Source organism: Eschscholzia californica, unplaced genomic scaffold (assembly GCF_041429995.1).
Source record: "Eschscholzia californica isolate CP2 unplaced genomic scaffold, dmEscCali1.0.p SCAF_3, whole genome shotgun sequence".
NCBI classification, from domain to species: domain Eukaryota; kingdom Viridiplantae; phylum Streptophyta; class Magnoliopsida; order Ranunculales; family Papaveraceae; genus Eschscholzia; species Eschscholzia californica.
In genome coordinates this window covers 60,188,773-60,315,376 of record NW_028238420.1, presented here as the reverse complement: position 1 = coordinate 60,315,376, position 126,604 = coordinate 60,188,773, and the positions used below count along the sequence as shown (strand labels likewise).

At 36.1% G+C, this 126,604-nt stretch overlaps 10 protein-coding genes, 2 long non-coding RNA genes and 1 other non-coding gene across 31 annotated transcripts; 5 read left to right on the top strand and 8 right to left on the bottom strand.

Annotated features, from left to right (window-relative positions):
• Nucleotides 1-9,536: 9,536 nt before the first annotated feature.
• On the top strand, nucleotides 9,537-15,353 carry LOC147552683 (uncharacterized). 4 transcript variants are annotated; one of them, XM_086670625.1, is made up of 10 exons: nucleotides 9,554-9,779; nucleotides 10,424-10,604; nucleotides 11,216-11,288; nucleotides 11,405-11,462; nucleotides 11,570-11,664; nucleotides 11,755-11,858; nucleotides 12,291-12,419; nucleotides 12,698-13,877; nucleotides 13,993-14,092; nucleotides 15,115-15,353. In XM_086670625.1, exons 2-9 carry the CDS (start codon nucleotides 10,480-10,482, stop codon nucleotides 13,993-13,995), a joined length of 1,767 nt encoding a protein of 588 aa, XP_086526751.1. In that variant the 5' UTR covers nucleotides 9,554-9,779; nucleotides 10,424-10,479; the 3' UTR covers nucleotides 13,996-14,092; nucleotides 15,115-15,353. The 4 variants fall into 4 exon arrangements, with proteins under 4 accessions (XP_086526749.1, XP_086526751.1, XP_086526752.1 ...); XM_086670626.1 differs by having other exon boundaries at nucleotides 14,791-15,177; XM_086670623.1 differs by having other exon boundaries at nucleotides 9,537-9,779; nucleotides 12,698-14,092.
• A 3,913-nt stretch (nucleotides 15,354-19,266) lies between these two features.
• Nucleotides 19,267-21,676, top strand: LOC147552682 (uncharacterized). Its single transcript, XR_015238094.1, has 2 exons — nucleotides 19,267-19,941; nucleotides 20,035-21,676. It is a non-coding gene; the product is annotated as an uncharacterized LOC147552682 (long non-coding RNA).
• Nucleotides 21,677-35,967: 14,291 nt separating this feature from the next.
• Nucleotides 35,968-41,742, top strand: LOC147552681 (uncharacterized). 4 transcript variants are annotated; one of them, XM_086667521.1, is made up of 7 exons: nucleotides 35,968-36,312; nucleotides 36,443-36,595; nucleotides 36,853-38,348; nucleotides 38,666-38,794; nucleotides 39,072-40,465; nucleotides 41,266-41,312; nucleotides 41,451-41,668. In XM_086667521.1, exons 1-3 carry the CDS (start codon nucleotides 36,088-36,090, stop codon nucleotides 36,994-36,996), a joined length of 522 nt encoding a protein of 173 aa, XP_086523647.1. In that variant the 5' UTR covers nucleotides 35,968-36,087; the 3' UTR covers nucleotides 36,997-38,348; nucleotides 38,666-38,794; nucleotides 39,072-40,465; nucleotides 41,266-41,312; nucleotides 41,451-41,668. The 4 variants fall into 4 exon arrangements, with proteins under 4 accessions (XP_086523647.1, XP_086523648.1, XP_086523649.1 ...); XM_086667522.1 differs by lacking the exon at nucleotides 36,853-38,348 and having other exon boundaries at nucleotides 41,451-41,742; XM_086667523.1 differs by lacking the exon at nucleotides 36,853-38,348 and having other exon boundaries at nucleotides 41,266-41,360; nucleotides 41,451-41,742.
• A 21,919-nt stretch (nucleotides 41,743-63,661) lies between these two features.
• LOC147552679 (leucine-rich repeat receptor protein kinase EMS1-like) lies at nucleotides 63,662-69,575 on the bottom strand. 10 transcript variants are annotated; one of them, XM_086667511.1, is made up of 9 exons: nucleotides 68,739-69,575; nucleotides 68,226-68,439; nucleotides 67,936-68,076; nucleotides 67,461-67,569; nucleotides 67,317-67,377; nucleotides 66,917-67,020; nucleotides 66,468-66,822; nucleotides 64,592-65,689; nucleotides 63,662-64,484 (listed from the first exon to the last, which is right to left on the bottom strand). In XM_086667511.1, the coding sequence occupies exons 8-9, from the start codon at nucleotides 65,039-65,041 to the stop codon at nucleotides 63,798-63,800; spliced, it is 1,137 nt and encodes a 378-aa protein (XP_086523637.1). In that variant the 5' UTR covers nucleotides 65,042-65,689; nucleotides 66,468-66,822; nucleotides 66,917-67,020; nucleotides 67,317-67,377; nucleotides 67,461-67,569; nucleotides 67,936-68,076; nucleotides 68,226-68,439; nucleotides 68,739-69,575; the 3' UTR covers nucleotides 63,662-63,797. The 10 variants fall into 10 exon arrangements, with proteins under 10 accessions (XP_086523637.1, XP_086523640.1, XP_086523639.1 ...); XM_086667514.1 differs by having other exon boundaries at nucleotides 69,457-69,575; XM_086667513.1 differs by having other exon boundaries at nucleotides 68,884-69,540.
• On the bottom strand, nucleotides 66,913-68,318 carry LOC147552680 (uncharacterized). The gene is made up of 5 exons (XM_086668651.1): nucleotides 68,226-68,318; nucleotides 67,936-68,076; nucleotides 67,461-67,569; nucleotides 67,317-67,348; nucleotides 66,913-67,020 (listed from the first exon to the last, which is right to left on the bottom strand). Exons 1-5 carry the CDS (start codon nucleotides 68,316-68,318, stop codon nucleotides 66,913-66,915), a joined length of 483 nt encoding a protein of 160 aa, XP_086524777.1.
• A 155-nt stretch (nucleotides 69,576-69,730) lies between the features above and the next one.
• On the bottom strand, nucleotides 69,731-69,804 carry TRNAV-AAC (transfer RNA valine (anticodon AAC)). Its single transcript has one exon. It is a non-coding gene; the product is annotated as a tRNA-Val (tRNA).
• A 1,018-nt stretch (nucleotides 69,805-70,822) lies between these two features.
• Nucleotides 70,823-75,552, bottom strand: CPFTSY (signal recognition particle receptor protein, chloroplast (FTSY)). Of its 3 annotated transcripts, none has more exons than XR_015237238.1 (12): nucleotides 75,150-75,552; nucleotides 74,913-75,017; nucleotides 74,746-74,819; nucleotides 74,604-74,662; nucleotides 74,292-74,329; nucleotides 73,593-73,713; nucleotides 73,424-73,492; nucleotides 73,236-73,318; nucleotides 72,488-72,556; nucleotides 71,903-71,949; nucleotides 71,656-71,781; nucleotides 70,823-71,091 (listed from the first exon to the last, which is right to left on the bottom strand). XR_015237238.1 is itself a non-coding variant. In XM_086667519.1 (12 exons), exons 1-11 carry the CDS (start codon nucleotides 75,480-75,482, stop codon nucleotides 71,668-71,670), a joined length of 1,128 nt encoding a protein of 375 aa, XP_086523645.1. In that variant the 5' UTR covers nucleotides 75,483-75,552; the 3' UTR covers nucleotides 70,823-71,091; nucleotides 71,656-71,667. The 3 variants fall into 3 exon arrangements, 2 of the variants coding, with proteins under 2 accessions (XP_086523645.1, XP_086523646.1); XM_086667519.1 differs by having other exon boundaries at nucleotides 71,903-71,965; XM_086667520.1 differs by lacking the exon at nucleotides 70,823-71,091 and having other exon boundaries at nucleotides 71,455-71,781.
• A 2,521-nt stretch (nucleotides 75,553-78,073) lies between these two features.
• On the bottom strand, nucleotides 78,074-82,524 carry EMS1 (Leucine-rich repeat transmembrane protein kinase). Its single transcript, XM_086667507.1, has 2 exons — nucleotides 79,009-82,524; nucleotides 78,074-78,901 (listed from the first exon to the last, which is right to left on the bottom strand). Exons 1-2 carry the CDS (start codon nucleotides 82,222-82,224, stop codon nucleotides 78,203-78,205), a joined length of 3,915 nt encoding a protein of 1,304 aa, XP_086523633.1. The 5' UTR covers nucleotides 82,225-82,524; the 3' UTR covers nucleotides 78,074-78,202.
• An 8,858-nt stretch (nucleotides 82,525-91,382) lies between these two features.
• Nucleotides 91,383-94,771, top strand: RFC2 (replication factor C 2). 2 transcript variants are annotated; one of them, XR_015237235.1, is made up of 8 exons: nucleotides 91,451-91,697; nucleotides 93,142-93,248; nucleotides 93,329-93,430; nucleotides 93,589-93,784; nucleotides 93,939-94,067; nucleotides 94,154-94,348; nucleotides 94,447-94,688; nucleotides 94,729-94,771. XR_015237235.1 is itself a non-coding variant. In XM_086667505.1 (7 exons), exons 1-7 carry the CDS (start codon nucleotides 91,533-91,535, stop codon nucleotides 94,555-94,557), a joined length of 1,005 nt encoding a protein of 334 aa, XP_086523631.1. In that variant the 5' UTR covers nucleotides 91,383-91,532; the 3' UTR covers nucleotides 94,558-94,763. The 2 variants fall into 2 exon arrangements, 1 of the variants encoding a protein (XP_086523631.1); XM_086667505.1 differs by having other exon boundaries at nucleotides 91,383-91,697; nucleotides 94,447-94,763.
• Nucleotides 94,772-96,802: 2,031 nt separating this feature from the next.
• On the top strand, nucleotides 96,803-98,189 carry LOC147552674 (CEN-like protein 1). Its single transcript, XM_086667506.1, has 4 exons — nucleotides 96,803-97,055; nucleotides 97,162-97,223; nucleotides 97,633-97,673; nucleotides 97,761-98,189. Exons 1-4 carry the CDS (start codon nucleotides 96,900-96,902, stop codon nucleotides 97,979-97,981), a joined length of 480 nt encoding a protein of 159 aa, XP_086523632.1. The 5' UTR covers nucleotides 96,803-96,899; the 3' UTR covers nucleotides 97,982-98,189.
• Nucleotides 98,190-99,357: 1,168 nt separating this feature from the next.
• On the bottom strand, nucleotides 99,358-105,027 carry LOC147552673 (shaggy-related protein kinase epsilon-like). The gene is made up of 13 exons (XM_086667504.1): nucleotides 103,829-105,027; nucleotides 103,140-103,394; nucleotides 102,935-103,027; nucleotides 102,682-102,741; nucleotides 102,290-102,562; nucleotides 102,068-102,142; nucleotides 101,696-101,752; nucleotides 101,472-101,612; nucleotides 100,578-100,628; nucleotides 100,395-100,490; nucleotides 100,194-100,277; nucleotides 100,017-100,119; nucleotides 99,358-99,864 (listed from the first exon to the last, which is right to left on the bottom strand). Exons 1-13 carry the CDS (start codon nucleotides 103,886-103,888, stop codon nucleotides 99,803-99,805), a joined length of 1,410 nt encoding a protein of 469 aa, XP_086523630.1. The 5' UTR covers nucleotides 103,889-105,027; the 3' UTR covers nucleotides 99,358-99,802.
• A 6,540-nt stretch (nucleotides 105,028-111,567) lies between these two features.
• Nucleotides 111,568-112,286, bottom strand: LOC147552672 (uncharacterized). The gene is made up of 4 exons (XR_015237237.1): nucleotides 112,224-112,286; nucleotides 112,105-112,128; nucleotides 111,950-111,989; nucleotides 111,568-111,650 (listed from the first exon to the last, which is right to left on the bottom strand). It is a non-coding gene; the product is annotated as an uncharacterized LOC147552672 (long non-coding RNA).
• A 3,550-nt stretch (nucleotides 112,287-115,836) lies between these two features.
• Nucleotides 115,837-122,542, bottom strand: ANL2 (Homeobox-leucine zipper family protein / lipid-binding START domain-containing protein). The gene is made up of 11 exons (XM_086667503.1): nucleotides 122,238-122,542; nucleotides 122,018-122,150; nucleotides 120,943-121,932; nucleotides 120,590-120,810; nucleotides 120,379-120,496; nucleotides 119,586-120,278; nucleotides 119,304-119,405; nucleotides 118,997-119,209; nucleotides 117,610-117,781; nucleotides 117,028-117,395; nucleotides 115,837-116,658 (listed from the first exon to the last, which is right to left on the bottom strand). Exons 3-11 carry the CDS (start codon nucleotides 121,078-121,080, stop codon nucleotides 116,269-116,271), a joined length of 2,415 nt encoding a protein of 804 aa, XP_086523629.1. The 5' UTR covers nucleotides 121,081-121,932; nucleotides 122,018-122,150; nucleotides 122,238-122,542; the 3' UTR covers nucleotides 115,837-116,268.
• Between the last annotated feature and the right edge of the window lie 4,062 nt (nucleotides 122,543-126,604).

Genomic DNA, 126,604 nt, shown 5'->3' with positions numbered 1-126,604 from the left:
CCTTGGGACAATGCGGGTAGGTCTATAGAAGAGACCTACACGTCTAAATGGTTCTACTCAACGAGATCAGCAAGAGAGTCTTGGATACTCGAGGCAAAAGGATAGATTAGTCATTCATTAATGAAATCTATCAACCAAGAGTCATAAGGTATGATCAGTGAAGTAGTTCGCTCACCCGGAACGACGGAGTCAAAGGGTAGGGCCTTCGTCGCTTTACTTCGAAGAACTGGGGTCTTGGAATCACTTATTCAATCGGGGACGATTTTATATTGAATAATGTGGGAAAACTAATGTTTTTCAAAAACGATAACGAGTTTTAAAACTTTGCCATTACTTTATGTAGTTTTAAAGATGACACAAGGAAACAAGTTCGACCTTGGAACATACCTAAGGAAGGTGTTAAACGAAAACATCCATGAAGGAAGGAATCGGGAAATACTTCAAATATTGGATGGAGAGTTTAAAAACAAGCTAAATGTCTCAGACTATCCATTTTTGGATTTTTTGACTGCTAAGGAAATAGAGCATCAAGAGGATGATCAAAAGAGGGCAGAACCAGAATCAATGACTTCTCGATTGTTATCAGCCATGGAGGCTACTCTTAACGAGAAACCTCTGAACATGGAAGTTCCCTCCATCACTCCGAAAACTGAGGATTCAATCCGAAGCAAAGCGAGAGTGGAGAGGTTTGATACAACCAGTAAATTATTGCGTCTGCGCCTCGAGAAAGGAAAACCAGTAGGTCCTCATGTTCGGCAAATGATAGAACTCTTTGCTAAACTAGAAGAGCTGGGTTCTCCTGTTAGCCAATCGGCGGCTAATGACATGATCCTCTATTCACTTCATGAAGGGTTCAATCTATTTAAGATGGAATATGCGATGAATGGATGGAACAAGCCTTTAGAGGAACTTGATGCAATGCTTCAGGTAGCAGAACGACTAACAATGGACTTGGAGCCAAAGAATAAGATTCTTGTGGCTCAAGAGAACAAGAGGCAGAAGAAGAAACCCGCGTTAAAAGGAAAAGGCAAACGTATTGCTAAACCTCAAAACAAAGGTATTCAATCTACGTCAAGATGTTTCTACTGCAGTGGCATAGGCCACTGGAAAAGAAACTGCCCTAAGTTCTTGGAGGACAAAAAGAATGGAACAGTGGCTTCCAATTCAGGTATAAACAGTTAACTTATCAAATACTGAAAAATTCCCAAACCTTGGTATATGATACCTAAAATTGCCCTTTCATTGTGAATGTACAGGCGCAGCTGGGAACTGAGTATTTGGCTAAGGAAGACAAGATCCAAGAGGGAGCAGAAGCCTCGACTGCTAAGGATGCTGAAAGGGATCGAAGTCTACTTTAGGCACTATTCTAGATTAATCGTTTTCTAGTTTTTTTAACATCATCTCTGTACTAAGTATTATGGAGAATCAATAAAGAACTTTATTTCTAAATTGAGATGTTAATAAGTGCTAAATTTAACAAACTATACCAAAAGATTTTAAAATTGGTCAAAAACCTATAAGATAGGTTCATCCCAATCGGAAAGGGATGAGGACAACAAGTCCACTATAACCAAAACATGAATCAAACTGACAAGAAAGAAAGCCTTGAGTCAAAAACAGAGATTGATCTTCAAACGTACTTCTAACCTATCCATATTTGGAGTGTCCAAAAGGATTAAGATGAAGAACACGAATCAAACTCTATCCTCCAAAATCCATTTAGTCTAGACATAGCTTCTCACAAAACTACCAAAATTCCGTCTAACAGCTAAGCTTGTAAAAGCATTACAAAAACTAGCTAATATCTGACGCAATTTCTTTTGAAAGAAATTTGGGCTTCTTCCACAACCAATCAAGAGAACAAAGTGTTTGTTGCTCATGATAGTATTCTTCTAATAATTAGCACACCTGGTCGTCTGGGAGAAAAACACTAATTATTACAAGAATAAGTGGGAGAAAAGTACAAGTCGATTTAATTCGATCATGAGAAAAATCATGGAGGGTCATGAAGAACAATCATGAAACTTGTACAAGACGATTAAAATCGACCAAGAGCAACAAACTGCGGCTCCTCGGAAAAGGAAAGGTTAAAGACATGATCTTATAAACCCACCGCACAAAAGCGAATGTCATTCGCCGGAGAACTCTCAAAACAAGTGAAAGTGTCTCTAAAGGAATATCTTAAAGTAATTGAGAAAATTCCAAATTGTTGTTCAAAAGCCCTAAAAGGTCAAATCTCAAAGACACAGAAAATAAAGGTTATTTCTGAAGAGATAAAAGACCTGCGCAGAAACGGAAACTGACTCTAGATTTTGGCTAGAACCCAAAATCATCGTGGAATCCATATCTCGTCAAGACATGAAGCTTGATAATTTAAGTCAACAAAAGACCTAAATTGGTTTTCCAAAATAGAAAACTGAGATGGATGGAAACATTCGTGTTTCCCGAAACGAGACAAGAAGAATAAAGATTCTTCCAATCAAGTTATGTCCACAAACATGCTTCAGAAATCTATCGACGGATTAAAAGCACGCAAGAGTTAGAATCTTCGATTCAAAAGGCAATCAGAGAAATTTGATTCCTGGAGAATGAAGAAAATCTTGAATCACGAGTTTCAAGAAGGTAAGTGGGAGTAAACAAACCTTCCGGGTCCGTATGCAGAGTACATACAAAAGATTGAGTACGACATAAGGTGTTGTATAACAGTAACGAACTGACTCAATAAAGGACCACACACAAAAGGATAAAATGCCATTTTGGGCATCTGAAGATCTATAAGCATAGATCAAAAGGATGATAGGATTAGAGAGACTCAGTACGCTGAGATGCTTGAGATCCGAAATAGAAAATCTAAGACTCGGAAAGTCTAAAAGAATTTCGACCCAAAAACTCATGACAGAGGGCGTTGCAAAACTCGGAGTCTAAAAGACACCGATGAGCTAGCACGCATGAGAGAGACATTTATGTTCGAAAACATAAAGTCAATCATGTTGGACATGATTAGCATTTAAACATCCGAATTCGGATTGAAAAACCGAAACACTACTTAGTACATCCTAGAAGGCTAAAGGATGAAGTAGTACAAAGTTGAACATGTCATCGTAGCAAACTTCCAGACATGGAAGGAAAGTAGGCTAAAAGTGTTTTAAGCCGGGAACTGTTGCAAATACTACACAAAGAATTAAAGGCCTTAACTCTAGTAAAGATTACTAGATATTATCAAGGTTGAAGATAGTAATCTTCAAATTAATTGATAATAAGCAAAGTTTAAAACCGACTACCACGGTAGTCAAACTAAACTGTCACCTAAGACATAGTATGAGATTCATACACAGTCTAAGGCATGAGGTATAATTTTAAACCTCGACAAGTAAAACTGAGTGGGTAAAAGGAGTTTTACGGAAGAGGCTCAGATTTACAACTCTCGTTATCAGAAATAATAAGAATTATTTCACCAGTCGTCTAAACTTGGTTTAGTGTTTAAACGACAGTCCATCGATAATAAAACGTTCCGAATAGGTTTGTCAGATACGTGATCTGATGAATGAAACCCTATTAAGTGAACTTGGAATATTTATTATCAAAAATCCCTGGTCCAGGTCATTGCATGGACAACAATGACTCACGAAGACTAGCACGGGAGTCGATGGGTTAGCGCAGTTTCATGGGCTATAGGAATAGTATATTCTATTCGACTACGTGGGTGTATAAAAGGTTTATACACTGGATAACCCTCAAATGAGAAGTACATCATTCGTGATGAACGTCAATACTTCTCATAAAGACAATTGGAGAGATTCCTCAAAACATGAGTGCTCCACTCATCTTATGTAAGGAATGCCCGACTTTGGTTCCGTTAAACGCCGCGCCGTAAAAGGAGGTTATAAAGACGGATACTGGGAAGGATAGGATAGACATGAAGTTAAGTGGGAGCGCAAGAATGGATTGTGTCACCCTAACCACATTAGGTACAAAGTGTCTCAAGGCCACTTGATGAGTAGCAACTGAAAATGCGTGGCCGCGCTCAAACGGATTAAAAGTTAATCGTTTGTCTTTTACAGTTGTACTCGGATATGAAGAAAGTCTGAATGATGTGACGTATCAGATGGGATACTAAATTGACACGGGAATCGAGGCATTGCACTTGTTCTAAGTCCAAGTGGGAGTCTAAAGGAGTTGAAGGAGATGTCCTTCGACCAAGGTGACAATGCGAACAATTTGTCGGATAGGACAATTGATGTGGAAGATCATCAAGTCCGATTGATTTAGGGATCGTAGAGTTGTAGCTAGAGACCAACTACGATCGTCGAATTACGAAGTAATTCGCGGCTAACTTCGATCGGATCCTACAACGGGTTACACATAAGAGTGACAAATTGATCTAGGATATGACTAGTGGGAGTGAGATATAATCATGGGAGTGTCCCATAAACATATCTCATAGGCCTAAAAGGGAATTAGGCAAAGATAGTACAAAAAGGCCAAAAACAGGGTTTTTGAGCCTAGACCGGTTCGGGTACTTCTAGGACTCGGATTGGGCTGATTTTTGGAGGGACGTTTCCTTATGTTATGAACATTAAATCTGCCAATTTTGGCTGGGTTTGGACGTCATCTCCTTAGGGAATTGAGAAAATGCCAATAGTTGCTATTTTCGACTATTTCCCTAAATCTTATTCTAAAGGGTGTTTTAGGAAACCTAAAAGGAGGTGGATTCTTATTAGGGTTCTATATAAACACTCTTAGGGCAGAGAATAAGGTGTGGAATTTCTCTCTAAGCTTTCTTACTCTACCACATCAAGTAGAGAAGAGAAAGTGAGCTAATTCCCATTACTATCAATCTAGTCAAAGAAGAAGGTGTTCTTCTTTTCCAACCACCATTGGTGTGCTAGCTATACAACAAGGTGGGAGATCAAATTGATTGCTCGTGTCCCAAGTAGAGGAGTTACACTTGAAGCTCTTGGTCTTCTTCAATCAATTCAACTAGTTCGAGGGAAAATCGATTAAGGTAATCTACTATCTCCATTAGATTAATTACTAGTTTTGCATGTGATCCTGGGAATACTAGTGTAGACATTAGATGTCATATTTCCGCTATAAACACTAGTAGAAGGGTGTAAATCCTTACAGTGGCGTAACAGATGATGTGGCGTGAGTTGACAGAGAGAGAAAATATGATGGAGGAGAGAGAGTGACGGTGTTATAACGGAAGGGGGCCATATGGGTATTTCTCGTAAAGTAAGGGGCCAGGCGGGAAGCTGGTCACAAAGTTGGGGGCCATTAGGGAAATATCCCTTAATTAAATCACAGAAAAGAAAAAAAAACTAAGAGTTTGGTGAAATATGAGAAGACCAAGGGAACTAAAAAAAAGGAAAAAGAGTTCAAGTGGGGCACTGACAACACTTTGACGGGGTGCTTATAGAGAAATCTGTTTATATCACTTTACCAACCTTTGATAAATTCTAGAAGTGATATTCTTTCGGTGAAAGGGACCTTTTTTAACAGGGTCGCCCCTGAGTTTTGGGTCGTCCGAAGCGAGGTCCAAAGAATGTTGGCCTTATATACTAAATCACTGACGTATATGTGCATAACAAAAAAACAAAAAAATAATTTTCATCATATTTATATAATTATGTAGGTCTTTTAATAATTACAATAACTGAAATTTTGTTTTTCTTACATTTTTGGATGCAAAGTCATTAGTAATCGTTTGAATAATTAGACTATCAACCATATCTTCCTCAATAGATGATATAGCTAACTCATTTAACCTTTCTTCAGACATAGTAGATCGAATATAAGACTTAACCAACTTTAGCTTAGAATAATTTCCTTCTACAGAGGCAATAGTATTTGGTATCGTTAACATAGTGTCGCCAGAAACCCACATAAGGGTAACAACCTCATATCTTTCAAAAAAAAATTTGCCATTTCAGTTAGTCTTCCGGTCTCCTTTCCAACATTTTCTGTCCAGAAATAGAGAACACCACTAGATTTAGATTTTGATCAATAATTAATTTAAATTTTTTTTTTTGGAAGTCGACTACGATCTACGTATGTCGTTACATTTGGCACTTGATACATCATAGATGTGATAAGCTCGATAACCGCCCACTCAAACACTAACAGGACCGGGCCTATAGCCCAACTAGAACATGCCCTAAAGGCCAACAAACATTATTTACACCCTAATAATCCCAATTCAAATAACCAAAGATTCCACCTTCTCTGGGATTCGAACCTGGGACCTCCAGGGCTTTCTGGAGTTTATGTCAACACCTTGGAACCACTTGGGCTACCAACTGTTGACAATAATTAATTTAATAGACCTTACCCATCTAAATAATGTTAGTTTTGTTATTTAATAGATTTTCTTATAAGAGATTAATAAGAGGGAGGGGAGGGGGAGAGAGTATTACCAAAATCTTATTTTCTTACCCCCAATAATAACCATGGAAGATTGAAAAGAGAGATGCCGTGACAGACTGATGGACCTTGGAAGACGTTGAGGATGAGTAGCCGAGTTTCCATTTCAATCAGATTTATGATTTTGGGGTTTTAAGCAAGAACATGATAACAGTCTATCGAGTATTGAAACGTCTAAATCCACCACCGTTTGGTGTAACGGTTGGACACCCCTCTTAAACCTATGAGGGAGAGAGAGTATTACAAAAATCTTATTTTCTTACCCCCAATAATAAGCATGGAAGATTGAAAAGAGAGATGCCGTGACAGACTGATGGACCTTGGAAGACGTTGAGGATGAGTAGCCGAGTTTCCATTTCAATCAGATTTATGATTTTGGGGTTTTAAGCAAGAACATGTTAACAGTCTATCAAGTATTGAAACGTCTAAATCCACCACCGTTTGGTGTAACGGTTGGACACCCCTCTTAAGCCTATGAGGTCGTGGGATTGAGTCTCGATGAAAGCAGTTGTCATCAAGATTTATCCTATGTAATTTAGGTTATAAATAATGTAAAAGTTTGTCAGACTTCATGCTTCTTCGTTGTCGGGCTTTAGACCTCTTCCATTCTTGATTTAAATTAGGTGGTTATCGTGTTAATTGCATCTTCATGGTGCCTCGTAACGACTACGTAAATCGTAATCGAGTTCTCAAAAAAAAAAGTGTTGAAACGTCAAATTGTAGTACTTACTGTTGGGCTCCCTTCTGCGATTCAAGATCAATCTATTTTGGTCTCTTTTTTACTTAAGAGTTGATAAGTGGTGGCCTTTAGAGTTCTTTTTAACATGCCCGCTTCAAAAGTGTTCCTTAAGAAAACAACAATTTGGTGGCCCCTAAAGGTCAGTGTCCCAGAGTGACGCTTTTGTTCGCTTTGGATCAGGCCGGTCCTACCTTTTTTTTTTTTAAGTGTTTCTCTCCTTTAAAGAGGAGAAGACGAGGGTACAAAAATAGAGTTTTTTTATTTATTTTTGCCCCTTATTTTGTGACCAACTTTTTATGGTCTTGTGTTTTTCGTAAATTAATTGATCTCCTTTTGTTAACACTGTCAGTTAATTTTAATGGTAAAGTTTTTGTTTCCACAATTGTCATATTTATAATAGTGATTTTGTAAATTCAAAATTGGTCCCATTTTATATTTGGATTAATTTCGAAAAAAAATCTAACCATTTTAGAACGAATGAGGGGCGAAATTAAATTCATATAAAAAACATTAAATAGACCTCATCTCTCCCTCCACATCATCTATCGCCACCCTCATCATACTCTACAACAAAGGTCGTCAAACGACAAAATTTTTGACGACCTTACAAACTTAATTTTTTTGATCTCTTTCTCTTCTCTCTTCTTTTTTTCTACTTCTACTAATTCTCCTTCAACTGAATTCTTTTTTGGCCCTCTAGTTTGTTCTAAATTGTTAGAGTTTTTTGAAATGAACTCATATTTAAAAGGGATTTAAATTTTAAAATTTACAAAATCACTTTTATGAGAAGAACAATTGTGAAAACAAAAAAAAAATTAACGATTAAAGTCAACTGACGATGTTAAAAAAAATGAGTCAATTTTAGATTACGAAAAATAAAAGATCAAAAACAATCTGATCACAAAATAGAGGGCTAAAAACAAAATAACTCAAAATAAACAAATTGTACTTTTTGGTGTTTAAAATTGAATAGGCCTCTCATTTAATCTAGTTGGTACCCAAACTTATTTTGGGGTGCCCAAAACAGAGGTCTAAAGTTTAGTTTAAATTATAATAGTATATTAGTTATATATCTCATCAAAAAAACAAAAAAGAAAAAAAGAAAATAGCTATATGTCAGCCGCCTAAATGGAATTTTGGTCTCATCTACACGTCCAAGTTCTATATACGTCAAAAAAAAAAAAACAATTTCCTACTCTTTCCTTAACAAAAAAAAAAACAAACAATTTCCTACTCTTTCATCAAAAAAAAAAAAAAATTCCTCCTGCTGCGAGAAATAGGACTATTTTTCAAAATTAACCCCAATCCCTCCAAGCCCGGAATCCCACCCTCTCCGATTCCCTTTTGACCAATAATACAAAAAATATTTATTTGATAATATATTTTGACAAATGCTAAATGAAACTATACAGTTGCTCATTAGCCATCACAACTATTTATCCGGTAACATTTTTGTGGCTAAATAATACAATTTTCTTTTTTCAAGCTATTGTTGATCAATATAATATTACAAAATAATTGTACACTTTTTATTTTTTTTGTCGAGGAAAATAAATGTTCACTTGATATTAACAGAAATATATATATTCTATAAAATAATAGTAAGATTTTGTTTTAAACAAAATCTTTTTATCGAAAATGTTTTGTACGATAAATAAAATTTCTCCTTTACACAAACCAAAAATAAATTTATTTTATTTAGGGAAAAGAGAGTATTTTTCTCTTTCCAACACTTGACACTTTCACTTTTTTGTGTGTTCTCTATAAGTGTTATTTAACAATTTAAGATACGTTTTAGCTAGTTATTATGTCTGATAATTATCAAAAAAATAAAATAAAGTTTTGAATAGGATGGAACATCATTTTTTTTAGTAAACCGATTTAACAAAAATATGATCAGTGTTTTGAAAACAAATAAGTTTTCGAGGTGCGAAAAAAAAATTGACACGAGGGAAAAACTAAAATTTCTTCCAAACACATCCTTCTATCTCTTTGAGTCTCCAGTAAATATTCCAAAAGATAACATCACGGGTCAAAAGTCAAAACTATTCCTTCAACCAAGTTATAAAATTCTTCCAGTCGCTAAAATAACAAAAACATGATGAACAAGAAAAAAACAAAAATCTCCTTAAATTTAATTTCTCACTAAATCTAACTTTGCTTTGCCTGTACTTGTCCATGGCCATCTAATTTTTTTCAGTAGCTTATGAAAAAGCCCAACCATTAGTAGAGAATGTTCATTTAATTTGGGCTCTAACAAAAATGTCAAAAATAGCCGTGTTTGGAGTGTAAAAAAATTCTTGAAAGGTAAAATGAACGTGTACTTTGACGGAAAGAAATTAAAAGCAGTTAACTTGTTTTATAAAATCCCGTTAAGGACGGCGACCCGTCGTTATAATCTAACGTAAACTGTTGGGAGCATTTAAAAGGGGCAGAACTTGAACCGTATCATCTAATATTATTTCCGTTTTTAGTCTCAATCCACCTCCTCCTCTAGAAAGAGAGGGAGAGAGAAAGTTTCACCAATTCTTTTCCCGCTACTTCGTTAGAAGAAAATTCTCTTCCCATCAGTTCTTCAAAACCTAATCTTCCTCCCCGTACTAAAACCCTAATCAAGGTTAGTCCTTTCTAAAGATCGAACCTTTACTGGTTGTTTTATTCTATAAGCGTTTTTTATTCTCAAGCTATCCTTTATAGCCGTTGAACTTCAAGAGTTTATTAATGGAAACAAAATCATGAAACCCTAAATCTTGTATAGCCGTTGCGAAACTTTACTTCTCAATTAATTTGTTTAATTGTGAATTTCCATTCAGTTTATTGTTGTATAGTAGTAGGTTATGAAGATCCAATTTTGTAGAAAGTTGATTATTTGGATACAGTTTAATTGTGTAATAGCATGTTTAATTTAGGTTTTGATTATTTAATTCTATCAAGTGGTTATTTATTGATTTATCTTGTGGATTTTGTTGGTTTTATCAAGTTGTTAAGTTTGTCGGTTAATCTTTCTTACTTGTGGATCTATTTTGTTTGTTTATCGACCCTAGAATGGATTGGAAAATTAGTTAATGTAGAAGTTCTAGTGCTAGGTTTACAAGTAATTTGTTTCGTGAAAGTTCTAATTTTGATTACTCTGATGGGTTTGAATTGCCAGTTAAACTTGCCCTGGTTCAGTTCTTAGAGTGCTTATTCGAGGTGATTTTGGGTTCAGTACTATCTCTTAGTTATTATTTTGTTTTTCTTGCTGGATTTGGATTGGTATAGGTTGAAGATTGTTCCCAGTTTTTCTTATTCGAAGACTTAAGTTTGGACTTTGGAGGATGGAGGAGGTTAAACAAGAAGAAGCTAACTCTAATTCGACAAAGGACCTCACGGTTGCTGCTTCCAGTTCTTCTGTTTCAGATGGCAGTTGTGGTACATCTCACAAACTAGCTACTGTTCGAGGGTATGGTTCATATTTCATTTTCTATCTCATATTTTTCTTCTTTTCATATGAATGACTTTTAGGTTTTCAACCAAATAAGTTTTGATTGTTTTTAGCATATTAATAACTGTGAAACTATGCTTTTATGGAGCACATGTATCTCGAGAGATATTTATAGCTATTAGATCTCCTCAGATAATCTTTGGATTTAATCAAGTACATCTCCCCTACCAATCGATTCTAGTTGTTTTCAGTAAATGTGAAACTTGACTTAAATGGGTATAGATTCTAATGAATTACTTCAACTTACTTCACTAGCTTGCTAGCTGAGAAGAGCTTCAGAAAGATATAGTGAAGAAGATTAAAGTTAGAAATACTCGGAAATAGGAAGAAATAGAACTAGACTGAGTATTCAAGCACCCACATTCATCTCATTCCATTTATAGCCCATTACCAGTAACCTCGAAAGAATTCCTTTAACATCCTTTTGTTTTCTTCGTCAGCTAGTTAACTGCTTGACTTGATGATGGTGAACCGACTGTTCCTGAAGCATGCTGAAATTATTTTTTGTTCAGTTTTTTTTTTTAATTAATCTTGTTTATTTTTTTAAATGTGAACTACTGTTGTGACAGCCGTTCTCTAATTTCCAAGAGGACAACGGGTCCCACCAGACGGTCGAAGAAGGGAGGCTGGACACAATCAGAGGTAAGTGTACTATTATTGTGTGTATTTTGGTGTATTAGGGAGCACGTGTTGTTCTTTAAGATCTACTTTCGTATTAACTGTGTTAATGTGATTTGTTTTTCTATTCTGTTAAACAGGATGAGGCGTTAACTAATGCTGTCAAATTGTACGCAGGAAAAAATTGGAAAAAAATTGGTACATATACTTCTTTCTGCTATGTTACTCATAAGTCATAATATCGTCGCTTCAAATTCTACCAGTAATCTTCTGATACTTATCATAAACTTTGCAACCTTCTACAGCTGGTTGTCTCAAGGACAGGTCAGATGTGCAATGCCTGCATCGCTGGCAGAAGGTTCTTAATCCAGAACTTGTCAAAGGTCCTTGGACTAAAGAGGTGCTAACAGTGACTTGTTTATCATTGCTAGAGTACAATGTATACTATGGTTTATTTGTAACCATTATTTCTCTTGTTTGGTAATTTCAGGAAGATGATCTTATTATCAAGCTGGTTGAAATAAATGGCAGTAAGAAGTGGTCTGCTATCGCACAATACTTGCCAGGTCGCATAGGCAAGCAGTGCCGAGAAAGGTAAGTAACAACACTTGCAGTTACCACATGAATCCTGACTTTGATATGGTTATCGACTCCAGTGAGTTGGGAAACGAATGAACTATGACTGATTTGCAATTTTCCACTGGGTATTCTTTGGCTCTGCGTAACTTAAATTCGTCGATTCTTTCGTTGCCACTTCGTTAATTATTCTTTTCATGAAATTGTAATAACTAATGCATGAAATAACATTGAAGTATTAATTGAACACTGCAGTTTTATCTCGTTGTCGATGATACTGCACTAGTACTTTTTGTCACTATATCTGCTAAAGTATAATTTATTGGTCATTTTGTCGACCTTGACATGATATTGTTCTTATTTTATGTTCCCATTGTGACTTTGTTTTCTTCATTAGGGCATTTCTTTGATACTTCGAGTTCGAAGTTAAACTTTTTTTTTCTTGTTTAGATGGCATAATCATCTAAATCCTGCTATAAAGAAAGATGCTTGGACTCACGAGGAGGAGGTAACCCTTATAAAGGCACACCGAATTTATGGGAACAAATGGGCAGAAATTGCAAGGTGTATTCCAGGAAGGTACTCATAAAACTTCAATAATATCGAATAAGATATTGAACTGAGAAGATGAATTGGTTTTATAAATTCATAGCCTAAAAGTCGTCTTGATTGTGGCTCTCTAAATTGGCATCCCTAGTGAAGCAAGTAGAGTAAATTCAATTTAATAGATTTTCCCTGGTTAATGCAAGAAACTTTTGGAGGATGGCATCAAAAGTTGTATTTACCTTCATACTCATGTTATACTAGCTTTTTCCTAGTTAGTATGAGTTACTTCTAATCGCTGATTGCTTTTACAGGGCTGATAACTCAATAAAGAATCACTGGAATTGTACCGTGAAGAAGAAATTGGATATGTATTCAGCTTGTGGGTGTACAGGAGAGGTGTCGGGTGTAAAAACTTCTTGTTCGGATAACTCCCGACCGAGTACTGGAACGGTTACTTCTTTAGACAAAAGAATTCTCCATGGTGCTAGGACTGGTACTTGTTTGTTAGGTTCAACTCGTGGGAATTCTAATGGTGGGGTAAAAGATATCCGCTCGCAACCATTCCAGATACCAGATCTACGATTACCACCTCCTCAGCTAGAAGTCTCTAGAGCCTTGGAAGAGCAGGTAAACTATCAGAAAAAACCAATCCAAGTTTTTGGTACTAAGTTAAATATTCCAGTAAACGACAGAAGTTTAGGAGATACTAAGAACAGTAGTCTTCTAGATGAATTAAAGCTTTCCCTCTTCAGTTTTTCAACTCCAAAACCACCTTTGGAGGATGTAACTTCCACACCCCCTCCTTCGACTCTTCCCTTGGATTCGATTTCCAGTAGTAAGAAAATTCACTCCCTTCCCACGGCAGGTCATACTGGGAAGAGATTATTTAAATCTCCGAGAAGGCAAAGCCTTACCTTTTCTTCTCCAAATAGTCCGAATGGTATAAATTTACGACCCGATTTAGATTCTAACAGCCCCTCATCAAGTTCTTTAGCACTTGAGATCAACAATATCAGCTTAACTCAATGTTCCGATGTAACAAATTTGAGTCGATTGAGTTCAGATACATTTCTGGACAGTGGTAAAATTTCAGATTCAAGAACTCCTCTTTGTTATACTCCACCTACGCGTGTAAAAAATATATCTTTAGAAGGTACTAGTGTAGAATCCGTACTAAGAAATGCAGCAAAAAGTTACAAACATACCCCATCCATCATAAGAAAACGTGGACGTGAGATCTTTCAAGGGACTCCTCATGCAAGTGACTTGGATGGGGTTTGCACGCCAGAAGTGGGAAAACAAAATTCCAGTTCGACAGATTTGAAGTCAATTTCACATGCAAATAGCGGCGAAGATGATCTCAATAGCAGAGATTTTCGAAGAGTGAAATGGCTTTCTCTCTCTCCGTCAAGTTCAGACCATGAAACCGTTGCTGCTGTAAAATCTGTGCGCCTGGAACATGCATTTGATATGGAATGTGACAACCCCAGAGCAAAGGATTGCATATCTACTGTTGCGAGTGATGCTTCATGTGGTGCAGATACAAGATTGATGTCCGTAGATAACTCGCATAATTCTTCAAATTTGAGATCAGAATCACCTCAAGTAACAATGCGTTCCCCTTGATTCTGAACCAATTGCTCACACTTGTATTTCTGCGAGGCTTACAGTGGAGTACCATATATAGCTGGTTCGGCGCAACTTAGGTAAGGACATACTTATTCTTTTTCCTCTTTAAGTTAGATAATCCATGTATTACTTTGCATAAAATTTACCTCTGAAAGTGATAGAGGTGGTGCTGATATGTAACTTTAAATCTAATTGGACGGTATTGCCTCTAGATCGGCTACCCCACAATCTCTCCCTGAGTCTCCGATTACCTTTGTGTATATATATTTATTATGTTTATATATACATGCATACATATCAATACCTATATTATATATAAAGAATAGCAGCAAAGCTGCTTCTAAAGTTGTATATAATGGGTGGTCTATATCCACTGAAGCAGGCATTCCTTAAGGGGTAAATCCTTGACTTGTGGGGTCACAATTATTGGCTCGGTTTACCACCGACGATCCGATCCAATCCACAAGTTACTTGGCCGGATGCACCAATCCCAACTACTTACCTGTCTATAGATTTTACCAACACGGAACAAGCATCATTTCTCATTAGTTATTTTACGACCCCAAGACGTATGGTGACAACCCATTTATCGGAGGAACTTATAATCTGAACTAGAACTGCTCTACATGATTACATTTCCATTAAAGTACTGGAACCTAAATATTTAGGTTTGCAAATTATACAAATAGACGCTGCATCATTAAGGTAGGGCATTTATGTATATGCTTAGTTAGTGTCAGCAGAGAAATTCTTCACAGACATCCTCTCCTCCCAGGTTTATGACGGAGGACCCTGTTGCTACCTTCTTACGAAGCTGTTGTTATTAGCAGGCCTTGTCCGAGTATTGGCTTCAAAGTCTTGACCGACCTTCAAATAAGATGTTGAAACCTTTTGCCCACAGAAAATCGAAGGGAAAAAGTGTATACATGCATATTTATTTATGACTTGATTGATTGAGGAATCATATTCTTCTCCACGAAGCTACTTTATTTAAATTCATGGATTGACTACACTGTGTCTTTTTCATATTATGCCTGCTTGTTATACCTGTGAATTGTGGTTATTATCTTTTAATTGCATGAGCTCTTTCTTTTTGCAGGTTTGTGTTTGTAATGGAAGCCCTTCCATAATGATCCATAGCTAGATGTTTTTGGTAGAAATTACCAATGGAATTAGAATAATTGCTCTTTTGCTTAGGTTTTTTTTTTCTTTCTTTGCTGTTGGAAAAGGTCAAAAGGATCAACATCAGCCGCTTTATTAATGTAAATATGTACAGGTAAATTTATTAGATAGGAGGTAGTTATCAAATTAGTTTTCATTTGGAACCAAAATTAAAAACACCTATTATTGGCTAAAAATCTACGAGGCAGGCGGATTTTGATCGACTCAATCACCGAACGTCCACAAACCCTTCAGATGCGAACGGACGTGGGAGGGTTCCGGGTTGCTAGCCGAAGTCCCACCCCAACCCACATGTATGGTGATGAAAAAATAAAATTATCTTGGTTTTGCTTATTGTCAAATAAAGGTACATATCATTTGGTCGGAAAAATACTTAAACAAGTACATATCATTCATTGGAAAAACTTTTTCTAACATGCGGTATCTCATCTCTTGGTTCGACATTGAACATAGACCGATGTTCTGTTATAATATTTTAGAACCTTTTTTTCGCCTTGAGCTTCTCTATCAAATTTGTGTATATCCATCTAATTAATTTAGAGCATCTCCAATGCAAGACTCAACAAAAACTCAAAAAATCCCATGTGTAAGTGTGAGAAATGGATCTCTAAATGGTCTCTTTCCCTAGGACACGGACATTTGTATTAATCAAATGTTACGAAATTCATTGTTATATTTTATTGAGAGAGAGAGAGATTTTTATTAGTTATTATTTTTTGTTTATTTTCTCTTAAATTAGTTATTATTTTATTGAGAAAGAGAGATTTTAATTTCTTTTTTTAACCCTTGAAATTTATTTTGTTTCTTTTTTTCTTAAATTAAAATTTTTATTTCTAAGAAGGAAACGATTATTGCTTTTTAAATAGGTAACTTTATTTCTACGAAGGACTATATTTTAAATTTTGAGAAGGACTTCTAGACAATATCCTTTATTAAAAAATGATGTTTGTTCCAATCATCGTTTTCCCTTCTGTTTTATTATATAGATTTTTGACATATTTGATCGCCTCTAATAACTTATTTAAAAGTTGACTCACGAATTACATAAGTAGATGTATTACACATCACCTAGATAAAGGTGGAATCTTTGACAATGAGGGCATAAGTAAGTAAACTTAAGCTTATCAAATACCTCGTCAAACACAAATTTGTTTTCTTTTACTAGAGGACAGCAAAAAAGTCTTTATATCTTGATGAAGTTAAAGAATGACTAAACATCTCATCCCACACTTTGTATCAACTCAATTTTAGTCTAAGCAGCACATACAATGAACGATCTACTTTGGGTTACTTATGACCAACTTTCTACTCGTTTTCATAAACTTAGAACTAAAATAAACCTTGCGCATTAATACTTCAAATAATTAACTCCCAAGTTGCAGCAGAGAAAATAACAATGATAAACCTTGCACTAATATACAAATTCATAGAATAAATATGTGCACAAGAAAATGTATAGACAAAAGCAAAACGCAAATTTACTGACGCTAATACTTAATAGCAAGATGAGTGAACTCCCGCCAATGATTAGTGCCCGTACTACTTGTTTTTCTCTTCAACTCTTTTATTAGCTTCTAATTGAACCTCCAGTGATTTTACTTCGTTTTTGTAATAGGTGATAAGTGAAGGACTTACTTCGCTTGTTCTATCTCCTACTTGAATCCCCGGTCTATTAACTTGAATCGTCGAAGTAAGCGATTTTACTACGTTAAAGTAATTGGCATTACGTTTCTCCATGATGTTGTAAACATATTGCCACTCAAAATCTCTTTGTCATGATGTCAATAAATTCGTCGTCCAAGTTCTAGCAATTATCACCTTTCTCAACAAGTATGTCCTTGCACTAGCTATTTGTAGATCTGCCAAGAAGAATAAATACATTTAGTCAAGTATATATAAACCTTTTCTGATTAAAAATTTGCTCAAAAAGAGAGAACGAAACGATACCAATGTGGATAATATAAGACAAATAGGCATGATTGTAACTCCAACAATTAAAAAACTAAGAGTAAATGAGACTTTGATTGTAAAATAAATGAGACTTGATTTCAGTGTCTTCTATAATGAAGAGTAAAAGACTGATTAAATGTGAGAAGAGTCCAAAACAGTTGTTGAATCTTTGATTCACCAGATCTCAGCTGCAGGATGACTAATTCAACCCTTATTTTCTCTTGATTTGAAGCTCTTTCATGTGGGTCACCTAATGATATATGGAATATAATCTAAAGAGAGACAAAATATTACCATACTTAAATAGACAAACTTTCATTGTCCCAAGGGGGCAGTGGTGGTGATGGTAGTTGTGAAAGTTGAGAGTGAAGGAGGTTAGATGAAGTGGAAGAGAGAGACCAGGCATAAGAGATAGATAGATATGCCACAAGAGAAAAATCAGCTACTTTGACAAAAAAAAAAAAAAAAACAAAGAACAAATTGTCCGACATAATTGAAAGGCGAACAAAAATTCAGACACAATTAGGGATCAAAATGGGAAACTAACGTACTTTTCTTCACACCCCTTTATATTATTAAAACAATAAAACTGCGGCTAAGAGAAAGATTAGACCTAAGCTGTAAAAAGCAAATTGGTTGATGTCGAATAGTCGAACGCTTGATAGCAAACCAAATGCACTCAAACAAAGCACTAGAGCCCATACTACTTCGATTTTCTTCTCATTGTTTGCTTCCACTGTTGTTTCCTGTTTGCGATAATCACTAAAAAGTGTCCGTCTTTCATCTTTTTCATTAGCTTTTAGGCGAACTTCCAAATCAATAATCTTGGCTTTCAGTGATTTTATTAAATCAGCATCATATTTCTCCCTGGTTTTGTAAGAAGATCGTATGATGTCCCAAGTAGATTCCCACTCTGCATTTATCATTTTAATGGTATATCGTGCTTCTTCAAGCTCTTTCGCCTGCCTTTCCATTAGCCTAATGCATGTACTGTGTGTTTCGAACATCTTGACTCTTTTCGTGAAATTCAACAACTCTGGTCTACCTTATGTGATGTCAATACTTCGTCGTCTGTGGCACAAGTTCTAGCAATTATCAACTTTCTTAACTAATATGTCTTTACACTAGCTGTTTGAAGATCTGCCAAAAGAAATAAATACGTTTAGTCCAAGTATATAGACATTTTCCGCTAAAAAAAAATGCTTAAAAAGACAGAATCAAAAGATACCAATGTGAATAACAAAAGATAAATAGGCAAGTTCGTAGCTGCAGCAACTAGAAACTAAGAATTAAATTATATGAAAATAAAGAGGTTAATACGATGTCTTGAAGATGATAGATATGTCCGAGTGCCATAGAAATAGAATAGGTAATCCTAATTAATTCACGTAGCACAGTAGTCTATCTGTACAAAAGGAAACTTTTATTTTCGCGATTATTGCACACACAAATATCACACCTACTCAATTTATGAACTATGGAGATAAGGAAACAATTCCAAGCAACCACATAATCCCTATAACCGTCATCATCTGAAACATCTTGGGACATATATATATATCATATAAGACGCTAAAGGTAATTGTATGGGACATGTAAGCCTATTTATTCCTACATATACTTTATTTTTACCCTTTGGAACAAGTTAGGTAATAGATAATGTATTTTCACTCCCTCGGAATGTTGAATTGTGACCTCGGGAAAATTGGAGTAGATGCACAACCAACTCGGCAAACAGTTGTTCCTATTTATTCCTACGCATACACAACACATCTACTTTCTCAATATACAAAATTCACTGCATCAACAATATACAAAATTCACTGCATCAACAATCACATTATCAAATAAAGCAAGAATAGCAACAATATCAAATTGAGTGAAAGTGGGAAATCGAACCTACAAAAAGCAAAATCATGACAAAAAAGAAAAGAAGTGTAGAAACTACATCCATGTGGAAGTGTAGAACAAAGATATAGTTGATGAAGAAAGATAGAGAGAGATAAAAAGTTTATACCTGATAATACCCAAGGACAAAAAAAAGGAAGAGAATGCAGTTGTGGTGGTAGACCGGTAGTGTTGTTTTGCTTATTACTTATTAGAGAATTTTGGTACTTTTTTTTTTTTTTTTTGAAGATAACCTTATACAATAATGGTGTTACAAATAGTACCAAACCCAAAGCAAATCAGGACTACTTGTAAACTAATTTAACAACTGAAGGACTAAACACAATTAATTGTCTAGGACAAGGGCCGCTAACTCATGGGCCGCCGAATTCTGGAACCGATTACAGTGAGTAATCTCAATCCGGTTCGTTTGAAACCATAGTCTGAGCCAATGGATTTGGTTCTGTAATCTCCAGGGAACAACTGGATCAAAGGCTGAGATGAGTTCTTGTAAAACCCTAGAATCCGTCTCGATGGTATATAACGAGAGCCGCAGCTCCTCAGCTAGGTTCATCCCCAACTCCACCGCCTCTATCTCACTTTGTAATGGAGAACTTGAAATTATTCTTTTGGATCTCGTTCCTTTTATGTTGCCCTCTGAATCCCTTGCTACTGCTGCACAAGAGGAAGCTGATTCTCTAAAGGATCCGTCACAGTTGATCTTGATGAAACCCGGTGGTGGTGGAAACCATTGAGTGGTCTGTAAGAGATTAAAATCATTGTTAGTCAAAGCAAAATCAGGAACATACCTTAGTTCTTGTTGAATCAACCACCAACATCGACGTAGGTCCGGATCTTTCATCTGGAAATAAGCTTCATTCCTTGTCTTCCACCAATACCATAGAAGGTATGAGTATGTAAACCAAACCCTATTTCCCTGTTCTTTTTGTGAAAGAATGTTTGATAGGCATTTATATGGATTCGTTTTTACATACTGTAGATCTTCCAAACCAGCAATCATGATTAGGTTTTGGTAAAGAGGACAAGCCCCGAATAGATGGTAAGTCGTCTCTTCCACACCCAAGTTACATAATCTACAGATATTTGATTTTTCCGGTATTCTTTTATGAATATTACTAAGAGTTGCCAAACCTTCATTTACCAGCCTCCATATGAACATTTGAATTTTGGGTTGCATATGTTTCTGTTTCCAGAACTCTTTCCATGGGAATTCATAGGCTTCTTGTGATCTTATGGGCAATTCTTTAATTTGTGCATAAAAGGATTTGGCCGAAAATTTACCCGACTCCTTAGGTTTCCAAATGAGAGCATCTTGATTGTTTACTTGGTTAATGGTAGTGTTGATGATTGCTTGTGTTTCTGTTTCATTGAACCACTCCTTAATATTGTCTATGTTCCAAGTTTTTTCTCCCTGCTTCATTAAATCAGACACTAGAGAAACATGATCAGGCAGATTAGCTAAATAAGTTGGCTTATGCCCTTGGATTTCTAGCAGCCAAGGGTCTGTTCTAATGTTGACTTGAGTTCCAGTACTGATATTCCAAATAACATTATGTTGAATATACTGTTTAGTTTGAATCATAGCTTGCCAAAAAGGGGAAGTACCTTGTGGGATCTCATATGACCAAAAGTCCATGTTTTTAAGATATTTCGAACTCAAAAGCTTAACCCAGACCTCATTAGGTCTAGTGAGAAATCTCCATGTCATAGTGGCTATTAGGGACAAATTGACCTCTTGAATTGATCTGATTCCTAACCCACCATTGTGCTTAGGTGACGAAATTATATCCCAGTTGATGAAATGCAGTTTTTTTTCATTAGTGTTATGTCCCCACCAAAAACATCGTTCTATTTTCTCCAGTTGATTGACAACATGTTTAGGGAAAAGTTGAAAACTACATGTGTATGTGCAAAAAGATGCTAAGATGGACTTAATGAGAACAGTCCTTCCTGCCTGAGTTGTGAATTTATGTTTCCAACCAGCTAATGTGTTGTTGAACTTATCTATGAGCCAATTATAACTTTGGATTCTATTATCTTTTTTGAGTACGAGGGCTCCCAAGTATTTCTCCATGTCTGACATGAGGGGCGCTCTAAGCCTATTGATGAAGGAATCTTTGATGATAGAGGGCACACCTTTGCTAAAGTAAATTGAGGATTTGGAAAAGTTTACCTGTTGTCCCGAGAAGGAGGAGTAATGTTCCATTATTTGAATAACTGCTTCTAAATTCTGTAAATTAGCCTTACCAAAAACAATTAGGTCGTCAGCAAAAAGGAGATGTGTAATCGAGGGGGCTGCTGAATTGACCTGATATCCTGTAAATGTACCCTTATCCTGATAATAATTAATAAGGAGAGAGAGAGACTGAGAGCATAGGATAAAAAGATAGGGCGACAATGGACAGCCCTGTCGAAGACCTCTAGAGGCCGAAAAATCTCCCACCACACTCCCATTGATTTGTATGTTGAATCTAGACGTGGATACACAACTCATAATTAGGTCCAAAATTAGGCCAGACAGGCCTGTTGCCTTTAAGACTGTATGAAGAAACTCCCAGCTTACTCTATCATAGGCTTTTGCCATGTCCATCTTGAGAGAGAAATTACCTTTTCTGGCTTTAGATGAATGCATGGAATGTAGGAGCTCTTTTGTAATAACAATATTGTCCATTATTTGCCTATTTGGAACGAAGGCATTTTGGTTCCATGTAATACACTCCTCCAGATAAGGTCTAAGACGATTTGCTAATATTTTAGTGATGAATTTGTAGACCGAATTGCAGAGGGAAATTGGTCTGAACTCCGAGGCAGTACTCGGATTCCGGACCTTGGGGATTAAGGCTATGGTTGTGTAATTTAAATGTGGATCTATCATACCTGTTATAAAAGCGTGCTGGATATACTGAATAAGATCCCGACCGATTACCTCCCAGTTATGTTGAAAGAAAAAGCACGGCAATCCGTCTGGTCCCGGACTTTTGATAGATCCCATTTCCATCACGACCGCCTTAATTTCGTCTTCTGATGGAATCCTTGAGATGTCTGCCAGTTGGTCAACCGAAAATACCTTATATGCATTCATGACCTCCAATGGAGGATCATCGACTCGGTCCCTCGTGAACAAATTCTGAAAAAACGAAAGAAATTCATTAGCAATTTCGTCTTTATTATTAGAAACCCTGCCATTGCTAAGTTTAAGTTCATGAATTTTATTCTTCTGCTTTCTAGTCGACATAGCAATGTGGAAAGCTTTGGTATTACGATCTCCGTTATGAACCCATTTGGATCGCGATCTCTGTTCTGCTCTGGTCCTTTGGAGATCCTCCAAGTATATTAATTCCTCTTGTATGTTACTTTCCGTATTTAATATCTCATCAGTTGGGTCAAGATTCTGAATTTGTAGGAGTCTGTCCCTTAGAATATGTAGTCTGTTTTTGATGACCCCAAAAGCTCTCCTACTCCATCTCTTGATAGTAGTTTTAACCGTTTGCAGTTTGTCTAGAAAAGGACCTGTAGACTTGTTCCAATTTTCCTGAAAAACAGAACCATATTGGTCATGTTTAGTCCAAAAAGTTTCAAATTTAGAAATTGTGTTTAAGGGTTGGCCCTCCACTAAGAGTTTCAAAAGTATAGGCGAGTGATCGCTATTGTAACGAGGAAGATGGAAGACCCCAGCTTCCGGATAACAAGTCAACCAATTGGCGTCGCAAAGGACTCTATCGAGTCTCTCTTTAGTAAGATGGTGCCTAGCTTTATTGTTAGTCCAAGTATAAGCCGGGCCATTAAACCCCAAGTCTAGAAGATTCGCATTACTAATGAACTGTTGGAACTGATGTAAGAAAGGAATATTAGGACTACCCCCAAACTTTTCTCTATAGTCAGAGAGTGCATTTAAGTCTCCTATGCAACAATAAGGTTTTGTAAGCCCCTGGATTCTAAGAAGCAAATTATTCCAAAACATTGGTATGTCCTGGATATTAGGGGGTCCATATATGCATAGTAAATCCCAGGAATTCGATCTATTGTCGGTGATAGAGGCATAAATTAGATTACAATTGGAATAGATAATATCTAACTTTATATCGTCAGACCAATACAACAAAAGCCCACCACTCCTACCTGTGGATGGGACGACATGATAATTTACAAGATTGAAATTACGAAAACAAGCAAGAGGAATATAAAGAGGAATTTTGGTTTCTGAAAGAAAAACCACGGATGGTTTTACCGAACCCAGGAACTGATTAAGAGTTACTTTTGTCGGGGTGTTCCCTAGCCCCCGACAATTCCATGCTAGAACATTCATTTTGTTGTCGGCTTTGGGGTTGCCGATACCCTTTCATCTTTTTTCTCGTGCGATTGAGATCTACTTGTTCTTTTGAAATGTTTAGTAGCTCGGACATCTTCAATAGTCATGTCTACATCAACATAACTTGAGTTACTTGTAGAAGCATTCCTTGTATCCACCTGTTGGAATAACGAATTGTTGTGAATTTCCATTGGAATCGTGGCTTTCGGGACGCCTCTCTTTCTGGTCCTACAAAGATTAGACAATAATTCACCAAAATTAGATTTAATGGTATAATCAAACTCCTGGTCTTGTTCGTCCTGATTAATAGATGTACTAGTGATATTTTGCTGTTCTGAAATTCGGCCAAGTCCAAAAGATTCTGCCTCCTTGACACGGTTACGAGGTCCGATCGGTACTTTGAAATCGTCGTTATACTCCGGCTTCATGGCTTTAATGACTTTAATTCGGAGATCTTCGGATAGATCTTGTTTCAATAGATCGTTAAAAGCGAGAATTGTGGAGCAAAACTTCATTGTATGACCTGTAATACCACAAAATATACAAAACCTAGGCAGTTTTTCAATCTTTAAGGAAACAGCAATTATTTTAGAATTAGAGAGTTTAAGATAAACAATTTGTTGGAGGGGTTTGAGAAGATTAAGTTCTATCTTGACCCTTCCAAACAAACTCCATTTGGACGCCTCTTCTACAGTGGTAGGAATAAACTTTCCGATCGAATCCGCCAGTCGATTAACCACTGTACTATTGAGATGACTAGGAGGTATACCATGCATTTGGACCCAAAACCAGGCCTTATCAAACACGTGATCTGCCGGCGTGGTTTCCGATGAACATTGCTGTAAAACAATTAATTCATCTTGTATGACCCATGGAGCACTTTCCAGCGCCAATTCTAATTCAGTGGCCGTAGAGAACTTGATCAGAAAGACATTATCTTTGATTTCGATAAGGTTGAATTTGTTCGGCCCATGAATTACTCTGGAAAGTCTAGATACAGCCTGGTTGATGTCGATTTTCTTTGAACTCTGTATCCACAGTACACCGTTCTTCCTAATGTCCACATCCCATGGTACTAAGTCATGACCATCGACCGTGATTTGTACACGATCGTTGGTAGTGAGTGCTGCAAATTGTTGTAGAAAATTATTGCTTGGTTCAGCCATGAAATCAAAAGAAGGTTCACTAAAACTAGAAGTAAAGAGACTCAATCTCAACAATTAACTCCTTTAGAGTGACAAGGTTGGAATTCCCGAGTGAAAACCCTGAATTCGAGAAATAAATGGGGGAAAGGTGGCTGCTAACCACCCATAACCGTCCCAAAAAGGGAAAAAGGTGGTGGTAACCGTCGACGATAACTACCCGCGCCGCTAGAACTGGTGGTCGGAAATAATCACTCAATATGCTCCGCTCGACTCTCTCTCTCTCCTCTTAAACCAGTAAGGTTATAATTTTGGTACTTTTACTCTATTGTATTTATAGGTCTGGGAAACCGACTTCAAGTCTAACTCGGTTTCAGTTTTTTGGGTTAATTCGGATTTGGTCCCCACTTTTCTTACCAATGGCCGATTTGGTCCTGACAATTCGATTTGGCACCCAATTGTATCCGGCAATTTGATTTAATCCCCAATTATTGTCAAACTTTCCAATTATACCCTTATGATATTTATGTAAATCAGAAAATAAATTATTCATCCACATCATTGTAGGGTTTTATACCCTTCTACTAGTGTTTATAGCGGAAATATGACATCTAATGTCTACACTAGTATTCCCAGGATCACATGCAAAACTAGTAATTAATCTAATGGAGATAGTGGATTACCTTAATCGCTTTTCCCTCAAACTAGTTGAATTGATTGAAGAAGACCAAGAGCTTCAAGTGTAGCTCCTCTACTTGGGACACGAGCAATCAATTTGATCTCCCACCTTGTTGTATAGCTAGCACACCAATGGTGGTTGGATAATAAGAAGACCTTCTTCTTGCTTGACTAGATAGATAGTTAATGGGAATTAGCTCACTTTCTCCTCTCTACTTGATGTGGTAGAGTAAGAAAGCTTAGAGAGAAATTCCACACCTTATTCTCTGCCCTAAGAGTGTTTATATAGAACCCTAATAAGAATCCACCTCCTTTTAGGTTTCCCAAAACACCCTTTAGAATAAGATTTAGGGAAATAGTCGAAAATAGCAACTATTGGTATTTTCTCAATTCCCTAAGGAGATGACGTCCAAACCCAGCCAAAATTGGCAGATTTAATGTTCATAACATAAGGAAACGTCCCTCCAAAAATCAGCCCAATCCGAGCCCTAAAAGTGCCCGAATCGGCCTAGGCCCAAAAAACCCTGCTTTTGGCCTTTTTGTACTATCTTTGCCTAATTCCTTTTTAGGCCTATGAGATATGTTTATGGGACACTCCCATGATTATATCTCACTCCCACTAGTCATATCCTAGATCAATTTGTCACTCTTATGTGTAACCCGTTGTAGGATCCGATCGAAGTTAGCCGCGAATTACTTCGTAATTCGACGATCGTAGTTGGTCTCTAGCTACAACTCTACGATCCCTAAATCAATCGGACTTGATGATCTTCCACATCAATTGTCCTATCCGACAAATTGTTCGCATTGTCACCTTGGTCGAAGGACATCTCCTTCAACTCCTTCAGACTCCCACTTGGACTTAGAACAAGTGCAATGCCTCGATTCCCGTGTCAATTTAGTATCCCATCTGATACGTCACGTCATTCAGACTTTCTTGATATCCGAGTACAACTGTAAAAGACAAACGATTAACTTTTAATCCGTTTGAGCGCGGCCACGCATTTTCAGTTGCTACTCATCAAGTGGCCTTGAGACACTTTGTACCTAATGTGATTAGGGTGACACAATCCATTCTTGCGCTCCCACTTAACTTCATGTCTATCCTGTCCTTCCCAGTGTCCGCCTTTATAACCTCCTTTTACGGCGCGGCGTTTAACGGAACCAAAGTCGGGCATTCCTTACATAAGATGAGTGGAGCACTCATGTTTTGAGGAATCTCTCCAATTGTCTTTATGAGAAGTATTGACGTTCATCACGAGTGATGTACTTCTCATTTGAGGGTTATCCAGTGTATAAACCTTTTACACACCCACGTAGTCGAATAGAATATACTATTCCTATAGCCCATGAAACTGCGCTATCCCATCGACTCCCGTGCTAGTCTTCGTGAGTCATTGTTGTCCATGCAATGACCTGGACCAGGGATTCGATAATAAATATTCCAAGTTCACTTAATAGGGTTTCATTCATCAGATCACGTATCTGACAAACCTATTCGGAATGTTTTATCATCAATGGACTGTCGTTTAAATACTAAACCAAATTTAGACGACTTGTGAAATAACTCTATTATTTCTGATAACGAGAGTTGTAAATCTGAGCCTCTTCCGTAAAACTCTTTTTACCCACTCAGTTTTACTCGTCGAGGTTTAAAATTATACCTCATGCCTTAGACTGTGTATGAATCTCATACTATGTCTTAGGTGACAGTTCAGTTTGACTACCGTGGTAGTCGGTTTTAAACTTTGCTAATTATCAATTAATTTGAAGACGGTTATCTTCAACCTTGATAATTTCTAATAACTTTTACTAGAGTTAAGGCTTTTAATTCTTTATGTAGTATTTGCAACAGTTCCCGGCTTAAACACTTTTAGCCTACTTTCCTTCCATGTCTGAAAGTTTGCTACGATGACATGTTCAATTTTGTACTACTTCATCCTTTAGCCTTCTAGGATGTACTAAGTAGTGTTTCGGTTTTCCAATCCGAATTCGGATGTTTAAATGCTAATCATGTCCAACATGATTGACTTTATGTTTTCGAACATAAATGTCTCTCTCATGCGTGCTAGCTCATCGGTGTCTTTTCAGACTCCGATTTTTGCAACGCCCTCTGTCATGAGTTTTTGGGTCGAAATTCTTTTAGACTTTCCGAGTCTTAGATTTTCTGTTTCGGATCTCAAGCATCTCAGCGTACTGAGTCTCTCTAATCCTATCATCCTTTTGATCTATGCTTATAGATCTTCAGATGCCCAAAATGGCATTTTATCCTTTTGTGTGTGGTCCTTTATTGAGTCAGTTCGTTACTGTTATACAACACCTTATGTCGTACTCAATCTTTTGTATGTACTCTGCATACGGACCCGGAAGGTTTGTTTACTCCCACTTACCTTCTTGAAATTTCGTGATTCAAGATTTTCTTCATTCCTCAGGAATCAAACTTCTTTGATTGCCTTTTGAATCGAAGATTCTAACTCTTGCGTGCTTTTAATCCGTCGATAGATTTCTTAAGCATGCTTGTGGACATAACTTGATTGGAAGAATCTTTATTCTTCTTGTCTCGTTTCGGGAAACATGAATGTTTCCATCCTTCTCAGTTTTCTATTTTGGAAAACCAATTTAGGTCTTCTGTTGACTTAAATTATCAAGCTTCATGTCTTGACGAGATATGGATTCCACGATGATTTTGGCTTCTAGCCAAAATCTAGAGTCAGTTTCCGTTTCTGCGCAGGTCTTTTATCTCTTCAGAAATAACCTTTATTTTCTGAGTCTTTAAGATTTTATTTTGACCTTTCAGGGCTTTTGAACAACAATTTGGAGTTATCTCAACTACTTTGAGATATTCCTTTAGAGACACTTTCACTCGCTTTGAGAGTTCTCCTGCGAATGACATTCGCTTTTGTGCGGTGGGTTTACAAGATCATATCTTTAACCTTTCCTTTTCCAAGGAGTCGCAGTTTGTTGCTCTTGGTCGAATTTAATCGTCTTGTACAAGTTTCATGATTGTTCTTCATGAAACTCCATGATTTTTCTCATGATCGAATTAAATCGACTTGTACTTTTCTCCCACTTATTCTTGTAATAATTAGTGTTTTTCTCCCAGATTACTAGGTGCGCTAATTATTAGAAGAATACTATCATGAGCAACAAACACTTTGTTCTCTTGATTGCTTGTGGAAAAAGCCCAAATTTCTTCTAAAGAAATTGCGTCAGACTTTAGCTAATTTTGTAATGCCTTTACAAGCTTAGACGGACTTTGGTAGTTTTGTGAGAAGCTATGTCTAGACTAATGGATTTTGGAGGATAGAGTTTGATTCGTGTTCTTCATCTTAATCCTTTTGGACACTCCAAATGTGGATAGGTTAGAAGTACGTTTGAAGATCAATTTCTGTTTCTGACTCAAGACTTTCTTTCTTGTCAGTTTGATTCATGTTTTGGTTATAGTGGACCTGTTGTCCTCATCCCTTTCCGATGAACCTATCTTATAGGTTTTTGACCAAGTTTAGAATCTTTTGGTATAGTTTGTTAAATCTAGCACTTATTAACATCCCAATTTAGAAATAAAGTTCTTTATTGATTCTCCGTAATACTTAGTACAGAGATGATGTTAAAAAAACTAGAAAAACTATTAATCTAGAATAGTGCCTAAAGTAGACTTCGATCCCTTTCAGCATCCTTAGCAGTCGAGGCTTCTGCTCCCTCTTGGATCTTGTCTTCTTTAGCCAAATACTCAGTTCCCAGCTGCGCCTGTACATTCACAATGATAGGGCAATTTTAGGTATCATATACCTAGGTTTGGGAATTTTACAGTATTTGATAAGTTAACTGTTTATACCTGAATTGGAAGCCACTGTTCCATTCCTTTTGTCCTCCAAGAACTTAGGGCAGTTTCTTTTCCAGTGGCCTTTGCCATCACAGTAGAAACATTTGGTGTCAGGAGGAGGACCTTTGTCTTTAGGTTTGGCAACTCGTTTGCCTTTTCCTTTTGACGCGGTTTTCTTCTTCTGTTTTCCACCTTTCTTGAACCCTTTGTCCTTTTGTACCATAAGAACGTCCTTCTTAGTCTCCACTATAGCGACGTCCTTTTCGGCTGTTAGAAGCATAGAATGAAGTTCCTCCAACGTTTTATCCCATCCATTCATGTTGTAGTTCATCTTAAACTGATTAAAACCACTATGGAGGGAGTGAAGGATAGTGTCGGTAGCCGTCTGTTGGCTATAAGGGAAACCTAGTTTAGCCAGCTTGCCCATGAGCCTGATCATTTGACGAACATGAGGCCCAACTGGTTTTCCCTTTTCAAGGCGCATGTCCATAATTGCTTTAGAGGTTTCAAACCTCTCCAATCTCGACTGTTTCTGGAACATTTCCCGAAGTTGTCGCATCATGGAGTAAGCATCCATGTCTATGAACTGCTCTTGCAGAGTCGGTTCCATGGTTGCTAGCATTAAGCAAGTTACAGGCTCTGCCTTTTTCCGCACACTCCTTTCTTCATCTATCTCTTCTTTAGTCGAATTATCATCCAATACAGGAATTGGAGTTTCTAGTACATGTTGCTTTCCTTCCATCCTGAGAACTATTCCCAGGTTCCTCTCCCAGTCAAGGAAGTTGTGCTCATTTAGCTTCTCCTTGTCGAGAAGTGAGCGGAAGTTGAAAATATCTTTTGTCATCTACATAAAAGAAATGGCAAAGTTTTAAACTCGTTATCATTTTTGAAAAACTTAGTTTTCCCACATTATTCAATAAAAATCGTCCCCGATTGAATAAGTGATTCCAAGACCCCAGTTCTTCGGAGTAAAGCGGACGAAGGCCCTACCCTTTGACTCCGTCGTTCCGGGTGAGTGAACTACTTCACTGATCATACCTTATGACTCTTGGTTGATAGATTTCATTAATGAATGACTAATCTATCCTTTTGCCTCGAGTATCCAAGACTCTCTTGCTGATCTCGTTGAGTAGAACCATTTAGACGTGTAGGCCTCTTCTATAGACCTACCCGCATTGTCCCAAGGTAGAGGAGGTACTCTGCGAAGGCCGACCCACCTTCCTCGAACAAGGGCGCAACGAGTGTCTTAATCTGGATAGGCGATTACTCAAGATTACTTTTGGGGACTTTTACGCTAGTCTGGCGTTTGTTATAGTGAACTATTTAGCCTAACTAACATCCACGACATAAAGCGTAAATAAGTAAGTAAATGCGCGCGAGAAAGTAAATCAAGCAGACATGGATCCTAGTATGGCCCCTAACCTAGAAGATCTAATCTCCTTTGGTTTTCTTCTTGTTTCGCCTTTTGGTTCGTCTAGATCTCCATCCTTGAACCTCCATTGATTTCTCCCACTCGCCTTTGGATTCCATCCTTGAGTTTTCTTCAATGGACTCATTGACCCTAAACTCTAATTACAAGACTCTAACGATTCGCAGATCGTATAAACTTGAAATTAAAATTAATTACAAAGCATGCACCCATCCGTGCTTAAAACAAGAATAAAGATATAAATCTATGGCCATACTAGTTTCCCGCATTCACATCACATGCAATCATATAATATATCAAGGCTAAGAATTATATATGCATGATTATCTTGGGAGATACTTTTGTTGACATCACATGTCACATTACGGACCTTAAGTCTAAATTCGAAGAATTCAACTAGTGGTGCGTTCCGGTTTTATCTTTTATGATTTCTAAAATCATCTTTAAGAAAAACTCCGTTTCGGGTTTTGAAAGCCCGGGTCAATTTCGGAAAAACATTGGTTCGATTCTTAATGATTTCATAAATCAATTTAAAGAGAAATCCGTTTTGGCCTTCTGGATGGCCCGGATTGATTTTGGAATTATTTGGTTGGAATCGGAAGAAATTTTGGCAAAAACTCCCACTCGAATGATGGTTCCTTTTTATGGTCCGAAAAGCCTCGAAAAAGCCCGGGACAAGTCCTAGACAAGTCCCGGCCCAAGCCCAGAAAAGGGCTCGGACAAGGTCCGGACATAGCACGGCCCATAGGCCGGCATGTCCTGGCCGAAACCTATCAAGGCCTGGTCTCGTCCTGGCCGGAGCCAGGACGCTAGTCCATGTACCAGACGCGTCCTAGACGTGTCTGGTGCTGGACCGGACCAGCACTAGGTGTCTCGGACTAGTCCGAGACACCCAGAACCTCCCAGACGCGTCTCCAAGACGCGTCTGGTCGAGTGCTCTGGACGCGTCCTAGACGCGTCCAGGAAGCTCCCTCCGCAGCTGCTGGTCGCGTCTCCAAGACGCGTCCCAACAGCTGCTCTGGACGCGTCTTCAAGACGCGTCCAGAAGCTTCTGTCGCAGCTGCTGGTCGCGTCCTAGACGCGTCTCAGCAGCTGCTCTGGATGCGTCCAGAGGACGCATCCAGGAGCTCCCGGTCCGGCCAGGAAGCTTCCTGGCCGGACACTAGGGTTTTTCAAAACCCTAGTTTCCAAAAATTTTTTTTTTTTTTTTCTTTTGCAACTCTAAGTTGCTATTTTCCAAATTTAAAACTTTTCTTAAAATTTTGAAATCTTTTAGAACACTTCTAAAATTTTTACAAAACTTGTAGAAACTTTTAAAATTTCCAAATTTTGTTTTGAGAGTTTCCCAAAACTCAAAACACTTCTTTTTAGAACACTTCTAAAATTCCAAAAATTTTTGTTTTTCAAAAGTTTCCAAAACTTGAAAACAACTCTTAATCAAACCAATTTTGGATCAAAGTCTAGGTTTTTGAAAACTTTTTCAAAGAACAATTTTGAAATCTATTTGAAAAATTCTTGAATCCCATTCAAAATCAATCAATTTCTTATGTTTAAAACTCTTTTAAACATAACTATCAACTTAATCAAGCATGGATTAGTCCGAAATTCAATCTAATTGAGTTTTAAAACACTTTTAATCATCAATTTGATTCTTAATTTGAAATTCATTGAATCCCATTCAATATTATCAAATTGTGAGTTTAAATAGTTTTAAAACACTTTTAAAATATTTTTATAAACTCAATTTATCAAACTATCAATTATATCTAATATGAACTAGTTCGATTCTTAGCAAAAACTAGTTAATAGCAAGAGGCTCTGACGCCACTGTAGGGTTTTATACCCTTCTACTAGTGTTTATAGCGGAAATATGACATCTAATGTCTACACTAGTATTCCCAGGATCACATGCAAAACTAGTAATTAATCTAATGGAGATAGTGGATTACCTTAATCGCTTTTCCCTCAAACTAGTTGAATTGATTGAAGAAGACCAAGAGCTTCAAGTGTAGCTCCTCTACTTGGGACACGAGCAATCAATTTGATCTCCCACCTTGTTGTATAGCTAGCACACCAATGGTGGTTGGATAATAAGAAGACCTTCTTCTTGCTTGACTAGATAGATAGTTAATGGGAATTAGCTCACTTTCTCCTCTCTACTTGATGTGGTAGAGTAAGAAAGCTTAGAGAGAAATTCCACACCTTATTCTCTGCCCTAAGAGTGTTTATATAGAACCCTAATAAGAATCCACCTCCTTTTAGGTTTCCCAAAACACCCTTTAGAATAAGATTTAGGGAAATAGTCGAAAATAGCAACTATTGGTATTTTCTCAATTCCCTAAGGAGATGACGTCCAAACCCAGCCAAAATTGGCAGATTTAATGTTCATAACATAAGGAAACGTCCCTCCAAAAATCAGCCCAATCCGAGCCCTAAAAGTGCCCGAATCGGCCTAGGCCCAAAAAACCCTGCTTTTGGCCTTTTTGTACTATCTTTGCCTAATTCCTTTTTAGGCCTATGAGATATGTTTATGGGACACTCCCATGATTATATCTCACTCCCACTAGTCATATCCTAGATCAATTTGTCACTCTTATGTGTAACCCGTTGTAGGATCCGATCGAAGTTAGCCGCGAATTACTTCGTAATTCGACGATCGTAGTTGGTCTCTAGCTACAACTCTACGATCCCTAAATCAATCGGACTTGATGATCTTCCACATCAATTGTCCTATCCGACAAATTGTTCGCATTGTCACCTTGGTCGAAGGACATCTCCTTCAACTCCTTCAATCATATCTCCTTTTTTCCTGCACCCCACTCTCTTATTCACCCGCTTCATCTTTCGTTCTTCTCCACATTTTTCTTCTTTTACTTCAACTTTTGGTCGACAGAAAGTGGTCAAACAACTACTTTTTATTGGTGACCTCTTAAAATGTTTTTTGAACTCTCTCCCTCCTATACCTACTTTCTATTTATATTCCGCTACTATATCCCTCCCGTCGTCTCTCTGATACGTTGTCTGTACCTCACCTTCTCACATTCTTTGTACTCCTCCAATAAATTCACCATAGTGTTGTATTGGAGATCTTTTGAATAGAGGATTTCAATTAACACCAAGGAAAGAGAATCTGAATGACACTTATTGACATATACGCTAGTTACAACTTTGTTGAGTTTTTTTGCATTGGAGATGCTCTTACCTCTGCCCCTCTTTCTCTTAAACTTAATGTGAATTGAATGAGCAAATCATTCTCTTAAACTTAATGTGAATTGAATGAGCAAATCATTGTTCAAGTGAGAAAGAATTATGTTGAGGTTTGCTTATGTTGATCTAGTTTGATTGAATCTACATCCTAAAATTAAGTCATTCAAAGAGAGTTGGAAAAAATTAGGTTAGGGTTCTTTCGAAACTCATAACGATTTCTAATTTCTTGCCTGTGTTCATTACTTCATTATACATCTCAATTTGATTTAGTCATAGACATTAAAATGTAGTACTCGTATATCTCCTTACAAAAATGTGCACAAAGTTAATCAAATTGAATTTTGTATGGATACGAAATAAACTATGAAAAGAAATTTCTTCTCTTTTACAAATAAATAATGCACAACACTTGAATTATAGGGCTAACCGGCTAACTCAGTAATGAAATCCCCAATTAGAAAATCCAAAATAAAGCAAACATCCCTAGAAGCAATAAGCCAAATAATATGAACAAAAAGAGCTTGACTATAACGACGTCCATTTACCACCATTTTCAACCCCAGAAACCCCTAATTAGGTTTGCCTTCTCAATGGAGGAGGATGATTGTGTCGAAGAAGAAGAAGCAAGAACAAAAGTAAGATATTGAAAGGGTCGGCCAAGCTATGATTTAGTCTCGCCTCCTTAACTTTGAATTCAGAGTTTTCTTTCGGTAAAGAATAAAACAAAGAAAGGATATGACAAAGAGCAAGGAAAGTGGGAGGAGAAAAATCAAGAAATCGACTGCCTCACCTCCCAAATATTTGGAGATGAATGGAGGATATAAAAGATGAAGATAAAAGTAGGAGAAAGAGAAAAAAAAGTGAAACATATAAAAGGGCCGACACTCGGGAAACAAGCAAATTTTCTGAGATACAAAATTTTAATAGTGTTTTGTCAAATTTTCTAAGTTACAAAATTTTAAAGAGAATTATGAATTTTGTATAATTTTCCAGAAACAATATTTTATCTTCGTCATCTCCGACCACCACTATACCTTTTATCTCCTCTATCTTTCTCTCACTTTCCTTTTTTTTTCTTCTCTCCTCCCACCGTCACTTACCTCACTCTACCTAGGGGTGGGAAAACGGTCCGGGAACCCGGGATCCGGCCCGATCCGCCCGGACCGTTGGGACCCGCAGTCCAAATTCTACTCGAGCCGGGCATACCCGGCCCGATGGCTCGGGCTTATAGGGTCGGGACTCGGACATGCCCTCAAATTCGAGTCCCGACCCGATTTACCCGCCCGATGGAATCCACCCGCTACCCGTACCCAGATCCGCGTACGTACCTTCTATTAAATCCAACGACTGAGGTAGGGTGTCGCTTCAAAATAGACCTCAGCTGTTGGATCTTAACCAAACGCCTCTTCCAATCTTTTAAATAGGGTTCTTAAACAGAACCCTTATCTCTCAACGCCTCACTCTCTCTCTGCCTCTCTCTCTAACTCAAACAGAAAGTCAGAAACCCTAACTTACCTAACCCTAATCCCAAATCACTTACTACTTACTACTTCATCTCATCTATCTAAGGTGAAAAAATGTGTATTTTTTTGTTGATGATGTTTATAGAATGTAGTTTATTGATATGTTTTAGAGACTTTAGTTATCTTGTTTTTGGATCATGTAACTTTCTGTGATGTAAATTTTAGTTATCTTTGTTTGTAGATAGGTTTCAGAAAAATAAGAGATACCATTTAATTTAATTTAATTTTTTTGTGGTGATGATGAATTTCGTGTAACAGATCTTCCACCTTGTATTTGTAACAAGATCTGTTTTAGTATATAGAATTTCTAAAAATTTGTTTTAGTTTGTAGACTTTCTAATGATAAGAGATATTCATATGAGGTGGATGAAGCCTACAAAATTTTAGTTATTTTTTTTGTGTGGTGATGATAATAAACATAAGGGATCAATTAGAAGAGGTTTGATTTCTTTAACTTCAAACGATGGAGAAATTGAAGATCTTGATGGATCTTTTGAAGATGATGATCATGAGAGTTTTTCTAAAGAGAGAAAGATCAGGTGATTTGAATGAAGATGAATTTGTTGATTTGATCCGATCAGATTTTTTATCACATCTAATTAGAGAAATTTGCTTTAATGTAGTGCTCGATTCGTCCGGCTCGATTCGTCCGGCTCGATCCGCCCGACAACTAGTCGCGGGCTATTCAATGTAATGCCCGATCCGTCTGAGTCCGACTATATTTTGTCCGAGCCCGTCCGAACCCGCCCGATTCCCACCCCTAACTCTACCCATCTATTTGAAGCGAAGGGGAAACCACAAATAACTCAAAAAAGTACTAGTTAATTCCAATTTGGCCCAACTAGTGACCAATTAGGCTCCAAATTGGAATTAACCCTATAAATATATCAAACGAGGGATGTACTCGGAAACTGATCCCCAATGGCATCATCATCATCATCTTCTTCAATTGTCACCTACCCTCCAGAAAATACTAACCTCTCATGGATTTCCAACGCCCAGAGTTTCTTACAGACCATCGGATCTATCGACATCCCACTCCAAAACGGTTTTCACCTTGATATCATCATCCGCAACCTTCTCACTGTTGATCGAATCAAACGCGGTTCTGTCAAGTGTCTTCTAACTGTCAAACCCCCTGTTTGTGTAATAATCAACCAATTTCTCTCTAACCATCTCTCTCTCTTTCTTTTAGATGTATTTTATCAAAATTCTCTCTCTCTTTTTTTTTTGTATAGTCATACTTTTTTTTTTGTTTAACTCTTTGTGTGAATAGAATACATATGGAACTTTACATGGAGGTGCAGTTGCAACAGTTGCAGAAATGGTGGCTTTTGCTTGTGCAAAAACTGTTTTTGTTAGTGAGGATAAGAAGGATTTGTTTCTTGGGGAATTGGCCATTTCTTATCTCTCTGCTGTTCATCCTAATGTGAGTTCAATCTAAATTTCCCCTTTTTTTTTCAATTCTATTAGTTATTGGGTATAAATTTCATTGGATTATTTAATCATACTCAAATTGACTCAAAATCAACCCACATCAGTCTAGTCACACATCATCAGTAATGACCAAAACGAAAATTAGATTTCTTCAATTAAAACTAGAAATTTCATCTCTCCGGATTTCACCCAAGGATTTATTAGGGTGGAATTTGGAATGATAATGTGGAATTTGTTTCTCTTCGTTAGGGGATAGTGGAAGTCGAAGGAAGTATAGTGAAGAGTGGAAGAAATGTAACTACAATTATAGTTGAATTCAAGAGCAAGGATACGCAAAAGTTGATATACACCGCTCGTGCTACCTTCTATTCTATGCCTCTTGCAAATTTGTAACGTTTTGGTCGTCTTTTTTGTTCTGTTATTGATGAGCAACACATATGTCTTGATGTGTATATCTTGTTTAAGATGTCAACTTATTTGAAATTGATGTTTGTGAATTGTGATCTATTTTATCGTGATGATACTTGAAACTTTGATGTTCAAGGTTCCTTCTCGCGAAAAGGCATAGTAGGTAGTACTTAATACTTAGCTAAGTAGTTGGTTTTGGGCTGAGTTCTGACTCGGTTTGGTACTTAATACTTAGCTAAGTAGTTGCTTTCGGGTTGAGTTCTGACTATGTTTGGACCGAACTTGAGAAAAGCCTCGCCTAAGTTACTTCGCAGAGAACCAACTATTTGTATTACAAATTTTAGAGATGGCCTCTAGTTTAGATCAGCTTAAATGCAGGATCACTTGTCACTACAAAGATAATCCATTTTAGCACAGATCCACTGAAAATAAAGATATGGAGAAAGGGAAAAAAATATCAACACTATGACTTCACCAATTCACATAAAAATAATTGCTATTTATAAGTCTTGACAACTTTTTTTTTTTCTCAATCTGTAAACCTAATTCTGATATTTCAGAAACTGCTACTATGAATTTCATTCATCTTCCGTCATATTAAAATATATAGCTTACCTGAAGAATATACAAAGCAAAAATTTTGGCAGCTTTTTGTCGAACAATATTAGTGATCTATCAGTATACAGGTTTTCAACATTTTAACTTCCTAAGCAGAAACGGGGCCTGAAACTCCGGCACGAAGTCTCAGTGTTTCTGTTCTCTTGCTTCTCTCCATTACTTCGACAAGCCATTCTATGCCATCCTTAACTCCCATCCTGCAATTCAAAACTCCACGACTCACAGTTCAGATTAATCAAGCTTACTACAGACGGTTGATGGTTCTCTTTTTGGGTCAGAAAAAAAAAAAGAATGAGGTTTTGTTGATTTGTGGTTTGAAGTGTTAAATTTTTGTTTCTATTTGTGAAGTTATTACATTTTCAAATTGACCATTAGAGATAGAATTTCTCTTCTAAACAATAAACAAAAGGATAAACTGTTTCCAGATTCAGTGCTTACCCGTCATAAGCTGAAACAGCTTCAAACATGTATTGCCTTTCATGCAACTAACTCTTTGAGATCTAAGTATCTAACAAGTTCATTGACAGATACAGCCCCGGCAAGATCCTGCCATCAAGACGTAAATCAATGAGAAGGAGGACCATAAAAATGAACGGAAAGAAAAAAGGAAAAAGAGAATACACTTGCAGTTACCACATGAATCCTGACTTTGATATGGTTATCGACCCCAGTGAGTTGGGAAATGAATGAACTATGACTGATTTGCAATTTTCCACAGGGTATTCTTCGGCTCTGCGTAACTTAAATTCGTCGATCCTTTCGTTGCCACTTCGTTAATTATTCTTTTCATGAAATTGTACTAACTAATGCATGAAATAACATTGAAGTATTAATTGAACACTGCAGTTTTATCTCGTTGTCGATGATATTGCACTAGTACTTTTTGTCACTTAATCTGCTAAAGTATAATTTATTGGTCATTTTGTCGACCTTGACATGATACTGTTCTTATTTTATGTTCCCATTGTGACTTTGTTTTCTTCATTAGGTCATTTCTTTGATACTTCGAAGTTAAACTTTTTTTTTTCTTGTTTAGGTGGCATAATCATCTAAATCCTGCTATAAAGAAAGATGCTTGGACTCACGAGGAGGAGGTACCCCTTATAAAGGCACACCGAATTTATGGGAACAAATGGGCAGAAATTGCGAGGTGTATTCCAGGAAGGTACTCATAAAACTTCAATAATATCGAATAAGATATTGAACTGAGAAGATAAATTGGTTTCATAATTTCATAGCCTAAAAGTCATCTTGATTGTGGCCCTCTAAATCGGCACCCCTAGTGAAGCAAGTAGAGTAAATTTAATTTAATAGATTTTCCCTGGTTAATGTGAGAAACTTTTGGAGGATGGCATCAAAAGTTGTATTTACTTTCATACTCATATTATACTAGCTTTTTCCTAGTTAGGATGAGTTTCTTCTAATTGCTGATTGCTTTTCAGGGCTGATAACTCAATAAAGAATCACTGGAATTGTACTGTGAAGAAGAAACTGGATACGTATTCAGCTTGTGGGTGTACAGGAGATGTGTCGGATGTAAAAACTTCTTGTTCGGACAACTCCTGACCGAGTACTGGAACAGTTACCTCTTTAGACAAAAGAATTCTGTATGGTGCTAGGACTGGTACTTGTTTGTTAGGTTCAACTCGTGGGAATTCTAATGGTGGGGTAAAAGATATCCGCTCGCAACCATTCCAGATACCAGATCTACGATTACCACCTCCTCAGCTAGAAGTCTCTAGAGCCTTGGAAGAGCAGGTAAACTATCAGAAAAAACCAATCCAAGTTTTTGGTACTAAGTTAAATATTCCAGTAAACGACAGAAGTTTAGGAGATACTAAGAACAGTAGTCTTCTAGATGAATTAAAGCTTTCCCTCTTCAGTTTTTCAACTCCAAAACCACCTTTGGAGGATGTAACTTCCACACCCCCTCCTTCGACTCTTCCCTTGGATTCGATTTCCAGTAGTAAGAAAATTCACTCCCTTCCCACGGCAGGTCATACTGGGAAGAGATTATTTAAATCTTCGAGAAGGCAAACCCTTACTTTTTCTTCTCCAAATAGTCCGAATGGTATAAATTTACGACCCGATTTAGATTCTAACAGCCCCTCATCAAGTTCTTTAGCACTTGAGATCAACAATATCAGCTTAACTCAATGTTCCGATGTAACAAATTTGAGTCGATTGAGTTCAGATACATTTCTGGAAAGTGGTAAAATTTCAGATTCAAGAACTCCTCTTTGTTCTACTCCACCTACGCGTGTAAAAAATATATCTTTAGAAGGTACTAGTGTAGAATCCGTATTAAGAAATGCAGCAAAAAGTTACAAACATACCCCATCCATCATAAGAAAACGTGGACGTGAGATCTTTCAAGGGACTCCTCATGCAAGTGACTTGGATGGGGTTTGCACGCCAGAAGTGGGAAAACAAAATTCCAGTTTGACAGATTTGAAGTCAATTTCACATGCAAATAGCGGCGAAGATGATCTCAATAGCAGAGATTTTCGAAGAGTGAAATGGCTTTCTCTCTCTCCGTCAAGTTCAGACCGTGAAACAGTTGCTGCTGTAAAATCTGTGCGCCTGGAACATGCATTTGATATGGAATGTGACAACCCCAGAGCAAAGGATTGCATATCTACTGTTGCGAGTGATGCTTCATGTGGTGCAGATACAAGATTGATGTCCGTAGGGAACTCACGTATTTCTTCAAATTCGAGATCAGAATCACCTCAAGTAACAATACGTTCCCCTTGATTCTGAACCAATTGCTCACACTTGTATTTCTGCGAGGCTTACAGTGAGTACCATATATAGCTGGTTCGGAGCAACTTAGGTAAGGACATACATGCATCCATAGCAAAGCTGCTTCTAAAGTTGTATATAATGGGCTGTGTATATCCACTGAAGCAGGCATTCCTTAAGGGGTAAATCCTTGACTTTTGGGGTCACAATATTGGCTCGTTCTACCACCGATGATCCGATTCAATCCACAAGTTACTTGGCCAGATGCACCAATCCTAACTACTTACCTTTCAATAGATTTTACTAATAGATTTTACTAACACGGAACAAGCATCATTTCTCATTAGTTATTTTACGACCCCAAGACGTACGGTGACAACCCATTTATCGGAGGAACTTATAATCTGAACTAGAACTGCTCTACATGATTACATTTCCATTAAAGTACTGGAACCTAAATATTTGGGTTTGCAAATTATACAAATAGACGCTGCATCATTAAGGTAGGGCATTTATGTATATGCTTAGTTAGTGTCAGCAGAGAAATTCTTCACAGACATCCTCTCCTCCCAGGTTTATGGAGGATCCTGTTGCTACCTTCTTACGAAGCTGTTGTTATTAGCAGGCCTTGTCCGAGTATTGGCTTCAAAGTCTTGACCGACCTTCAAATAAGATGTTGAAACCTTTTGCCCACAGAAAACCGAAGGGAAAAAGTGTATACATACATATTTATTTATGACTTGATTGATTGAGGAATCATATTCTCCACGAAGCTACTTTATTTACGTTCATGGATTGACTACACTGTGTCTTTTTCATATTATGCCTGCTTGTTATACCTGTGAATTGTGGTTATTATCTTTTAATTGCATGAGCTCTTTCTTTTTGCAGGTTTGTGTTTGTATTGGAAGCCCTTCCTTAATGATCCACCGCTAGATGTTTTTGGTAGAAATCATCAGCTGCTTTATTAATGTAAATATGTACAGGTAAATTTATTAGATAGGAGGTAGTTATCAAATTAGTTTTCATTTGGAACCAAAATTAAAAACACCCATTATCCGCTAAAAATCTATCAGGTGGGCGGGTTTTGATCGACTCAAATCACCGAACGTCCACAAACCCTTCAGACGCGAACGGACGTGGGAGGGTTCCGGTTTGCTAGCCGAAGTCCCAATGGTGATGAAAAAATAAAATTATCTTGGTTTTGCTTATTATCAAATATAGGTACATATCATTTGGTCGGAAAAATAATTAAACAAGTACATATCATTCATCGGAAAAACTTTTTCTAACATGGGGTATCTCATCTCTTGGTTCGACATTGAACATAGACTGATGTTCTGTTATAATATTTTAGAACCTTTTTTTCGCCTTGAGCTTCTCTATCAAATTTGTGCAGCAAAAAGTATCCATCTAATCAATTTACTTCAATGGGACATGATTAGAAGATAATATAACCTAAAACTTGCAAGATAGGAAGTAAACTTATCTGTGACATAGATAACGGTTAACAACTTTTTCTCAGTAGTAGAGCAGACTAATTGTATGTCATTTAATGTATTATTGACATATTCGATCGCCTATACTTATTTAAAAGTTGATTTAAAATGACACGAAATCACGAATTACATAGGTAGATGTATTACACATCACCTAGATAAGGGTGGAATCTTTGACAATGGGGGCATAAGTAAAGACTTAAGCTTATCAAATACCTCATCGAATATCTTAACAAATAAAAAAATACCTCATTGAACACAAATTTGTTTTCTTCTTTTACTAGAAGACAGCAAAAACGTCTTTATATCTTGATGAAGTTAAAGAATGACCAAACATCTCATCCCAGACTTTTTATCAACTCAACTTTAGTCTTATACTCTTATATATAAGCAGCAACATATACAATGAACGATCTACTATGGGTTAATTGTGACCAATATCTACTCGATTTTCATAAACTTGGAACTAAAATAAACCTTGTGCATTAATACTTCATATAACTCCCAACTTGCGGCAGAAAAAATAACTATGATAAACCTTGCACTACTATACAAATTCATAGAATAAATATGTGACGTAGAAAATGTATAGACAAAACCAAAACGCCGCAAATTGATTTGGTCTCCCCCATTCAAGTTGGCCCCTAGTTGTGTAGGGCAAATTGATTTAGCCCCTAATTGTGGTCAAACTTTTCAATTATACTCTTATGACATTTATGTAATTACTCAAAAAAAAATATTGCTCCACATCATATCTTCTTCATTCTTCCACCTCACTCCCATTCTCCTGCTTCATCTTTTGTTTTCTCCTTCATATCACCTTTTTTTCTTCTTCAACCTAAGAAGGCTGCCGGCAGAAAGTTGTAAGCCGACAACTTTTTATCCTACAACTTTCTGTCGTGACCTCTTAGAATATTTTTTGAATTACATAATTTTTGTAGTGGAGTTTTAAGTCGCCCCTTGTAAGTCTCGTTTGAGGGAGAGTTTGTTAGTGAAAGAGACACCTTTAACACTTACAGGGCGCCTTTAAGACTTCCCATTTTTATATTATTACCATAATATAAAGCCAATAGTTTAGTACATACAAATCCTAGTACCCTCATGTTGCTGAACCGAGAGAAATAAGAATTATATCACGTAAATTTGTGATTGTTTCACTTATTAATGAAATATGGTTTCGCGTGGTTTAAGAAAAAAGAAATCTTAGTGTTTTTAAAGCATCTCCCATGCAAAACGGAGAAAAAAGACTTGTATGTCATGTTTCAGTTGAGGTTCTCATTCCTATGTGTCAAAATAGGAATCTCCCAACTTTTACTGTAATATAATATAATATAATAATAATACAATAATATAGTAATATAATAATAAGATAATAATAATATAATACATCGGCCAAATTTTTATTGACTAAATTTTTATCAATGTTCCAAAACCGTGACCAATTAACATTAGGATGGATGGGAGAGATTTGAGAGGCTAATCTATCTCTAACATTATGTTGTAGTTGGAATTCGATAGAGATTTCCAAAAATTAGTTTAGAAGTGCAGAAGTAAAGGATTGAACGTTTGGTAGAAACCATTTTCTTTTCTCTTTCAACCTTCAATTTAAAATTGCACTTTCAATTGAATTGAGATCTTTTAAAAATAATGATGTGGATAAACCCTTGATTTTGCAATAGTAGTTATATCCACCTTACATAGGATGTGATGATAGGTTCTCTCTACATTTTTTTCACTCAAAGCATTTTATTCTAATCAGTACAAAAATAATAGGGAAGCCGAAAAAAAAGCAAGACCTATATTTGCAAAAAAAATACACGAACACCGTTTATTCAAGGCAAAAGTATGAAGAGACATACTATAATCGTGAAAACATTTAACAAACAAAATTGCATCCTAAGTTGAGAGTCTGTAAAAAATGATATGAGAATTGCTAAGGTCACTTTTGTACTCCAGCCTTACTTAATCAACAGCCCAGCAAAAATCAGGCCAAAAAGTATAGCATTCTGATACCCATTTAACAATTGGTATCAGAGCCTAGATGAAAGGCTAAAGATATATTACGCTCTGATACCCATTTGACAATTGGTATCAGAGTCTGAAAGTGTACAGGCCAAAAAGTATAGCACTCTGATATCCATTTGACAATTGGTATCAGAGCTTGATTGGTCACGACCTTTTTGTCCGTTAGGTCGACCCGACATAATATGCTCAAAACACACGGGCCGATAGTGCGGAATATCAAATCCTAACGTGAGGATACAACCAAGTATACAGATCGGGGCAGGGGCAAACCAGAAAACGTCTACCTCTAGTTTCTCCAATGACAATAAAATGATGAAGAGAAAAAAGACAAATAACAACAATGAAGCCCTCCTCAACCTTTTGCACATTACTTCTTGCCTTTTGTGTAGTTTTTAACTTCATTTCTATTTTCTTTGTCCCAAGTCCATATGGTTTTAAGCTCATCGAATGCCTTCTCAATTCTCTTTTCTCTGGATTCGCTCTCGGTAAGTTCTTGTTGCATAACTCTGATCTGTCCTTCTAGATTAGTAGTAGTAGTACAATTGCCCGATGTCGTAATAAGAGGAGGAGAAGAAGAGGGAGCGTTGATTCCTATTATAAACTATCAAAGTATAAAGTGCAAACAGATGAGAATTGCTAAGGTCACTTTTGTACTCCATTTGACAATTGGTCAACAACCCAGTAAAAATCAGGCCAAAAAGTATAGCATTCTGATACCCATTTGACAATTGGTATCAGAGCCTAGATAAAAGGCTAAAGACATAATACACTCTGATACCCATTTGACAATTGGTATCAGAGTCTGAAAGTGTACAGGCCAAAAAGTATAGCACTCTGATACCCATTTGACAATTGGTATCAAAGCTTGATTGGTCACGACCTTTTTGTCCGTTAGGTCGACCCGACATAATATGCTCAAAACACACGGGCCGATAGTGCGGAATATCAAATCCTAACGTGAGGATACAACCAAGTATACAGATCAGGGCAGGGGCAAACCAGAAAACGTCTACCTCTAGTTTCTCCAATGACAATAAAATGATGAAGAGAAAAAAGACAAATAACAACAATGAAGCCCTCCTCAACCTTTTGCACAGTATCTCTTACCTTTTGTGTAGATTTTAACTTCATTTCCATTTTCTTTGTCCGAAGTCCATATGGTTTTAAGCTCATCCAATGCCTTCTCAATTCTCTTTTCTCTGGATTCGCTCTCGGTAAGTTCTTGTTGCATAACTCTGATCTGTCCTTCTAGATTAGTAATAGTAGTAGTAAAATTGCCCGATGTCGTAATAAGAGGAGGAGAAGAAGAGGGAGCGTTGATTAATAAGAGGAGGAGAAGAAGAGGGAGCGTTGATTAATAAGAGGAGGAGAAGAAGAGGGAGCGTTGATTCTCCCTGATCTGCCACATACTGTATTACGAGGAGCCAATCTTTCATTCCTTTTAACAATTCGGATTTGTCCTTGAGAGGGGGTGGTGGAGGCTGCATACTAGGGGATTTGGCGAAGGAGAAATGACGGGAAGAGGAACCCCTTTTTCGTTGCACTTAACAATCTCTTCTACCTGTTAATTGTTGTAACACAGTTAACATATGAACATAGAGAACAATTCAGAAAAAAAATCTACATGAATACATGGTTCTAACACCGAGATGAGAATCATGATCTTGGCATCACTAAGTAAAGGTGAAGCAACACCAAACAAAATCGTTCACCATGCATTCCTATTATAAGCTATCAAAGTATAAAGTGCAAACAGATGCAGCAAAATGCTTGCGGGAGTGCGCACCCACGGAAGCCTGCGGTCTGTGGATTTATTTAACTTGGTTTAGTTCATAAAGTAAGAACTCAAAAGACTGAACGACGTTTAGCCCTAAATATCTAAACTTTTAAGTTGAATATCTCGTTCACCGAAATCTAGTCTCAAAAGTTAAGAGCTCGATGAGACGAATGTAATGACATGCTCGATTTTTTTAGTGTAATGAGTCCGATTGAGCGAAAATGGCTCCATTGAGAATTTCAGATCTTTGACAAATAAAAATGTCACTACCATTGATGCAGATTAAGTTAGTGTAGACATTACCTTAGGCTATAGTAGTCAGAAGTCAGACAAAGATTAATTGACTTTCTGACCAACCAATCTAGGAACTTAAATGATAGAAAGCAAAGAAATGAGAATTCTAGGACTTATGGGATAAGCAAAAACTTTATGATGTATAAACTAAAAGGCTTGGAAGATATTATGCAATACCTAATACATTAAAAGTCAGAAGTTGGAAATCATATACTATTCCTATTATAATATGCATAGAAACACAAACAAGATTAAGACTCGATCAAATCGACGTTTAAAAAAGTGATCAAGATCAAGAACAAACTAACTAGTTTTGATCACTTACCTTATTAGAATCATTTTCAATTTGAGCTTGATTAATGGGGTAAGGAGATGATGATTGAAATGTAGGGAGAGATGGTGATGAAGATGCACCCAAGTAGTCACAGGATGATGATGAAGATGCACCCAAGTAGTCACATTTCAATGGGTTTCTTGGTGAATTGGTATATAATGATGACCCAAGATTGGAATTTGTGATTGTTCTTGAAAGTTCATGGGTTTCTTGACAACTCATGGTAGAAGAATCTTCTTCTTGGTTTTCTCCAGAATCAAATGCTGTGGTGGTGGTGGGGGAAGTAGTTTCTTCTTCCATCAAGGCCATGGTGGTGGTGGTGGAGGAATCAATCTCCACAATTTCCATGGGGGTTGTAAAAATTGGAGAGGAAGAAGGAGAAACAGAGGTGGTGGTGGTGGGGCTCTGAGGGGGCTCATTGGTGGTAGTGGTGGTGGAGGAGGAGGAGGGATCAGTTTTCATGTTTTTCTGTATGTTTAGAGGAATGGATTGTTGGCTGATTAATGGGGTGATTAGGCAAAGAAAAGATTGAAGAAGAGCTGAGCTTATAAAGGAGGAAGATGGGAAAAGGAAACAAAGAGAAAATAACGGTTAAAACTAACTTTGGGTAGTTAATGATATTTTCAACTACAAACTAACTTAAACTACTAACTAACTCATTGAGTAGTTAAAGAAAACTAACTCATTGACTAGTTGATATGGTTGGTAATAGAGACATTTAGCTTAGGGGTGGGAAAAGGGTTGAGCTCAGGGCCGGTCCTGAGGGGGAGGCGAGCAAATAGAAGATCCAAACAATCTAGGTTCAATCCCAAGTATAAGCAATTATTGCTTCTTAAATTATCTATTTATTTTTGTTACTTTACTTCTACCACCACAATTGCTAGACCTCTACAATGTACCTCTACTACTACCACAACCATTACTAAACTTCAAAACTACAACCACAACGATTAAATTATACTTTTCTTAATTACTTTAGTTGAAACTTTTATCACCACCACGATTAATAACCCTCCACCATTGTACCTCTACTACCACCACCACAATTTATAAAATTCAACCACTGTACATCCACTACCACCACCATTACTAAGCCTCAACACCACAACCACTACCATTACTAAACCTCCACCACCACAACCACAATTACTAAGCCTCGAGACCACCACAACTATTACCATTTCTTTGGCCATTTTTCTCAAAGAATCATTTCTAATATCTTTTTCTATTTAAAAAAAGAAAAAGAACAAGCTACTAACTCGTCGAACTTCAAACTCGCTGAACCACTCGACCGGTGAATCGCCTAAGGACGTACGATGTCTTTCTCCGAGCCAATTCCAAGTAACTCAATCAGATCGTTCGATTCAACTGCAAGTTATGAGCACAAGTTTCATGTTTAAATCTCGCGTGTGTGCAAGGAAAATGATGAGAATTCTTATGTACACATTTTTTCTTATGAAACGCGTGCAGGCCACATTCTCATAACTGACTTCGGGCCTCCGAAATCTCAGGACCGGCCCTGGTCGGGCTCGGGCACCCATGGGCCCCAATGCTCCGGGCTCGGGCTAGTATACTCAATGTCCAGTTAGATAAACAGGCAGTCTCGGGCCGGGTAAAACCTTCAATCTCCTGCACAAAGCCCGCCATTTGCACTAGTCTGTGGCGGGTAATTCGGGTGTCGGGCGAATCGGGGTTCGGGCTTACTCATAACAGAAATAAAATAAATAAATAAATTTGAGCCAAAATAATTTCATTAATTTTAATCATCAGAAATGGTCTAACGGACAACATCATTCATCATAGAAACAACAGACACATAGATAAAGAGAAAGAAATCAAGAAAATACTTACATTAAACACAAATCGATCAGAAATAAGATATAATTATATACCTTTGTCATTGTTATACAAAATCAACACATAAGAAACCAAAGAATGGAGTACATAGTCAAAATGAAACATCCAAAAGAAAATAATATAGGACTGTAAATCGAATAAGGATTATTTTCGTTTTTGAGAATGTTATTTTCTTTCTTTAGATCTTCATCTTCCTCTTTCCCTCTGTCGAACTCTATGTTTTTTCTTAACCTCCAATCTCTCTCTCTCTCTTTCTTTTTTTATCATCTGGAGCAACAAAATCAATAGGTTGACTAAGAAGTTATTGGAGTTTTCTAACAGTGGGTGAAGGTGAAAGATAAACTAAAGAGGTGGAAAAAGAAGGAAGGTTGAAGATGAAAATGAGGATGACCTTGGAGAATAAAGGGATTATGGGGTTTTTTTAGGAGAGAGAGAGTCCGTGCTGACGTCAGCGGGCGATTTCTCAGTCTCTCCTTTTGGTAACCCTAATCCACATCCATCACCAAAATCAAACTCATCGGAAGCCTAATCAATCTTCAAACACATCAATAAGATCTATCAACAATCCACCAAACCTCAACAAAAATCGAAAACCACCCTCAAACAGCTGGTTTCATTAAAGACATCATTATCTAGGTTAAAGGAATAAAGAAATAATCAAGTTTCATTTAAAGACGACAGTAGGATCTCAAAGAAGGATATCCGGTGAACCTGTGAGTCCAGCCGAATTCCCTCGGGAAGAATCCAAAGAAGATCAAGCAACCAGGTAAGTTATTCTCTTAATACGCATTTATTTACATCTGTCTTGATTTTATTAGCTTAATATACATGGGGAATAGCTAATCCATAAACCAAGACGGGCTACTCAGAAGATCCTCACGCATGCGCCGGTTTCCAAGGTGTTGTCGACGCTCGGCCTCCCTTCTCTAGTTCGCTGACCACAGTTCTTCCAAGTGGTTCTTAGTGGGTAGGCTTCTTGAGCAGAATAATCTTCCTAGTCTACACGTGGACAACATTCAATTGAGAGATCATTTATGAGGCTTCTTCCTCGACATGCAGAAGCCCCATGGTCTTCTCAATCTACCCCTTTAAGAGTAGTAATGACCTGCCATCATAAACAGAGAAGTCTTCTCCTCATCTTCTTCATTTTCTTACTTTCTCTGATGTCGTCTCAACCCCAAGTTAACCCAGAGGAACTATCTAAGCTAATGTCAATCCAACTAAGCTTATCAGACTACGGCAAGTTGACTATCAATTATCCCAAACCGGCTGAGATTAAGCAACTCCCAGTAATATCGACTGGCTTTCTTGCTCGGTTATGTTGTCAATACGATTACGGCATCGGTTTCATAAGAAAACACCTCTCGGCTCAGTCGAGATTCTTTAGAGAAAGTCGGATCACTCCCTCAACTACAGGTCCCAACCACTTTATGATCAAACCCAGGAACCTCATAGCACTTAATGAGATTAACCAAGGTCGGCCATGGGTTATCAGAGGATACCTAATAGTTATGCAAGAAGTGGATTTTCCATTCCAAGGAGAGATACCAAGTTTGATGAGTGAGCCGATGTGGTGCAGTCTTTCAGGTTTGCCATCTTCCATTCAAAATCGTCATGACTTAGATATTATCTTTTCTTGTATGGGTTTCATTCTTCAAATCCAACCTCGTAACTTCAGCAAGGTCACAAATACCACTCTTAGGATTCAGTTTATGTACGATGTTCGTACACCTTTGCTAGCCACTCTGAACTCGGTTTTTTCTGATGGAGGTAAGCCTATCAACTTCAGCTATCTAAAGTTTCCTAAGGCCATTTGTCACAAATGTCGGATAGTGGAGCATCCCATTAATCCTTGTCTTCCTACCCATGATCATAACATCAGTGTCCCTATGGAAGTGAATTTTGTTGCCCATGGTCCTGCCGATAACTGGGCCCTTACTGTCGTTCCCCCGAATATTGCTCCTCCACACCCAGTCCCTCCTCATGAGATTTTTAAACAGAAAGGGAAGAGGAAGGATTTAGATAAACTGATCGATGTTAAAATTGAAATAGACGAACATCATCAGTTTATGAGCAAGAAATTCAAGGAGCACAGTTTGGGTATAGGTTCTTCATTTCCAGGATTTCTTCATGGTTGGAGTTCAAGTCAGTCTTCAGGGTCATCCTCCTTCACTGGTTATGGTCCACCAAGCTGGTATACTCCCCCTCCAGAGTCGATAGATAGTCAGGAAGAGCGTCGTAGGCATATCTTTGCAGATCAACTCTTGGAACCCCCACGGCAATTCAGGGATAATAGGAGTGATGGAGACAATGAGTAGCCTGAAGTCTTGGTTTCAGATCTTAAGTTGTTTGGGTGATTAGTAGTGATATTTTACTGTTAAGTATGATAAACTTTACTATGTTATTTTGTTCTATCTTAATTATCTTTAGTTAGTTCTTATCTCTGCCAATAGGACATGACAGAGACTAAGATTTGTGAGTTCTTATCTTTTGTTAGTTCTTATCTTTGCTAGCTACTGTTATTACACCTTAGAGGTGTTAGTGTAATTAGTTTAATGGTATTAGTAGTATTACTTTAAATTATTATCATTTACTTAGTGTTATGCTTATCTGATTCGATTAATCTCTAGTCGATTATCTGGGTTTTAAGATAGTTCTTTAGTTTCTTAGTTTTATCCTTTTTAATCCAACCTTCTTAGTCTCTCCCATCAATTAGTGGATCTGTGTTCTTAGCCCATTGGGCTTAGAGAGTCTGTCTAGCTGTTAGAGCGCCTCTATAACTTTCCTTCATTCCCTCTTTACCCGGTTTGACCCTGGGGGGGCTTTTAGACGTTCATAGTTCTATTATATAGAAAGTTTTTAGTGCTCTTAAAGCAGTCTTAGATGAATAACAATATTGGGCCCAAAGTCCTCAGTTGGAATATTAGAGGCATCAATTCTTTTAACACTCGCAAGCATCTTATGAGTCTGATTAATAGGCATAACCCAGATATTATCTTCATATCAGAAACCAAGACAAAATCTAATAAAATCAATAATTATATTAAGATCAATAAACATTATGATCACTTCTTTGTTGAGCCTACCAACAAGGCGGGTGGCCTTGCCTTATATTGGAAACACAACCTCAACCTTAAAATTCCTTACTCGGACATTAACATGGTCCACATGGATATTTATAACACCACTCAAAACCCAGAATATTCTATAACAGGTTTTTACGGTAGCCCATACAATAAAAACAAACTTAAACCTTGGAAAATGTTAGCTAAGCTTAATATTCAAGATGGGACACCCTGGATGGTTATAGGGGACCTCAATGTTATTCTGGATAACAAGGACAAAGGAGGTAAAGCGGGTATGAACTCTAACAATCATAGAATTCAAACTTATATCAACAACCTGAACTTAACAGATATGGGCTTTAAGGGATACCCGTACACTTGGAATAACAGACAATATGGAGAAAACTTTATCCAGGAAAGACTTGACAGAGCCCTAGCCAACCTTCATTGGCTACAAAAATTTCAACTCTCGAGTATTTCTCACCTGGATAGTGTAGGTTCAGATCACCTACCACTTCTCCTAGATGACACAGATTTAAGCTGCAACAAACCTAAACCGTTTAAATTTATTCGCACCTGGATGTCACACCCTGATTGTCACAAGTTCATTTCTGACAAATGGACTAATCACAAAAATATCCAAGTAAATCTGAAAAACCTTAGTAGACAACTTACGAACTGGAATAAAACGGTTTTTGGTAATATAGACAATAATATCAAAGATCTAATTACTAAGCTTAATAACATTAATTCAAAAAAAGATTACAACACTATACACAAACAACTAGAAGAACTGTACACACTACAAGAATATTTATGGAAAGAAAAATCTAGGAACAACTTCATCACAGTAGGAGATAAAAACACTAAATTCTTTCACTCTCAAGCCATACAACGGAACAGAACTAATAAAATCACAGCCATTAAAGACTCCAATGGTGATTGGCAAGAGGGTCTAGATAACATCCAAGCTATTTTTACTACCCATCTTCTCAACATTAGCACGTCTCAGGGTAAAACTGACAACCACTCCATTCTCAACCTCTTCCAGACCTCCATCACCCATGAGCAAAACATAGAGCTATCCAATATCCCTGATCAGGAAGAAATTAACAACGCTATAAATAGTCTTAAAAAAGAGGCGGCCCCGGGGCCAGACGGATACCCCCCTTACTTCTTTCAATCTAACTGGGATACTGTCAGTCCCAATATTTACAACTTAGTTCAAGAATTCTTTGATTCGGCGGTGCTTCCGCAAGACACTAACCATACTCACATTTGCCTCATCCCGAAAACCACTACCCCACAAACTCCAGCGGACTTCAGACCTATTAGCCTCTTAAACACTACGTATAAAATTATTACGAAAATCTTGGCCAATAGATTCAAAAGCACGTTACATAACATCATTTCCCCGTTCCAGGCCGCTTATGTCCCTGGAAGACAAATCTCAGATAATATCATCATGGGGCAGGAAATCATTCACTCCCTCAAAACCATGAAAGGAGCGACCGGATACTTTGGTCTTAAGCTGGACATGTCCAAGGCTTTTGATAGGATAGAGTGGAGTTTCCTTACGGAAATCATAGCCAAGCTGGGTTATTCGGATCACTGGATCAAAATGATCACCCAATGCATTACAACCCCCTCTATGGCGGTTTTAGTCAATGGCCGTCCTGAACCTATTTTCCACCCTTCTAGAGGAATCAGACAGGGAGACTCCCTCTCCCCATTCCTGTTCACTCTAGCAATGGAGGGGCTAAGCAGACTTCTGAAAGAGGAACAGGATAAAGACAATTTCATAGGCTTCCCTACCAAAAATCCTAATCTTTCCATTTCTCATCTCCTCTTCGCAGATGACTGCATCATCTTTGGTCGCAACTCTCTTGATAATATCCACTCCCTTAAGTCTATACTTAAGGACTTTTGCGATGCTTCTGGTCAAATGATCAACTACGCAAAATCTAACATCTTCTACTCTAAAAACTCACACCCAAAATTTAAACGTATGATCATGCGTTCCCTTAAAGTTAAATATGCCGCCACTTCGGAAAAATATCTAGGTTCACAACTATTCATCGGCGCTAACAAAAAGCAAATCTTTAACGATATTCTTCAAAAAATTAAAATGAAATTAGACAAATGGAATCACAGTTTCCTGTCTCTAGCGGGTCGCACGGTAGTCATTACGAGTACCAAATGCAATGATTTGCCCTTCCTAAGGGCATTTGCAAGAGCATTACGACTTTACAAAAGTCGTTTTGGTGGGGTAAGTCCAAAGGTATATGTACCAAATCCTGGTCTTCCATATGCCTTCCAAAATCCATGGGTGGTCTGGGTATCCACTCTACAGAGTTGGATAACCAAGCTATGTTAAGCAAATTAGCTTGGAGAATTAAAACCGAGCCGGAATCTATGTGGGTTAAGCTAGTGAAAGCCAAATACTTTGATAGGACAGATAACCCAGGACGGACGAAACCATATCACTCTTGGATATGGAAGAACATCAATAAGTATCTTAAGATAATTGAAAACTATTCGATTTGGTAAGTCCATAACGGTAAGAGTATTAATATTTAGACCGATAATTGGATTCCCAATACCCCGTCTATCCCGCATAACCAAAACTCTAACCTAACTAAGGTAGCACAGCTCATCAACCATGGTACATGGGACGAAACCTTACTTAATCATGAATTCGATAATGAGACTAAAAACCTTATCCTCACCATCCCGATTGGGACAGATAGTGAAGATCAAAGGAAATGGACTCTCACAAAAAATGGTAAATTTAGTGTCAAATCAATGTATCAACATCTGAGGCTCAGTATGAATTCTCCCCAACCCCGGTCTCCTATTTGGAACTTTCTTTGGTCTCTACCAGTGGTTCCTAGAGTTCAAATTTTTATATGGAAAATCTGTACTAACGCTCTCCCTGTTAAGGAAAGAATAGGAAAGTACATAGATAACAACCGAATCTGTCCGAACTGTAATGAGATAGAAACCATCGAACATGCCATTCTTCACTATCCTATTGCGAAAAATATTTGGTTCTATTTTAATATAATTTCAGAAAACATTTTATTAGTAAGAGACTGGATCTTCTCCTGGGAAAACAATAACCTGACAGCCTACGTGACTAACAATATACATTTTGCAACCATCATGTGGAACATTTGGAAAATAAGATGTGACCATTGCTTCCAACACGAAATAAACAAGCTGGACAATATGATTTCGATCATTTCGACATACCCACAAGTACAAAAGGAACATAAACCTCAAACCAAAACAGAACAAGATAAATGGAAACCCCCTGAATCGTCTTTTGTAAAGATAAATGTAGATGCATCATTCATAGACATGCAAAATATAACGGGAATCAGTCTAGTCATCCACGACAATGATTCTAAATTAGTCGAAGCTGCAACTTTCACAGCTAGAAGCAGAAACTCAGAGGAAGGTGAGGCAATTGCAGTCTTTAAAGGAATGCAATGGGCAGAATCTCATGAATATAAAAGAATTATAATCGAAAGCGACAACATCAACATTATAAAATACCTCCAGAAAGGAAAGAATAATATTCAATGGCAATCTCAAGTTCATATGAACAAGATCCAAGAAATAAAAAAGAGCTTGGAAATAGTCAAATTCTCTCATACAAGCAGGAAATTCAATGAAGTGGCAGATAAGCTGGCAAAATGGGCACGAACGAAAAACAGATCGAAAGCTTGGAAACATGTACCTTATTTTCTTTGTAGGATGTATTGTAATAGAACTCTAATTTCTATCTAATATATTTTATCTCTTCAACAAAAAAAAAAAAAAAGATGAAAATGAGGAGTTGCGTCTATATTTGAGGAGTGAAAAACTACTTTAAATAGGGTTAAGGAACATACCACCCTACATCCAAGGTGAAAGTAACTTCAAGTCTAACTCGGTTTCGTTTTTTTTGGGTTAATTTGGATTTAGTCCCCACCTTTTTGACCAACCCGAAGACTTGGTCTCCATATGAGGGAAAATTCAAGTTGACCCCTAATTGTGTATGGCAAATTGATTTAGCCCCCAATTATTGTCAAACTTTTCAGTTATACTCTTATGACATTTATGTAACGGGTAGTTTTATAGGGCCCCCCTATTAGTGTTATAGGGGCCTTCCACAAGGCAAATTTGAGAGAGAATTTGTGAAGGAAGGGTGCGCCTATAACATTTATGGGAGGCCCCTAACTGTGTTATTGATGATACTCTCTCAACTAACAGAATTTATACTGGAACCTAAATATACTTGATTTTTACTGTTGGTGTTGGTTAGCAATTTAAGACACTATTTTAATTAGTTTTGTTTAGTTATTTTTGTCCAATAGTTGTCTTTAGTAAATTGAAGTTGCATATAGTAACATCCAAATTTTTTAAGGCTCCTATAAAAGCAATGCCAAAATGGGTAAAATTCCATTGAATAGTACTGTATACTAGTAAAATTTAGATGAGATTCTTGAATTGTATTATGTTCGAAGATACGGATGAAAAGTGATGTTTGATGGATAGGCATACACTTCTATCTTTTTTTTCAAAGAAACCACATAATATACAAGTTCAAGTTAATGAGACAACTCAAAAATCATTATCACTGTTTTTCGAGATTTTCCTTTTGAATTTTAACTCCTATCAAAACTAGATTGGTCGACTCAAAAGATTTGGTTGATGTTTTGACATCTATTATATGTTAGTGTGCGAGGAGGGGGAGGAAAACTTTGTCAGAACCATTCGCCAAAGCCTGCGAAGGGGAACGAATTCCTTTTGCCCGATTACCCCCCTCGGAAACGATGGTGAAGGGAGAGGGGATAGATAGAAAATCATAATGATGGTACAGTGGTCGGTGTGGTTGGGGGGTGAGAAGAAAGGAATAGGATTCAATGGGTCGAATACATGTAATCTACTATCTAATTTTGTGAGGTGAATTTGATAAATTAGAGGTGGAAGATAAACTAATTTATGTATGCCTGTAAGTTACAATCAGTTTTGTGAACTAATTTTAGTAAGTACAACTAGTTTTGTGAAATTTAAAGTAGTACTTATTATAAAAAGAAAATAAAAAACATACCCTCAAGTTATTAGTAATTTTATAAGCGTATAAATTTTCTTATAATATGTTTTTAATCAAACATAAGGCAATTTTTGGAAATTATGATCGAAAATGTTCAGAAAAAGTATACTTATCTTGGACCTAAATGAGAAAGAAAGAGAGTATTAGGAGAGAAGAGGTGGTTGAAAATTATAGTGGTGGAGGAAATGTGAGATGACGACTAAAGATAAAATTATAATAAGTAAATTTTTGGACTAAAACATAGATGTCTTCTAAATCAATTATGATTACTGAGTCTGTAGAAACTGTTATTTGTATCATACTAATACAAAATCAATAAATAGTGGATTTCTGGTTATACTGAACTTTAATTTGGCGACCTTTGAATGTTTTTATTGACTTGTAACCTTCATATACATTTTATAAGAATAGAAGAGATAGAGGAGAGAAAGGGAAGTTATAGTTTTGGCTCTAATGAGAGGAAAATGAGAAAGGACGAAAACAATATTATATTTATCTTTTTTTTGAAATCTAAAAACTTTATTGATTAGGCAAAGTCAAGATGGATTACAATAAGAAGTTAAAAGAAGAACAAAGCACAAAGAAGTAACCCTATGCCCACTGCATGTGAAGAAGGAGGCATTAGTTTCTGTGTGTCTTTAGTGGTTCCCACTATCATGAGTTCATGACCCATTTTCACCATTTCCACCTTTGGTTTACGTGGTTGAGTAACTAACTTTGAGTGGGGGTGTCCCTCCCCACATGTACGAAGGTCAACGCTTATAATTGTTTCTCCACCACGAACTGGAGTGATCGGAGAACGTCCATCGACCGTCGGTCGAGATCCTACTTCCAATGTCAGTTCAACATCTTCCTCTACGAAACCAGAAGCTTGAGTCTGACCCCGATCTCTATTTTCTGTTTCCCACAACTGCAATACTTTGATCTCCAAGAGATCCATGAGTTTCAGCCTGATAGGACGATACGCAATGGAATGACCCAAGAACCCACAATAGAAGCAAAATCTCCCTATCTTCTCAAACCTAAGTTGAACATTATGAGTTTGAACTTGAACAAAGAACCATGTTGAATCAAAATCACGTTCAATCGGAGATTTTTCTGCTTCGCATCTTTCGACCAAGATTATATCCTCCCTTGTGATCCATAGGGCTTTGCGTGTGACTAAGTCCACTTCTCCTGAGATTTCTCTATAAATGAAGTGAGTTGTTGAAGAAGCTCCAAGTAGTTGTCCATGATCAAACACTCGAACAGGAAAAAACGCGAAAACAACAAAAAGATCTTATAGATCAACAAAAACATGCTCTAAAGACCAACAATGAAAATAACTATTTATTAGAAACGAAAAAGGAAAGGAATCCGGCGTAGGTCCCTTCGCCGGAGAAGCAACGAAAATCTCGAAGTGTTTTTCTAAAAGCGGTTATGGAGAGAGAGAGAGAGTCTTGGAGTCATCACTGGTTACTCTAGCCCATTCAATATTTTGTTACCAAATAGGTTGGATGGGTTGCATCAGAGACTAAATAGGTGTCCCATTAGTCACCAATTAACTGACTCCTCCATTACTTCATAAAAGAAAACAATAAAAACAACTTATTGGATAAGTGAAAGATGGGCAAAACATCTTCTTCATTGAGATATTAACTAACAAAAAAAAAAGCCATTCGAATTAGAGGTAACGAAGTTTTAGAGGCGCCTCTCTCTCTCTAGTGTTGGAAGCGTATGCTTCCTTCACAAATTTTCTCTTTAATTTGTTTTGAAATAGTGGTGGCCAACGCATCATCTGTCCACAAGTGAGTTGGCAAGACAGTTTATAGGGCAACACGGAACAACTCGTGCCGTGCTGCCCGTCACGGGTTTGTGCACGACACTGTGGTCGTGAAACTACGTAAATCTCTTGTGTTGGCCATTCTTTCCTTCAAGTAGTGCGAAACGGTGGTGGAACTACGTAAATCTCTTGTGTTGTTATAATCGGTTACTTTTATTACTGGTTTGATATACGTAATAACAAGTATCACAAATTTTTTGCTAATTATAAATTACACTTCTCTAATTTTATCCAAGGTAAGTTGTACAACTCCAATTTATGTATCCACCTTATGTACAAACCCTTCACAAGAAAATTTCCCAAGTATAGGCCTTAGGAGCCGCGAATTTTATTGCAACCTAGTACAATTTTCAGGTGGAAAAGGCCCCCTGGCGAGTTATCTTGTGGTTGAAACTTGACACTCATGAGTCACCTTAGTTGGGTTTGGAACAGTCATTAGACATTCTAGTGAGCGCACCCTAGATGCCGCATCAAATCTATGGTTCCTAAGTAAGCTCTATCACAGTTCATGAGCTTCATCCACGACGGTCAAGCCATTCTTTCCGTCAACTAGTGCGAAACCGTGGTGGAACTAGTGCGAAACGACCACATTATGACACGTCATGACCACATTATCAGTTGAAAATTAACATATTAGTTTAATTTATAAAATATTACTACACCTTGTTGAGAGTAATTATAAATGGTTACCAACAAAAAAACAAAGTCAAACTCAAGTTGGTAATATAATCCAACATCTAAACATAAATAAAACAGAAATGCTACGTTCACGAATTGAAATGACGAAAGAAATTTCCGGAATGACGTGGCACACGAAATTTGAAACTTCGTGTCTCGAAATGCCACGACAATACCTGAGCCATTACCATAGAATCTCTATGTCTGAACCTTTGTGGTATGTGCACGACACCGTAGCCGTGGTCGTGTCTGCCCCAAGTAGTTGGCCAGCTAAGGACGTTGAGAAGAGCCCCATTAACACGAGGGGCGCCTTTAGGACACCAGTGGTCCTTTGTCTAACTAGAGAGGACTCGTGTCAAGAAGAAATTAGCCTTTGATTCTGGTAACTTTACCACGCGTCTGATTTTCAATTGGCTTTTAGACGCGGCAGAGTATAGGTGTTCGTTTCTTTCTTTTGAGTTTTGTCCAAACAGATTTAGAGAGAGAAACTCTATTACTACTACTTACTAGAGATATTTAACATTTTTAAGAGCTTTAGACCAGTTTTGTTCGATTGATCTCTCTAAGTAACCTATAACTGATTGATTTTAATGGCGAACGAGGATGCATCCACTGCTTTATACAGACTTTTAATGAATCGGTTTGTAGCTTTAGAAGGGAGTCACTCAATACTTAGAGACCAGTTTGAAAGAAGAACAACAACATAGGAGAAAAGAAGAAGTAGAAGAAGAACAAACAAGTTTAGCTATTTATGAGTGGTCAGATCATTAAAATCCAGGGTCGGCCCAGGCCCAAAGCAGCCAAAGCGGCTGCTTTGGGCCTCAGTTTGGGAGAGAGCCCCAAAATTTCAATTCACTGAAGGCACTCCATGAAAAAATAAGAAAACAAAAACCCAGCCAATACAAAGCCCGTTCAATAAAAACCCCATTAAACTCCTCAAAATCCGTGCGCCTCTCTTGTTGCTGTATTGTTTTGGAAGTAAATACACGGTGGGGCCCACAATAAAAATTAAAAATTTATTCTAACCTAATCATATACTGTATCATAATGCAATAGTTACCATTGTATGTGAATCTGATTTTTTCAATGTAATAAATAAACATTCCTACTCATATGATAATGCAATATTTTTTTTTTTCGTTGAACCATCATAATGCAATAGTTAGTTGGTATATGTTATATTCGATTTATAAACTAAACGTTTTTTTTATAGTCATTACAATGACGTTGATACATCAAAGATGTGATAAGCACGATACTGTCAAATTAAACAAGAACAAGACTAAAGACCAACTAGATTAGTTATACTCTAATGATCCCAAATTCAATAATCCAAAATTCAATAATCCAAATTCTATAACAAGAACAACCCTAAAGCCCAACTACATTATTTATATGTCAACACTTCAGACCACTTGGGCAACCAAGTGTTGACAACCCTATTTTGTTACAATTGTAATTTATAAAATTGTAATATTCAATTAGATTGCAAGTGTTCGATTTAAATTTAATTTTTTTTATTTTAGGTCCAAGTCCATGTATTGTACTTCAATTAGTCTATTGAAAGTTGTATGAGAATGAAACATATACATCAATCAGGTTTACGGCAAAAATTATTATTTTTTAATTAGGTAGCGTAAAAGAACCCAAAATTTTCTTCGCTTTAGGCCTCCCTCTACTTGGGCCGGCCCTGTTAAAATCTAACAACAAACGTTATGAATTAACATATATCAGTAGCTTACTATTTATGAGCCTAAAAATCTAACAACAAACAAGAGTGGTCAGATCATGAAATTCTAACAACAAACAAGAGTGTTCATATCATGAAAATCTAACTACTATATACCTGATATACTACTACCTATATTTCTCCTGAGGATTTCCACTTCAATTTAACTAATCCAATCTCCCGCATTACTTTTCTCCTGATATACCTATAGTTTTCTCCTTCTCCAATCTTCAACCTTTAAGCCCAACAGTAGCTTTAGAAGCGAGACACTCAAAACTCAGAGACCAGTTCAGGACAGTGTTGATTGATAAATAAGAACAACAATAGGAGAAAAGATGAAGAAGAAGAACAAACAACTTTAGCTATTTATGAGTGTTCATATCATGAAAATCTAACTACTATACCTGTTATACTACCTATATTTCTCCAGAGGATTTCCACTTCAATTTCACTAATCCAATCTCACCCCATTACTTTTTTCCTAATATACTACTACCTATAGTTTTTCCTGAGGATTTCCACTTCAATTTAACTAATCCAATCTCCCCCATTACTTTTCTCCTGATATACCTATAGTTTTCTCCTTCTCCAATCTTAAAAATCATGGGTGCATTTCTAGTGTGAAAATGATCGTGGGTCATATAGTTAAACAATTACTTTCCACGTAAGTTCATTGTCACTGTAAGATTATAAAATTTGGCCCCCACTAAAACTGTGGTTACAACTTTCTAATTTGGCTTCTAAGATTATAATTATATTAATGAAATTTAATAGTTAACAATCTCATTTTTTTCTCTTGTACACTTCATTTCAAAAGATTTATATTTGTAATTCTTGTTTTAGGATATTCAATGAAAGGAAGAAAGGTTTAAAATGATGATTTTAGATCACGATTTGATAATGTTTTGAGTTAATGTGACGCCTCAAGTCTTAGTAGCATTCGTTCCCGTTTTTTTTGCCACCCCGCACATGTACGATGTTTTGATTTTGCCGAAGGCTCCATGAGCCCACCAAAACCCTTCGGTGTGAAAGAATACACGATTCTCCCGAACAACGATATTAGTATCAGAGCCTGAAGATGTGCAGGCTAGAAATATACTACACTCTGATACCCATATGACAATTGGTATTAGAGCCTAGATGAAAGGCTAAAGATATATTATACTCTGATACTCATTTGGTGTGAAAGAATACCCGATTCTCCCGAACAACAATATTGGTATCAGAGCCTGAAGATGTGCAGGCTAGAAATATACTACACTCTGATACCCATATGACAATTGGTATCAGAGCCTAGATGAAAGGCTAAAGATATATTACACTCTGATACCCATTTGACAATTGGTATCAGAGCCTGAGTGGCATGCTAGAGTATTGTGCTCTGATCCCATATGAGAAATGGATATCAGAATCTGAGCTACAGGATGAAAATGTACGGGTTGAAAATGTATTACATCCTGATACCCATTTAGCACCATAGCTCCAGAGACCATATTAATCGAATTATGTTTCCTTTCTTGATTCTGAGTGATCTGATATAAAGTAAAAACACAATAAGATTAGAGTAATACAACGAAATCCTTTCCTGAAGTTCAATTAGATGCAAATTAGATAAAAGTTTGATGAAATATCTCACAGTCAATTTGTCGCCTGAACTAGGGTTAGACTGAAGATAATCGTGTGGAGAAATTTGAAGAGTGAGATTTGAGAGGGAAATTGTGGAACAGGTTTGGTATTTATAGGAAGGTGGTTTTCAGCTGTTTTTGTATTCGAAATTATATAATTTCTAATAGGTCGCGGGTTCGACTCTCCCAGTCTCCCTTACCGTGTTCTTTCATCAGTTGAGTATTTGGAATTGTATAATTATTTGTTGGCCCCCAATTGTGTTAAAACTTTTTTTTGACCCCCGTTTTTGTGATTAGTTGTATTAAAAAAAGAAAAAAAAATTGTTATTCTTCCATCTTTTATCGTTCTTGTATTTTTTTTTAAAAAAAATTTTGTTTTTTCTTCCACTTCATCTTTCTCTCTTCTTCTTTTGCATAATTTTTCCTCTTTATAGATGGGTAGCTTAACATGTCTCTTAGTTTGTTTATCTCAAATCTAACTTTTAAATTTTTCGCTTCTTAAATCCTTCGGTGTGAAAGAATACACGATTCTCCCGAACAACGATATTGGTATCAGAGCGTATCAGAGCCTGAAGATGTGCAGGCTAAAAATATACTACACTCTGATACCCATATGACAATTGGTATTAGAGCCTAGATGAAAGGCTAAAGATATATTATACTCTGATACCCATTTGAATTTAAATTTAATATGTAAAAAAATCCGACCAAAAGTCTGTACATAATAAAATATACCACCCGTTTAAACACCAGTCTTTTGGTCCGGTCTTTTGATTTCAACCTAATTTAAACTTTATTTAGTCCAATATTAACAATAAGATTATTTTGACACTAATATTATGCGCAAAAGATCAAATGAATATGATCTAACAACAGTAGCAATTTATGCAAATATTTCTTTCACACTCCACAATGTATCGAGACAAAAATGAGAACAAAAAGAACGGATTTCACTAAAAAATAATATCTAACTTGATTGATTATTCAAATATTAAAAAACTTTAATTGGAGTAACATCAAAGTTTAAGCATTTCAATTGAATTTCAATAAATAATGTCTAACATAGATAGAGAATAGGTGGTGCCGTGGTGAGGTGGTAGTAGTGGAAGGAGAAAAAAGAGGAAAACAATTAAAGTTGACGACAAAACAAAGAGGTAAAAAAACGGTTTGTACAAAAATAGTTTCGAGGGCAAAACAGTTTTTAAGAAAAAAATCTATTTTCGCAAAAAAAAAATGGCCTTAGGAAAAAAGTTATTTGGGGAAGAATCGCTTTTCGGAGGAATAAACAATTGTCGAACACATCGAATTTTGAGAAAAAAAAACGATTTTCTGTAGAAAATAACTATATTTTCAAAAATAAAATGATTTTTGGGGGACACAGTTTGTAGAAAGAAAAAAAACAAATTTAAAATAATTATGTTATAGAAAGAACCTTTTTTTATTTTATGTTTATTAATCTAAAATCCTAGCAAACTATGTGGCGGAGGAAACTTTCCACTATAAATACATTAGAAAACTGAACTATCAAATATAACTATTACAATAAGTAGCCTTCCTCCGTAGGATCAAATCTACAAATACAAACACCAAATAAAACCATAAATCAAACTACTACTAAATCTCATAAACTCCTTCACTTCCTTTCAAGTACTTCAACACAAAAAGCATAGTCGGCCTACTCGCCGGATTTTCATTAACACACAAAGCTGCCACCTGCAACATTCCTTGCTTAGACTCCTTATTCAAAATCAATGGATCAAGTACATCCATGGCTTCCCTTTTCTTGATCTTCTGGTTAACCCAAACCACTAAATTCCCACCTTCCATTTCTTTAAAATTAGGACCAGTTGGTTCTTTCCCACTAACCAATTCAAGCAAAATCACACCAAAACTATATACATCTCCTCTTGTTGTTGATCTGCAACTTTGTCCATACTCAGGTGGAATATAACCAAATGTTCCTGCAATATCTGTACTCACATGGGTTTCACAAGCACTTATCAATCTAGCTAACCCGAAATCTGCAACTTTTGGTTCAAACTCTTTATCGAGTAAAATGTTGCTAGCTTTGATGTCTCTATGAATAATGTGGGGAATGAATCCATGATGGAGAAAAGCTAGTCCACGAGCTGCTCCAAGGGCTATCTTGAATCGCTTTCGCCAGTCAAGAACTTCAAGTGCGCCCGTTCTGTTTCTTAACCAGAGATCTAAGCTTCCATTTACCATGTAGTCGTAAACTAGTAGCTTTTCTTCATCAAATGAACAGTACCCAAGCAACAGAACGAGATTCCGATGCTTTACCTGTGAAAAAAATGTATCATAGTGTCAATGTTTTTGTTCATTTAACGGTTATTCTGCGAATGGGGCATAAAAACATGTAAATTAGTAAACCAATAACTACAGATTACCTTGCCCAAAGTCTCCATTTCAGCAAGTAATTCTCTATGACCTTGTGTTTTCGCTTGGTTTAGCTTCTTAATTGCAACGATTTTTCCTTCCGGCAGTATCGCTTTATAAACCGTACCAAATCCTCCATCTCCGATGATATTCGTTTTGCAGAAGTGATTGGTAGCCTCAAGTATGTCACCTAAAGTTAGTCTGAGTAAAGGTTGCTCAAACATTGCTATATTGATACTTAGAGGTTCCTTCGATTTACTACTAAGATAGTAGAAGTTATCGGTTTTCAAGCTATTCAAATTGCTTTCACTAAACTCCGAGCATTCACCTTCACTTCTGTTGCCGATTCTCCTCCTCATAAGTGCGTAAATCACTGCAAGAGTCACAAATGCAGTACCGACTACGATTCCTGTCAATGCCAAAGTATTAAACGTTGACGGTTGTCTACGAAAATTCTTCATGTTACAGTTTAAACGAAGAATACCCCCACAGAGATTTTTGTTCCCAGAAAGCGAAACCCTTGTTAAGTTTAGACAAATTCCGTTTCTGGGTATTGAGCCTTCTAATCGGTTATCAGCCAAATCGAAGTAAATAAGATTTGAGAGATCACACAAGCTATCGGGTATCTGACCCGAAAGAGAATTGCACGAGATATCGAAGTATAAAAGCTACGTAAGGTTTCCAAGCTCAATTGGGATCTCTCCTGTAAACAAGTTTTCATGAAGATCCAAGTATGTCAAATATGATAAGTTTCCTAAATAGCAAGATGAGTGAACTCAAGCAAATGATTACAGCCCGCTTTGTTTTTGTTTTCTTCACTTTATTTGCATCCCGCGCTATTTCCTGTTTGCGGTCATCGTTGAGAAGTGCCAGACTTTCTTCGTCCATTATATTAGCTTCTACTTGCACCTTTAAATCAATAAGCTTGGTTTCCAGTGATTTTATTACATTGTTGTGTGTTTGAAACTTCTCAACTACTTTTTTCCTGATATTCAACAAGTCCCACCTGTCTATCTCCCATGATGTCAATGCTTGGTCGTCCATGACAAGTTCAAGCAATTATCACCGTGCTAAAAACGAATATGTCCTTACACTAACTGTTTGGAGATCTACCAAAAAGAATAAATCAATTTAGTCCAAGTATATAGACCTTTACGGACTAAAAAATGCTCAAAACACACATAACCAAAAGACACGATGTGGATAACATATGAGAAAGAGGCATGTTCGTATCTCCAACAATAAAAAACTAGGAATTAAGTTATATGAAAATAAAGAGGTTAATACGATGTCTTGAAGATAATAGAGACAACCGACTGCCATAGCACAGTTAATCCTAATGGGCGTTAATTCACCTAGCGCAGTAGTCTATCTGTACAAAAGGAAACATTTATTTTCGAGATTATTACACCTACTCAATTTATGAACTATGGAGATTATGAAACAATGTCAAGCAACCACATTAGCCCTATAACTGTCATTCATCCACATGATAATTTATGTAAAATTTGGATAACCATAATTATACCCTTATGATGTTTCTTTATGGTAAGATACATTGACTCTCACTCTAAGCCAACCAATTCTCTCACTGTCTAATAGACCCGTTCCGTACAGGATGCAACAAACATGTTGTATGAGAGGCTGACCTCTATTTCTCTCTCTAGGTTCTCTCTCTCCCTCATCGTGTGAAAACAGTGAATGACGTGCAAAGTGAAGCTGACTTTAAGCTTTGGATATAAGATAAAATATATTTGCCTTGCCACCGCCGCAGGTAACCACCACTCTCAAAATTATCACTCCTAACTTAACTTAGAGAGTTTCTTTTTGTTTACATTGGACTTGATGATATAAATTTAATCATCTTCCGTACAAAATGCAGCTTACCGGAATAATATACTAAGCAAAGATTTTGGCAGCTTTTTGTCGAACAATATCACTGATCTATCAGTATACAGACCTTCAGCATTTTAACCATCATGTGTGTTCTGTAAAAAGAAAATTGGTTCTCCTTGGAAGGTTTGACGCCAATGCGAAAATTAGTGTAGTTTTCATACAAGAAAATAAACTTTCTAAGTAGAAACAGGGCCTGAAACTCGGCACGAAGTCTCAGTATTTTTCTTCTCTTGCTTCTCTCCATTACTTTGACAAGCCATTCTATGCCATCCTTAACTCCCATCCCGCAGTTCAAAACTCCATGACTCATTTCAGATTAATCACTTACTACGACTCTTGATGGCTCCTGTACTTTTACGACAGACAAGTGAGAAGAAAGTTTTCATAGCTTTACCTTTTCAAATTGACCATTAGAGATCGGATTTTGCTTCAGTGCTTACCCGTCATACGCTGAAACAGCTTCAAACATGTATTGCCTTTCATGCAACTCTTTGAGATCTAAGTATCTAGCAAGTTCATCAACAGATACAGCCCTAGCAAGATCCTGCCATCAAGATGTAAATCAATGACAATGGAGGACCCTAGAAAGAACGGAAAGAAAAAAAGGGAAAAGAGAACACTCTTCTCTCAATCTTGGCAAATTTACAAGTAAGGAAAGAAGCTGATTTTGAACCGAAAGTGTTTCTGCTTATGATGTGCTTTTGAGGCAAACAATTATTGATGTTTTTGGAGCAAGGAGTTTGATTAAGTGAAGAAATTCTTTTATGCAGAAAAAATAAGTTTTGGTTACATAGACTGTACAAGAAATTACATATTGGACAAAAAACTAGCTTACATTACCTGCTTGTTCGCTAGTATCAGAAGAGGTGCCCCTAGCAAATCATCATTGCGCAGTAATTTTCTGGTAAGTAGGAAACTTGGATTCAGATGGCTGGAGGTATTATAGTGAAAACATACAAAACTTAGGTACTGAACATGACTAACCTAATGCAGATTTTGAATCTTCAAAGCGGGATGGGCGTGCAGCATCAATTACATATATTACAGCATGTGCTTCTTCATAATATTTCTCCCAAATTGTTCGAAGTCCAACCTGTCAGTAGAAAATTCATACATGAAATGGCAGCTTCATAAAGCGTCAAAGGTGGAACTATCCAATGAGATGTGAACATTGTTGATGATTAAATCAATAATATCGATGTCATTTCATTTTGAATCTTGCCTAAATATCGTAGTCCTAGATTAAGAAACCGATTTAACTAAACATTTTAGCCATTATTAACGGACACCAGTTATCATTGTTCATTGAAGACCAAACTTTAACCCTTTCATTCCACAGGTTGCATGAGATTTTCTCATTCATACTAGATGATGTTTCAAAACAAAGGGTACCATGAAAAGTTCAATATGGTAACATTTTGGAAAAAGTGGGGATCGGCAGTGTAAGAGGCATACATACCTGACCTCCCAGGTCCCAAAAAACAAGTTTTGACCTTGATGCTTCGACCCGGCCGATGTTAAGTCCGACTATTGGAACAATTCGATCTGGGGGGAGGCCTTCAACATTAGAATACAATGACTTCAACTTCTCAAGTAAAGTCTGCAAATTAATAAATATGGTCCTATGGAAACATCAGACTACGAGAAAAAAATAGAATGAACTTATAATCAATTTAAATATTATTATAATGGACGACCAAGAAATGATAGAAGAAAAAAAATAAATTAACGAAACATTGGATGGATTACAGTTTTTCCAGCTTTGTCAATTCCGAGGATAAGAACATGGAATTCCGTCTTACTGAGCATAAACTTGTAGAGTCCATAAAATAGTGAGAACATCTCTCTAAGTTCATATGCTTATTTGCTTTCTTCTTCACTTATAAGTGTCAATGGTTAAAGAACATGAACTCCATAACAATCAACTGACAAGGAAAGATTATCTGCTCATTGATTTGAAGACCTGAAGATAGAAAGATATTGATTAGGGCTTCTTCAAAATGCAAGGATGACAAAAAGCAAGCAACAAAGTCAAGTTGAAATCAAATATCCCATCTCGGAGTGGGCTTTAGGACTCTCTATCCCCCATTTAATCCCGGAAAAAATCCGCCATTGGTAACGGCAGTCAAATATATTTTTGATGAATTCATTTGACGTATGACTGAATCTGGGCGCCTGACATGGCATGACTACGTCGGATATAGATATCAGGCTATGCTTAGAAGTTGAATTGAATTTTCACAAAATGTCATTCAATGTAACCTCGATTACTTGAGTTGTTGCTCAAGATCAACCACCCTTCAAGATCGATTATGAAATTAGGGCACCCCGATGTTCTAATCTAGGATATCGATCATCAATGGACAGTTCAAATTAGAATAAACAAGGAGGGTGCTCGTGTTATCACATCATAAGTTGGGAGAGTGGAAAAGCAATTTCGAAATAGTGCTCTATTATGCAAACTACTATATTCTCTCTAGCTTTCGAAGATGCTCCACCTTGACGCTCTCCATTTCACATGGTTGTTCCATCAGGGTTACGTAGCGAGTAGCACTAGGGTGAATAGAATTTTTTATATTTTGGGATAGTAAGATGGAGTAGGGGCTCTCACTCGGCTGCCGCCAACAACAAGGATTACTACATTAAAGCTTCTTCCTAGTGAAATAAACTTGTTTCTTTGTAATCCTTGAACTATGCTGCACCAGATAAAGTTTGATAAACCCTAATTCACTATTCCCAGTTCCTTAACTACTGACCCATATCCAAGAACTGCAAAAATAAATATTTGAGAGAGGAACTAAACGGAGCAAAACGATCAACTGTGTCCATCAATATAAAACCTAACTAACAAATAAATATTTGAAAGAGGAACTACATTGGTAATTTGGTAATCAGTAACCAATTCAAATATTCCAAAAACAATAACGAGGAAACAACGAGATGAAATGGAATCATATCAAATACAAAGAGATTGTAATACGAGATTCATATATCCGATGAATTTATGTTGAAGGAGATAAATTCACATTAGAGAGCTTAAACTAGGTCAAATTTTCTTGCCCCTGGAAATTCCCCAAGTCCAATTCCATGTATTTTCCTGCATTTTGGAGTTCTTTGATGACTACAAAACTCTTGTTTAGTTTACAGCTTAGCCCCTTATTTTGTCTTTCAAACGAAATGACTACCACAATTGACAGTTCTGTCGGTTGGGCCGTTAATTACAGTATTTTGGCCAAGTAAAATAAAAAGATGAATGGCTTCGCCCGGGTACGAACCGGAGACCTTCAGTGTGTTAGACTGACGTGATAACCAACTACACCACGAAACCTTCGTGACAATTGTTAGATAAAATATAATACATCAAGTGCCATTTGTTGCGAGATATTTAGAGTTAATTTCTATTTGGCCCTCTACTTTGTGACCAACTTCCTTTATGACTAGGCCTGTAAACGGTAACTTATCGGATCGGATATAGGCATATCCGTATCCGAATCCGATAAGCTATCCGAATCCGATAATTATCCGACGGATATTAGAGATCAATATTCGAATCTGAATCCGATAATATTAATAAATTTAAATTTTTATTAATTTTTTATATTACTTATCGGATACGGATATTTATCTGATCGAATATGAGTGTATCCGTATCCGATATCCGATAAGGAATATCCGAATCCGCATCCGAATCCGAAATTTCGGATATTTTTTTGAAATTCGAATACGGATGCGGATCGGATGTCGAATATTCGGATATCCATTGACAGGCTTATTTATGACCTCCTACTTTTTGTAAATTCAAATATAGACCCTTTTTTTATGTAAATGTCCTAATTCCACCTCACTTCCCTCTCCACCAATTATCTCTCTCCACGTCACCTCTCTCTGTCCAACTCACCACTCTCTTCTCCAACTCAACTCTCTTCTCCGACGATAGTCGCCGGGCAGAAAAATTTCCGGCCGGTGACCTTTTAAAAAAAAATCTCATCTATCTCTCTAACCACTCCGGCGACCTTCAAGGTCTGTTCGCAGGTCATTGATCTGGTGAACCAGATCTAGAGAGAGTTAGAAAAAAAAAAACTTTTTTTCTTTTATGTTTGAAGATCGCCGACCGAAAAATTGACCGACCGGCGACCTTCGTCGGTGAAGATGATGAGGTGGTAGAGAGAGGCGATGAGTTGGATGAGAGATGTAATAAGCAGTTGGGGGTTATAAATAGTTTTTTCTCATCTTTGTTTTACTCGCTTTTTATTTATGTATATTGCCTTAGTTCAGTGTCTTCAGGTTCATGGTTAGATTCTCTTAACATTCGGTTGAGTTTACATCAAATACTTTAGGCTTAGATCTGAGCAACATTATTTACCCATATCATCACTAATCCCCTCATAGTCATCCATCCTTACATTCAGAATAAAATACAACAGGACTGAATGTTTTTAGCGAACCGATTACATTTTCTTGATCATCTTCCCATTTCAGATGAACGAAATCAAAGTTAAGATCACATATCTTACCAAAAATAAGTCAAAAATTCGCCTCCTTTTGATGACTAGGGCAAAAGTAGTCCTTTACTTCTTCGATACCAATTCATTTTGCTCGAGATGTAATAAGCTCTCTGTCAATAATAGAAGTATCATAATTTAGTCAATCTGAAATCGAGTTGTGAAATGGGGAGAAAGAGAACAGAAAGTAATGAGGCAAACATTTTCAGAAAAAAATGATGAAATTGGCATCATCATTGTTGTATATCTTTTGTCTAATCCATGTAGTTTAAAACAATAGCAGCATGGCACCCACAGGCAGAAATTGTGTCAGCGCTCAATAGATAGTATACGATTATACACATTTTCCATGTTCATCGTAGCCCCTAGAATTGTCCAATTGTTGGATGAATATGGTTCACTCCCTAGGCTATGTGATATATAATGGTACTGAGTTCCATTAAGTCTATAGTAGTTCAAGCTTTTTGAGCAAGTTATTGAGTACGAAAACAAATTGTAATTATAGATTAGCAACATCGATATCTCAAGTATAATTCAAAAAAAAAAATATCTCAAGTAATCAGTTTCTCAACCTATAGCCATGGTGAATATGTTGGATTCAGATTATTTAGACAGTCTAAGATAAGGAAAAGAGGAAGCAGCGGGACGATTAATAGGAAAACAATGAAGGAACTGACCATTTCTCATTTTCAAGAAAAAATGGCATCGACAAAGGCCTTCGCATCAAAGGGTTGTAAGTCTTCTACTCCTTCACCAACACCAACAAACTTTACAGGGATACCAAGTTCATCGACCACACTGACCTGCAAGTAGCAAAAGTCAACATTGTCATTGGGTTATTGAAGTCCTCCAGAAAGTCGCATTTTTGTAACAACTAGCAGATGAAAGAAACAGAAAGAAGAACGAGCAAAACAACAGGCTTACCACACAACCACCTCTAGCAGAACCATCAAGTTTTGTTAATATTAAACCTGTAATCCCAACCACCTACATTAAATCGCCAAAGTTATCAAAGACCTCGGAGAAACATATTTCAAAGTTGGTAACGCAAACTAGAAAAATCTGAATAAACTAGTAAGACAACAGAGAATCGAGATAAATATAGAATTGTGTTCTGAATCGCCTACGACATGACTGCGAACATCAGATTTAACAATCACAATTAGAAGTGACATATATTTGAAACATCTCTCATGCTTAACTATTTTTCCTGGTCACTCGAAAAATTCAGAGTAAAAGACAAGGTTCGTAATCCAGATACTATATGTTCTTTCACTTATACGCCATAGCTTGATTTCAAAATGTTCGCAACACACACTCTTTTCCTTGATCAGATTCTCGGAAATTCAGAATATTTCACAATATAAGCCTCTTCGGCAGTATTTGTATATGGGCCTTTAAGAATCCATCATGCAATGAATAATAGGAATAGTTTGTGAAAACTATCACGATAACATATTCTTACTTAAATATGAGCACAATTATTTGTATTAGGAAAAAATAGATTACTTCATTGAATTCTCTCGCCTGTGGAAGCATATTTAAACCAGTTGTGCCATCCAGAACTAGCAGAATTTCCTGAAAGATGGTAGTTTGCTTTAGACGGGATGAATACACAGTTTCAAGACCAAAAAAATGAAATTCAATTTAAGTAAAACACAACTTCATTTCATATATTTGAAAATCAAACGTCGAAACATTCTTGTAATAACAAGTTCATAAGAAACAGCAAAACGAAATTCGAGGAGACATGTAAAGCAGATAAAGCATTCTCTACTTCCTCGGATCTTGGCAGCCATGAGATATAATTCAATCCATTGGACTTGCAAATTTAGTCATTGAGGAACCAAAACAAAGCAACTCAACTCTAGCATGGCTCACGCTGACTTAGGCGACAAAATAATGAGTTAAGACAAACCAACGCAACTTTTTGTTCCTCAAAGTTCTTAGGTAGCAAGACGGCCAAATATGAAGATGCGTTTTTTAATGACGGGAGAAGGATGGTTCAATTCGATGGGAACAGTCGGATCAGATAGCCACGGTGTTAGGTTCTTTCTTATACTGACTCGAGAGACTGGGTCCTAGAGAGAGAAGAAAACCCAAACCATCTTTTCACAATGATGAAAAACTAACTAGCGAAACTTTTATTCAGTCTACCAACATAAGAACCACTATCTATACATGCAGAAAATAGAAAATGAGGCAAAAGAGGATAAAATTTTATTCAGTCTACCAACATAAGACAATAGTAGATTACATTCGGGGCACCAGCAACAACTTTAGCAACAGATTTCTTGCATGCAATCAACTCTTCCATGAGGCTGTAGTTGGTGTGCAAACCTGATGAAATAATTTGAGCCAAATGAAATTATGAGCACATAAATAAACATGAAAGAACTGTCTTAACATGAATTTGTAGTACTAATAGAAGTTCTCTGTGCGTACGTCCTGATGTGTCGCACAAAACTATATCAAATCCCTCGTCTTTCCCTTTTTTAACAGCCTGCAAAAGAACTAATTCGAAAATTTTATAGGTGAGTATTGCGCTTGATTATTTTTCTACTTCTTTGCATCGGATAAAGAATTAAAAGCATTCTTCGATTCAGCTGTATACCTGCTGAAGCTTTAGCTTTCGCTCCTTCAGCCCTAACTATCTCAGACCCAGTTCTCTCAGCCCATATTTCCAATTGATCACCAGCTGCTGCTCTAAATGTATCACCAGCTGCCATTAATATCTGGCACAATCTCAAACCATAAACTAAGCAAGGTTGAAGTCTTCACAAGAACAATGAACTAACTACCCTAACCAAATGAGGGGCTCATCTTATGTCAGTAATTTGAAGATTTTGAGGGAAAAAGTTTGATGCTTCTTACAAGAAAGAAAGAAGTAGCAAAATTAAAGTTATATATAAGATGATCATTTTTTTCGAAAGGGATTGTATATGAGATATTAAACCTATATAAGAAGTTATAGGATGTAGCATTTATGAAACACACATTGAGCCCCTTGATGTCCATAAACGAGTCATTGCCTTGAATTAGTCTATATTCATCTTGAGTATCCTGGAGACCCAAATTGATTTGTTTTTTCACTAATATACCTTTCAGCGCATACGGCAGGGTTGACTTATCTAGTCTGCTATAGATCATCTAGTTCGCTAAGCCAGAATACTGAGAGACTAAGTGAACTGACAAACTTAGATCAGTGGCAATATGGCACCCGAAGCATTCCTATAAACAGGTCACAGAAAAAAAAATATGATGGAGTGGCCGTAACAATCTATAAGCAAGTTTTTGAGAAAGAAAGAATCACCTTTACTCCTTCATTCTTTAATCTATAAGCCAGCTTTCCTGCAGGATTGATAGAAATGATCAATTAAAATGTGGTTCCTTACTTCCTTGCGACTCCAATACTAACAAGGGTATACAGTAAAGTGAAGATCTGACTAGCCATAAAAATCAACTATCCAAAACAATCTACGTGAACATGTACTGATGATTGACGCAAATTGCAACAAAAGTAGACTAATAAAAGGGTCAAAAGGCATTTTTGTATGTTATCACACTCAATATATAACATTGGAATATAAGCTAATAACTATGAACTAAAACTTGAAAATGTAACCTAAAGAAGTCGTCTTTCCGCCTCCATTCACACCAACAATCATAATAACAGCCGGTTTCCTATAAGAACAATAAACATTTTACCCTTCATTAAAGTGAACCCAAGATTTTAAGACAAAGAACAAACAATTGTGAAAACAAACCTAAACCCAAGTTGAAGCTCCGTCTTATTCCCTTTGCTAATCAACAAATCAAGCACACATTTCTTTAAAGCCTCCTGTTAGAAGGAGTATTATACAGCATTACCAAACATATTCTTCTAAAATATTAAAGAGAGAAAAAAAAACTCAGGAAGAATAATCACTTGTACCTTTATCTCACTTCCAGATTTAAGTTTCCCACCTAAAATATCTTCCCTTAAACTTTCTACAATCTTAATTGTGATTTTAGGCCCAAAATCAGAAACCAGTAAAGCCTAGATTAAGATGAAATTATCCATTAGAATTCCAAAGAGGTATGCAAGAACTGAATTTGAATAACCCAACTGAACCTAATTCAATCAAAGTGAAAAAGGGTACTTGAACGGAAAGTAACAAAAGAAAAGAACCTCTTCTAATTCGTCTAAAACTCGATCAGTATCAGAGAGATTCCAGTAAGTAAGAAGCTCATCAATTACAGAGAGATTTTCTCTAGTTTTGGTAAACCCAGAGAAGACCTTATCAACATCACTCTTGGCTTTCTCCTTGATTAAACGGCCAAGCTTGGTGAAGAATCCTGTTCCTCCTCCAGCTGAACATTTGAACCGAGAAGTGGTTCTCCGGGAAGACCAATTTGGCGGGAAAATGGTTCGCGGGAAATTTGAAAGGGAAGTTGATGATGGTGGTGGTGGTGGAGGAGATGGAGAAGGTGAGAGAAATGATAGGTTGGAAGGAGAAGCCATTTCTTGCTCGCTCTTCCTTTCTCTCTCTTCGGTGTTTTAAACCTCATCTTTGAGTCCTGTTTATTACGTAAGTAGTCCTCTTATTTTATCATAATTACATAAATATGCCACCTTGTTCAATTTGGGCAGGCTGATTGTATCGGGTTTGGGTACCAGAATGTACCGGGCTTGGGTAGTAAGATTATGTATTTTTGGGCCAAAGCGGCCCCTTCATCTCTCCCTCGGGTATCATTCGACCAAGGTTCAGGCGACCCCTGTTCGACGGCTCTGAAACCCTCGCTTGAGGTTAGAGACACAGTGAGGGACAAAGAATAATTATGTGTCATAGATAGCCACCCATTTTTTTTCTTTTTTCCTTTAAAGAAACAACATAATAAGTATTCAAGTTCAAGTTAATGTTTCAACAAAAAAAAGTTAACTACACATCCCAAAAATAACTATCATTTGTTTTAACTCCGTTAACGAGTCATCACCTCTCTCTCCTCTATGTCATCACCTCTCTCTCCTCCGTGTCATCACCTCTCTCTACCACCTCATCTTCTCGCCACTTCACCGACGAAGGAGAGAGGTGGTTGTGGTGGTGGTAGTGGAGGAATCAATCTCCACAATTTCAATGGGGGTTGTAAAAATTGGGCTGGAAATTGTACTAGGAAGGGTGTAGAAGGAGAAACAGAGGTGGTTGTGGTGGTGGTGGAGCTCCTGAGAGGGGGTTCATTGGTGGTGGTGGTGGTGGTGGTGGTGGTGGTGGTGGTGGTGGTGGTGGTGGTGGTGGTGGAGGAGGAGGAAGAGGAGGAGGGATCAGTATTCATCTTTCTATAGATTTAGAGGAATGGGTTGTTGGCTGATTAATGGGGTGACCAGGCAAGTGAAAGTTGAAGAAGGGTTAGCTTATAAAAGAAGAAGATGGGAAAAGGAAACAGAGAGAAAATAACGGTTAAAACTAACTTTGGGTAGTTTTCATATCTTCAACCACTAACTAACTTAGTTGATTTGTCAACAAAAAAAAACTTAGTTGATTCTTGAATGAAGAAGAAGTAAGAATCTTTTTGATGTTCCACCAAGAGATGGTTGGTATTAGAGAGAGTTAGCTTGATGTATGTACTCGCCTTTTCTGTTATTCGATGCAATCGGTTTTGAAAATTTTTATTCAAGCTGTCGGATAAAGAATAACTATTTTGAAATCAGTTTGAGTCGATTCAGGATTTCAAATATGAAATGTGGCTTCTTGCAATGGTCTGAATTTATTTTTGTTTGTTTGCAGTAGGAGACGATTACTGAAGATATGTTGTTTGTGTTTGGACGGTAGGCATCAAGACCAACTCTTGGGAAGTGGTGAACATCGAGGAATAGATGAGGAACCAAGCTCGATAATATGCATGGTGACAGCCAAAAGGTTAAGTGTCCCCCGCAACGGGAAGGGAATTAATGAAGTGATTTTGACTTCTTTTTTACTTAAATTAATTTTGAACTTAAAACTTTAAATCGCATATGGAGAAAATATTTAGAGATGGGTTGTTACTAATTGTTGTATTAAGTGTAACCATTTAATAGAACACGTTTTTTTTTTGTTTTGTTTTTTTTGTTGTCAGTTTGCTATGTCAACACGAAAGAAAAATATACATCTTTGCATATCGTTTGAAAATACTGTTTGTGACCTACGAGCACGGGTTACACCTTCGTATAGTAATATAATATAACATTATGATAATTTTATTAAATATAATATTATAGTAAGAAAATAATAAAATACTAATATGGTAATTATTAAATTGTAATATTATTATACTACATTATTATTAATCTCATAATCATTATTATTTGCTTTTATTATCTTTTTTTTTATCATATTGTCCCTAAGTATCTCATATTTCTTTCAAAGGCATTCTCTCCGTAGAAGTTTCCCAGATTTACACTAAAATGTCTATAAGCATCCATGAAATCAATTTATCTTCAAATGTCTGTGATTTCGTATCCCAAACGATTAACAAAGACAATAGAGGAAAATTGAATTGTTCGTAAGGGATGATAGAGACGTCAGGAGATATTTGAATTGTCTCAAATGAATAACACAAACATCTTGGGCGTTTGAAATAACCAAAATGAATAACACAAGCATTTCGAAACGTTTAAAATGACCAAAATGAATAACACAGACATTTGAAGACATTTCAAATATACTCGACCCATAACACGAACCATGTCCACACCCACTACCACTACCACTACCACTTAAGATTTCTCCCTAGACTCTTTTCTCATAGCATTTCTATTCTAATTACAAAAATGATAGAGAAGGCGAAAAGAAAAAAAAAAAAAAACAAGACCCGTATTTGTTAAATCGGCATCTCTTTTTGCACATCTCAGTCTGCTTTCTGCTTTTCCGGCTTTATCACTACTGTTCTCACAAAAAAAAAGTGTTACTAGAGCCCTTCTCTTCGTGCTCCCCTTTAAATTTTTTTTTCTTTTCCGGGTCTAATATGCTCATTTAAACAAAAAAAAAAAGGTCTAATATGCTCAATCCAAGCCCACAAAAGTATCACTTCAGCACGAGACAGAAATAGATATAGGATATATAGGGAGAGAGAAGCAAATGCGCACAAGCTTTCGACTATAAATACATTAGAAAACTATCAAATATAACTATTACAATAAGTAACCTTACTTTCTAGAATCAAATTTACACATACAAACACCAAATAAAACCATAAATCAAACTACTACTAAATCTCATAAACTCCTTCTTCACTTCCTTTCAAGTACTTCAACACAAAAAGCATAGTCGGCCTACTCGCTGGATTTTCAGTAACACACAAAGCTGCTATCTGCAACATCTGCAACATTCCTTGCTTAGACTCCTTATTCAAAATCAATGGATCAAGTACATCCATGGCTTCCCTTTTCTTGATCTTCTGGTTAACCCAACCCACTAAATTGCCACCTTCCATTTCTTTAAAATTAGGACCAGTTGGTTCTTTCCCACTAACCAACTCAAGCAAAATCACACCAAAACTATATACATCTCCTCTTGTTGTTGATCTGCAACTTTGTCCATACTCAGGTGGAATATAACCAAATGTTCCTGCAATATCTGTACTCACATGGGTTTCACAAGCACTTATCAATCTAGCTAACCCGAAATCTGCAACTTTTGGTTCAAAATCTATATCGAGTAAAATGTTGCTAGCTTTGATGTCTCTATGAATAATGTGGGGAATGAATCCATGATGGAGAAAAGCTAGTCCACGAGCTGCTCCAAGGGCTATCTTGAATCGCTTTCGCCAGTCAAGAACTTCAAGTGCGCCTGTTCTGTTTCTTAACCAGAGATCTAAGCTTCCATTTACCATGTATTCGTAAACTAGTAGCTTTTCTTCATCAAATGAACAATACCCAAGTAACGGAACAAGATTTCGATGCTTTACCTGTGAAAAAAATGTATCATAATGTCAATGTTTTTATTCATTTTACAGTTATTCTGCGAATGGGAAATAAAAACATGTAAATTAGTAAACCAATAGCTACAGATTACCTTGCCCAAAGTCTCCATTTCAGCAAGAAATTCTCTATGGCCTTGTGTTTTCGCTTGGTTTAGCTTCTTAATTGCAACTATTTTGCCTTCCGGCAATATCGCTTTATAAACCGTACCAAATCCTCCATCTCCGATGATATTCGTTTTGCAGAAGTGATCGGTAGCTTCAAGTATGTCACCTAAAGTTAGTTTGAGTAAGGGTTGCTCAAACATTGCTATATTGATACTTAGAGGTTCCTTCGATTTACTACTAAGATAGTAGAAGTTATCGGTTTTCAAGCTATTCAAATTGCTTTCACTAAACTCCGAGCATTCACCTTCACTTCTATTGCTGATTCTCCTCCTCATTAGTGCGTAAATCACTGCAAGAGTCACAAATGCAGTACCAACTACGATTCCTGTCAATGCCAAAGTATTAAACATCGACGGTTGTCTACGAAAATTCTTCATCTTACAGTTTAAACCAAGAATACCCCCACAGAGATTTTCGTTCCCAGAAAGCGAAACCCTTGTTAAGTTTAGACAAATTCCGTTTCTGGGTATCAAACCTTCTAATCGATTATCAGCCAAATCGAAGTAAATAAGATTCGAAAGATCACACAAGCTATCGGGTATCTGACCAGAAAGAGAATTGCCTGAGATATCGAAGTATAAAAGCTGAGTAAGGTTTCCAAGCTCAATTGGGATCTCTCCTGTAAACAAGTTTTCATGAAGATCCAAGTATGTCAAATATGATAAGTTTCCTAAAGAACTTGGCATATCACCATTAAAGGAATTCATACTCAAGTTCAGAATCTCTATCCTCCATGAAACGGAACTCGAAAATAATCCATCAATAGAACCAGAGAGCTTATTCTGCTGAACATAAAGACCCACAAGATTCACCATGTTTGAAAGTGATGAAGGTAAGATACCTGTGAGTTCATTTGAGCTTAAATCCAAGTGAGAAAGTCCATTCAATTCCCCAAAACTATCTGGAATCGAACCCGAAAGCCCATTTCGAGTTAGATTAAGCTTAACAAGACTAGTTATATGACCAAGACTACCAGGAATGGTTCCAGTAAGATTATTACATGAAAGATAAAGTCCTTGAAGCTTAAACAAGTTTCCGAGCTCAAATGGAATCGTACCCGACAACAAATTACTCGATAAATCTAGTGTTGTAAGATTGGAGAGACGAGATATCGATCGTGGAATGTTACCAGATAACCTATTATTGTTGAGTGTTAAGTCCAAAATGACATAACAGTTACCAAGTTCTTCAGGTATTGAACCGGATAATCTATTAAATGAAAGATCAAAAACTCCATGATGTTGAACAAAACTTGAATCAGGGATATTAATCTGTCTGAAATACGAAGTTGGTTTCGATGGGATTGAACCTGTTAGATCATTATGAGAAAGAACCAAACATTGCAACTGAGATAAATCACCTAATCGTTCTGGTATCGATCCGTTAAAACTGTTATTTCCAAGATCCAATGTGGTTAGTGATATACAATCAGCAATTTCAGATGGAATAACTCCTTGAAACGAATTTGAATTCAATAATAAAACCGAAAGTGAATTCAGTTTACCAATCTCTTTGGGTAATTCACCTTTTAATCCATTGTTACTTAGAACTAATCTTTCTAAAGATACTGCATTTCCAATTTCTATTGGAAGATGACCTTTTAAGAAGTTATTAGCAGCAGATAACTCCATTAAAGAAACTGAATTCCAAATACTTACTGGTATTGAACCTGTAAAATTGTTTGAATCTAAATCCAACACCATTAATGCAAGCTCTGATAAGTAATCTGGTATTGACCCAGTAATTCTATTATTCACTAAAACAAGTTGGGTAAGATTCTTACAATTTCTAAATGTATTTTCAATAGTACCCCAAAGAAAATTACTATCAAGATCAATCTCTGTTAATGAAACAGCATTACAGATTTCTGAAGGAATTTCACCAGTTAAGAAATTGTTACTAAGACTAATATGATTAAGATTTGAACAATTTCCAATTTCAGGTGGGATTTTACCTGTAAATTGATTACTAGATAGTAATAATGAATCAGTTTGATTCCATTTTCCTAACCAAGAAGGTAAAGAACCAGAAAGTTGGTTCTTTTCTGCTGAAAATGATAAAATTGGAAGAGCAGATAGTTCTTCTGGTAATGACCCAGAAAGGGAATTGAAAGAAAGCATCAAAATTTTCAAATTTTTACAGTTCCCAAGTTCAGATGGAATCGACCCATTAAGTTCAGAATAAACCAAATTCAAAATTGAAAGATTTTTCAAGTACCCAATTGATTTGGGTATTGAACATTTAAGTGGGTTATAAGAAAGATCAAGTTTTGTTAAAGATTTAAGGTTTGAAATTTCATCAGGTAAAGGTCCTTGAATAGAACAAGAAGGGAAGAACAAGTTTCTAAGATTTGAAAGCTCACCAATTTCCGGTGGTATTACGCCGGAAAAACGATTAATCCCAATATAAAGATCAGTAAGATTCTTCAAGTTTCCAATTTCAGGTGGGATATTACCAGATAAGGAATTATTCGAGATATCCAGAGAGATTAAAGATTTAAGTCCAATGAAGAGAGTTTTAGAGAGAGAACCTGATAGAAGATTGTTTCCAATGTCAAGAATTTCAATGTGGGTCAGTTTTCCGATCTCAGGTGGGATTACTCCGGTCAATGCATTCGATGATAAGTCTAGATATCGGAGTTGTATCAGATTTCCAAGCTCAGGTGGGATTTCTCCGGTAAAGACATTGGTTCCGAGTTTAAGAGTCTCTAACTGAGTTAACTCACCTATCTGACTCGGGATTTCACCAGATAACTCGTTATTAGCTAAAATCAGCTCCTTAATAGACTTTAAACCAGGGACTTCCGGTGAGAGATGACCAGAGAGTTGATTCCCAGATAAGTCAAGAAGATTAAGGTTAGAGAGAGAAAATAAAGAAGAAGAAAGAGGTCCTTTAAGAGACTGATTTGGAAGAACAAGTGAGTTAACTCGGCCATTTTTGTTACAGAGTACACCTTTCCATTGACAATAAGAAAGAGAAGATACCCATGAAGAAAGAAGATTAGGGTTTTCTAACCCATTTTTGAATGATAAAAGAGCTAACGTTTCTGGGTTTTCATCTCTTTCGTCAGTAATGGCTAGACAAGTTAGAGAGAGAAGTAGCTGAAATGTACAGAGAAGAAGAAATAGAAGCTTAAACGCCATGAAAATGACTATCAAACCAATGGAGTTGGAAATGAAACTTGGGTTTCTGTTTGTTTTTACAGTACTTCAATGATTCTAAAAATTACAGTTAGAGAGAGAAACAAGAGAGAGAGAGAAAAGCAAGTGAGAAGAAGCTAAACTGTAATAACTCTGTTATATAACACTAAAATTTTGAAGGAAGTAGAAATCTGCATTTATTGCATTGTGAAAAATGATAATAACGGCCGAAACGTTACAATCCAATTGTGAGTTAGCCTTTCTTTTGGTTACAGAATTGTGTGAGTAAGCTAAGAAGAGGGACCCATCAAGACCTCCTCGCATGTCACTAGCTAACAAAAATTGTACAGATCTTTTATGGACAAAACTAACCTTATAAGTGGCCTGAAATTAGTGCAGGTGTCAGTAATATTTTTCTTACATACAATTCAATATAGCCCCTTAGGTTATAACTAACAGACTGTTTGGGCCCTTAGTTTGTTCGATGGGTCGTTTAAGACCTTACTTTATCTAACAAATCATTTGGTTAATAAATAGGAGTTTCTTTTTTAACCTTTTAAGTATCATTTTCATTTTTCAAAATGGGTGTAACCTTTATTTTTTTCCCCTTTTATTTGGATTTGTGGAGGGAACCTCTCTCCCATGCTTTTGGATCTATAGAGCAGAACGCATCTCCACCCCTTTCACAAGTAAATGCCTAACGACAGGGGGTCGGGTATGAATGGACGAAGTATGTTGATGAAAATTAAAATAAATTATACATCCGAGAAGTAGATAAAGCAACTAATTGTTATCTATTCAAATGGTAAAAGAAATCGAAAAGGGTCTGCTAGATTAGGGGCCAACAGTTTATTTGTCATAAATTAGGGGGTGTGAAGGAATTTGTCCATATTCTTTGTCAAAATAACATTAAATAATCTTATCTTTTTTAGATTTCAACAGGTCTTTTCAGGACTTTTTTTTTTTTTGATGAAGAGGTCTTTTCAGGACTTTAAAACTATAAAGTTTTCAATAGTATTTCAACAATATTGACGAATATACCCCTTGACATGACAGATTGGCAGTAGAGCGGCAGGATTGCCATGATTTTGGTTAAACATAAAAATAGCAATTTGTCTCAGAGAAGGGGCATTTTTCGTCATTTACTTAGTTTGATGTTGAGGGAAGAGGTTTTGAATAGACGTGAGAGCCAGAAAGAGATTGCAGAAATTTAGAGAGAGAAAGAGGGGAAAGTGGAATTCTTGCCAAATGGAGAATAACGTACGGATGTATATATATTTAGCTTGTCATGTAGTCATGAAACATGATGTGAGATTAGGGCACAAAGATTGGAACTAACGGCTTAGATTTAAAGTTCAACGTAAGAATGTTTGTTTAGGGTATGTTTGGACTCAATAAAGAGGAAATATTGAAAATTTTATTCTTATTCATCTTCTTCACCTACTTTTGTTTTAAAATAATATTTTGATACTAGAAAAAAAAAAGAGTTAATTCCTATATGGCCCCCTACTTTGTGACCAGCTTCCTTTATGGCCCCCTTTTTTTCGTAAATTCAAATATGACCCCCTTTTTTGATGTAATTGTCCTAACTACCCTTTCTTTAAATCTTTTTTCAAAATTAAAAATAAAAATAAAATTATAATTCCACCTCATTTCCTCTCCACCACACATCTCTCTCCATGTCAACTCTCTCTCTCCACATCACCTCTCTCTCTCCACATCACCTCTCTTTCCAACTCACCTCTCTCTCTCTCCAAATCACCCCTCTCTCTCTCCAACTCACCTTCATCTTCTCCGATTGAAGTCGCCGGCCGGAGATTTTTCCAGCCGGCGACTTCCCCAAAAAAAAAAAAAAAAAAAAAATTTCTCTCATCTCTCTCTCTCTCTCTCTAAAAATCCGGCGAAGGGGGTTTCCCTTCGCCGGAGCCGTGAACAGACCAATCTGGTCTGTTCACGGCAGACCTTCAAAGGAAGATGTTGACCACCTAAGAAAAAAGCAAAGAAAAGCAAGTGAAACAGATACTACTAGAATAGTAGATAGAGAGAGAAGCAGTGAGTAGAGAGAGTAGAGAGAGAGAGGAGAGGAGAGAGAGAGAGATGTTATCACTAAAGCTGTTTCGTTCTTTGGTTCTAGGAGAACCCATTAACACAATTAACAACATTGACAGCAGTAGCCACAATAAGTCAAAAACCCCAGTTCTCATTTTCACTCCAACAAAAGAAATCATCAAAGATACAACCAGATTAGCAACCATTGCTAGAGAAATTGGAATGGATTTATACCCAAATCCATCACTCTCTCATATCATCTTCTCTTGGCCTACTTCTTCATCATCATCACTTATTACATTAGGAGATTGCATATCCAAACATGGCGTTAACATTTGGTTTGGTCAGATGTGATAGAGATTAATTTTGTCTGTGGAATTTGATTGACGACTCTAGTGTTTTGAATTCCCAATCGCATTTTGGTTCATTCCCGTGGACCAAACACAATATTGGTATGTGATTCGTTATTCCATTCCCGTACTAGGGTTTCAAAAGATGGGGAGATTAGCATTTCAGATATCAAGGGGTGAGTTGAAATTCACAAAAACAACTAGAACAGAAAATCTTAACCTAACACAAAATTTCCTAATCTGAAATCTAATAGAAAAGTTTATAGCAAAGATCAAAATATGAAGGGTCTCAAATAAAATTTCAAGATCTGATTTAACATTTCTTAAAAAAAAAAAAAAAAAAGACCTTGCGATAAGTAGTGCCGTCTTCTTCGACGATCCAACCATCTTCATCACACAGAGCTTTTAAAACTTCATTATTATCGCAGTGTTTTGGAAGTTTATAGTTACCGTAAGTTCTTAATCCGCCATAGATCTTAGAAGCTATAGCTCTTCTTCTTCTCTCTCTTCTCTTGTTATTTTCTCTCTCCTTCCAAGTTGGTAACCTCCCTGATGAACTACCACGACCACCACCCCCTTCGCCGGATTTAGAGAGAGAGAGAGAGATGAGAGAAATTTTTTTTTTTTTTTTGGGAAGTCGCCTGCCGGAAATTTTTCCGGCCGGCGACTTCAATCGGAGAAGATGAAGGTGAGTTGGAGAGAAAGAGAGGGGTGAGTTGGAGAGAGAGAGAGAGAGGGGTGAGTTGGAGAGAGAGAGAGAGAGGGGTGAGTTGGAGAGAGAGAGAGAGAGAGGTGAGGTGGGAAGAAGAGAGAGGTGAGTTGGAAAGAGAGAGAGGGGTGAGTTGTAGAGAGAGATGAAGTGGAGAGAGAGAGGGGTGAGGTGGAAATAACTTTTTTTAAATGTTTTAAATTTAGAATTAAGAAGGGTAGTAATGACATTTACTTGAAAAAAGGGGGTCATATTTAAATTTACGAAAAAAAAGGGGGCCATAAAGGAAGCTGGTCACAAAGTAGGGGGCCATATAGGAATTAACTCAAAAAAAAAATGTAGCTGACTTAATTAAATAATTTAATTGGTTTCTTATTATTTTTTGAGATTTGAGACTTTAAAAAGATAAATTTTAATGGTTATATAATGCATTTGAAAATTATTGTTCAAAATATTTTTCTAGTGAAAGATTATGTAAGTAAAACATTTAATTAATCATATTGGACTTACTTATATAAAATTGATATGAACAAAAAAGCGGTTTAATCCATTTGACTGTCCTTTTTCAAAACTAAAGTTAATTTTTATTATATAACGATTGTCATCCTATATATACAGAAAATGTTAGATAAATAGATAATAATTCAAATGACATTGTAACGTATTTCGAATGCTTATTTACTAATTATTAACCGTCAAGATGTGCAGTACATCATAAATGGACGGTAACTATCAAAATTTTTTTTAGAATTTTAAAGCTTGTTTAGAGCATCTCCAATGCAACACTCAACTTACAAAACTCAATTTGACACATAGGACTACTTGAGTTTTTGACAAAAAACACTCTCCAATGCAACACTCAACTAGAATCTTAATATGATGTGGCAACAATAAATTTTGAGATACTCAAAAGAAAACTCAACAATTGAGTTTTCTTTTGAGTATCTCAACATTTATTGTTGTATCTCAATTGGTCCACATCAACATTTTATATATTAAAATAGAACCAAAAGCAAATCTAAAGTAAATGATGAGTTTTTTTAAGTGTTGCATTGGAGATGAATTTTGAATTGAGTATCTCAATAGTGCAACTTAGGAAAGAGAAACTCAACTCATACTTGACACATTGGATTAATTGAGTTTTTGTTGAGTTTTGCATTGGAGATGCTCTTATGTAAGATGTTAAGGAAACAACATATTTGATATACCGGAAAAAAAACAGATATTCAAACTTATGAATAATACAAGAAAGAGAATATTAGTTGGTTATAGTTGATGGTTATTAATTTAATCAAAAGTTGCAGCAATTATTATTTAGCTCTAGTTCTTCACTGCTTAGTGGAGTTGGTTTCTCAAAAAAGACATTGTAGACTATGAGAATTAACCCTAAAAGTGTGATGAACAAATAACTTCTAATTGTAATTTTACACATATTGAACTAAGGGCTTTATATAGGAATATTCTAAGTTTAAGAGTTTCGTCAAACAAAATGTTATGATATCACATTAGTTCTTATGACTATTTCCTCAAACTCCTGTAAAATTCAAAAATGTTTATATATTATCTATAGGATACAAAACTGAGATAGTAGTTTGTATTTTTCTCACAAAATTATGGTACGTCCTGTCAGTATTCGACCGCTGACGTGATTCGGCCTGATTTTTGAGATACAAAGTGAAAAACTCTCTCTCTAAATATAGACCGACCATGTCACTCGACCGAGATCCATCCGGGAGTTGGTCAGACAATACCATCACTGTTATTTTTCCGGAGCAAGTGTTAATGGATGGAAGTTCAACCTCACCAAAACAAAGTATGTGTGAAGTATCCCCATCATATAAAGCTAAAGTGTGAAGTAGTAAAGAAGAACATTTCCACTCAACCATCCAGAAATTGAAAATTTTAAAGCGTGTAGATTGGAAGCAACGATATACTTTTAGGGTTTATTTAGGCACAGAAAAATAGGTATGAAGGTTGGAAATACGCAATAAGGACAAGAGTTAATGAAAACCTCTCAGATATTCAAACTTTCTGAGAGAATGGCAAGGTAGTCAGTTCAACAAAAAAAAAAAAAAAGAATGGCAAGGTAGTCATTATATATTTCAAATATCTGATGTCATGAATAGACATCTCCTTGTGATAGGACATTGCAACCGCACTATATACGCTTTAAATTAACCCCATGATCACTTATCTCTTTTATTACTCTTCATCATTTTTTTCTCATAAGAATTACTAAGGGAACATATATATTTATTACTTCAAGAAAAATCAAAACATCCAAGCTTACCAAAATAAATTAGTAAGAGAAAAATAAGTTTATCTTTATATGTTGAGGTTGGCTTGTAGTCTACATGACTAATCTTTATTAGAGAACTTTCATCAAAAAAAAAAAAAACTTTATTAGAGAAAATTGTTGGGATCAACGCCAATTTGTCTCAGTCTGACTCGTCAAACTCAGACATCGAACACTCGACTGTGGTTGCCCCATTGGGCTCTTAACTTGAGAATCAAGAATCACTCAAATTCGATTTTCTAATGAATGAGAAATACAAGTTTAAGATTTGAATAAAAAATCAGTTAAATTGGGGACTAATCACCAAAGCATGACAATTAATTTAGGAATCGTATCTTAAAGAAGACAATGTGATCTCGCGCTCCACGTTGGTTCCACACACGAGGCATTTTTTGTTCGGGCGCGTTCTGGGCAACTTTCGAGAAGGTTCTCATTGCGTTCATCCAACGACTAGAGATCATTCGGATTCTGGATACTTTTCAGTTGATTTACTGATAAAAATCAAAGCAAGAAGCAGTTTCACTAGTAACTCGGTTAAGTGACTCGTTGAACTGGATACACATAAACAACGAAAATGACAACGAATTTTGTTTCGATTTATAAATTTTATCATACTTTCAACTTCTAGCAATAGTTCCAAAAACTACTTATTTAGACAAAACATGAAACACATAAAATCACAAAAAAAAAGGATAGCTTGATAGTCCTATAACTAGTACAAAATTAATGGATAAGTGAGATATAAAACTTTTGGAATAGATATATGTTTAAAGGCAATTCTTGACAAAATGACCTCTCAAAATGTTATAGCTAGTGTACAAGTTTATTTTTTGTTGAAGAAGCTAGTGTACAAATTAAACTACTATATGATATACTCTTGACATAAATGCTTTGGTTGGGATTGTAATCTTATAAAGATTTAAATTTTGTTATATTTTGTTTGTTATGAAAAAAATAAAATTTAAAGTAAAGAGATAAGATAGATTAGAGAAAGAGATAGAACACTAAAAGCTGTCAATTTTACTATATATTGATCATCATTTACTGCTTCTACCAACTTTAATTTGTACAAGTATGGCCTTCTTTTACATTTCTTTATTTTTAGTCACTCAATATTGTCATTGACGTTTGTGTCAAGTTCTATATGTCTTTACATGATTTCCATCAGATTCTTCTCTCTCTCTCTCTCATTTACTTTTTATTGATTGATTTTGATGTTCAAATACATCAAAATCTGATCAAAGTTCACTGCAAATGTAAGTCATATTAAATTTGTTTTCTAGAGAGAGGAAGTGAAAAAGAGAGAGAGAGAGAGGATGTCTCACTCTCACAGTAAAGTACTGTGGGAGGTTAAAAGAGTGTCTTTATTGATTTATTAATGTGTTGAGTTGTTAGATTTTCCCGCGGGGCTTACGTTTGCGTATTACAAGTTAGAAAGTCATTGATCGTCTCTCTCTCTCTCTCTCCCCCCCTGTGGTTAGCCAGATTATTTACTCTGATTAAATTCAGTCACTCTGACTTACTCCATCATAATCCTGACATTATATATAAATCAAGGGAGGTTTTCTACGTGCACACAAGTGGGCTTCAATGGAAAGTTACTTCCAACAGTCCAATGTCCCGTCCTAACACATGAAGGGAAGTCGGGGAACTACTAGGAGCCTGGGTACCCATGAGCTACTAGGGGAAAAAGTTTACCCAAACATGCAGTCAGAACGAACATAGGTTGTCTACTAGGCCTAGTTTATTAGTCATTAGTTAAAGGTCTTAGATATTTCAAACTTGTAAGATACTTCTAACGAGGCACGGGTTCTAGTTGCTCGCCCCATACGGTTTACGACCCAAGGTAGCTCGAGTTATATCTCGATCTCGAGGTAGACTTGACTTTGAGTCTGTCAGGTCAGTCTTGCCCGATCCGACAACGAGCCCCCGATCGGGTAAAGTCCGTTAGATAGGCTTCGCCCAATCCATCTTAATTTCTTTTTTTCAAAAACTTGTAAGTATTCGTAACAAATTTGATCATTTATGCACTTATATATATTTATGTCTCTTTGTTTTTATCTCAATTTGGATGAGATGTTGGAGACGAATTTTGGTGATTCTTACGAAACAAACTTTTTTGTTGTGAATAATTGTACTCCTTTTGGACTACAACTTTATGATAATTCCTTTTCCTATAATAAAACTTAAAGAATGAATTAAAAGTTTTTAAATTGAGTTTCATTCATTATAATATTTGATTATATGACACTAAATAATCTCATTTCTTGGTACACTCGTTCGTGAAAGACCACATGGTGCCTACAATTTTTTTTTCAATTTTGTCTTGCCTAAACCCCACTTCTATATTCGGTGCGTGGGAAAAAATGCAATTAGAAAGAATAACAATCCCTAATTTGGTTCTTAGTCATTGGGTTGAGGATTTTCCCTCAAAGAGAAATAACATTCCAATGTAATACCTGATACATTTTCATATACCACAAATATCATTAAGTAATGTGATTTTTGGTAACTGCATTCCCATTTGGCTCGTCAAAATTGGCTTTGGTAATTTGAGAGTTTAAATCTCCAAACACCAACCACACCTCAACCCAACGTCCCAACCTAATTTGCCTAAACCTAATTTGATCTCACACGTGTGAGAGGTTTGATCTCACACGTGTGAGAGGTGCATATTATATAAGTTTGAGATATAAGAGTCACCTTTTGAAAATTTTAATATGATATCAAGATATTCTTTTGACAAACTAAATACAAAAAGTTTGTGACGACAATAAAAACGAACGTGAGAGGAGTACAATTTTGAGAGATCAGTATCATTTAAAAAAAATTTAGAATGGTACCTAGACATTCTTTTGACAAATTAGACACAAAAAGTTTGTTACGACATTAGAAACGAATGGAGAAAAAAGAAAAAAAGAATATCAACAAGATCAATTAAAAAAATATACATGAAGCAAAAAAAGTTTGGACAGAGAGAACATGAATGAGATTTGTTGTTTTTGCTATAATTTAATGTTCTTCCTTATCTTCTTTTTCTTCTGAGTGAGGTGGATTTGCACAAAATTATGTACAAATATTTATCTTATAAAAGATTAACAAAAGGTTGTATGTGTGGGCATCAAACCCCAAAACCTTATCTGCCTAAACCCAATTTAATCTCACACCTGTGAGAGGTCTATTACTTGTATAATTTTGAGAGATTGGAATTATTTTTCGAAAAATTTAATATGATGTCTAGATATTCTTTTGACATACTAGACACAAAAAGTTTGCTACGACATTACAAATGAACGCAAAAAAAAGATGGAAGAATATCAACGAGATCAAATAAAAAGAATATATATGAAGTAAAAAAGTTTAGACCCATAATCTTAGAGAGAATATGAATGAGATTTGTTGTTATTGTTATTATTCTATTGTTCCTCCTTATCATCTTTTTCTTTTGAGTGAGGTGGATTTGTGCAAAATCATTCACACAAATTTATTTTACAAAAGATCAACAAGAAAACAATAAGTATCTTTGTATCTCCTCTTACCTTTCAAAAGCGAAAACTTATGTAAATTCTTACTTACCATATATACATAAAACTTAAGTAATGGATTGGATTTAAATCCTATATATGAATGAAAGTTGTGGTTTATCTCAAAAAAAAAAAGCACTCCTAGAATGTATCTGCATTTCATTCTTTTTTAGGGTGTATCGGGCCCGTCGTTCGCATGCCTAATATAAGATCTCGCGCCTGAACAAATAAATGAAAGCCCATTATATTTTACTGGCCCATTTGAAAAAGCCCAACTGAATTTTATGATTTCCCTCCATTTTTGTGGTGGGTTAATCGGAGCGGGAAAGGGTTTATAGTGATCGGATAATTTCATCTTGTCTGCGTTTCTGGTACGATCGACAATGGCTTCCTCTTCTTCTTCATCATCATCAACACTTGGTTACGAGATGCCATGGGTGGAGAAGTACAGACCTACTAAAGTTTCAGATGTTGTTGGTAATGAAGACGCCGTCTCAAGGCTTCAAATCATCGCTAGGGATGGAAACATGCCTAATCTCATCTTAGCTGTAAAAACCCTCTCTCTCTAAATCTACTATATGAAATCCAATACTTATACAGATTTTAGTTATTTTGACCATTTAAGATGAACTAGGGATATTTCATTGTTAGTTAATCTCATCACAGGTTCTTCTAGGGTTTGTTTTGATTATTTTTTCGCCACAGTGCTTGTGCTAGTGTTTTTTCTTAGCAAACATGGGGAGTTTTAAGTTTTCAGGATGTCATTTGTTCTGTGCCTATTACAATTTAGGGTTGTTTTGTTTTCCATCCCCAAATTCACTCCCCCATTGCTTACCCCAACATGTAGAAACTAGAAATGGGTCTTCTTGGGAGATCCTAGCCCATTAGTTTGGGAGTTTTTCTTTAAGGTGTAATAAGATTCACATCTTTTAGTTTATCTTGTTGAGGATTTACACGCGACATGGAGTGGGATAGAAATCACGTCTCTATTAAATACTGGATTGTAAAAATCTCGTATTTAGGTCGAAGAGCCATATGGTCTCGATGTGGGGTAGCTAACTTTGTTTGCCGACTTGCGTGGTGGTGAGCAACTCCGAAGTAATGTAGTTCTACCCATATAGCGTAGTAATATTTTGATTGAATGACACCATAGGTAAGAATTTCTACCAAGGGGGTTGACTATTCTAGTCAATAGATTGACCTCTACTAATTAGTGCAAAACTTAAAAAGTTGTGTAATAGGCCTCCCACTCCTAGTGAGCTCCAATACTTCGCATCGCAGCACGGAATAGCATGACTCTTCTTTAGTTTTCTTTGGCTTGGAACTTTTCAAATTCAACATAGGAAGAAAGTCTCAATCTTCCATCTTGTCTGGCCTTCTGTAGTATAATCTTTTAGGGTGCTGGTTACGCCTTCGAGGTCATGCAATTTCTATAGTTGTCAAATACGTAATTTCTTTGGCACTCAAGGGCATGTGCCATATTTTCGGTTCTCCAAAGTTAGTTACTCATGACAATGCCTTATGAGAATCCAAAATTTGCATAGAATATGATATTTACCATGTAGCTCGAGGAAGCAATGGATGATATGATCTTGTCATTTAGTGTTCAACAGTTTTACATCTAAATTTGGTCCTTTGAATTTCTATTACTGTGTGTTCTTTGATTCTTATTCTTTTGATACTATGGATAAGCGGACCAGTGATATTCCTTTCTGCGCAAATTCTAGACAGATAAACCCAAAGATCAGAGCCTCAGATAACTTAGGTTCTGTTTATATTCCCGACCTAAAGTCCACCGATTGGCAACCATAGTGATGTGAAGCAACTAAATTATTATCGGACTCAATTTTCGTTTTGATATAATGAGGTTTGGTTTGCCAGACAGATCAACTCACAGAATTGCAGGAAGAAAGAGAAGCACAATAAGATAGTTTGTTGTACCGATATTTTCTTTGTTTACTTACTTTTATGTTTTCATGTTATATAATATAGGGTCCCCCTGGAACCGGAAAAACTACAAGCATACTAGCCCTTGCCCACGAGCTCTTAGGTGCAAACTGTAAGGAGGCTGTTTTAGAGCTAAATGCATCAGATGACAGGTAACGGAAATTCTTCTCATTTTTGTTACTTCTACGGTCTATTATTTTTATCATGTTTATCTTGCAATTTTTCTGTTCAGGGGAATTGATGTCGTGAGGAACAAGATTAAGATGTTTGCTCAAAAGAAAGTAACCTTGCCTCCCGGGAGGCATAAAGTTATAATTTTGGATGAAGCTGACAGGTGATTACGAGTCCTAATTATTTATATCAATTGTATCAACTATATACAACATATTATTCAATGTGATTGTGGAAACATCATTATTTTCTTAATTAGATACATCATCCTGGATCCATAATCATATGTTTAAGATATCTGACTGTCTTGAATAAATTCAGCATGACATCAGGAGCACAACAAGCTTTAAGACGAACAATGGAAATCTACTCAAACTCCACTCGTTTTGCTCTTGCCTGCAATATGTCTTCTAAGATCATAGAACCTATCCAGAGTAGATGTGCGCTTGTGCGGTTTTCAAGATTATCAGACCAGGAAATCCTTGGCCGTCTTATGATAGTGGTTCAGGCTGAGAAGGTATTTACACTTTTCTTCTTCTATATCGCTTAGTAGTTCACATTTGAAATGCACAAAAAAAAGAGAAGGCTTTCCAAGATCCTTACATTACAATCAGAACAAGTCTCGACAAAGTTGTGAAGTATGTAATCTATTTTTGCATTTGAAAATTAAGGTCCCTTATGTGCCGGAAGGTCTTGAAGCAATCATTTTCACTGCTGATGGAGATATGAGGCAGGCGTTGAATAACTTGCAAGCTACGTATAGTGGGTTCCGGTTCGTCAATCAAGAGAATGTTTTTAAGGTTCGAATGTGTAAAATAACTCACATGTTTCTAAAATTGGGCAATCTGTATTCTTGTACTATCTGATCGTTCTCTTTTTTTCTCAGGTTTGTGACCAGCCCCACCCTTTACATGTGAAAAATATGGTCCGTAATGTACTTGAGGGAAAATTCGACGATGCATGTTCTGGTTTGAAGCAGCTCTATGACATGGGTTATTCCCCAACCGATGTGATAACAACTCTTTTTCGTATAATAAAAAACTACGATATGCCAGAGTATCTGAAATTGGAATTTCTCAAGGTACGAATATATCGTAGCAAGTGAAGTTCTCTCTCTCTCTTTATTATGTATCAACAACATCGTCATATTTTGAATCTTCTCTCTTAACGGGGTTTCAGGAGACTGGATTTGCTCATATGAGAATCTGTGATGGAGTTGGCTCGCTACTTCAACTATGTGGCCTGCTTGCCAAACTCTCTTTAGTTAGGGAAACAGCTAAAGCTGTGTAAGTAAATACTGACTCGATATAACTCGAATATCTAGGGGTTAATGTTATTTTATCTATGTTGGATACAATCTGACTTGCTTTTCTTTTGAAGGCAAGTTTTTTGTTAGTATGATCTTGTTAAAAAATTTTAGTGTATGATTTATGTTGGTATGATCTTGTTAACAATTATTAGTGTGTATGATTTTTGGTGGTATGATCTTGTTGACATTTTTGCAGATTTTAGTTCTTTCGCGTTTAATGGTTGAATCCATTTTTCTTAGTTGAATTTCCTGCAGCGTTTCATGTTTAGTTGTTCAGTTTTGGGGATATAGCAAATTGATTAAGATATAGGAAGGATTGTATTCTTGATCCAATAATTGATTTGAGTTAGATCCGTAACACTTTAACTCTTGTATCAGAAGTATCAATATTTTGACCTTTATGAACCAATAGTTAGGCTTGGACTAGGGCCTTGACAAGGCCCTATGGTTAGGTAACTGAGTGACTTGATGAACCAACTTTAGCCTGAAGCCACTCTTTTACCAATCCTGACAAGAGTAACCTCTTATTCTCAGCAAGGAGGTTAGTAACTTCATATATTACGTTGTTGTCTGTCTTAGACATGGGATTTTAGCCCGGTAGCCTGCAACCGTTTTCATTTGTCCGGTCAGTTGCGGACTGTAAGTATCCGAACCCTGGTTCGCTAAGATATATGGACTGGCCTCAGGACTCAGGAGTCAAAGATCACTTGACCACCCTCCTCGATTTAACCTGCTAAGTTAATCGGTATCTGTACTTTTTTTTTTTTTTGTCGGCATGGCCCGTCCGCAGGTTCAAATAACGGAGATGTCGGGCCTGGTGCAGTCTCATTCCTAGCTACCTCTAAGTCAGTCAACAAGGGTCATCCTTTTGCTCTTCTCTGTTGTTTTTGTACTCTCTCTAGGCTACTGTATACATTGTACCAGATTGGTGGGATGTCGTTCTGTGAAGTTGGTTAGGGATGTTATTGGTAGGGGTCCCTGCTAAAATTCTCCTTTTGTTGGTTGGGCCAGAGATGTTCAGATTTCTAATTACTAGACATTATATTCCTTGCTCCAATTGCGTCCTTTCTGGTATTTTACTCATCATGGGGTTTTCAACTAGTATAATCAAATTATTGGGACCTAACCGACCCTTATTGAATGTATCTCTCACTATGCATTTCTTCAATTGCCAGCCACTCCGGACGGTTGAACGCATGTTTGGCACACCACTCCGGACGGTTGAATGCATGTCTTCAATTGACAGTTGAGATAATATTTACCGATTATTTAGTGGAGGGAAAGGTCGTGTTACCCCCTGAACCTTAAAATTAAAATACATCCCCAAGCGTGCATATTGGAATATAAATATACATAATATTAAATAGATGGAGAGAACAAAACTGTCTTAGCACCTCAAAATTAAGTACCCGTTTTCTCAAAGATATCATAAACTATCAAAAATGGCTTATCACTTATTAAAATATTGTCTAGATGGATACCCTTGTGGGAATGTGGGTAAATGGGGTTCTTTCCACAATTCATTACTTCAATGAAGTGTGGGTTTACTTTCACAAAAAAAAAGAAGTGTGGATTTTAATTGCCAACTTTAGTGATTATAACGAGTACTCCCCACCTCACTCTTTTTCCTACCTGTTTGAATAAGACAACGAGTAATATTTTCTCTATGCACTCTCCGAGATGAAATATAGTTTTATCATATTGCATGTCGTGTCCGGGAGTATCCAGAGTCTATGTTAAATGTGTCTGCTCAAGTTTAGTAACTACTGAGGCCTATTGGGTATGCTTGCAAAATCTCCACAACCAAGAACAAAACCTGTATGACTGTATCCATGTATTTTGATCTAGGTGTGAAAAACAGAGACAATATCAACAACTGGTAAGATTCGAGACCAGTAAAAAACTATCGTATAACCGTAATACCCTAATCATAGACTTTGACATGGGTGCCCAAAACATAGATAATAGTATCACTAATTGCTAAGACTTGTGTTACATCTTTATAACAGAAAAAATCAATCTCCAATGAGCAATGACACGTTTTACCTTCCCCTTTTTCCTACTCTAAATACATAGCGGGAGAATCTATTCATCTTATTCCCTTGACTTCATTTACAAACATCTATTGTGAGAGGAGAATCTCTTATGAGCTGGCTTCAATGCTAAGCTTCATATCCATTTTACTCCTTATAAAACCCTTCTTCTTTCATAAACAAACCCACCCTTAAATCTTTCTCATTCTCTCTCTCTCTCTCTCTCTCTCTCTCTCTCTCTCTCTCTCTCTCTCTCTCTCTCTCTCTCTCTCTCTCTCTCTTGTTTCATAATGTTGAAGTCAATAGAACCACTGACTGTTGGAGGAGTAGTAGGAGAGATAGTGGATGAGTTCAATCCTAGTGTGAGAATGAATGTTATTTATAACTCCAAAAAACTAGTTTCTAATGGTCATGAGTTCATGCCATCTTCCCTAACTTACACATTAGTAAGTTTTTTCTTTCTTTTCAACCCTAAAAGATGAGCCAAAAATAGTATTCACATAGAAAACTCTAATAGCTAACTTAGTATGTGTTTTTCTTTTATATTTCAAGATCATGACAGATCCTGATGCTCCAAGCCCAAGTGAATCATACTTAAAAGAACATCTTCACTGGTTTGCTTTCTTTAACCAATCCTCCTTTAATTTCTTCATTTTTGTGGGACCCACATGAAGATGATCGAAGAAGTTGAATGCGATTTTATTTGGATGACCATATTATAATCACAATTATATAAAATAATAACGGTTTGTGTGAAACAAGAATACTGATCCCTTTGTACAGTAAGATTCGAATTATGGTCTTCTGACTAGAGACACACATGTTACTACCTAATTGAAGTTGAATTCATAATTATTCCTTTATATTTTCGGGAAGGAAAATGAGTTTCCACCCGACACAATGGGGTATGTGTCCGGGATTCGACAGGTGTACATGTGTCGAGCAGAGCATCACGACTATATTCAGATATAATAAGATTCAAACGTTGGTCTCCTAATTACGATTGTTTTAATTTTCTTTCAGGATTGTAACTGATATTCCTGGGACAACTGATATTTCATTTGGTGGGTATCTCTTAAAAAAATCTAGTATTTTTTTTTTCTAACTTAGTTTATGAGAAACTATATATATAATAATGAATGAAAATGCAGGAAAAGAGATAGTAAGTTATGAAATTCCAAAGCCAGTAATTGGAATACATAGGTATGCATTCATTTTATTCAAGCAGCTGAAAGGAAGAGAAACAGTGACTCCACCAACTTCAAGAGACCATTTTAACACTAGAAACTTCTCTCAAGATAATGGTTTAGGTCTTCCTGTTGCTGCTGTTTACTTCATTGCACAGAGAGAAACTGCTGCAAGAAAAAGATAACCACCACCACCACCACCACCACCACCACCACAACAACAAGTAGTTATGATTTCTAGGGTTTGTGTTATTGTATTGAAGTAGTGAAGTACTATATATATTTTAAGTTCATGTACTACTAATTAAGTTACTCTGTTCTTCCATTAGTTTCTATATATCTAAATGTTATGTCATAGTATTAGTCACATGCATGGACAATTGATATTACAAAGACTACATTTTTTTTACATGCTTTTTCTTACACCAAATTTACATGTTAATTAGCAAGGAGTAAGAAAATGACAAAAACAATAATATGAATAAACAATCATACACGAAAACACAAGAAATTACCGTATTGAGGCGTATAATCTACTCTACGGCGAATTCCAACACGATAATTTTACTACAAAATTGAAATTTAGTTAGCTTAGGGTTAAATATTAGATTGAAAAGAACACCATTTAATCATGTGCCTTAGGAATTATCAAAACAACATGGTCCCCAATATCAGGTTTAGATATGATGAGATCGGCCTTCTCATACAAAGCGTAAAGGATGTTGAAAAATTGACCAAGATGAAATGTTCTATTTTCTTTTTCTGATACCACTTGATGTAAACACAACGGAAAGATTATTAGTGGTATTCTTTAGTTAAACAATACCTAGTATAATCAAGAATTAAAGAAATCATTAGCAAGAAAAAATAAAGATTGTGAAATTTTAATTTTCATTTGTGTTGGTACCAAGAAAGTAGGTCATTAGTTAGTAATCTTATTGAGGCAATTTTATGTTGGAAATTGAAGCTTGACTTGTACAAAATCCAGGTTTTTATCAAAATTTAGCAACCACCCAAATCGCTTTGTAATTGCCAATTACTCTGGAACTTGTGTACTTCATTTACTCCACAATATTGCCCATCAACCAATTGCAAACCTCATAGACAAGTTAAAGGCAAACAATCACCAAACCCAAAATTTGAACTTCGCACATTATTTGCAAACAATCCCTCATATATATATATGGGTAACTTAAAGTATAAAGAGGATCATGAACTTGCATTCATTAACTTCCATGTCCAAGAATCCCCATTTGAAGAGACATGTTACTAGTGAATCAAAAGTAGACTTCGCAAGATGAGTTAGAATGGCTTCTTGGGAAAAGACGGTTTGCCAACAGCTAAAAAGAGTCTGAGTACTTATAGAGGTTCAATGTCCAAGTAGAATCTGGAACCCAAAATATGCGCCACTCGACCGACCTCTGTCTAAGGGGTTGGTCATCAGGTATTCATAAGATAGAGCTTGACTTAACCTAATAACCAGTATGGAGAGAGAGAGAGAGAGGGAGAGAGAGAGAGAGAGATGCCAAAAAAAGTTAAAAAAGAAATGCAGGTACCCATATTTCCTCATCAAAACAGCTAAAACTCTGACATTAAACCACTTCAACTGCAATTATAACAAGAGAAAAAAGAACTGTTTTACCATATTTTCCTTCTCTTTTGGGGTGGTGAGATGGAGGAAGAAGTAGGTTTTATCTTTCATCTATTATAATAAAATCAAAATTACATAGACAATAGATTAATACAACATCGTCAACTTGCTCGTCTGAAAACCCATGACGAGTTCTCCATAACTGATAACTTCCCATTTCGGAAGAAAAAACCCATACAAAAACTTGCCTGCGCTTCGCCTCTCTGGCCTTTGTTAATATCCAGTCTTCTAGACCAAACTAGCCAGAACTAGTCATCACTAGGCCAAAGTGAGCATAGCCTGGGCAGGTCATTTCACATATGTGCCCCATTTAACATTACACTGCCAAACTCTTAGTTCCGGTTAGTTCATGAAGTTATATCTTTACGTGCTCAGGGACTAGGCGTTGAAGTAAGTCCGGAGATGCACCAGCCAGCTCTGTAAAATGGTGATGGTCAGACGAGAACAAAAAGTCATATGTAAGATTTGACACAAGTTTGCGTAGTATGCACACATGCACAAGGAGCCCAATCATAAATATTTGGATATGTCTTTCTAACCAAAACAAAAGGGAGTGCGAATTATGTTACCCTGAGGTGTGAAGTTGAATAGAGGAGGAAGTGGACGACCAGTAGGCAGGCAAGTATTTGGATCTCTCAACTCATCGAAGAAGGGGTGTGCGCATGCCTCTAACTGCAAAAGGGTAAATACGTCTGTTAAAAATATCTCACAAACACATTTATAAGGAGCAATGAAAAATTTCTTACAGCAGTGCAACGCAAATTTGGTGAATACTGGAGGAGTCTTGATACTAGATCAATGGCTTCAGGAGGCATTCTCTTGTTAAAAACCTACAAATATTTGAGAAGTTTGTAAAGTTTTACACCTGATTATTTGATGTAAACATTATGTAAAGACAGTAATAAGTAATAACTAATGAAAGAGATATATCAGAGTTTTTCACAGACCTTGTGCCATGGGTGAGCTTTGATTTGTGGAAATTTGAATTCTGTATAATTTGGATTCATACATTTAATCTCTTCTCTGGTAGGAGTTCCTAAAACCTGATCATACGATAACCACTTAAATTACTGCATAAAATCTACTTCAGCCAGAAGTAAATTGATACCAAAAGTAGATAGCAAGTTAACCTTAATGACTTCTACCAACTGATCAACGCCACTTTCCCCGGGAAACAGAGGCTGGGTATCATGAGAAAACCAAAATAAAAATGAATGATGAGTTAGAATATAAAGTATTTTTTTTTTGAAAGATTAGATTGAATATAAGGAAGAAGAAAGAATATACAGCGAGAAAGAAAAGAAGAAAGATTAGATAGAATATAAACTATTCAATGACGTAAAGTTCTCTAGGCAAATAGATGTGCAAATTCAATCAGGATTTCTATAACCAATAGGACACATTCAACACAACCAACACAAAGCAATTCAGGAGCATAGTCAGGAGAAAGTCAATTAATCAAGTTTCCAATGCAGTACATGTATTTGTCAATGACTCGTCGTTTGTCTCCTAATCACATTGAAAGCTCAACCTGATGCAGGGGCACCCGGCATGGAGACTAATTCCATGACCGGACCCGGTCATGGTCCAACCGGCCAAGGAGAGAAGACTTAGAAAGTTCTTATTTTAGTATGTTTATTAATTAATTTTGGTTTAGGAATTATGCTATTTTAATATTTCCAATAATTGGAAAGGTCCAGAGTTAGTCCAGTTATTTAGGCAAGTTGCAGTATTTAATTATTTAGGAATTCTAATTCAAGTCTAGCTAGGAAAGTCCAAAACCCTATAAGAGGGATATCTAGTTTGTCTATTATTTTCAGATTTGAGAGAAAAACCCCATTGAAGTTTTAATAAAGTTTATTATTTAGAGTTATTTGATCTTTAATTTCATTGTTCTTATTTAGTTATTTCATATCTTTAATTCCGCTGCGTGTCTACATCACAACCAAAAGTATTTTCGAAGTTAATCAAAGTCAAGGAATAACCACCCTAACTTGGAATTTTCAATATGAGAAAGTACTCACATGTCCCAGAAGAAGCTCGGCTAAAACGCATCCAGCTGACCAAATGTCAATAGCTGTTGTATATTCAGTAGCTCCAAAGATCAATTCTGGGGCCCTATAATACCTTGAACATATATATGATATATTGGGCTCACCAGGCACCTGAAAACCAGCCAACAGACTGTCAAAATGTGAACCATATGATGTTATTAGTTTTAAATCAAGTGCCAGAAAAAATAACTTACCAACATTTTTGCACTTCCAAAATCACAAATCTTTAGCTGATGAGTGTGTGGATTAACCTACAAGAACCATAAACCTTCAAGATTGGGCATTTGGGCTAAATCTGTGCTGAAGTATTCATTGTAATGTTCACAAGGCAAACAATTCCAATTTGTAATAATAGAATCAACCAATTCCTATGGTGAAATGCCACAATATCACAAGTCGATAAATATATTTCCACCATTTTCACATGAAACAAAGGTAAATAAAGAAGCATGATCCATCGAGTTGTTTCAACAAAAGCCAGAGTAATTCCAGGACAGTGGAATAATGATCGAACTAAACATTTAAGTCATGTATTATTTCTTATGAGATGGACGTCAGTGTCATACCAATAAATTTTGTGGTTTAATGTCACGATGACACACGCCGATAACACCATGTATGTAAGCAAGAGCTCGACAGATCTACATGAAGGAAAAGAACAACTTGGGTTAAGATGGGAAGGAGAAAAAACACATCGACCTCATACAAACAAAATGCAAGAACGATATCTTCTTATAACCAACGAAAGGTACAATCTAAACAATGATATGCGGGACTTGACAGTTTACCTGGTAAGTATACAATTGTACATAAAGAAGAGGAATATGTTGGTTCATCCTCGTATAATGTCTGGTAACTCTGTAAACAGTCTCAGAGACATATTCTAGTACAAGGTTCAGAAAGACCTCTTCTTTCTCAGTTGTTGAAAAGAACCAGTGCTTTAATTGCACCACATTAGGATGATCGAACATTCGCATAGTTTGAAGTTCTCTGTTCTTATATCTCTTATCTTGCAGAACTTTCTTTATGGCAACTGCTTCACCTGTCTCGAGGCACTTGGCCTGCATAACAAAATATAATTCAGTCTGGAAACTGCAATACACAATATATATATATATATATATATATATATATATATATATATATATATATATAACCCAATAGATGAAACTAGGTCTACCTGAAATACAACACCAAATGAACCAGTGCCAACCACACGTTCTGCCATATATGAAACAGTCTGTCATTCAACCAACATTTTATCAGCTTCAATTTTTCTAAAAACTAATCAGCTTGTTTGTTACAATAAACATTAGATTCAGTGGGAAATATACTCTCAAGGGTACTTCGATACCAAACAGGGGTAAAAAGGAGAAGATAGGTTACGTAAGTCATGAATTAGTTACCAAGTTTAACTTAGAAAATCAAACTACCTGTTTTGGACGACCATCTTTACCGCCAATACTTGTAGTAATTATCTGACCCGTCTCTGTTCCGTTACCACTCACAACACTGACTTCCATATTCTGGATGAAAACAACATTACAAAGTAATCAAAGGTGAAAACACATATTGATACCCAAATACCAATAACACTAAGTAGCAAGAAAAATACATTAAATTATACAAACTTTGCACCTTATCATCATCATTGCCAGATTTATCATCTTTGATTTTCATTTCATGCAACTCTTCTGGAAGTTGTTCCAGACGAGACTTGTCGGTTTTTGATGTGGAAGTAATATCCGACGTGCTTGCACCATTTTCCTGTGAAGAAAAAGCTATATTCTGTTCTTCACAACTCTCCACTTTATCTGTGGAATGAGATTCCATATTATCCTCCATTTCTGTATCCTCATCAACTTTCACTCTTATAGTATTAACATCACCAGCCTGAACAAAAAAAAAAGAAAGAAAAATTAATACTTCATCAAGGCCTAACCTTTGAATAATAATGAAAGTTAATAGATGATTAAATTTTTTGGGGGAAAGACAATTAAACAAGGTTTGTGTGATAATATGCTCAAGTTTAACATATCTCATATTTGATTAATGAGATCTACTTAGATTATCAAATTAATCAATACCAAAAACCTAATTAGGAAATCAAAAAAAATTCCCAAAATCAAAGAAAACTCATAAATGCAGATCCAAGTAAACACATTTCGACCCAAAAATCCCTAAATCAAAATCTTCATGATCCTAATTTAACCCAACATTAATTGAATCTGTATCAGAATACACATATAAACAACATCAACCAGAAATGAATTAAAAACAACAGAATCCCAAAAACCAATGGAAGATATAAAATGAGGAGTTATTACCGGATCAGAAATGGAAGAACGACCAGAGGCAAAACTCTTGAATCGACGCATTACATGCATTATGGATTTCTTCCCCCACAGACAAGCAGAACACGAACAAGAAAAAACCCTAATTTTTTCTAATCAAACCCAAAAACGAAAACCCTCTTTAACTTTCTCTCTCCCCCGTTTAACCGAAGAAGAAACTGGGGAGAGGAAAGGAAAATTTTGAAAAAAGGAACAATAATATTCAATCACGCCTTTCTATCTCTCCCTCTCTTCTTCAACTTCTTCTTTACTTTCTCTCTCTCTCTCTCTCTAAAAAAAACCCTCTTTCTCTTTCTTTCTCTCTCTCTCTCTTGAAGTAGCTCCACCTGATTTTCTATTTCGGTCAAACACAAAAAATCCATCTCAAACTCGAATAAATTTTTTTTTTCCCTTTTTAAAATCCGTACATCAGTCAAACAATCATTAAGAGCCGTTGATTTCTTATCGGGTGTGATCGGAACGTGAAGATATCAAATATGTCAGAATTGAATTTCCTATTTTAGCCCTATTATTGGGAGAAATTTACGAGAAGTGGGCGGACAGCATTTATCGTGACCGGAATATACGGTAGATTGTTCTGTTTGCGGTTAATCACATACAACATTTTAACAGTTTCATGGGGGTCATGAAAATAACGAGTAATTAATTTTTTTTTTGTTGAGGTGATGTTTAATCTTGAATTGGGGTAAAAATTTGTGACAACTGTAGTTTTACCAAACAAAAAAAATGTTTGGCATCACTCGACATCGCCCCGACACATTGTCAAACACTCTACTCCCTCTACCTCAATACCTCATCTCTTCTTAATCGTCTTGACAGTGGATATCGGGATTTGGGAGGTTAGTTGTCGACAATTTTCTCCAGCGACCTACAAATTGTTTTCCTCTCCTCTATTTCTTCTCTTTATTTCACCTCTCTCATCTCACACGTAAAGAGGAAGAGAAGGCTTTCGCTGGATTTTGTTAAAACCAAATCAAATTCTCCTGAACTTATCTCGCATCAGCATTTACATTCATTGAAAATAATCACAGTATAAAATTTACAAATTAAAGAATCTCACCTTGTAACATTACTAAACTTTCATCTCATTATCTCTTAACAAAAAAACAAACAACACAATAAATATCTATAAAATTAGATAAAAATTGACTTTTATTTAGAAAAATTACAGTAGATACAAAATGAAAAAGGAGATGGGAGAAGAAGAATATTAGAACTCGAAATTAGAGACTCAACGGCTGAAAACACTTAATATAAAGAGATTTGAGGAGAGAAGTTTGGGTCGGAATTAAGCATTTTTAAACAAGGAACCAATTAGGTACCAAAATATTGATCTTGCCAGTTTGTCACCCAATTTCTTAATCCGCCCCCTTCACAATTTTTGCAATTTCCTTTATTTGTTCTAATGGAGTTTTGCATTTTAATTAGGCTAAATTAGTCCAACAATTAGTAATTTTAATTACAACCACCTTTGTTTAATTTAATATTTAGGTTACTCCTACTTAACTAAAATCTTGGTTCGGTCACGGGTTATATAGATAGCTTTTGAGTCTCTAAAATATTTAAGGAAAGAAAAATTTAAGTCTTAGAGATCTTAAGAAAATGAGTACAGTTAATAGATTATAAAAAATTAGAAAGAAGAGCCAAAAGACTTCATCAATTTTCTTTTCAATTCTAGTATTAAAAGTTAATTTTATTTTCTTTCAGTTATATTAGAATCTCCATAGAAAATACCTGGAGAAGTTTACGCTTCGAAGATTTACTAGAATGGCCCAAACCCACCTGCCGCCCTCTTTCATTTTCGGTACGAAATTGGTTTATGATTTTTTACCGTCTACGACAAAATGGTCCCTTATCTAAATCAACTATGCTCAAACTTCAAAAGTCATAGACTTTTTACCTAGAACTAGGTTTCCCAAACAAAATCTTCAACACACTCTAACTAACATACAATGAGTTGAAGGGTGATCATTTTGACCAGCCAACCATTCAAGGAAGGATATGTGCCCAGTCTAAGATCAATCATTAAAATATGATAGAAAAAGTTAGGTTAGAAAATTGGCTAGGGCCTATTGCTTAACCAAAATTCTATTATGAAATGCTAACCACCCTTGGACTAACTAAACTTTAGAATTCTCAAAAGTTAACTTTTGAGATCTCTAAAAGACCTATAGTATATTTAAATTTCAAGGGTTGAAGAATAAGAAATTTTTTTTTCCCAACCACTTTCAAACAAAAGAGAATTTCTACATTTATATGCGTCCGACTAGAAAATGTCATTTTATAGACACCACTAATTTTATTCTTCAGAGCCCCTCGAGTAGCCCAAAGGAAAGTTTTGTAGGCGCCGTCTCAGTTAGTTAGTGTGGGTTTCCCATATGTACCGAGAAAGGCCTATTCAGAAGGATGCCTACATAAAAGTGTACATTTCATGTAGTATTAATAGATTAGAGGCACATATAGATTTTAGCTTTTCCTCGTATGAAATCAAAGAGTACTTACACTCGTTACATAACATGTAGTATATATTATGATTTTATAATAGAGTAATTTTAATGGTTCCCCTCCCCATCCCCCAAATGGTGTTATAAGCATCTTTGTTTTTAGAACCGGTAAACGTTTCTTTCAACAAGCATCCCCCACAACGGTCGGACACCCCTCTTAAGCCTATGAGTTCGTGGGATGGACTCTCGGTGGAAGCAATTGTCCTTAAGATTTATCCTATGTAATTTATGCTATAAATAATGTAATAGTTTGTCGGGCTTTAGGCCTCTTGGTTGTCGAGCTTTAGACCTCTTTCGTTCTTCGTTTAAATTAGGCGGTTATCGTGCTTCTTACATCTTTATGATGCATCAATACCTTGTAACGACTAACGTAGATCGTAGTCGAATTCTCACAATAAAAAAACAATCATTCCCTACTAAGTTTGACTTAAAATTGGTGGGTTCAAACAAATTTAATTAAAAGAAATCGTTCAACCCTATGGATTTCAATGGGACGCGAAACAATTTTCCCTCTTCTTCTTTAGTTCATCTCGCCCTAACTTTTAAAGTCACAAATTTTAATTTTCTTTTTAGAATTGATTTATTGTGGGATGAATCTTCGAAGCATTTGAAGTTGAGGTAACTTTTTAACCCTCTCTTTCTTTCTCTAAACTCTTCACTAGGCGCAATAGGGAATCTGATCTTTGAAATTCTGAAATCCCCAAAAACTATTTCTGTCTAAATGACAGAGTCAGACAGTTTGTAGTAAAATAATCAGTGGGTTCAAACCAATTTTGACTCACAAAATCAGGTTAGCCATGCCACCACTACTAAAGGCAATTGAAAGCAGCATGGTCAAACTGATATTCTGGAATTGAAATCGACCAGATCAAACCGAGAGTATTGTAGAAGCTAGGGCAAAACTCAATCAACAACCACACAACGTTTCCATCTAATGCCACCGCGAAGGCAATACTGCGGCCCATTTAGTGGCCCAGCAGTATATGGCCCAGTAGCTTGTATCCCTTTGGGCCTATGTATATGGCATTGTTTCTGTGAGAATAGTCTCACATGGGAGAATGGGTAACTAGCATCCAAAAATATAAAGTAGGTCCTCTCCACTCATTGCCAATTGGTTTTGAGTTGGATGGCCACAAACTTAACATGGTATCAGAGCTAGGCCCTCTCCACTCATTGCCAATTGGTTTTGAGTTGGATGGCCACAAACTTAACATGGTATCAGAGCTAGGCCCACACGTGATGGGCTTAAAAGCCACACGTGCTCCACGTCACCCGTAAAGAAAAAAAACACACGTGTTAGGCTCAAAGAACGCCACACGTGAGGGGGCGTGTGAGAATAATCCCACATGGGAGAATGGGTAACTAGCAACCAAGAATATAAAGTATAGGTCCTCTCCACTCATTGCCAATTGGTTTTGAGTTGGATGGCCACAAACTTAACAGTTTCTTTGTATTTAACTTCATGACTGGGCTAAATCTTATCCGAATTTTCTCTCTATTTCAATCTAGAGAGAGAAAACAGAGAGAGAGAGAGAAAAAAACCGTTTTCTTTAGAGAAAGAGTGAGTTCGATCTAGTTTTTCCGGCGAAGGGTCTTCCTTCGCCGGAGTTTCCTCTTCTATGTTTCTTTTTTCTGTTTCTTTTCTTTATCTTCCATTTCATCCTTTGTTTGAATTCACTTTACTGTTCTTTAGTGTTGTGGGTAAACCTTCTTTATTAAAGTTGCTGAAGATAATTAAGAAAAAATGGTTTTCACATTAATCATTTGAAGCCATGTCCGGATTGTTCAAGTGCAACCAGGAATAGGCCTACTCCAAGTATCCGGAACCGCATATTGATAAACAAGTTAGCGTTTTTGATCAAGTACTCCCCAGAGAGAAATCCTAATTCTCTCAAAAATCCTAATTCTCTCAAAACCCAGATCAATCACACTGAAAGAGTGACAGAGAGAATCAATTTTGGAGAGAGAGAGAGAAAAGCAAGTTAGAGAGAGAAACATTCCTCTTCAAACTCTCTTTTTCTTCTTCTCTTTCAAATGGCAGCAAGTAGAAATTCCTTGACACAAACCACTCTTATGAGTCATCATCACATAGAGAGAGAAAATCAAATGATCAATTCATCAGATACTATGTTGGACTTCGACGAATCATATCATATATGGAATTCAAATCACAAATCGTCAACCGATCTTCAACACAATGACGGCGGTTTTTCTATGGTGGTGGTGATGGCGGTTTTTCTATGGTGGTGGCGGTTTCCCGGTGATGACGGCGGTTTTCCGGCGACAATGACGGTTTTCCGACGGAAGCGACGGGGATTTAAATTATTATTTTCTGTTTTTTGTATTATTAAATATTTTGTTGACCTTGGGGTCTTTTAATTCGCGACCTTTAGGGTCTTCTCATTCACGACCTTTAGGGTCTTTTCATTCTCGACCTTTAGGGTCTTTTTATCGAGTCGGTGTCTAGTCCAATTTCTTTCTCTTCATGAGGTACTTTGCATTTAAAGGTATGTAACTCTCATGAAGTTTTCAGAGGAGAGAAATAAGAATTATCATCCATGTAAATTGTGATTTTTATCACTTATGAAATGAAATGTTTCGCTTGGATTCAAAAAAAAAAAAAAAAAAAAAAAAAAAAAAAAAAAAAACTTCATGACTTGTATTTCACTACTACTTGACAGTCTACCAGTGAAGTTATCTTCCAAAAAAAAAAAACAATGAAAGGTATGCCGGCGCTAATAACATTGAAACCATAATTACGAATTGGATAAGCTCTATAGTTGTCATCATCACAAACATTTTAGACCCTAAAACACATAAAAAGACATTTAAAGCTATTTAATGGGGGCAGAAAACTCATACATCCCTATATTTGCATTGTTTATACTATTTAACACAAGCTCATAAATGTAAATATTCATCCTCATCCAACATTGAATTTGTGACCTTCAAATTTTTAGGATAGATATACAATCAATGGGGCATATACTTAATTAGATAGATGTTTTGAAGTGGAATTTCATGTAGAAAAGATAAGGTCTCCAAAGCCATACCCGAATGAAGGCACACACAATCCAAACTAAGATCTTTCATATGCTGACATGTTTCTCTCTCTCACACACTTTCACCACCACCGCCACCATCATGGTCACCAACTACCGTCTATTTTCCCACCATCTCGCTCGCCACCACTATCTCCCTCAACACCGCCACCACCACCACCTCCCATCACCACCATTTAGTGGAACACTCTCCTGTTCCATCGATGAGATGGTGGCCCCGGGTAGAGATGCCATTCGCCTTATTCTTCCGTCTCTTGTTTGTGCCTGTGTTTGGCAATTGACTTGATCTGCCACACATGGGACAAGTTAACAAGGTAGGTGTGTGGAATTAAACAGACCCAATCCAACATTAGCCTAGCCAGGAAACTGGCCCAATTAGAATAAATAAGGCCCAATTCGATTTAGGACTAGAATTTTGCATATCTTCAGAATCAGATTATTAGTTAGAAGAAGAATGGCATTATTTTTATGGTTCATTATGTGCATTATTTTTAAGGTTCAGTGCAGTTTGTGTTGGTAAATTATACTATTTCTGAAGTAGTAGTTATTCTCCATGCATGAATATGACAAAATAAAAAAGTGAACATTTATATCTTGTGATAAGTACTACTTCCACCAAGTTGACAATTCGATGTGGTCGACCATGATGGGTCAACTATCTTTAGTGAGAGAGAAGATACTTGGACCATCTTGACAAGCCACGTCCCCATTCGGCCACTCTACGAGGGAGTGTGCCAAAGCACTAAAAAATATCATAAAAACATCATTTAAGTTACAAAAGACTGAACGGTGGTTGTGAAAATAATCTTACATGAAAAGTATACTAAAAACATATAATACAATATATATATACTAGGTGTCGGCGCGATAGATCCCTTTTGGCTAACGCCCTAAGTTGACTACTTAGGGTCGTGCATATACTGAAACATGTATGCATTGCATAATTTGTTTGTACACCATCCAACATTGTACAGGGACATGTAATTCGCATTCATGCGAATCACAGGTCTCTCTCCGATCCTAGATGGTGTAAAAACAAATTCTACAATACATACATGTCTCAGTATATGCACGACCCTAAGTAGTCAACTTAGGGCGTTAGCCAAAAGGGATCTACCGCGCCCGTAGATTCTGTCAGCGATTGAAGTAAATTAAAAATAAGTTTTACGGAAGCAAAGAAATGTTATTGGCTATTACTTAGAGAGTAACGGATGACTACTTATCACATTTACTGCATACAAAATAAGCTTACTGCATTGAAATTAACACCTAATATTTCTCAACAACAAATTAGACAACTAATCATTATTACAATAATATTATTCGAATATTATCCATTTTAAATTTACATATTAAAAGTTTACATAATCTACAATTTTTCTAATGATGCATATACATCAATGAGAGAGTTGGCCATGAAAAGAGAATCAAAGGGAGAGAAAAATTTTGATATGAAGGAGAGACATAGGGGTGTCAACGGGTCGGTTCCGGTTCGGGTATTTAACTATCCAGAACCGGAACCTATAAATCGTAACGGTTTCGGTTCTTGACGGTTCCGGTACCGGTACCTCAATCAAAGGATCCAGAACCGGAACCTTTAAAATTCTCGGATACCCATCGGGTATCGGGTACCCATTGGGTATTCACAAAAGTATATCAAATATTTCTTAAAGTAGAAGAATTTGCATGAATCTAGTGAAAAGAAATATCATAAACGACATAGTCCTTAAATAAGCAAATATCTCGGGTACAATAGTTGATGAGTATAAGAGATTAGAGATTAGGGGAATCAAGAAAGAAGAAATGAACCTTTATGTTATATTAACTCGCTCACTTTTATGTTTTATAAATTAGTTTTCACCCAAGGAAAAGAGGATTTGAGAAATTTCATAACTTGGTGAGAAAAACCCTGACGTACAAGAATACTATATAATCTAGGGTATTTTTTCGTATTATCTCGGGTACCCATTACCCGTCGGGTACCCGGCGGATATACCCGATAAGGACCCGCCTCCTAGTCGGGTCCTTTCGGGTATACCCATTTAAGACCCGATTTCCTTAATGGATCTAAAACCTATACCCAGTACCTACCCATTAAGACTCGGGGTCGGTTCGGTTCTCGGGTAAACGGGTACCCATTGCCACCCCTAGAGAGACAGAGAATAAGATGAAACAACAATTAAATTTTTCTAATGGTTCTTGTTCTTCCTCTCATTGCAGTGAAACACTCTGTAGAAAAAAATAACAACAATTAAGTGAATAAATATTAATTAGCAAAAATTACATTAAATGGAAAAGAAATTAGGTGGAAAAGAATGTAAATAACATTATAGTCCATTATATTCGGTGAAGAAGAAACATAGGTTCTAAATAATAAAAAGTAAGAAGTTAATAATTTAAAATGGAACTACATAAAATAAACATAAAAAAGTTGGATAAATATTAAGGAGAGGATGAAAGAGTCTGATAGAGAGAAATCAGTATGTTAAATCCATTAAGATTGGACGAAAACAAACTTTGGATCATACCCTGGGAGTGAAGCATTAATGTTTGATCATGAAGATTGTACTGCCAGTAAAAGGAAACAAACATTAATTAGGAAAAACTTTAGTAGTGGTTGATTCAAAGAATATTAGTAGTTTTAAACGAAATATTCATTTTGGAGAGATGGGTTGAATCTAACCTTTAGATAAAACACTAATCAAACCTGCAAAACAAAAAAAAATCTATTATAAGTCATCAAACATTATAAGGAGTGAAGGAGATTAAAAAACAATAGGAATCCAGATTACAAATCAAGACCTTCTTTCAAAAAGAAAAACCGAGACCTCTGCCATTAGTAATGAAGAAAAAATCAATTTAAATTTGGGAATAACTTTAAGAGAGATATAACAGGAGGTAGTTACCAATTTCCTCCCCACTAATATCTCCTTGTCCCACGATTTCATCACATGATTTTAGGGTACCAAGTAAATTTCTATAATGGCCTTCCAGTTAATTTTTCAGAAGTTAACATAAGTAATAATTCACATAATAAATGAGGCTACAAAAGTCCAAAGGGAAGTTGTAAGAAGTTAAAGGGTTTATGAGAGAAACCGAAATTAAACACAATGGTTGTATCTCCACATTCGTTGAGAACATCTACAAAACAATCTAAAGGATGTGAATATCCAAGACATAAATCGACGGCTCACCTCAAAAAACACCATTGTGTTTTATATAATAGATATATATATATATATATATATATATATATATATATATATATATATCTTTTTCATTTATTTTCAATTGGTTTTGTGTTGTATGGTTACCGAACTAACAAATGTAATCTCCTCCTTGGAATCTCTCTAAGCGAAAAATGGAACTCATTTTTTTCTTAATGAATGACGGTTTATTTATAAAGGAAAAGTCACAAAACCCTCACTTATACAACAACAATCTTAAAAGTGACAATAATAAAGACAATAAGAAGAAAAAACAAATGAATAAACACAAAAGAACAATCAAGTTGCTACTCCCTTATCAAAGAATCCAATTACATAAATACAACTCTCAAATGTACACGGATTAGAAAAGACTTTAAGTGACACTTTCTCTCTCTCTCTCTAGATCTCTAAGACAAGACATTGTTTATTGTTACAATAACATGTGAATATGGACCAAGTACCATGACCTTTCTTTGGTGGGGATTGTGAAGAAAGAAAAGAAAAGTAGGTCATAAAAATGCATGAAAAAAAGAAGTTGATAGAGAGAAATTTAGTCATTCAGGTGTGCTCCACCTTTCTCTAATTCAAATTTATCAATAAAATCTTACAAGAAAAAGACAATGGAATGTGGAGGATCATTACAAGTGCCCCCAAAATGTAAATTGTTGGAATTATAATTTCATAATTTTTTTCTCTCAATGTATTATGTCCTTTTATGCTCTTTTTATTCCAATGTTACTTTGGTGTTAAAGTTTGGTCAAGGGCATGATACTAAAACGTCTTAAAAATGTGTTTATTGATTAATCAACACGCCTGTACAAGTCATAGAGCTTTGAGTTCATCATTTTTTTTTAGTTTGACTATATATCCACCCGTTTTTTAACCCACAAAAAAATGAATGGATCTATGATGATATATATATCCATCAAGCTTAAGGTTTGTCATTAAATTTCCAAGGACAAAACATCAAAATCAGCGATCTTTAATTATGATCATCTTCATAATAATGAATAGATAATTATTATGAAATAAAAACCCTCTACAAGTCTTAATTACTCATAAATACAATATCAAGCACCATGAATAAATATGTCATATGGTATCTTTTAATTAGAATCATGGATCCTAAAATTAAGCTAAATACTCCCATCTTTTATTTTTAGTTATCACACTCTTATCCTTCACGAATTATTTTCGTGTATTACGTTTTCATTTGACGAGGGCGACTGACATGTTATTAATGATACATAGGCATTTTCTGCAGAGTTAGATGAGTTCAGTCAACTCCTACAAGAATCTTCACTTAAACATAAATACAGATGATGGAACTGAGAATCTAATTCATTTGACTACCACTATAGCAATTCAACGAGATACAATAATCCAACTTCACTCAACCCATTAGGTCGTATTTTATTTCTAAAGAGAACCGTCATTTCCCAAAAATCAAGATTTATTTAGTGGTTTAGTCGTGCACATAGTACAAGTGTTAAATTACTAGAGCAATAGAAGAGAAGACTTGGAAGAGATACTCCTTGATGAGACCCTTCTTTTCTCTCTCTCCCTCATATCGATCACTAAATGCAAAGGCTTAAGAAAAGAATTCATGATTTTCCCACTTCTCTTCTTCATTTAAAGCTATAAGAGGGTCAATCTATTTATGTTTCTAACTTCATTTAATGCTTAACCTTATAAAAACAAAATTATAAGTCAAATATCCTACATTAAATGCAACTAAATATCTACTTGATTTCCTTGCTACTTCTTCTTCTTAATTCTTCCATTTCTTTCCTCCAAATTAAATAATTTTTTTGCATTAAGCAATATTTTATCATGGCACGTGTGCAAAATAATTTTAAATGTTGAAGTGGAACGTGTTGTGACTTGAGAACTAAGTCTATAATGAGAAACAAAAGATAATTGAGAAGTAATAGATGGAAGCTTTCTAATATTACTAAGTGGGAATAGATTAAAATTCGATAACCACGTACACACATTTGTGGTATATATTAGCATTTTTTTTGCACATAGTTTACCAAAGATTGTACACCGAAGTGTGATGACGAATCGAACTAGTATTGTAAACATTGGCTACCAAAAATGTAAGGATGGATTTTGACCGAAAAAGAAACAATAGTAGAAAGTCCAATATTATATATATGGTGGAAATTAGAGTCGTCACGTATATATAGAGTACAATTCGAGTGGGACGAGGTGCAGATAATAATGCCTAATAGGTAAGCATCAATCCAAAATCCGGGTACTGATGAAAGACGCCACCACCACCCCCACCCCACCCCCCTCTAAAATACTCTCTCTCTCTCTCTCTCTCTCTCTTGTTCTCTGTCTAAGTAGTAATAGGAAGATAAGCTATCGTTGTCTTGACTTTATGGCAATTTGTCCATACTTAACCTGTACACAGACATGTGAGCATGGCAAATAACAAGAGACAGACCTAGTAGTGAAAGAGAGATTATGGGTCATATGCTTCATTATATGCTTTCCCTATCAAAACTTTGATGATCCAAAAATTCCTTAACCTAGTGGTAATAAATTAGATCTGAGGAACCCATTAACCAGATCAACTATTTTACCGATTGTTAAACGGGTATCTAAGTTGTAATTTATTGAAAAAAATGTAATCGACAGATTCACTATTATGATAATTAGGTTTGACACTACGCTTTATTTTGAGTAAAATGTTGAGATTAAAAAAAATACTATTAGACTACTATGTAAAAACCCTCAAATGCATCATAAAGGACATAAAACCTATTCATTCCTACTTATACTTTCATTTGTATGCTTAATAATTTCAATAACTCAAGGGATTTCTACTTGTAAGAAAACTACACCTTACATCCATAGTTTAAGGGTAATATCGACCATGAATAATTGTCAACATCATTTCCTGGACCACCTGGTAATTATTTCTTTGTCATCCTAATCTTCCCCCTCCAACCACCAACCAAACAAGGCACTATCCACAACCTTCTTAATCTAGGGCAATCACTACTTTACTACCCACCGCCAACTTCACAGCTTCTATCATTTTGTACTTTTATACAACTATCTACTACCCAACACCCACATTAACCCATTGGCCATTGATGAGAGAGAGAGAGAGAGAGAGAGAGAGAGAGAGAGAGAGAGAGAGAGAGAGAGAGAGAGAGAGAGAGAGAGAGATGCCTGGGGCAAAAAACTCAAAAACAAAACAAAGTTTCCTATTCAACTGAAAAGATTCAGACATAAACAACAAAATGTCTTAATTTTACTTAAAAATGAAGCACAACAACAACTATAACAAAAACAAAAACAAACAGTTCCTTGAGTTTCAAAAAAAAAAAAATCTAATAACCCATTTCGGTCATTTTCCCGTTTCATGGACACCAATTTGGTCTTTTCCTTCTCTGGATAACTCAGAAGTCGACGAGTCAATACCCGAACCACCATACCCAAACCCAATAATCACCCGTGCTGCATATAGCTAAGGCTTTTCACGAGAGGTTCGTTCTTGACTCAACTCCGATCCATCCTTGAGTTGGTTTCCCCATTTTGTTCTAGTCCCCTATATAAGTCAAAACCCTAAAATATTCTTCGAACAAGAACTAGTTAAACTAAGAGAATTACTAGAAGCACTAATTTTCACAGTGAAGGGCTGCCCTTATCTTCTGTATGGTGCAAGCAATTAGGTTATTGACCGTCTCCACCGACTCCACGGTAAGCTTAGCCGTAGGCAAACTACTCACTAATATCTGAAACGCCACCGTCAATAATGACCCACCACCCGTTCTTGGTGTAGCACCACCATCATCACCGCCACCACCACCACTTCCGGCAGCATCATCTGACCCATCCGGAACTATAGCGAATCCAGATGGAAGTAATGCCACGTAGGCTGAATCTCCACCGCTCATCACAACATGCATAGCTGGAATATCGACCGGTGCATACACCACAAGTGATCCTGATGCATCTATACATGTCTCTTGTAATATCAACATACTACTATCATTTGAGTTCATGGCCTGAAATGTAAATTTGGTAAATGTTAAGGTTAGTTTGGACATATTACTTGTTTCAAACGTCTAAAAAGCTAACACACTTTACAACGTCAGTTTCGTGAAACAGAAACTTACAGTTAGGTCCCTGACGTCAGAAAAGTTTACCAGAAATATCAAAAGTTGACAATTGAGTAAATTGTCCTACTTTATTGACTTGACAGTCCTCCCAGTTCACGGTTAAAAGGACTTGTTTGTTATCTTCTAAGCCAGATATTATGGTCATAATCTACACCTTGTTCACACACTACTAACGTGGGTAAACAATACCTACGTCTGTGAACTAAACCAATGCACTAATAATTGAATAAAACGAATAGAGAGAAAGAGATTTACACTAGCTCGGAGGAGAGAGACACAGTTGCCAGGATCTTGACCTTTAACAATGTGGGTCATCTCATGCATCGGCCCACCGTTAGATAATATGTCCCACTCACTTCTCAGCCGTTCATCTCTCACGAAATCAAAAAGCTTTTGTGATGAAATGGGTAACCAAACGGACGTAGCAGCACTCAGAACAACACCCGGTGGTTCACCCGGATCATCAATGCTCTTCCGAGTCATAACCCGGACATCTTCATCCACATTTCCTGCACCAAGTTTATTCCATTTATGGACTGTCGATGCACATACCCCAGCACAGAAATTATCAGTCATCCGTTGCGCCAACTTCAACATGCTTCTTCTCCCACTTGGCGTGATCCCTTCAAAAATAAAAATATTGTTCAACCATATGACCTAAGCAACATTAAAGTAGTAATTTGATCGACACATCCACCAGAAAGACTGTTCTCTCAAGGAAGCTGGTCCCAAACTTATCCCAAGCTGACTTTAGGATCTGGATCGTGGGGTAGTCGATTACATCCCTAACTACTTAAGAGAGCAATAATGATGATTGAACCATCTTATTGTACGTACCAGAATGATCTACTGTTGGATTATTCGACATCAGAACGGCAAGGCATTCACATTGTCTCTGAAGATTAGCGATCCATCTTTGTGCTCCGAAACCCATACCCGCATTAACCAACGGTCGATAAAGCTGGTGAATTACACCCTCATCATATTCTGCATGTTCTACCCAAGTAACCTGCAATAAAACTTACAAATTGTTATACTATTTTTACTAACATACACCATGTGGGTTTCTGTCTTTATCCTACACCCACCTGTGGGGTCAAAGTCAAAAGGTCAACATTTCTGGTCCCCACACCAATAGAATAAGACGAAAATGCCAACAAATTTATTTGTCATCACCACCCCTCACAGTCAACCATATGATTTAAAAACTTTTTACTATTTTTAGTGTAAAGAGGGTGTAGGAATAAAATATTATACATCCATGAAAGTCTACAAAAAATTCTATTTCCAAGCAATCTTTGAATGGAAAAATGAAAAACAAAACATAATAAGTATATGTTAATGAGATTACACAAATAGTTACACCTTCTCTACAATTGGGAAAGAGCGAAAAAGGAGCGCAATGGACGGTGAAGTTCCAAATCGAGAAGTTAAATTTATATTATAAGAATAAATAACAAAATAATAGTGTATTTATAAGACCATTGTTTAATGGTTCATGGCTTAGTCATGTATCATAATATTATATCATTTTTATCGAAAAGCAGATCGAGAAGGCATCACAGATTGGAATAGAACCATCAAAAATATATATTTATATATAATCGAAGTACAAGATTACAATGCATAACCTAGATAGAAAAGGCTAAAAATTTAATGCGTTCGAGGTGCAGAAAAATATACTAAATAGATGCTTCGATTAATATTTAAATCATATACGGTTTAAGTACATCGATTTTCTCATGATCTATGTATAGATTATAATAGTAAGTTTTAGGTACAGACATTAAGCAACATTAGTGTTGAAAACAGAAGATGATTAGAAAATTATTAACTTCAGTTTATATGAAAGCATCTTAATTAAAGTTAGTAGTATAATGTCCAGATTTTTCGGGGAAATCTTCGACGAGTAGTTCGAAAAGTCTTTCTATGAGAGTAGTGACAAGTGAGAGAAAATCAATAGAGCCAACAAAATTCTTAGGAGAATGAGCTTTCTCTTTTAGGGTTTGGAGTAGAAATGCAGATGCTTATGATTTTAACTTGGCAATATGCAATTAAATGTTCTGAACTAACCAACAAAAACTTTAGTTTAAAAAGGACCAACTCCATTAAAGAGAAAAAGGGAAAGAATAGAAAGAAACACAATTCATGGAATTTAGAAAATTTTGGAGATATATGCTTAAATTATATGGAATGAAATTAATCGAATAAAAAAAGGCGATACCTTGGAATACCCATTAGGCATATCTTGAACAACAAATCCAGAAGGAAGTCTCCTGCAGTTCACAAATGTGGATGGATTTGAAGTTCCTTGGTTAGTGTCGACGGATACATCAACCACTGCCCATACTCCTTCAGCATGTTGTTTGCAGAACCTGAGAAACCGAACCTCACGAATTGGGACTAATGGAGAAAGAACTTGAAGCTCCGCTTGCATCTGTAATGGAAAATGATTTTAATGAAACGGGACTAAAACAAAAAATGCATACTAATTATGCGCAAAATATATGAAATATAGGTTTAGAACTTACTAGTTGAAGAGCACCATTTCTAGTTCCACCTACACCGACTGAAATCACGTCAGTTGTACCAGTTTTTGAAATCATAGAAGGGAACATTTCCGCCCACCGGTCCTAAATCACAGCAATAAACAAGAAATAAGAGGAAAAACACAATGAATGAGGCATTCAGGTATTAATCCTAAATAATTGGTTTGATATTTCAGTAAATTGTATACCACATAAAATTTGATTAGTAATTTATCTTGTGATTAACTTTTTGAAAGAGCGTATAACAAGAATTAAACGTCTTACCGAATCCATTAATGTCTCCACGAGAGCTAAGCTGTTGATAATCACAATACCGGTCTGTCGAGTTGCTTCAGTGGCAAATCCACTCGGTTTCGGCCCAATACAAGGTGGAAAGATCCTCACATATTCTTCAAGGTTCAATTTTTCCTTCCCTCCAACCAAACCAGAAGACAGCCAAAGAGGTTCATTTGTTTGTGCCATCCTAACCAATTCATCCATGGCTGCCAAAGCAAGTTCTAGATATATAGATCTCTCAAATCCACCAACTCCTCCAACTGAAGCCCTATGTGGAGGCATTACCGACGGTATTGATAAAGAACTCGAAACACTTCCATTGAATTCATTACCCATTGGAAGATTTTGATTTACAGCACCTAATCCACCATATCCATTAAGACCGACAGCAAGCTCCAAACCCGAGCTAGTCATTGATGAAGGCATCCCATTACCTAAAGACGACATCGGGCGACCTAAGAACTTACCTGTGAGCGCACAAACTCGATCTAACTCATCTTTAAGACGGGCATTCTCAACCCGAAGTTGTTGTTCTTCTAAAGATACATCTCCTAACATTGCAGGACCCCCACAGTTATTGCAGATAGGGTTTCTCATTGCATCCCTTATTGTTAAGTTTTCTGCTCTAAGCTTATCGTTTTCTTGACGAAGCATTGAATTCTCATGGCGTTCGATTTGAGTCTGTTTCAAGAAGTATTCTAGTTCAAATGAGTTTGAAAAACAAAAACCCACAAAGCAAAATGAAGATTAAAAGATAGAATATAAAGAAATTTGATCAAACCTTCATCTGAGTTCGACGATTTTGGAACCAAAATTTGACTTGTCTAGTCTCCAAGTTAAGCCTTCTACTAAGTTCCAATCTTTGTTTCTCATCAGGATGAGGGCATTCTTTGAACAGACTAAAAAAGGCAAAAGAAATAGAATCTATCAAAGTTTTCTTCTTCTTCTTGTTAGTGAAGATATCTAGAGAGAGAGTGAATAATACAACTTACGATTCAAGTTCTTGGATTTGTTGAGGAGTATGACGATGATATCTTTTCTTTTTTGGTGGTTTAGTATCACCATCTTGATCATCACCAGATGCTCCACCATCCATATTATCACTTCCAGATCTACTTTCATATTCATCTTCTCTAGCTCTTACACCAAAACCAGTCTCTATATGTTCCCCAAACCTACTTATTTCACCATTCCTTTCCATGTTTGTTTGTTGCTATTAAGTTTCATATCACAAAAAATAAGAAAACCCAGATCAGTAAAATTACATTACAGTAGATAAAATAACAAACAAGAACCAGTTAGAGAGAGAGAGAGAGAGAAAGAGTTAGAGAGAGAAAGTAAGTACAATTGCTAGAGAAAGGCCTGAAGAGGTGAACATTGATTTATTAGTAAGACCAGTTGAAGCAACAAGTCTTGGTTGAGTGATGGCACCAGAAGTCATATTGCCACCAGAACTGCTCTCTAGAAAACCCCCAAAACTCATCAAAATCAACTCCTTTTTATCCTTCTAAACTTCTCTCTCTCTCTCTCTCTCTCTCCAAAACCAATCACTCACTCTTGAACTTTCTCTCTCTAAAACTTCTAGAACTACATAAGCAGTTTTAATACCATCAAAAGAAGAAATGGGTATCTCGAATCTTTTATAAAACCTAGAAAAATGAAGATAGATAAACAAAGAGTGTCTCCTTAAACAACTTTCTCTCTCTATCTATCTATCTATCTATCAAATCTAGAGAGAAAGAAAGAGAAAGAAGGGCAAGCGATCCGAAACAAGGAAGCTTAGCAACTTCGTTCTCTATCCTTCTCTCTTTTTCTCTCTAGAAAAAAAAATACCCAAAAAACACAGAAACCCTTAAAAAGCCATTAGTGACTTATTGAAATAGTTCTTCCCCATCTCTTCTTTTGCATGCTTGATTGACTCTAGGTTAAACTAAAACCCCAACTCTAGCTTCTTCCTTGATTCTGTCACCAATAAAAATGAGAAAACGAAAGCCCTAAAAAAAAAGATGACAGAGAAAAAGTTTATTTTTTTTTTTAAGTCAACCTGATTAAACCCTCTTTGGTTTCATCTATTTGTAAGGCTTCGAAGATTCCACATATCCGTTTTATCTTCAACTTTCTCTCTCTAGGAAAAAAAAAACTCACTCACTCTTTCAGCCCTTTCTCTCTCTCTCTCTCTAAAAAAAACTTCAGTTAAAATAGACGATGAAAAACTGCGACCATGTTTTCAGATTTTATTTTTTTCAACCCTCTTAGTTTGACAATTTTCGCCGTCAAGGTCAGTCTTTATCATATCCGTCCAATATTCCTCGAGATTTACATTTTGACAAAATCTCTGAAATAAAAAACCTTTTATCATTATGTCAATCCTGACAAGTATACATAAGAAAGGTTAAAAGGGAAAAGAAATACTCAGTCACAAAGAGATTTTAATAGAGAGAAAAAAATGTATGTAAATCTGCAGAGTTTACAGATCTGAGGGTCTTTCTTCGTTGTTTCTTTCTTTATCACTTTCTCTCTCTAGAAATTGGCAGTGAAGTAAAATTTTTGGATCTGTATTACAAATTCATCAATAAAATTTAAAAATATTAATTAAAAATAAAAACCAAATTAGTAGAAAATAAAAGAAATTTTCCGTACTCTGTAAGAGCTGACTTGATTGAACTTCATAAAGATGATTTTATCTTCTTGTCAATGGCTTATATGCCGACTTTCTCTCTCTAGAAAAATCTAACCTTTTCAACTAAAAACTCAGAAAGTTCACCGGAATATCACTGAATTCAGGCAAGTACTATTATTATTTTTCCGATTTTATTCTCTCAATAACTCAGTAAAAATTGAAAATAATTTTATCTTTATTTTTTAATAACTCATGAATCTTCTTCTCTCTTTACTCTCTCTCTCTCTCTCTCTCTCTCTCTCTCTAAAAAAGTGAGATTTCAAACACGGGCCTACTACACCCTTACCGGAATAGTTTTGGTCCTTAAAATTTGAAATGACAATTATAGTCTTCTTGATTTGCTCTTTTGCACCCATTAAGTAAACGGGCCAAATTGTAAATATTTATGAATTAGTTACCCTCATTGTCTTTATCCTTGAAAGATGTTAATTTTGCGTATGGCTGTGGAGGATAGTAACAAGATTCCATTATTATATGAGTCGGAAAAAAAGGGTGTATTTATTATGGTATCACTTGACGTCCGCACTCTTCATAATTTTCTTACTGTTACGGATTTACCTAGGCCTAGGCGCCTAGCTACTACTACTAGTACTACTATTTGTCCTCATTACTGAGTAAATTTTTACATATATGATTTGTGAAGTAACAGATAATTAATCAGAAACTGCATCTTAGCCTCCGTTTGATAAGGGTGAAAACACTTTTTTTTTTTTTTTCTTATGGGAAAAAAACAAGTTTTTCTAGTCATAATTTGATCTTCTGCCATTGGGTACCTTTAGAACTTCCCATATTTATTCCCATATTTATTAAGATTCTTCGTCCATTTTGTAGTAGGATTTTGCTCCAATAAAAGATTTGTTCCACGAGAACGGTTTTGAGACATCCGAAGGTTTGATTCCTTTCAAATTGGGCACGGGTGTTTGATTTTAGGATATAGATTCATCGATTTAGTGCTCGGTTGAACAATTTAGATTTTAGGGTTTAAGATAAATCGAAGATTTGGATATATCACTTCAAAATTTGATTTTAGGGGTTAGGGTTTCTACATATAAAACATTACACAAATATAGGCTATAATATCACCGTAACAGTTCAGATTTCAGTATATTAGTTACTTACTGCAATTACTCACTACAACAAGATCAAGTAACGGTTTCACACTTTTAAGCGACAATCAGTGATGGGTTAACGAAATCTCCAAAGAAGAAAAACAAACCAGTCACGTCTTCTCTGATCAACTCATCAGACCTCTGAGTGCGGTATATCAATTTTCATTACCGTGGATTGGGTACACGGAATTCTCGATTGTCAAGATTTATGTGACATTTTCAATTACGCCTAGATGTAAATTAAATATTTTTTTTTGTTGGTTTTTGTTACATGACATGTATACACCGTAAATTCAATAAGTCTTATAACTGCTCTTATAAAGACATTTTGACTCCTAACGCCATGGAAAACTCATTTATTCCTACCTTGACTTTATTTGACCCAATTTGAATATAAATCATATATCTATATTTTCACTCAAATTCAAATGTCGTACTTTCTTATCCCGGAATAAGTATACAATCGCTACACACAAAAAATGGTCGATGTCTTGTCAATTGGTGTACTTCGTAACTATTTGGCTACCTTAATCCATAGTGGAACTCAGTTAAATTATTTTTGGTTGGAAGTGGAAGTAAATATTACCAATATGCTAATGAAAGTAAGAGCCATAGATCATAGATGCCAAGAACATTAATATATACATAAAAAAAGTGGGTCCCCTCAATACTTTTTCTTTTATTGGCATAGATTACAAGGACATCGTAAGGTGGTGAAACCAACAACTCTTAACTCTCAGTTGGTAAGGTATCTACTCTTAAATTTCGAAAGTTTTGGATTCCATTCTCAATAGAGATCAAATCTAATATTTATCGAACTTGAGTTACTAAAGGTATAAATAATGTAGTTTTGTTGAGTTTTACGTCTGTTTTCTTATTGTTTAATTCGATAGTTATCATACTTATCACATTTTTGATGTATCGATGTTTTGTAATGATTTTTGTAGACGATTCTAAAAAAAACAATAAAGTGTTGAAAGCCAATTTAGACAAAGACTTGCCCTATTTAGTGTCTATAATTACATGAGATAAGTTTTGGAGATAAATAATTTCTATCAAACCTTTAATCTTAGACCTCCTATGGTTAAAGGAAAGTGCAAAACACTAAGACCAAAAACTCATTTGTAGAACGTCGTCATACACATTAAGTGACGCGATTAACTCATAAGTTGATTAAAACTAATGATAAAAACCATAAAAAAAAACTCTTTAAATTAAATGAGATAAACTTTCAGAAACTTCGTGATTTAATCTTGTTACTAGCTTATCAATGTCTTGGATGGATGCCTAATCAACTGGGCTAGCTATAACCCCATTTGAGGTTGGGCCCTTTGTTGCATGGCTAGTTTATTAGCTAGTTAACTTCTTGCTTGTTTCACAAAGAAGTTATCTGGACCTCTCCACTTAACGCCAACTGGATATTGAGTTAGATGTTTATCAAAACGATACTATTACTCGGTTATATGGTTCCACGAGTTAGATTGATATGTCATTTTCACTCATTATACTTGCTTGTTGCAAAATATAGCTTTGTAGTACAACCCGTTTGAGAAAAAAAATTGCAATGCAATTGCCCAACAAAATACATGAAATTGACTTGAAAGTTGAAATGACTGGTATCATTTTTCCCTGTAAAGTGTTCGATTAATGATCTCTTTTTTGGTTGGATGAACTCATAAAGACAAAGGAATCTATAAATGAGCTGACTCTTAAATAACTTAATAGTACAAAGGTAAAACCTAAATAATGTGTTTTACTTGGTTGCTTGGACTTTGAAACGACCCGACCACAGGTCGTGTTAGTTTGTAAGAGAGGTGTCAAGGCATTAGATTCACATAGCGGGTCAGTTAATTCAAATAGAGCATCACATCTTGTCTGAACAACAACAAACTATAATAGGTAAACGATTTTACTCTTCTCAAAGCAAAGTAATTTCGACATTGTATGTGTAACTCGGTTGAGGTTTTCCGAAAAAAAAAAAATTAGAATTCGTGCTAAAGAGTTTGCCTGCAAAAGTCTAAATTTGCCCATGAAATTCAAATAATCTTGGAAATATAATTACGTACCTAGTTTTGTTATTGTCACATCATTATAACAACTATTTTCATTTATTTATCTTTTAATATCTAGATTTGTTTTTCAGCAATTTCATTAGTTTTCATTCGTTTCAATCATAAATCAATTACATAAATATTTTCTTCCATGATAGTAGTAATCAAGTTGTAACACTATTTACCATTTTCACACACAATCTTACATAGATATGTTCATAATGAATAATGAACTAATTGGTTCCGTTAATTTTATCTTATAAATGGGCATATTACATGATTTTAGCAAGAAAATTACATGTAAAATACTATGGAATAAAAGTTCCCTTTTAATGTCGTTCCTTTGCCAATATCATGTCGATTAAATTTATGTGTTTGGTTGTGGTAATTTGAGAATGACTAGTGACCCTCCAAATTAAGTTAAATAATATGTAGAGAAGACAGCAAACTATATTAGAGTGTTCAAGCAAATAGTCCTATATCTTGTGGTCATAGAATATATGCCATATTCAATATCTTTATCAGTATTTCTTTTAAACCGACAATCCAAACTAGGGTCCAAAGAAGATAATGAGGACGACATTACTTGAAAGAGGGGTAACAAAGAGTTTCGTAAGTGTGAGAAAAAGGTACGGTAAGCCCATTCAAGCAGACAATCACCATTTTTGTTTTAAAAATCGACTTATTAAAGTGATCCAAAGCCCAACAACGTGGAGTCTAAAGTCCGACGAACTTATTATCATTAATAACTCATATTCAATAACTATAGATTCCACTTCTTATGGAAATCGATCGCAAGACCTCCAGAGTTTTTGAATTTATTTCAACATTATCAACCGCATGTGCAATCAAGTGTTGATATTCAAGCACCACCTTTGTAACAACGATATTCTACCACATATATAGTACATTAACATTGCATATCACATCAACTTAGGACTATTTTAATGGGTCCGTGGGTATATAGACCAAAATAATATTAAAAAAAGGTTTACGATCCAATCTTCCCAAAACATGGATATTTAGTCCTTTTACATTATGGACATAATAACTCATTCTTTATGAGAAAACTACCGTCCATGTCCCTCCTACAAAAATCACGGGATTTTTAATTTTCCAGGGTGAATTTGGAATGTTTCTAATGTGGGCGTGATTTAGGGGATTTAA

Excerpts from the sequence above, each read along its gene's own strand:
- LOC147552683 (XM_086670623.1), top strand. The coding sequence starts at position 10,480 with ATGGAGGAGGTTAAACAAGAAGAAGCTAACTCTAATTCGACAAAGGAC. Across the intron at positions 10,605-11,215 it reads AAACTAGCTACTGTTCGAGG|CCGTTCTCTAATTTCCAAGA; the intron begins GTATGGTTCATA and ends CTGTTGTGACAG. Across the intron at positions 12,420-12,697 it reads GCAAGGTGTATTCCAGGAAG|GGCTGATAACTCAATAAAGA; the intron begins GTACTCATAAAA and ends TTGCTTTTACAG.
- LOC147552681 (XM_086667521.1), top strand. The coding sequence starts at position 36,088 with ATGGCATCATCATCATCATCTTCTTCAATTGTCACCTACCCTCCAGAA. Across the intron at positions 36,313-36,442 it reads CTGTCAAACCCCCTGTTTGT|AATACATATGGAACTTTACA; the intron begins GTAATAATCAAC and ends TTGTGTGAATAG. Across the intron at positions 36,596-36,852 it reads TCTCTGCTGTTCATCCTAAT|GGGATAGTGGAAGTCGAAGG; the intron begins GTGAGTTCAATC and ends TCTCTTCGTTAG.
- LOC147552679 (XM_086667508.1), bottom strand. The coding sequence starts at position 65,041 with ATGAAGAATTTTCGTAGACAACCGTCAACGTTTAATACTTTGGCATTG. Across the intron at positions 64,485-64,591 it reads AAATGGAGACTTTGGGCAAG|GTAAAGCATCGGAATCTCGT; the intron begins GTAATCTGTAGT and ends TTTTTTTCACAG.
- LOC147552680 (XM_086668651.1), bottom strand. The coding sequence starts at position 68,318 with ATGTTCTCACTATTTTATGGACTCTACAAGTTTATGCTCAGTAAGACG. Across the intron at positions 68,077-68,225 it reads TTGACAAAGCTGGAAAAACT|ACTTTACTTGAGAAGTTGAA; the intron begins GTAATCCATCCA and ends ATTAATTTGCAG. Across the intron at positions 67,021-67,316 it reads TGATACTAGCGAACAAGCAG|GATCTTGCTAGGGCTGTATC; the intron begins GTAATGTAAGCT and ends TCTTGATGGCAG.
- CPFTSY (XM_086667519.1), bottom strand. The coding sequence starts at position 75,482 with ATGGCTTCTCCTTCCAACCTATCATTTCTCTCACCTTCTCCATCTCCT. Across the intron at positions 75,018-75,149 it reads TTTTAGACGAATTAGAAGAG|GCTTTACTGGTTTCTGATTT; the intron begins GTTCTTTTCTTT and ends ATCTTAATCTAG. Across the intron at positions 73,714-74,291 it reads TAAAGAATGAAGGAGTAAAG|ATATTAATGGCAGCTGGTGA; the intron begins GTGATTCTTTCT and ends AGATTGTGCCAG.
- EMS1 (XM_086667507.1), bottom strand. The coding sequence starts at position 82,224 with ATGGCGTTTAAGCTTCTATTTCTTCTTCTCTGTACATTTCAGCTACTT. Across the intron at positions 78,902-79,008 it reads AAATGGAGACTTTGGGCAAG|GTAAAGCATCGAAATCTTGT; the intron begins GTAATCTGTAGC and ends TTTTTTTCACAG.
- RFC2 (XM_086667505.1), top strand. The coding sequence starts at position 91,533 with ATGGCTTCCTCTTCTTCTTCATCATCATCAACACTTGGTTACGAGATG. Across the intron at positions 91,698-93,141 it reads TGCCTAATCTCATCTTAGCT|GGTCCCCCTGGAACCGGAAA; the intron begins GTAAAAACCCTC and ends TATATAATATAG. Across the intron at positions 93,431-93,588 it reads ATTTTGGATGAAGCTGACAG|CATGACATCAGGAGCACAAC; the intron begins GTGATTACGAGT and ends GAATAAATTCAG.
- LOC147552674 (XM_086667506.1), top strand. The coding sequence starts at position 96,900 with ATGTTGAAGTCAATAGAACCACTGACTGTTGGAGGAGTAGTAGGAGAG. Across the intron at positions 97,056-97,161 it reads CTTCCCTAACTTACACATTA|ATCATGACAGATCCTGATGC; the intron begins GTAAGTTTTTTC and ends TTATATTTCAAG. Across the intron at positions 97,674-97,760 it reads GACAACTGATATTTCATTTG|GAAAAGAGATAGTAAGTTAT; the intron begins GTGGGTATCTCT and ends ATGAAAATGCAG.
- LOC147552673 (XM_086667504.1), bottom strand. The coding sequence starts at position 103,888 with ATGCATGTAATGCGTCGATTCAAGAGTTTTGCCTCTGGTCGTTCTTCC. Across the intron at positions 102,742-102,934 it reads AAGATGGTCGTCCAAAACAG|ACTGTTTCATATATGGCAGA; the intron begins GTAGTTTGATTT and ends GTTGAATGACAG. Across the intron at positions 102,563-102,681 it reads CATTTGGTGTTGTATTTCAG|GCCAAGTGCCTCGAGACAGG; the intron begins GTAGACCTAGTT and ends TTTGTTATGCAG.
- ANL2 (XM_086667503.1), bottom strand. The coding sequence starts at position 121,080 with ATGAGTTTTGGGGGTTTTCTAGAGAGCAGTTCTGGTGGCAATATGACT. Across the intron at positions 120,811-120,942 it reads CAGGCCTTTCTCTAGCAATT|CAACAAACAAACATGGAAAG; the intron begins GTACTTACTTTC and ends GAAACTTAATAG. Across the intron at positions 120,279-120,378 it reads ATCGTCGAACTCAGATGAAG|ACTCAAATCGAACGCCATGA; the intron begins GTTTGATCAAAT and ends TTCTTGAAACAG.